The 121,896-nt window shown below is 44.1% G+C and overlaps 1 protein-coding gene across 1 annotated transcript; it reads right to left on the bottom strand.

Moving 5' to 3' along the window:
• Window positions 1-375: 375 nt before the first annotated feature.
• LOC144791287 (uncharacterized) lies at window positions 376-73,416 on the bottom strand. The gene is made up of 3 exons (XM_078665958.1): window positions 73,172-73,416; window positions 42,656-43,205; window positions 376-2,092 (listed from the first exon to the last, which is right to left on the bottom strand). Exons 1-3 carry the CDS (start codon window positions 73,414-73,416, stop codon window positions 1,655-1,657), a joined length of 1,233 nt encoding a protein of 410 aa, XP_078522084.1. The 3' UTR covers window positions 376-1,654.
• Between the last annotated feature and the right edge of the window lie 48,480 nt (window positions 73,417-121,896).

Genomic DNA, 121,896 nt, shown 5'->3' with positions numbered 1-121,896 from the left:
GAAAAGGCAGGTATCTATGAATATGCTCTTGCACCCATTTCATCTCACTGATTGACCACTCTTAACCCTGATATGCCCTCACAGGGGTGGTTTTCCCACCCCTTCCTGTGTTCCTAGGGAAGTATACAGGGGCGATCGTATGTCCCTTCTCTCCACTCTCGTCTTTTCTCCCATGGATTTGCTAAGGAGTGTTTCGGCCGCAGACCACCTCCCTTTAAAAATAGGTTTCGGTCGTCCTGGTGGGAAATTGAACTTGGCATGTGTGGAAAACTTTCCCTGTCCGACCTCAGTCCTGAGCTCCCTCCCTGGCTTGCCTCCTCCCCTGTCCTAGGAGACCCAGGACTAACAGAGTAACATTGAATCTGTTCTGTCTCTGTTGCCTAGTGGTTTGCTCCGCTGTCCTCGTACCAATTCCCTGAACCTGGTGTAACAGATAAAGAAATATACCAGTCTTTCTTCCCCCTTCATGTACCACAGTTTGCCCCAAATGTTTACGGGGACATGCTCCGCCCCTTCTTCCTATAGCCCTGTCTTCAGATGCTGTGTGTTCTTTCTGGTGGTGTGAAATCTGCCTCTATACAAACAGTAGGTACAGCAGATATACATGAGGGCAGACGGAAGGAGACTGGATCCTCAGACATAGTGCCAATATCTGCAACACTCCCCATCCCTCCCACAGCAATATCCTGGAGAAATAATCAGACAAGACACATTATTTGTGGAGAAAATTGCTGCAGGTTTATTTGCATAACAAATATGCCAACATGGTGGGTTTTCTTACGAGCGATCCCAGGGAAGGCGTATAAGTACCTCGCCCCCCACCCCCTCCTGCCCGGAAGTGACACGGGCATGGGGACCCTCGAGGATCCCAAAACACTGGGCGGCTGACTCGTGTGCCATCCTGTGGCACTAAGGGGGGCCGCCCTCTTAGGAGGCCCCCCTTCGTGGGCCTGGGGCAGCCCTGCAGGTGTTTTACTGTGGGAGTTTCAAGCGCCTTGTGTGTGTCAGGGACTTTACCACAGAGAGAACTCTAGCGCCGTCCTTCAGATCCCAAACAAACACCAGCATCTTGTGTAAATGAAACAGTTTAATTATTCATGTACATTTTTGCAATACCGCGGAGCATAAGATTAACCTTCAAATAGCTGCTTTAAATTTTGTCAAATGAAGGTAGCATATCATCCAGGTATTACATTGATCTGAAAACTGCTTTGAATGCATGGGACAATTTTGAGTAATAATATCTGCAATGTACAGAATGAACACATGTGACTAAAATATTTCATTTTTAGTAAGTGCTGAAGAAAATCATGTATCGAACGAAAAAAATAGACAATGAGTAGTTGACATTAAGAGTACCAAATAGCAACACGCTTCTAGAAAATGAAGCCTACAGCTTAAATAAAGATGTTATATCACATATTTTGTAGCCCATCCGAAGACTTGGTTTTTCACTCGTCATATGGAATACCTTACATCCCAACCACAGAACCAATTTTTTTCACTTACAATACTTTAGTGCAACACATTGTGTGTCTCAGCTAAAGAGTTCATCTTTGGTACTTGAGTTACTTTGATGCAACACATTTTCTATTCCTACCAAGTAATTTGTGGCACTTTTGATTTTTTGGTGCACATGTGTCAATAAGCATACCTAGCAGAGATGCATACCATGCACGCTTACTATATTAAGCACTTCTTCGTGTTTCCCCTGCATCGCCAGATCAGAGGCTGTTTCATTCCACTTTGTCTTAACAAATAAGTCTGCTCCTGATTCCTTCAGACAGCGCAGAGTTTGAGTGTGTCCCTTCTCAGCGGCGAGCAGGAGCGGCGTCTTCCCAAGCCACTCCTTGGCGTTAATATCGGCGCCATGTTGAAGGAGAGCAGAGGCTGCTTCCTTGTTGCCCTTGTAGGCTGCGTGATGCAGCGGAGTCATGCTCAGCAGATCTTGGCTGTCCACCGACGCGCCATGTTGGAGCAGCATGTTCACTGTAACGTCGGAGCCGCTGCTTGCGGCTCGGTGCAGAGGCGTGCGGTGGTACTTATCTAAAGCGTCTACTGAAGCCCCTCCATTTAACAGCAGCTGCAGAATCTATGAAACAGGGAAGGATGAGTTAATATCAATTTACCCAAAAATACACAACTCATTAAAACTAGCTTACTAGCACTACCAGTGCTTAATTTGAACCGGTGGGGCCCACCAGCACTCATTTTTGGGGAACTTATTTTTTTCTCATCAGACAGTTACTGACAGCAAGAGAGGGAAAAACACACACGCAGGGGAAAAAGGAAGAAAAGAAAGACGGACAAACTGTCACAAAGGGAGAAAACAGGAATCTGCAAGAGTGAGATAAAAAGGCAGGGAGTGTCTGGTGGATTAAAGAGGCATGAGGTGGATTCAAGACTAGGCAGCCTTGGTATTCAGGGCGCCAACATTTAATATCACCAGCTGCGGGCTTCTAGACAGAGCTTTCAGCTCCCACACTCATTCTTTTATAGAGTAAGCCCTAAGTACTACTGATCACACCTTTACAAAAGTCATATTCTGGAATAGGGAAATGCGCTGTGATGCTCCACTAATGCAGACTGCGCTATACAGGTGCCACTCAACAATAACAATAATAATGAAATTAGCAATAACAGTAACAGCAATAATGCCAATAAGGACCATAACTTCTTTAACATTAAAAATGATAGTTATAAAGTTCTGCAAAATGTAATACATGTTCGTTCAATCAATACTGACGATTAATAAACCACCAAATCTTAATATCAAAAGAAACATAACTAATGCCTTGGAAAACGACTTAGATTTAGCAATGCTTTCTTGTTCTTCAGAATGATTTTTTTGTACAAAGAGTGCAGTGCACTAAACTTATAAAGTATTTATAAACTATCAATCCTTAATAAAAGAAAAAAAGAATGCAGAGTAGACACATGCATCTGATTGCAGTACTTGGCCAACAAGAAATCATGTAAGACTACAGGGTTCGATAGTGAAATAGCACAAAAGTAGTGTTTTCAAGTTTTGTCACAATGCAGGCCTTCTGTGTTTTTATTATTATTGAAGAGAAAAGTGGGTGGCACAAAATATGGAATTTATAAGTCTATTATGCAAAATAGAATCTTATATGTATATTTTTCTTGATGATTGCACATAGATTATACAAACATTTCAATGCCCTGGACCAAATCATGTAAATCTTACCAGATCTGAAACAATACTTCCTCCAACTAACTGGTACAATTTTTTTTCCTCAGTGGTTAGTAGACTTGCAGCCTGATTCATCAACGGGCCGTTTTGCGAGCCCCTAATAGCGATTCATAGCGAATCGCTATTAAGGACTCGCAAAACGGTATTCATGTAGGAATTGCTAAATAAATAGCGATTCCTACACATTCCTTATTTGCGAGTAGCAAATTGCTAATCGCAAATAAGGAATAACTCCCCATTCATTCCTATGGGCCAAAAGGCCCTTAGGAATGAATGGGGAGTATTCCTTATTTGCGATTAGCAGTTTGCTACTCGCAAATAAGATAGCGATTTAAAGGGTGCCAGGGGTGTCCAAAGGACACCCTGTAGCACCCCTTAAATGCAAATTGAAACTGGTGTTGTGCACACACACATGTCCAAAGGACATGTGTGTGTGCAACATGCAACTTAGAAAAATGCTTTTAAAAGCATTTTTCTAAGTTTTTGCTATTTACCGAGAGGTCTGACCTCTCGGTAAATAGCGGCCCGAAATTGCGAAATAGCAATTTAAAAATGGTTGATGAATTGCATTTAAGGAATCTCAAATAGAGATTCCTTAAATGTAATTCCTCGCAATTTAGCGAATTAGCAATTACCGAATTTTGCATTTGGGATGATGAATCCCAAATGCAAAAATTGCACTCGCAAAGGGCCAGATTCCCAGAATCTGGCCCTTTTGCGAGCGCATTTCGCGTGATGAATCAGGCTGATAGTTTTTTCATTCATCATTAGTGCAAATGCCACTGCAGAATTGCCGTGAACTGGTGCAAAATTGCCCAGAACCAGTGTAAAACTACCTGCAATTTATGCAACAGGGAGATCTGAATATTACTTCTGAAGGGTAATTTGAGGAAAGATACGTTGAATTGATTAACGGAGGGCACTCTAGGAAAGAGCGCGTCCACTGTGAAAAAGAAGCAGTTGATTGTTCTGTCAAGCCAAACATCTCTGATGGTCACCATGGAGTCACACTCAGTTGAAGGATTAACAACACAGAACCACCTTGGGAAGGAGGATCTATTGCTACCTTGACAGAGACCCGAGCTGCTTTAAGTATGGCTGAATTAGATGATAAATGTAATGCAACTCGGCTCTTGTCGAAGCCAGATCTTCCTCATCTGAGTATGAAATGATCAGTTTTGAGCATCCAGATAAATTGAGGATTGTGACCATTCAAGACGATGGGAACAGTGCGCAGCCGCATTATACAGGGAGCTTTGAAGTTGTGCAGCTGTTGACTGTGTCCCAAGTGCTAGGTCACGATATTTCGACCAGGCTACAGCAGAGAGTCAATGTGGCTTTGGCGCCCAATTTTCAATCTAAAATCAAGACCCAACATGCTAGTCAATAGAGAGCATGTGCCAAATATGCAAGACGGTCCCTTCCAATCAGTGCTCAATTTGTAACATGATGAGTGCCGGTGCCCAAAGCTCTGCTCAGAGGCCCGCGACTGGTGCAATGAAATGTCGACCTGCTGAATACCAAGGATGCATAGTCTGGAATTCACCCCAGTCCTCTTTAATCCACTTCCAGACACTCCCTGTCCTTTTAACTCATTCTTGCTTTCTTCATTTGTGAGCATTTTTACCATCTTTGTCTTCCTCCTTCTTTTCCTGTTACGCTTATGTCTCTCTGCTGATCTCAGGAAACGTCTTAAAAGGTAAAATAAGTGCTGGTCCCCAAAGATGAGTGCTCGTGGCTCTCACCAGCTCAAATTGAGCACTGCTTCCACTTCAAGTGTCTGGTAAAGACCTGACATACGCATATTGTGAATTTTCACTCCTAAAACAAGCCATATGCAATTTACATGGGCAAAATACTTTCATAATCTGAACCTCAGAGTATGCAAGTAAGAGAGTCACTTCCTGGATCCCTTTTCACTCCCTCCAGTGAACACCCAGCATTCAACTGTTCTTGACCTCACTCAGACATTTTATCTGACTACACCAGTTTCAATTTCAGATGTATGCAGATGAAACTAGGACCGGTCCAGAGCACCACATCGCTATCATCATTTATCTTATGTACATTATTTGTACTTGAAAGACTACTTCTAATGCAGAAACATATCCAAAAGAGAAAGTTTGTTGTTCACCAATTGAAACAAAAAATATATTCCATTTAACTGGTCTCATGTCATGGGAGGAAGTACAATATCCCCTTTAGAATTTAAGAACCTATCAATTTTGTCTGCCACAGACCTTACTATTCCCTTCCAAATCAGCACTAGGTTTAGCAGTCTCAATCTGCACAGTATGATGCTTAGAAATCTCTCCCCTTTCTCTTATCAACAGACTGGGCGGAACTTTCTGGACAATGGCCATGTCGCCCTTAGACTAAAAGGAACTACTGGGACTACAACTAATTCAGAGCCAAGCTGTGAGATTAAGCATGAATCCTATAAACTTGCTTCACCCCATCCCTGGCCCGAAGGATCAGTGGCGCAAAGAAATACCTTTGTGGTCCACCAGTAGCAGCTGGTGTCAGGGAAATGTGGAGGTGCAGCATGGGGTGTGTCGGGGACAAAATGGGGGCTGTAACAAACAAAATAATTTAAAAAACTGCCTACAGGTCTTTTGCTCACCACTCTTCTCGTTGGTCTTCACTCCTCTGGGCACAGACTGAAGCTCCTAGCCTCCCCTACGGCCAATCCAGATGCTGCTCTCATACCCATGAGAGCAATGGCGGAGTTGGGTGGAGCAGGCTTGTTTTGAACCCCATTGGGAGCTGGGAGCCTATGTCTGCTGGTCTGTCCACCCAGCAACACAGCTGGGTTGGAGAGATTTCAGTGCGCATGACGGTTTGGCTGTCTTAAGAAGGCTGGCCAAACCGTCATGCGCACTGACAGCAGTGCGCACCACTCCTCCACCTGCTGCAGGGCTGTGGCCACCCCCTTCCCCGACTCAGCCACAGGCCCAAAAATAAGAGTCTGCATTAAGATAAAAAAAAAATGTGTTTGCCTCTGTAGACATTGGGGTGACGCTCCTCATTCATAGTGGAGGAGCGACTGATGGAGCAGATTTAATCTGCAGGCAGGCATTGTTTTATTTTTTTTGCTACAGACAGACTGCATTTAAATTGCCACGCACATTTTGGTGCAAGTTAAAAACATGGCACATGAAAAACATGAAAGAGAGGCCTATTCAGTCTGAAATTCTTTTGCTGAATTAACATGTGTTTTTTTGCAATGTAGAGAAAAGTGGCCTTTTAGCTTTGAAGATTAATAGAATGTGTTTCTCTCTTCCCAGCTCATCCCTTGTAATCTAAATTCACTATTCCTGTCTGAAGAGACTTTGACTTGTTGCATATTTTGATAAACATTTTCAGTTAATAACACCTCTTTTTATAATGTGTGTGAATTAATAATGCACCAAACACTACACGGGGCTAAATGCTTGTTTTGCATGAAAAGATATCTAAAACACTAAAGCATGTTGCTGTGTGCGCTGTATTTAACTGTGTGCGCTGTATTAACTGAGTGTGCTTTTAAAATGTACACTACAGCATGAAAATGCTATGTTGCACATTGCACATTTATTTTGCATGTTGTCATAAATAATAGAAAAGCTGCTTGAATCTAATAGCTTGGCTAGGTAAACATTTATAAGGGGTATTAGTATGGAGTTGGGAAACATAATGGGCTGATTTACATGAAATTAATATTTTCTTTGTGTTTGTTTTATTTTGGGACCTACAATTAAATGGCTGCCTGTGAATCCAGCAAGGCTATGACTTGTAAAGAGAAGGGTGCATGCGCAGACTGAGCCAGCTTTCCTCATGACAAGAAGAAGTCAAGGACATTTTGAACTGTACATTCTTGTGATTATGCCAATGTACCAATTAGTTAAAATATCCGTCCTACTGCGCTGTGAAAGGAAGGAAGAGAATTAGAATGAAACATTTTTCCTAGTAAATGTTGCAAATGTTTATACATTTATTTATTCATGTATGCGTCTTTTGTTAAAACTGGTATAGTCAGGATTTTAGAATGAGTCAGGGTAGTGAGAACTCTAGCCATCATGACTGACCAATCACGTACAGGTTTTCCTGAAGATGCAACATTTTTGTGTAGACTGCCAAGAATTAGAGTGTAAATAATGACCTCTCTGGAGGGGGTTTGGCTTCTAGGCTCATTAGGGGGGGGGGGTGTGTGAGCTCTTGAGAGAAGGAACAGATTAGACCAGACATTCTATGGGTTAGGTACGAGAAACGTCCCGGGAGATTGCTGAAGGGTGGAGTTTGCGTCCGAGGAGAGTCAGGGGGAGGTTTCTTGCTTCCATGTCATATTTTGGCACTGCAGGCCACATTCCTTTGAGGTCTCGTGAAGGAGGGGCTGTTTTGCTCTTTAGACACAGACAGGAGCAGAGAATGCAATGGATCAGGATAGAATTAGATGCTAAACTTTAAGTTTATGCTTTGACTAATTAATTAGGTCTGAAAAGATTTATTTGTCTTATGCATTTATTTCTCTTTATGGGAGATTTTTGCCAACTATTTAATCATTGATTAGCTTTGCAAGACTATTTTTCTTAGAAACTCTTTAAGAATTTTGCGCCACATTTTCTTTCCTACATGTAATGCTTATATGCAGACTGTAATGTGTTCTGTATTAATGCTATTTTTCCTGTTTTCCAAATTCTGTAACCTGATTGATATGTTACTAATGAATAAAGGGTCAGAGAAAAACTTAACTTTTGACTAGAAAATAAAACCCTTTAAAATACTCAACAACTCTCTTTATTGGCTTAAAATAATATTTGCATTTTTGACTGTTCATCTTTATTTAAAGTCTCCTGAAGGTAATACATGGTGTGAAGGGCCCAACACCTTTTTCACTGGTAAATTAGAGGTAGCATGAGGGTTTTACATTGAGAAATAACCAGAAGAAAATTACCGCTCCATCAGAGCCACCGCGATTCCACTGCTTCATTTCTCAATCACATGAGGGATTGGCCTGAGGATGCTTTCAACATGTTTAAGCTCACTACGTATAAACACAGACCTTCAGATCCAGGACTGTCGGCTCTAATTTGCAATGTGAATCCAACTGAGAAAAAAACTGAGCTCGAAGATACAGCAATAAAGGACAATTTCAAGGAGAAGCTGAAAACATCCTTATTAATAGAGGTCTTCGCCCACATTGCTTGAACCTATCCTTTGAAGAGGATCTTTCTACAAGAACCCCATGGATTGAGGACTGGGGCCCTGATTATTAGTGGACTGGATTTCTCTGTGTTGCGAGTCCGATTCTTCCGGGTAACCTAATTAGGGATAACATATTGAATCCAGTCGACCCACTGAGAGATTAGGAATTACTGGGGTATTGGTAAGCCCAGATTTCACCTGGTAACATTCTCCCTTGGATTTTGACCTGGAGATTTTATCTCCATCAGCACCCAAAATGTCTGGGTAAAACAAAACTGATCTGCGGTGTTCCCTTGGATCTCATAATTCCTTTCTGACTGTGCTAGTAAATGCTGTTGTGTCCAAGCTGATCGGATATACACGACCACTCACAATGACGGTATTTGTGCAATCAAACACTAGGGTATCTGCTCCTGGCAGGTTGTCCTCCAAATCTCAATCAAGCTGTTCCAGGACCGAACCAGAACACTGCGAGTTGGATGCAAGGTGATGTGGTGACATAAAAAACCCAAATGAATGAATGAAATAAGGGCACAGTAAGTGAAACCGGTCCCAGGATGCTTGTTTCCAGTCCAGGAAAGACATGGCTTGGCAGTTCGGGCAGGACTGTTCCCATGAGGCACAGTGTCAAGATTGATGTGCATATAGCTGTGTCTGAACTGGGGTGGCGGAGTGAGCTAAAGAATGATGATGGATTCAACCCAGATCTGTGACTAGGGGAGAGTGTCTGAAAAGTTACAGCACTCCGTCCATCATCTCCTTCTGTTTGCTCCACACCAAGTGAAGCTCTGAGCACTAAGGCATCTAAATGGTGTAAGGTACCAGGAAAACAATGAAACAATCATGCAATTGAGTCCTGAAGGAAATTAAGGGGCAGGTGGCAGCTTGCAGCCCTAACAGGTCTTTCGCAACACAATAGCTAGTGTAATGACTACAGAGAAGGGGAGGCAAAGCTAATTAAATGTTGGCTGTTTACATTTATATGTACAGATGTGGGCAAACTGTGCACTGACTTTTTGCAGCCAGTAATTAGTTGTGTGAATTGTCCTATGTATTAATACATCGTTTCACAAAATAAGGAATTTCATGGGGTCTCAGTACGACCTTTTTAAATAATATTCATTAGGTAGATTGCAATTTGTAATCTCCTGGGATTGGCTTCAGTTAAAGAGACAGTGGCCTGCAAGGAACAACACACCACCATCTGTGTGATTGCTTGGCAAAACTGAAAACTGTTTTTCAAAAGCAGACCAAATTTCTTAATGGAACCAAAACTGCTTTAATAAATCGTTTCCATTTTGGAAAACTTCAGTGAGAAGAAGGGGTGGTCCCTGGACCACAGCCAGTCCCCGCCATACCTGCCACCCCCATTCCCAAAAGGGAAGCGGTCCAAAAGGGAAGCAGTTCTCTTTGCGAATCAGTTACCACCCCAACTTGGGAGTCAGTAACAGACTAATAGTCTGCGACTAAAATAACGGCCCTTGACCATTGATACAGACAATTTCAAATCGCAATTTGGAAAGAAAACCCATTAGACTCCCCTTCCAAATTGCAATTCACTAAGCATGGCAGAATTCATTTTAGGGGTCAGAAAAGTGTTTATACATATGAATGAATGATTTAGCGATCGTAAAGCCTGCAATTTCCCAAATCACAGCCTAAGGGGCCAAATATTAGTGGATCTAAAAAAAACCCTGATATTTCCCCCAATTGTTTAACACCAATTCAAGAATCTTTTTCACTTTTTTCACCTAGTGTTTAGCTCAGGCACTTCGCATGCATCTGGTTTTAGCAGCCGAAGTATACGGGTGAAATACTCCGGACACTCGGTGTTTCTACAACTCTTGTAATTACGATAGTTTGCACAAATGGATCCATGATGCTTCTTTCCAACTCTTCTGGTTAATTATTCTATGCTTAGCTTGAAATGCCTTTCAGCAGCTTCAGTATCAAACTAATTTGTCTTCACCTAGAGAAATCTTATTTTATTAAAAGCAGAGAGGCAGTTGGAGCAAAGTTGTCACAAAAATTTACTAATCTCTTCAAAAGGCAGTGCTTAATTTGAGCCAGTGGTTGCTGGGGGGCCCACTGGCATCCATGTTTGGGGACGGGCATCAGACATTCACGGAGCGCAAGAGAGGGACAAATGCACAAAGCAGAAAGACAAGGAAGAGAAAGAGAAAAAAAAAACGTAAAAAATGGAGAAAGTAGGAACCTGCAAGAGCAATATAAAGGGACAGAGAGTGTCTGGTAGTGGTTTAAAGACGCATGATAAGTGCCGACTGCGGACATCCGAGCAAAACTCTGGGCACCGGCGTTCATTGTTTTACAAATTAAGCGCTGTCAAAAGGTGTAGACTTTAAGGAACTGTGTTGTTTGAATCCCTAAATGCAGGGCTTTAAGTGGGAAGAAGAATGGAGGGGTCTCAAAAAGGGGTGTGGCCTATGCAATTTAGGACGTGGCTTAAAGAGGTAAACTATATTTCTGTGATTTCCAATAGTGTGCCCCATGACCAGTATTTCTCTGAGTTTTCTGCGATTGTATCCAGGTATATAACATAACTGATTTACACCTAAAACTAGCCAGGACTACCAGCTTTGTAAATAGCTGTAAGCTGTTTAAGATAAATGAGTGACAATATAGATTTTGTTCTCTTAAAATTGAAAATGTTCCATTTCTATCCGGAAATATTACTGGGCGGCGCACCTATCGGCCATTAACCAGGGCACATACTGCGCAGGGAATGATCCCGGATATGAGATTGACAAATGCCTTCTTCTGGATGGAAACTTTGAAGTGGCTCTATACTCTAGACCGGGACGGTACCGCCTCACAGGGCCCACTAAACACTCAGTCCAGTTATGGCATATAGTTCAGAAGAAACTGGGATGGGCTGGCAAGCTCACCCTGGCGACCCCGCTGTGGGCTTCAGAGACGCTGGGTACACTTAGCCGCACCAAAGGGTTTCGAAACTGGGACCTCATTGGCATATCGCATATGAAAGGAATGTGGGGCCCAGAAGGGGTAGTATCATTTGACACTCTCCAGCAGACATATGATTTAGCCCAGACGGAACATTTCCGGTACATGCAGGTTCGACATGCGCTGCAGGCTAATATTCCTCCCGGGACGCATCGCTCGGAATCATCGCCACTCGAAGACAGACTTCTGGATGGGCATCTCCAGGAGAAGGCCATATCGCACACATACAAAAAGCTCATTAATCATACCCCGGACCCACTACTAGCTCTTAGGGGGAAACGGGAGGCAGACTGACTCGTGATTGAGGACGAAGAATGGCGAGAGGCGTTGGCATCCCCTAAGGAGATAGTGATATCGGCCAAACTGCGCTTGATCCAGCTGAAGATCCTGCATAGAGTGTACATCTCTGGCACTTGGCTAGTTTTGATGGGGCGGAGTGAAGATGGATTATGTCGCAGGGGATGCGGGGAGACTGGTAAATTTTTACACATACTCTGGGAATGTCGGGAGATGCAGATCTACTGGACTCGGGTGCTCAACTGTATCAGAGAGGTGTGGGGAGTGGAGCTGCGTCCTGAGGCAAAAAGGTGCCTCCTTAACATCTGGGAGCCATCAGACCTCTCTGCAAAAGGCAAACTGTGGGTGACATTGGGCCTAGTGATAGCAAAGAGGAATATTGCAAGGCTGTGGGGGTCTGCTACTCCGCCAACCCTTAGCGCATGGAAAAAAGATATGGACTGGAGCATGGTACAGGAAAAAACGGTCTATGTAGCTAGGGGGTGCCCGAGGAAATGGATAGCGGTGTGGTCCAATTGGAATGAATACTGGGGGAATGTATGTGAGGCTCCTGTAATTGCCCCCATTGACGAAATAATTGATTAACACTCATTGTACGAAAGAGAGAAAGACTTACACCCATAATGTAATGTGTTTTGCCTATTTCCTGTTGATTCCTGTGAACTCCATATAAGTGTATGATACAATGCAAATATGCCTGGTGTGTGACCACCAATGTACTTTGTTCTTATTGCAAAATAAAAAAAGTAAAAAAATAAATAAAAAAAATGTTCCATTTCTGACATTGTGAGACTGTGAATTAATTATTACTGGGGCCTGTGGAAATGTTCCCTCTATGTTAGGCATGTATGCCTTTTTCTCTCCACATCTCATTAATTTGCACATCTTACACCTCAGTTCTGTAATCTTTAGCACCCTCTCTTTATTCTCTGTTGAATGCATTTCCTTGCATATCCTTCGCTTTTCCTCCCCCCCTCCCCAAACACAACGCAGCCACTTACCTGTGGCACCGGATTTTCTTTTACTTTCGCCTTGTCAATATTTTGGCAACTGTCTACCTCCTTCACGGATCTGTATAAAACCAAAATTGCAAGCCGGGCACATAACCATTGCTCTGTGTACTCTGCAGAGAGGCCAAGGATTGGATGGCCATGTATTCTGAACACCTTTTTGACCCACTCATAAACAGCAGCTTAGCCAGTGTGTTGGCCATAGTATAATAGGATAGAAACTGACCCCTCTGTCTGCTGTTCAAACTATAAAATGTAGCAATAATCAGGGTTCAGGAGGCCTCTCTGGGTCACGGTGCCACTGCAACTGCTACACTAATAGAAGCGCCACCCTGCTGTCAGGCACTGTGATAAACTCACACTGCCTTAGCCCAAGTTGGGGCAATAATAAACACCTCAGTTCAAAGAACGTGTATATAAGAGTAATATGCTGCGGGGAAAATACACAAACATATCCTAGAAATAGCTTACTTAATCTTCTGTTCCATAAGAGTGTTAAACATGCGAAATATAAACAGTAACTATATATGTGGCCTGGATTACCTTACAGTTTCTTACACTAATCGTTCAGAAGTCGGTCAGTGCTTTTCCTAATGTAGTTAAGGACATGAATGTAGGGGCCGATGGGGACCCGTTTCTTATTACTACTGAGCCTGAGACCCAGAGGGACCCTGCCCATTTAAAGCCCTGATGTTAGTATTTCGATAGTGTCGTACAGCTAGTGCTCTCACTGCATGTTCGCAGTGACACAGGGACTTTTGTCAGTGGCGTAGTTAGCCTCTCGGGGTGCCCGTGGCTATCCCTGCGTTTACCACTTTAAGTTGTTTACAATATAATTGTTCTTACTTACTTGAGTGTGTCGGGGTGAGTGTTACCCAGACAGTAAACTGGCAACGAGCAGTGGCAGCTGACATATAGAGAGTGGTGCTGCGGGCAAATGGGTGGTACTAAAATAAAGAAAAGAAATAGGCACTTACCTTTCTTGCTTGCTGCACGACGTTCTCCTCGCTCTGGATTTCCTCCAGGCTCCATTGGGGGGACCCAGCAAACCCCCTAACCAATCCTGGCGCTGCTTTCATGCTGTTAATCGGGTTAGTGAAAAATAAAATGGTAATAAATTGACTTTATTACCAATTTATTTTTCATCTCTGGTGCTTTGCTGTTGGCATTTTTTAGTAGGGCGACACTCCTCCGCCCTCATCGAGGAGCCACCACTGGTAACAAGATTGTGAGTGCATTTACCACTTGTGCAGCTGGTGCTAGACAGGGTTGGACGACCCATACCAGCAGGCGGGGCTGGACTGGCCTTAGCGGGCACCGGGCGTTACCCAGGTGGGCCGACAGGGTGGGGGCCGGTTTTGGGCCCCAGGGGGGGCGTTGTTGTTACGGGGGTCGGCAATATCAGCCTCCTGTAACAAAATCGGTCGAAACTGCCACCAGGTACCAGCAGGCGCGGTGCGTCCATAGGGGCGTGGGGGCGTAGCCCCCCCGCCCGCAGCCGCCCGCAGGAGAAACCGAGGGAGAACTGACAATGCATGCCAGTCAGCATTACGTCGGGAGGCATCATATTGATTGACATGATTGTCACCAGGCAGGCAGCAACACGAGTGCGCATGCGTGGGGTGAATTTTTTACACGTGCCCACACATGCGCACTTGTTTTCGTGCTTTTTTGCGCATGCCCATTAGGAGCCCTTCGGTCTCCTAATGGGCGTGCTGTGGGCGTAGAGTAACCTGTGCCCCTGCAGCGCCAGGATTGGCTGCAAGGGGCTGCCAGTGCCATTCGACGACGTGAAGGTGCCAAGGGGTTGAGGAGAAGAGGAGGTGCGGACCCGGACTTGTTGTCATCATTCTGTGTTACACTGGTACTAATAATGTTAAAACCTACGCCCGACTGTGTTAACAAGTGTTAAAATGACAACATAATGCATTAATACTTTCACAAAATGACATCCATTATTGCACATATTTTGCCATTTCTTGCTACATAATTTAGTCCTCCCTTGCCGCGTACTTAACGTCACCCTGGCAATAGTTGTTACTGTACATAGTCACAAATTTAAAAGTATCTAGAACAATACACAAATGACTGTGACACTCTAGAATATAAGGTCTGAGCTGTACTAATGTGTATTCGGGATTGGAGGACTCAGGTTTGAATTCCAGCTAGATAGATCAGGGAGTAATGTACCTACAGCAGTGATCTTTCTGTAACCTGCAGGTCACATAACTGATGAATGAATGATCTATGGATGCAGGATGGATGGGTGGGTGGATGGATGGGTGGATGCATGAATGATGTATGGATGGATGCATGGATGCATGCATGATGGGTGGATGCATGATGGATGGATGGGTGGATGCATGAATGAATGATGTATGGATGCAGTATGGGTGGGTGGGTGGATGGATGGGTGGATGCATGAATGATGTATGGATGGATGCATGATGGGTGGATGCATGATGGGTGGATGCATGAATGAATGATGTATGGATGCAGGATGGGTGGGTGGGTGGATGGATGGGTGGATGCATGAATGATGTATGGATGGATGCAAGGTGGTTCGGGCTCGCTCGCTGAGGTGCAATATGCAAATTAGTTTACGCCTCACCGCTTTCAAATGTCACCAGCCGCCCCTGGGTACCAGACACCTGTCCTCATGTCGGTTTCCATTGCTTTTGGTCCAACCCCAAGGTGGAACTTGCTTGCATATTTTGCTTTTATCTTTGGCTCAATTGTTCCTTGCTTTTCTGCGGACATGATGGTGCTGTTATGGGTAATTTAACCATGTAAGACTTGTGAAATATAAACCGGAGAAAAATCTCTGATATGGATTACCTTATCGTTTTTTGCATTCGTTGTTCGGAATTCGATCAGTGTTTTTGCCAGTAAACGTAAGGGGCCAATAGGGACACGTTTCAATAAACATTTTTAATTATTACCGATTCGGAGACGAGGGCGGACCCGACCCAATTAAAGCCCTGCCTAAATGTTTGGAGGATTAAAATAAGATGTCTGCACTCTCTTTAAAATGTTTCTGTGATCTGTTAAAAGGTTTAGTTATTGGAACATATCCAGTTTTTATCCACTAAATGAAACGAGGCAGCACTGAGAGGTTGTTAAAATATCCGGGAGCTGGTGACGGTGAGTTTAAAAGCATTTCAAATTGCGATTTACGAGGATTAGGTGCCACCTAGTGGTAAATAGTGGTTTGGTTGCTTAAAATTAGCATTTATTTACCACTGATCGCGACATAAGTTTTAAGAATTGTAATTGTTCATTAATGAAATACTTGCAGCCATTAAGTCGGGGATATTGTTAAAGAAAGGAACAAGAGGTACACTTATGAACTCAAGAACAAGCGGCTCTTGGGCAAGAAGTACCCAGTATGATTCATAGGACTCTAGAACTGACCAGAGATCGTCGTTTAGATAACTTGAACATAATGCACAGGGTCGAATGTCGTAATGACCATAGCATGGTATTCTGCTGATTACTTTCTATCTGGAAGTCACAGATGAACAAATAGCACATTGTTCATATATGCACTTACTGCCTAGGGCAGGCTGTCCCTAAGGGCGGAGGGGCATTAAAAAAAAAAATTAAGAATGTCTGTCAGGTTGAGCTAAGGTCAGTCTGACAAACTTCAGGGGACTGGAGTTGACCTAACAGCTAGGACGGTCGACCTCGAATCTGTGGAACCAGGTTCGAGTCTCGGCAATGACGCTGAGCATCCTGTGATTCTGGGGAAATCACTTTATCTCCCCGTCCCGAACAAAAATGAATGTGTGTCCTAATGTAACGCAACTGGTGCTTTGTAAAGCGCTCTGATACCTGATACCGGGTCAAGTTCGCGCTATATTAAACTTCGTAATTTTTTTTTTTTTTTTAAAAACACTCCTTATGTTCAGGTAAGTCAGCCAGGCTCTGTACTTGTGCTAAATGCTGGCTGGCTGAGCTGAACTTTGCTGGGCTGAAGATGTCTCAGCCCTGGGGGCGTGACCTCCACAGCTCGGCAAAGTGCATGGTAAGTGCATGGTGGTCCTCCCCCTCATTATCAGGGGGAGCATCACTGACAGCAGTGGACGTGGGTGGTTCAGTTTCAAGCCTTGAATGCCCAGGGCCGAGTGTCAGTCAGTGATGCGCCTCGCAGCGTGGGGTGGGTCAGCAGTTTTACTGATCCCATCCCACTCTGGGTAAAAGTAAGGGACAGCACTTCCTCTCACATATTGACCCATAACAAGTTCAGCCAATGAGAGGAGGCAGCAGTGCCCAAGTGTCAGGAACCACCAAGGCTTCACTCCTGCCACGTGAGATCACTGCTGCGGCCCGGTAAATTAAACAAGCACTGGCGTTGCCAATAGGTCTCGTAATAGGAAAGTTGGAGCTATTGGTTTTGTAAATGACAAAGCCCTTTATGTTTTTAAAATGAAAACAAAAATAAAAGGCATTGTTATTTGCAATTGTAATAGCTCCTTATCCAGTATTAGGGTATCTTTCATAGATTCACATGCCTGAATCATTCCCCGTCGTCGAGGCGGGAGTCCCACGGTAAATAAAATATATAATAGCAGTGCCTAAAATTTCTTGTAGTAGGCTGGGAAAGCCTAAAGGCCTAACTAGGCCTCAAAACTTAGCAGCCTATCTACATCATTATGTAAAAAGACCTGAAATAGTAGCCTCAGCCAATCAGCTGTCCTCACCCTCTAGAACCTTCCCAGCTCAGGCAGTTCTCCTCAGATTTTCACCGCACTTCGTGTGTAAGGGAGTCTCCCTGAGTGCCTACTCAGTTTTTGGATTTTCAAGCTTTAAAATGTCTGAAAGGAAAGCTCTTTTCAAACCTTGTGGAACCTGCTTCAAGAAGAGAGTCCATGTGGATGACAAGCACTCGGATTGTATTTATTGCCTGCACCCTTCACATGTGGTGAAGGACTGTCGAATTTGCCGTACCTTCCCTCAGAAAACCATCAGGGATAGGGAGGCAAGGGTTCTTTTGTGGCTGAAGTCTTCATCCACGGATGAGGAGGACAAAGCCTCTACTTCTAGCAAGAGAGCTAGATCCTCGGACAATGCTTCTCCTGAGAGAAAGAAAATGTTAAAAACCTCACAGAAAGCTTCAGAACCCTCTAAGAGTGCACCAGCTTCTTCACATGTGAGTACAACCCAGGCTAAGACTATCTCTCTGGTGTCTGTACCTACTACTACTTGGACTTCTACCTCCTCTTCTACTTCTGTGGTTACCACTTCAGCTATCACGTCACCTTTGATGTCTGTACCACCTTTGCTGTCAAAAACCAAGTTACCGTCGTCGAAATCCTTCTCAACGAAGGCTCCGTCGACTAAATCGTCTGCTCCGTTGACGACCGCAAGGCCGTCGTCGACGAAGACATTGTCACCAAAGGACTCGTCGTCGAAGCCACCATCGACGGCCTCGTCGTCAACGAAGACGTCATCGACGGCCTCGTCGACGAAGATTTCATCGACGAAGACACCAACGTCGGACCCGTCGACGAAGGCATCGTCGACGAAGACACCATCGACGACCCCGACGACGAGGGGCTCGTCGACGAAGATACCATCGACGGTCCCGTCGACGAAGGCATCGTCGACGAAGACACCATCGACGGTCCCGTCGACGAGGGACCCGCCGACGACGGCCTCGTCGACGACGGCATTGTCGACGGTCCCGACGACGAAGGACTCGTCGACGAAAATACCATTGACGGCCTCGTCGACGGCAAGATCTTTAGCATTGACAGCACCGTCGACGGAGAATCCGTTTACTGGGACTTCTGCTCATCGGCTGCACGGTTCCCCGCCAGCAAAGATACAATTCACTCATTTTCAAATGAAAACGTATAAAAGGCAGGATTATTCACATATTTCTCCACTTTTGCCATCGCACATTTTGGAGACATACATGCAAGGGGAGTCAGATGAAGGGGAAGAGGATGATGATCCCTTTGGGATTGCCTGTCACCCTTCTCAGTTGCATATTAAACTTCAAGAGGATGATGAAGAGGAGGTTCAGGAGCAATATACGCATGACGTTTATTCCACACCATATCAGTCTCCTCATACTAGACTTCCTCGGTCTGAGGACACAACATATTTGCCAACTTCCTTAATACAGGATTTGCAAGCTATGTTGGCAGATTATCGCCAGAGATTTCCACCCAATGAAGGTGCGCCCGCTGGGTCACCTGCTCCAGTTCCTGTGCCACGACCTCCGTCGCCAAGAGCTCCATTGTCACCACAACCACATACTTCTCCAATTCCTCAGGTTGTAGACAGTTCTTCCACTGATGGTGACGAAAGTAGAGAAGAGGGAGAGTTACCGGATAACACTCCAGTGGACCCTTGGGAGGATTATGTCATCCCTACACCTTCTCCACCTCCTCCCCGCCCTTCAGACTCTCCACCTGAAGATATTGGGGGTTTTCACAATATTATGCAGAGAGCTGCTAATAGATTTGAATTAGTTGTCACAGTTGAGCAGTCGGACTGCTTTTTACATGACTTTAAAGAGGGATATCGGAGAGTGGTCAGAGCCATACCTATTATCGATTATATATGGAAGGAAGGCCTCAATATAATGAAAACACCAGCTTCCATTCCAGCAGTTTTGCCGAGGATAGACAAAAAGTATCGAGCACCATCTGATACTCCTGCTTGTCTAATCGGTCATCCTCGACCGGATTCGGTCATTTCTCAGGCTGCGCAGCAGAAGTCCAAAAATCCTTCTGCTCCCATTTCAACGCCACCTGACAAGGAGGGAAGAAGGCTTGATGCAATTGGAAAGAAGTTTTCAGCAAACGCAGCAGCATCCATTAAGGCGGCTAATTCTTTAGCTATCCTGGCTCGTTATGATAGACAAATGTGGTCTGAGATCACGGAATATCTTGAGCTGATCCCGGAGGATCAACAGATGGAGGTGCGCAGAATTGTGCAGGAAGGCGAAAGGGCGGCCTCAGAAATTATTGATTGCGCCCTAGACATTTCTAATACCAACTTTAGACAATTGGCTGGGGCAATTGTGCTTAGACGTCAAGGTTGGCTCAAGGCTACCACTTTTAGACCTGAGGTCCAAACCAAGATCTTGGACATGTCATTTGATGGTGAGTCATTGTTTGGGAAGCACATTGATGACGCTTTATTGGCTATTAAAACTGATACCGATACAGCGAAATCTCTTGGGACCCTGCAATACAAGAGGGGGTCCTTTAGAGGTGCAAGAGGTCGTGGATACTCCTCCAGAGGCAATTATTCAAACCAACAAAATCGACAGTATCAATCTACCTACAACAAGCCCTACTACCAATCTTCTAGCAGGCAGCCTGCTTCTGGTTCTTTCTCTCGGCAAGGAGGGAAACGGCGCTCAGGCAATCAAGGGCGAGATTCTAACAAGCGCCAATGAGCTTTGCCGGATGTCGGCCGCCCCTCTTTCCCTTCCCGTGGGCGCCAAGATTTCCGCCTTTTACCATCAATGGCGGAAGATAACCTCAGATCAGTGGGTCCTGGATTTGGTCAGCAAGGGACACACTTTGGAGTTTTTGCAGAAGCCTCCAACAACGCCGCCCAGGGGTCCCCCTCCCCCTCGCCTGCGCTTACTCTTCAAAGAAGCCTTAAAGATGCTACGCAAGAATGCGATAGAACGAGTCCATCCTTCTCAGAAAGGGATGGGCTTTTATTCTCGCTTCTTCCTTGTAGAGAAAAATTCGGAAGAGTGGCGTCCAATATTGGATCTGCGCACACTCAACAAATACCTAAAGAAACAAAGTTTCCGCATGGTGACATTGAAGGACATTCTGAATTGTCTCAACGAAGGAGACTTTCTGGCTTCTCTGGATATGCAAGACGCATATTTTCACATCCCTATTCACCCGGACCACCGCAAATTCCTAAGGTTTCAAGTGGCCGGCGTCCATTTCCAATTCAAAGTCCTCCCGTTCGGCCTCAAATCGGCCCCCAGAATCTTCACAAAATGCCTGGCTCCAGTGGCTGCAATGTTGAGGTCCCTGGGACTCCAGGTGTTCCCATACCTCGACGACTGGCTGTTAAAGGGTCCAACCAGAAACTCAACAATGGAGGCGGTCAGCAGGACACTTTCACTATTCTCGAATCTAGGGCTGACCCTCAATTCACAGAAATCTCAGCTCCAACCTCGTCAACGACTGACTTTTCTGGGAGCAGTCTTGGACACATGCCAGTGCAAGGCATACCTGACGCAGGAGCGACAAAACAAGCTCGTCAAACTAGCAAAACAGATCTCCGCAAAAAAGTCGCTTTCAGTTCGGATATATGCTTCCCTTCTGGGGATGTGTTCATCTGCGATCAACCTCATTACTATGGCAAGACTCAGAATGAGACCGTTGCAAGAGGAGTTACTTCGTCAGTGGAAGCAGGTCGAGGGATCATTCGACGACCGCATCAAAGTCACTGTCAAAATGAAATAGGCTCTTCTCTGGTGGTCAAAGGCGCACAACTTGTCGCCGGGCCTCACCTTCCTCCAAGAGATTCCGGAGTTCACTCTGACTACGGATGCGTCCATGGAAGGTTGGGGAGGTCACCTTCAGGACCTTCAGATCCAGGGAAGATGGTCTCATCAGTACCAACAGATGCACATCAACATCTTGGAACTCAGGGCCATTTTTCTTTCCCTACAAGCTTTTCTACCAAGGATCGTGAATTCGTCCGTGCTGGTGCGTACGGACAATACCACCAGCATGTTCTACATAAACAAACAGGGAGGAACGAAATCTTTACCCTGTCACTGCAAGCTCAGGAGATGTGGGAATGGGCCTTAAGTCACGGCATATCCCTCAAAGCAGAGCATGTACAAGGGGTTCGCAACTCTCTAGCAGACAGTCTCAGCAGAACATTTGTGGGCTGTCACGAATGGGAACTCGAACACCATCAAGTAGAGACAATTTTTCAGCTTTGGGGGAGACCAACGCTGGATTTGTTTGCCACGCAGCAAAACAGCAAGTGCCTGTTTTATGCCAGCAGGTTCCCAGGAAGGGGGTCAAGAGGAAACGCCCTCCTCATGAGATGGACCGGAATGTTTGCGTACGCTTATCCTCCGATTCCGCTCATTCCGAAGGTCCTGCAAAAGATGAAGAGGGAACACTGCACTCTCATCCTCATTGCTCCACGTTGGCCAAGACAATATTGGTTTCAGGAGCTTCTCCTGCTGTCTCAACAGCCTCCGTTTCGGCTCAAACCGACAGTGTCGATGCTGACAAGAGAGGGAGGTCAAATCCATCATCCAGATCCTCAATCGCTGCACTTGCACGCTTGGCTCCTGACTTCCTAGAGTTCAAAGACCTAAACATCTCTTCGGACTGCAGGGAGATATTGTCGCAAGCACGTGCGCAAAGTACCATCAAAACATATCGTTTCAAGTGGAAGAGGTTCTGTTCATGGTGTGGAGATAATGAGGTTCATCCACTTCAGGCTCCTCCTGAAGCCATCCTTCCATACCTGCTTTCTTTGGCTAAATCAGGTCTAGCTTTTTCTTCTATTAAAGTACATCTGGCAGCAATATCCAGATTCAGGAAGAATTCCAACAAACCATCCCTATGTTCATCCTCCTTGATCAAACAATTCCTTAAAGGACTATTCCGAGCTTTCCCTCCAGTTCGTCCTCCTCCTCCGGAATGGGATCTTAATGTAGTTCTTTCCCAACTTCTCAAAAGGCCTTTTGAACCAATCCATAAAGCAGAACTGAAGTTTTTGACTTGGAAAGTTGCAATCTTGTTGGCTCTTACTTCTGCTCGCAGAGTTAGTGAAATACAAGCATTCACTATTACTCACCCTTTTCTGCAATTCTCTAAGGACTTTGTTACACTTAGGACCAATCCTAAATTCATTCCTAAAGTACCAACTCAGTTCCACATTAATCAACCGGTCAAACTCAGAACCTTTTTCCCGGATCCAAAAACTCCTGCAGAGAGGGTTTTACATTCTCTGGATGTGAAAAGGTGTCTGAAATTCTATCTGCAGAAAACAAAAGACATCCGTAAATCTACACAACTGTTTGTTGCCTATGGAAGACCCACCTTCGGTCAAGCTGTCACAAAAGCAACTATTGCCAGGTGGTTGTCTTCTACAATTACCTTCTGTCATGACAAGGCCAATAGACCTTTATCAAGGAAGGTCAAAGCTCATTCCACAAGAACAGTGTCGACATCTACGGCCCTTTTCGCTGGAGTGACGCTGGAGAACATTTGCCGAGCTGCTACTTGGAAAAGTGTGCACACTTTTACCGAACATTACTGTCTGCAGTCGGCAGTTCAAGATGACACAGCTGTTGGTGATGCAGTGCTGCAGCATCTTCTTCACTAAGGTTGGAAAGCTTATATATTTTTTCTTATACTGCTTTAAACTTTACATATTTATAATGCTGTCCTATCTGTTATATTTGAAGGTTTTGATGCATATGTTATATTAACAAGTTTTGTACTCTATTACCTTCCTGGTTGTGTGGGGATTGCTTTATGTTTTCTTTGTCTCCCACCTTCCTCTATCGACAGGCATGATGTTACTGCTTGCTATTCTGATTCAGGCATGTGAATCTATGAAAGATACCCTAATACTGGATAAGAAAACGAGTTACTTACCTGTAACTACGGTTATCCAGTATTGGTATCTTTCATAGATTCACATGCACCCACCCTCCTCCCCGGTAGGGCAGTTCTGTCTATGGATACTAATTCTCACTTGTGCTGGGAAAATCTGAGGAGAACTGCCTGAGCTGGGAAGGTTCTAGAGGGTGAGGACAGCTGATTGGCTGAGGCTACTATTTCAGGTCTTTTTACATAATGATGTAGATAGGCTGCTAAGTTTTGAGGCCTAATTAGGCCGTTAGGCTTTTCCAGCCTACTACAAGAAATTTTAGGCACTGCTATTATATATTTTATTTACCGTGGGACTCCCGCCTCGACGACGGGGAATGATTCAGGCATGTGAATCTATGAAAGATACCAATACTGGATAACCGTAGTTACAGGTAAGTAACTCGTTTTCAACTTTCCTACTGCGAGACCTATTGGTAACGCCAGTGCTTGTTTACCTGGCTGGGCTTGCTGTCCAGTAGCAGCAGGGCTTCCAGTGGGGTCGGAGCAGTGGACGCCAGGCTCCCCCATCATGCCATGTAGATGCCCAGAGCAGTGTCCTCTGTTTGGAGCGTGGCTGTCTCGTGCATCTGGGTATAAATCCTGGTTAGAAACCATCGAGGAGGCAGCTAGCCTCGGTGCGTTTAACAAGTGTCTTTTGCAACACGGAATTTAAAAGAATTTGGGGTGGGGGTGAATTCGGCCTAGCATTGGCATAAAGTGCATGACAAGAACCCGAAGGGTAGAAAAGAAGTATGGGTCTAGCCGAGAGAGTGATGAAAGACATAAAGGAAACGACCTGGAAAGAGAGAAGGAAAGACGAATTAAAACTGAAGACAAAGACAGGCAGAACGAGTTAGAGAGAAACCGGACAGGAGTAATGAGTTAAAGACAGCAGAAATGTCCAGCGAGGATGATGAGGGGAGTGATGAAGAATGGGAGAGCGGGGGATGGGTGCGCAGTGGAGTAGTGGCTCCTCCCTGGGCCTTGTCTGTTTGTTTAAAGTTCAGCAGATGTTACCCTGGGGGCGGAGGTGTTCATGGAGTCCGAGGGGCCCTGACCTGGGAGATAAAGAGATGTGGTTTGACCCTGCCCGGGCCGTGCGGAGTGTGTGTGTGTGCTGGGAGCAGGGGCGCTGCAGCCGGGCCTCGAGGGTCAAATATTAGAACCATGCGGTGGGGGCAGGACGAGTCCATACAACTCTGCTGCTCTTAGATTAGAAATATACGGGCAGCTTGGCCAAGCGATGAGATCTGACTAGTGTAGTAGAATGTTAAAACACACACAGTTGATCCTGAGCTAAAAGAGACAAAATCAATTCAAAATATCAAGTCCCAAGTGTATTAGGTGCTCCTCATTTTATTCTTCATAAAAAGTTCTTTCTTTGGTTCTTTGATAAAATCCAATCTTCACACAATAGGAAGAGAAACAACCACTGCCAACACGTGTTTCGTCTAGGTCGTCAAGACCACTAGACTTCGTCAGGGCAAAATTTATCTCATCAAACAGCCAAATCGTTGAAAAGCAGACGTTTTAATCTAGCTCAAAATTTAATTTCCATAAAGCGTCCTGCTCCAAGTATTCAATTCAAAGAACAAAAATCCAATCCTTGTAATAGGTAATCTGTTAGCACCCAATCCATAAAAAGCATTCAAAATAACCTCCGAGTACAGGGTCATGAAGAGAAGGAGTGTATTCCTTCGCATATACCGGCGTTCGGTATATGCGAAGGAATACACTCCTTCTCTTCATGACCCTGTACTCGGAGGTTATTTTGAATGCTTTTTATGGATTGGGTGCTAACAGATTACCTATTACAAGGATTGGATTTTTGTTCTTTGAATTGAATACTTGGAGCAGGACGCTTTATGGAAATTAAATTTTGAGCTAGATTAAAACGTCTGCTTTTCAACGATTTGGCTGTTTGATGAGATAAATTTTGCCCTGACGAAGTCTAGTGGTCTTGACGACCTAGACGAAACACGTGTTGGCAGTGGTTGTTTCTCTTCCTATTGTGTGAAGATTGGATTTTATCAAAGAACCAAAGAAAGAACTTTTTATGAAGAATAAAATGAGGAGCACCTAATACACTTGGGACTTGATATTTTGAATTGATTTTGTCTCTTTTAGCTCAGGATCAACTGTGTGTGTTATAATGTTTTAACTGTGGCCCCTTGGTGTCGCAGGTTTTTGATTCTGGTAGGGTGACCAGAATCGGATCCTTTGGAGCTTACCAAATATTGTATTCAAACTAATAACTACTTCTCCCCAGCGCAAACTATCCTCAATCACCCTTCTGTTACTGTTGTATAGTAGAATGTTAAAACAGTTTTTTTTTATGCATCGAGGTCGTTATAAAAATCACTTCAGTCAGGCAGCCTGCATAGATTAACCAAGACAACCAGATAAAAATGCAGGTAAAAAAGCCGAAGCCAGTCAAAAATAAAGACGCAGACAGAGATAGATGAAAATATTCAGATAGGAAGATAAAAAGATATTTGTCACGAGGACAGAAAACAAGAAAACGAGAAGCTGCGTTAGTGGAGTGAGCGCCGCAGCTGATCGGGGGTGTGCTGCGTGAAAAGAGTCGGAGAGAGATCCCAAAAGAAGTTAGGAGGCGATTGGCGTTTCTGGGAGAACTGTGCTGAGCGGGGGCAACACCATCTGGCAGGACTTGAGGAGTCTTCACGCTCTGGGCGGCGGAGCCCGGGTGTGGGCATGGCGCTGGGCTTAAAGGTGAGCCATGGACTGCGGGTGCGTGTTTTCCCTGCGCGGGTGTTGTGTGCATGCAGGGGGAGGACACATAGGGGACCTGGTATGTTTCGGCCTGCCCTGTTGCGCACCAAGTAGAAGAACAGCAAGCCGCGTTTGCTATTTAAATAACAATCTGCTGCTGCTGCTTTCATAACGCTGGCCTTGATTGTCAATTGTGTGCAGTGTGTAACATCGATGTACATTAAGTATACGCTGATTTTGAGACTCCACTTACTATAACTCCGCTCCTTGTGACTGCAACCCCTTTCCTCTGCCACACGCTAACTCACAATGTATGGGTTGCCGGAGTAAGTTTGGGCATAACATCCAGTTGGGACAGTACAGTATGGGACACACTAATCTACTGATACTGCTTGCTGAAACACGAGCTGTTGTGTAATGTCACCAATGTTGTGCATTAGCTGGGTGGTGCGGGGTGCAGGAGTGGCAAAACAAGAGAAGCAAACTAAAAGTACGGCCGGCCTGCGGCCGGCCATGAATAATTAGGGGAGGAGAAGCCCTTTGATGTGCTGGGCTGGCCGTGAATGCGCGTGCTTGTTTGCTCACGTGATTCACGTGAACTTCAAGAAAACCGCAGGAACGAAGCCCTTGGTTTGACGATGTTTTTGGCTACTTGAATTCTCGATCCCTCAATGCGCTTGCGCGCATTGTAGGTCACGAGACCTAAAAAAAGATTATGTTTGGTGCTTGCGCCTGTGCGTGCATGAGTGTATGCGTAATGTGTGCGTGCTTGCTGTGAATGGGTTTGTGTGTGCGCATATGAATGGATGGATATGAGTGTACGTGTGTGTGTGTGGCCCGGTAACCCCCCTGCCTTTCCTCGAATGTTTGGCCCTACTGCTTACTGCACTGGTGCTTGTATTCAATTTGAGATACGCGGATGAACCAGAACTAGCAGGATTAAACCTTTAACTTGTAAAGTTCCTCTTCCATTTTATGAGCCCGTGTAGGCTTGACTTTGCAGTAGCTGACTGAACTCATTCCTGCCTAGTTATTTATGCTCAGTGGCTCTACTGGATTACCATGGTTGAGAAAGTGGTGGGCTTCATTCCACGTTGTTAATCCTGGTGTTTTTACACATCTGTCAAGCCATACAACACTATATGAGAGCAAAGATGGCACTGAAGAAAGCTTGATCCTGGTGTATTTGTTTCTATGCGCAGAGAGATACCAGCTGTTCTGCTTCCTGCTGCTAGGTCTTAGTCCCCCTCACCCTGCTCCTCCTCCCAGTCTTTACCGAATGAGGTGGCTCCAACCCTGGACAGGTCATGTCCTAAGCATTTTCTTTTGCTACCCATGTAACTTACCCTAGTCCCTGAATCATTGCTGATTCGCAGTTACTGCACTGACACAGTGTCTCAAGCTAAAACGCCAAGTTTATTGTAATGGTTTCCTTTGTACTTAAATGGCAGTGCTTGTAGCGTGCAACACTTTTCAAATGCTTTGCGTGCAGAAGTGCCCAGCGCTCATTTGCTGAGCTGGTGTGGGGAGCTAGCTCAACGTTTGCTGTTCGCCGCGTGGATCCTGGCTCTTAGCAGGACGTTACCGATTCAGTAAGCGCTAGCAGAACTGTGCCCATGTGTGCCATGAAATGGTCTTTCACCAAAATCCTCATCCCCCCGTGATGAGAAGTCATTGCTAGAGACCTATATACAGAGGAAGTGAATGCTTAAAGCTTGAACACTGAGTGTTCAACATGAAATGCAGAAAGGACTTGGAAGAATGAAATAATCCAGAGGAAGAGGCGGAGGAGGTAATTTCCATTTCTAGTAGTGACCTAGAATCATTAACTAAAGAGGCAATAAACACTGCAATGCTGCAACCTTCAGAAAAGAGAAATATAGTTAATGCAAATAAAGCCCAAGAGGCACATACTATAGCCTTATAGCCCGCCGTATACCAGCCAATAAAGGCTCACTCCAGTGTTAAACGCCCAAGCCGATGGTGAGGGCCTTTAACAAGGGAGTGGGACTTTAATGCCAGTATAGCCCAACTACGGAGGTCTATAAGGCGATTAGAACATTCCATCACTAGAGGGCAGAGTGTTCTAACAAATAAAACAAAGGCCCCATGGAGCCCAAGGATATTGAAATCCCCTCTGGCTCAGTGAGGCCTTTGTTCACAGCAACAGCTGTGAACGAGAACTTTGGAATGTTGGAGCTCTGGGATTCTACCAGTCATTAGAAGCCCGGAGCACTCCAATGTTTTTAATGGAGCTCCAATGTTCTAATAAAGGAAAATATACCCAGAGGCATAATATGCAGGAACTGTTAAAACATGTAAAGCAGGATTTAAAATATCAGGAAATGCACCACAGAAATCAGGAGGAATTTACCTCACAGTATACTGCCTCGCCATTAGATAACCTGCCTTTCCACGATGTTCCCTAGATATCTGGCAGAATGGTATCTACTGGAAAGTTGTGATGAAGAGTTTCAGCAAATTCCTAAAGTTAACTCAATTCTAGCCATTATGGTTTCATCATTGTCATTGGACTCAGAAGAAGCTTTCTTTTCAGATACCCTGACTATCTGGTTAGGGTAGTAGGAGGGCAGATTTTGAACTTTCACCATCAATGGTCCAATTTATTAAACGACGAGTGGGTGTTAAATATAATGCAAAACAGTTATTCCTTAGAATTTGGGAATCCATCCCCAGGTTAACTTTTTCTTCCAACAAGGTTTCCTAAATCCCTGCATGATGCAGGGCAGGGGTACTCATAGTACGGCCCGCAGGCCGCTGGCGGCCCGGCAAGCCTTCCCTGGCGGCCCGCGGACCTAGCAGATATCGTACCCGAGTTTTTTTTTTTTAAAGTGTGTGTCTATTCTGCAACCAGAGCGCCACTCGGCAACTCTGCTGCTCTGTGGGGGCTGGGCGATTCCGGCGATAGTCCGAGTGAGACTGCAGGGGCACTGAGAGGTGATCAAGGCCTCATTAACATGCCAATGGTCTATTAAAGATCTGTCAAGAGCTCGGGTGCGGCTGTGTGTGTGTGGGCCTGCGCCTGGAAGCTATCACAGCCCGGGCACACACAGCGAGGGTGAGGAGACAGAGGGAGGGAGCCGCATTTCAGAACCTGCACTTTATTTATGATGAGCAGATTTCAGAGGGGGTGGTGGGAGGGGGAGGGGGTGGATAACGCACGCTCATTTATAGCATTAAAAGGGCATTGATAATATAGGAGAGACTGGAATCCCTTTATTAAAGCGTGTCTCTGATTTCCATACGGTAGGCGACTTGTGACATCTCTAGTCGCCTGTGAAAAAGAACTGACATAGCTGATCAACTGTAATGCCTTATTACAGCTGAGCTCTGACATCATCACGCCTGATATCAGAGCCAGCGGCAAAGGTGAAAGGGAGGACATGGAGCATCATTAAAGCTGCAATTTAAACATTCAAAAACAAACCCTCGCATTTTCTGAATGAACGATGATCTGTAGAACGGAGACATTTATGGCAACATATATATATTTTTTGCATGCATGAGGAAATTATAGAAAAATATATCATCTCTGTTTCTGTCCATGCATATTGCTTCTGCATTCTGCACTACAACATTTTTAAAAAATCTGACATGTATTAAACTGATTCCAATATCTTTTTGCAAAAAAGTCTAACTGCCCTTTGGTGTGTTTAATTTTGTGGTACAGGTCCGACTTTTATTCATCAGGTCAGCAAACATACTATCGATTTCATATGAAAGTGCAACAACCCAAGGACTTTAAGCAGTGTGTGGGAAGGGTGATGGAGTCACCATGTATTATAAGAAATAAAGTACCCTGTGATTTGCATTAAAAGGATATTGCAAAGCACCCCAGAGTACCAAGACCATATGAAGGGAGGGAGAGGGAGGGAGGGAGGGAAAGGGAGGCAGATGGAGGGAGGGAGACAAAGGGAGGGAGAGGGAAAAGTAGGGAGGGAAAGGGAGAGAGACAGAGGGAGAGCGAGGGAGGGAGGGAAAGGGAGGGAGAGGGAGGGAGGGAGAGCAAGGGAGGGAAAGCGAGGGTGGGAGGGAAAGGGAGGGAGAGCGAGAAGGAGGGAGGGAAAGGCAGGGATAGGGAGGGAGAGCAAGGGTGAGAGGGAAAGGGAGGGAGACCGAGGGAGGGAAAGTCATGGAGACAGAGGGAGGGGGAGAGGGAGACAGAGGGAGAGGGAGGGAGGGAGTGGGAGGTAAAGGGAAGGAGGGAGGGAGAGAGAGGGAGGCAGAGAGAGGGAGACCTCCGAGTGAGGGGGAGGGAAGGAGAGAGAGGGAGACCGCAGAGTAAGGGGGAGGGAAGGAGAGAGAGGGATACCTCAGAGTGAGGGAGACCTCAGAGTGAGGGAAACAGAGGGAGACCTCAGAGTGAGGGAGAGGGAAGGAGAGAGAGGGGGACAGGGAATGAGGGAATGAGGGAGAGGGAAGGAGAGAGAGGGAGACAGAGTGAGGGAGAGAGAAATATAGTGAGGGAGAGGGTAATAGAGTGAGGGAGAGGGAAATAGAGTGAGGGAGATGGAAACAGAGTGAGGGAGAGGGAAACAGAGTGAGGGAGGGAGACAGGGAGAGAGAGAGAGTGAGACAGTCAGAGTGAGTGAGACAGAGGAAGAGAGGGAGAGAGACAGTCAGAGTGAGTAAGACAGAGGGAGAGATGGAGAGAGGGAGTGAGAGGAAGTGAGAGGGAGTAAGAGTCAGAGTGAGTGAGACAGAGGAAGACAGAGAGACAGAGGGAGGGAAAGAGAGGGAGGGGGAGAGCGAGAGAGAGAGAGAGAGAGGGAGGGAGGGAGAGGGAGAAAGAGAGGGAGGGAGACAGAGAGAGAGATGTGTGTATGCCGGGTCTGGTGGCTCAGTGGACGAAGGTGTCCGCTGCAGGGACCTCTGATCAACCTCATGGTCGCAGTTTTTTTTGTTGCTCTAGCCCCACCCCCTTCCCCACTGACCCCGCCCCCACTGGTGCGGCCCTCGGACACAAACCACACTGTAAATTTGGCCCCCGAGAGAAAGTTTGTGAGTACCCATGATGCAGGGTATTCAAGACCTAGCACAAATTGGAGAAATAGTCCCTCAGTCACAGAGAGAATCTGGAATTTACTCAAGGCTTTTTCTGGTTCCAAAATGAGGAGAGAATTACAGGCCAGTACTGAACTGGAAAACATTGAACAGACATGCCTTTTAGATTACATTCAGGATGGTAACATTGTAGATGATAATTCCACTCATTTCCGAGGGAGATAGATTGGATTTGGAAGATGCTTATTTCCATATTTGAATCCATCAAGACAGCCAACAATATTTCTGATATGTACTGGAGGAACAATACTCTCAGTTGACAGCTCTTCCGTTCAGTGTGTCATTGTTGTAATCTTCCTCTCCTCCTCTCCCTCCCCGTTCACCCCTCCTCTCCCTGACCTCTTGGTATGAACCGCGCTCCATCCCGGAGTGTGGGTTAGAACGTTGTGATTAAGCTGTTGCCGCCAAGCTGGAAGCACCTGTTATATTCATGACAATAAACTTAACGTTGGAACTTATTAATTGGTAGTGATTTATTACTACATTTATGGCGACGAGGACGGGATACTGAGCCAGGGTCAGTGTGGTGTTTTCCCCTGGATATATTTGACGCTTGAGCGGAGCAAAGCAACAAGGAAGTCTCACCCAGTTTATGAAAAAAAATAATTCGGTCTACCTCGAGGCCGGTTGAGAGCGGAGACAAGGAGTTAAACCGTCGATGTTGAGGTGAAGCGTGTTACTCAAGGCAGCGGTGCTCCGATCCAGGCTGTAAAGAGACGTTCATCGGCACCAAGCTCGGTCCCCTCCGTGGTTTGTGAGGACTGTTATGCTGTGGGCGAGAAGCAGGGAACTCTCGTGAGGAGAAGACGGAGCAGGTCTTGTTCCGATCTCGCGCAGAGTCGTCGACAGGAAGTTCCGGCCCTGAAAAAGGGGCAGTAGAAGGAGGACTTCGCTTGCCTAACCCTTCATGTGAAGTTAAGAGGGAATAAAGGAAAAAGTAAAGCGGAGGACTCCAGGCGGTGGTTTTCCGTTCCGGGTGAGGAGATGTTACTTGACACCATGCTGAGTCCCCTCCGTGGTTAGTGAGGACAGCCAGCCTGTGGTTAAAAGCGAAAAGCCTTTCGGTGAAGAAGACGGAGCAGGTCTTGCTCAGACCCAGCGCAGAGTTGTCGACGGGAAGCTCCGGTTCAGGGGATGCGTTTTGGAAGGAGGAACTCGTAATTTGCGCTCTTCCGCTGTTGTGTGGAGAGGGCAGTTGAAACGGAAGGCACTCCATGTGGTTCCCGAGCGAGTTGCACAGGTCAGTGAGGGGAGCCATTGGAGCTGCGTGAGGAGAAAGGAGTGGAGAAAGGAACGCAGTCCATTTGAAAGAAACGGCTGTGAGGTGAGCGCTAAGACTGTGAGTCGTGAGTGAAGGTCAGCATTGGGGAGTCGTTAACCCATAACCTCAGAAGCATAGAGGCGAGCAATTATCGGCCTCAGTGAATTTGAAATAATTTTATATTAAGTGTGAGGAGGATTAACCTCAGCCGTATTGCATAATTGCATGGAGTCATTGAAACGCTAGGGGGAGCGTTCGAAGAAATGTACGGCGTGGAAAAACGAATGAAGCTGTACTGGGGCAGTGAATGGTAGCTGCATTAAGAAAATATTTCATTGAGTGGTGAAGAGGAGTAACCTCAGCCGTACTACCTAATTGCAGGGAGCCACCGAAACGCTAGGAGGAGCGTTCAACGGAAGGTACGGTGTGGAAAACGTATGAAGTTGCACAGTGGCAGTATATGGTAGTTGCATTGAGAAAATATTTCAGGAACATAAAGTTTAGCGAGCTTGGGTTCCAGTGATCGAAAGTTAACTTGGGAAATACCTTGAGTGACTAAATTGTCAGTGATTATTGACATTGAGTGGTGAAGAGGAGTAACCTCAGCCGTACTACCTAATTGCAGGGAGCCACCGAAACGCAAGGAGGAGCGTTCAACGGAAGGTACGGTGTGGAAAACGTATGAAGTTGCACAGTGGCAGTATATGGTAGCTGCATTGAGAAAATATTTCAGGAACATAAAGTTTAGCGAGCTTGGGTTCCAGTGATCGAAAATTAACTTGGGTAATACCTTGAGTGACCAAATTGTCAGTGATTATTGAGGAGGAGAGAAAAAGTAAACTGTACAAGGGTCAGTGGGGGTCGTCTCCCTGAGGTGAATTCTTTGAAGTCAAATAAATATAGGAAATTAATATTAAGGGAGCAAAGGAGGTGAGGTGATATAATAAGTGACCACCTATCAGTGGTAGCACCCCATTAGAGTTCAGACGCAGGATCCCTGTCTCTATCCTAGTGCATCTGCAACAGGGAAAATCTGTCAAGGGGTAGGAATTGAATTTCGGGTGTCGTGCCGGGCACTTAGCTTCCGACCAGTCCTCAGTTGTTAAAGGTGTATTGGTTCCATTCTAAGGAGGTGTGTGTCATTCCAAGTCGCATGTCTGACGGGGCAGTTTGGTGCGAAGGTGGAGAGTGTGAAGGCGAGGACGACGCTTGGAGGCGATCGCCTTAAGGACAGGCGGTTGATTTATTAAAGCATCAGGACTCAGGTTGCGCAACGATAATTTAAGGGAATCTTCTAAGGAACGTGGGGTTTGCAGTGGGTAATAGTGAGAAGTACCCAGCACCCTGCGAGTATCTCATTGCGAGGCAGTGTGAATTACAGTCACGTCTCTTTTCATTTCTCAAGCCTCTTTTCAATACGCACACAGTCAAAACAGTCCAGTATTTGCCATCAAGATTCACCCTTCTGTGTTTAGTTGCCCATAACCGGACCATCCCATTTCGGTATCCAGTCAGAGTTTATTAGTTCCTTGACATTCTTCGGAAGGGTCACCTGAGCGGTCCTCCTGGAATCTCTTCGATAATATTCATATTGATCTAATGCAAGTGCTTGATATCCTTAAGGGCCCCTGGGGCAACGTGGCAAATAGATAACAGTGCTCAGTAGTGATCAGTGTGGGTACTGTAGTGCCGCATTTGTGTAGTGGTGGCACATTCTGGGGAAGAGAAGAGGTAGTGCAGCACACCCAACATGGAGTGGGGCCGAAAGTACAATCTCCCTCCACCTGAGCCGTTCATGGAGGAGGTTAATAAAAACATTGCAGAGTGGAGGGAGTGGAAAGTGTATTTTGAAAACTATTTGTCCGTTTTGGAAGAAGAAGTAGCATCCTTGTCACCGGAAGCCAAAGCGGAAATTCTACTCCACAGCTTAGGTAAGGGTGGAAGGAAAATGTATCACAACATGGAGAAGGTTTTCATGTCAGGTACTGATAGAAACATGTATGAGAATATTCTGAACGTGTGGGACGAATATTATATACTAGCCACTAGTGGAATGGCACATATGGATGAAAGTTTTAAGGAAAGAATGGAGGGCAAAGAGGATGTCAATGCCAGCAAGATAGCTCTGAGATGCACAGTGTTAATAGAAGAAGTTGAGACAGAAATGATTACTGACACTGGTTCGAGATATAGCATGGTAAGCAAAAAAGATTGGGACAGAAAATTTGCAAAAAAATATGGCAATGAACTAAAAGAGGCCAACACAGTCCTGCAAACATATGCAGGGGAGGATATACAGATTATTGGTTACAAAGTCATGGATGTAGTTTATAAAGAAAACAATACGAGGAGTACTATATACATAACGAGAAGTAGTATCAACACGCTAGGGTGGAGAGATCAACAGAAGTTGAGGATTTCATGGGAAAAAAGAATAAAAGGACACAGGAATGAGCTAGCAGGATATCAAAGCAAACAAAATACCAGAGGAGAAACTGTTAACGTTCGCATGCAACCACCTAAGATTACGGCAGCATTTGAAAATACTGCAAAGGAAAAGAAGTGGGAAAGTGAAGCTATTAGGGATGAACACAACAAGAAAAAAAACACATATCAAAGCCAGGTGGAGGAAAGAGAAATACGTAAGAAACCAGAGAGAATGGACAGTAGTAAACAAAAAGTGAAGACGGTTGGAAAATTGGGAAGTATGGTGGTGAGTGTAGATACCACAACCAAAGAAAGAGGATGGCAGATGAATAAAACCAACCAGTCCGGTTGCAAAGTGATGCAGCACAGAATGAAGCCGGATGGGTTCCAACCCAAGTGGTTAGAGGAGCATAAGGACAATTGTGATCTAGAAAGAGTGAGAGGTGCAAGATACATCGAGTCTAAAGGAGAAATAAAAAATGAATACATACAAGGGATCGAGTATGGAATGATGGAAAGGGAGTGCAACATAAAGCCGAGAGACCTAAAAGGATCCCCACTAAAAGTCAAGGAAGGGAAGAGGGGTCCAGATTATGGTATGTGGAAGAAGCCGAAGTGCAAGGGCTCAGGAGACACGTATGATTTCGTGTATGGCAAACCCAAGAGGGAACAGGAGGACACACTCAAGCCTGAGGAGACTCATGCAAATGATCGGGGGCTGTCTAAAACCATATGCGACAAAGATGGCAATAATAGTCATGACCAAGGAAGTGGGAGCAGAAGAAGGCCCGGTCCTGGTATTGATAAGTACATGGAAACGGAAGTTGGTTTCATCAGTGGTAGCCTTAGGGGTGCGTCCTGGCACAAGCTACGGCCCAGAGAAAAGGACTGTACAGCCATTCTAAATCTTCCGGTAAGGGATGGTAATTCCATCAGTAGGAGTTTGGAATCCCAGGGAGAAATAGACGGAGTAGTAAGCTTGGACAAGGGAGAGCTAAATGGGAAAAGGTGGTGATGTTTTGTTTCCACCAACATGAGGATGCCCGCAGTGTTACATAATGCATACACTGATTAGCTTCGTCCATCGTTATGATTGGCACTCCCCGTAGGTTCCAGACTGTTCCAGTTGCTTAAAGTTTGACAAAGTAACTGCATAGCCTTCTTACTCCTTTTCTGAATTTTTAAAGGCACCAGACTTTTACTGTTGTTTAACGCTGGAAATGCATCATCGTAAATATTTCAAATGCACATGACAGTTACAGTTGATTAACATAGGAAATGCAACCTGTTTATTTTTCTTGTTCTTTCATTAATGTTTTAAAGAGTCTTACCATATCTCTGCAAATGTATATGAGAATAGGGCCACTCACCCCATCGATACAGAACTTGGCTTGGGACTACATACGCATTTTCCCCCTCCCCAGTCTTCCCTGCGTATATCCACCCTGCACACTTTCTCTCTATCTTTTCATAAGGAGGGAGGTGTGTTGTAATCTTCCTCTCCTCCTCTCCCTCCCCGTTCACCCCTCCTCTCCCTGACCTCTTGGTATGAACCGCGCTCCATCCCGGAGTGTGGGTTAGAACGTTGTGATTAAGCTGTTGCCGCCAAGCTGGAAGCACCTGTTATATTCATGACAATAAACTTAACGTTGGAACTTATTAATTGGTAGTGATTTATTACTACAGTCATCTCAAGATTTTCATGAAGGTTTTGGCCCTTTTTGTAGCATTATTGCAGTGCAAGGTATACAATTTTTCCTTAACCTTGATGACTGGCTCATATCTGGTTCTTTTTTTTTTTTTAAAGACATTCGAGAATGTGGATTGGGTATTTAGTTGTCTACATATCTTGGGTTTTTATAATCAACCACCAGAAATCCAGTCTTGTTCCCACTCAACAGAAAAGGTTCATTGGAGTCCTTCTCAAAGTGGAACAAGGGATTTTTTTATCCATAGCTTTCAGAGTGATCTAGATCACTTGCTTTCTCTTACTCAAGCTACCACCAGAATGTGGCTCAAGTTCAACGACTGTTAGCAGCAACTATGGCCGAAGTACCTTGGGTCGGCATCGCATCAGTCATCTGTTGTTCCATCTTCTGGCATTTGTGGTTGACTTCAACCAAGAACCTTGAAAAGCTCACTCCAGTGTCCTCGGAGGTGAAACAAGACCTATTGTGGTTGCTGTACCTGTAAATTTACAAAAGAGAACTTGTTTGCAGTATCTGATTCCCTTAGTGATAATCACAGATGCCATTGCTTGTTGGTGGGTTGCAGTTGTAGGGGGATGCACTAGGAGTGAAAATGGTCAATAAAAGAGCACACTCAGGCATTAAATTGTTAGGAGCTAAAGGGTATCTGGCATGCCCTGCAGAGATCAGCACAGTACCTAGAGAAAAAGTCATTCACGTGAGAACCGACAACTGGGTAGTGAAAAGTTACATCGGCATGCAATTGGGGACATAGGACAGATCTCTCTCAAAGATGACAACAGCCATATTTTCATAGATGGGAGCCCATGTTAAATCTCTAAAACCAATGTATATTCCGGGGACAGAGAAAAGCCTACCTTCTTCAGTGAATTTTTCCTGAGTGTACAGATATTTCACTTGATGGGGAAGTTGTTTGGGAGTCCATGGTTGGACTTGTTTGCATCACCAACCAATTTTCAACTTCCACAGTTCTGCTCAGATACATGTTGTCAGGAAGCTTGGGCAGTGGATGCTCTGTCCATCTCTTGGCCGACTGGCATTCTTTATGCCTTTCCTCCAATTCACCTCCTCCCGAAGGAACTAAAGAAGATTGAGTCACCGCTGGATACGGCGAACCGGTAAGCCCTGTGAATGTCCATGAAAGGATAAACGGTTTACCGCGAACGACAGTTTGAGCGAGGTGAGAGAGGGGCCATGCCAAGAGTCACAGTTAACAAAAGTGGGAGAGGGAGAGCCCTCCCCCCAGTATCACAGCACAAGGGCAAGAATCGGCACAAGGGGACACCCAACTCGCAACTCCACAACGCTTCATCGCCGTCACACAGTGCGAGTTAACAAGCGCACCTGCACGTGCTGTGAGCTCCGGGGGAGAGAAACGGAGTGGAGGGGGTCCTACCTCGGGAACCATCATGGGATGGAAAACACAAGGACTTAAAGGGCCCGCACACCGCCGCTGCTAAACGGGTCAGTGAGAGAGGGATAATCGGGTGTGCAAGCTGGGGACCTCCAAGGGGAACCACCGTATCCTCCCGCACAAGAACGATCACGGTCCCCCTTACTGAGCAAAGGGGGGGCGCCTAGAGAAGACCTGAACAACAATAAAGGGGAAAGGAGAAGCTAACTGACCCACCCCGTTTTATAACTTAAGCCTATCAACCAGGATACCCAGCATGCCGACACAGTGACGCAGTGACACAACACCACCATAACACCATGGAGAACCACAAAGCTGCCAAAAAGTCGTAGGAGAAGCCCACCGAGACCGCCGGAGGGTGCAGGGCCAACCCCAACGCTAGTCAACTAAGACAATAGAGCACATCCACACTCGAAATCACTCTGGGGGAAAGTAATCCAGGTACCCTACCCTCAGTCACACACAAGAGACAACAAAATGGCTGATAGGGAAATGCGGACCCAACTAAAGAAGAACAAGAATGAACCAGGGCCTGCTGACTCGCCGAGCTATGGGGGAGTTTGACTTTGGGCTCCCTCCTTTGACTTTCACCTACCCAGCCGGACTTCGGGCTAACGCGCCCGCATCTCTCCTTACCTTACCTTCCCCCTCCCCCTTCCCCCAACCCTCCCCCCTCTGCGCTCCTACTCTTTCCAGCTTCTGTCCTCTGCCCTCACATGCCCTTGCCCTTTGTCCCCACCCTGTTTTTTTGTGAACCTCCTCCCTCGCCAGTTGAGACTGATCTATTTTGTCTGATGCCCGATGGAGCTACCTGGTTTAGCTATAGGGGAGATGGGCCGTGGATTCCCTCCTTGATCATCACCTACCCAGTCGGTCTTCAGACAGACTTCCTTTCGTCTCTACGGTTTTCTCCTCCCTTATCCTCACTCTCTCTCATCCCCTACCCCCCACTACTTTCTCTCTCCTTTCTCTCATCCCCTAATATATTGCTGACTGTTTGATTTAATGTTTACTTGTTGTTCTTTTTCTGGTATACTGTTGAACCACATTGTTGCACTTCCTTTCGTCTCTCCTGTCATCTCCTCCCACATCCTCCCACTATTTATATCTCTCCTTCCCTCCTCTCTCAATGTACCGAGACCGAACTATTTTGTCTGGTGCCCGATGGAGCTACCTGTTTTAGCTATAGGGAAGATGGGCCGTGGATTCCCTCCTTGGTCATCACCTACCCAGTCGGTCTTTAGACAGACTTCCTTTCGTCTCTACGGTTTTCTCCTCCCTTATCCTCACTCTCTCTCCTCCCCTACCCCCCACTACTTTCTCTCTCCTTTCTCTCCTCCCCTAATGTATTGCTGACTGTTTGATTTAATGTTTACTTGTTGTTCTTTTTCTTGTATACTGTTGAACCACATTGTTGCACTTCCTTTCGTCTCTCCTGTCGTCTCCTCCCACATCCTCCCTCTATTTATATCTCTCCTTCCCTCCTCTCTCAATGTATTGAGACCAAACTATTTTGTCTGGTACCCGATGGAGCTACCTGGTTTAGCTATAGGGGAGATGGGCCGTGGATTCCCTCCTTGGTCGTCACCTACCCAGTCGGTCTTTAGACAGACTTCCTTTCGTCTCTACGGTTGTCTCTTCCCTTATCCTCAATTTCCCTCCTCGCCCCGCCCCACTACTTTCTCTCTCCTTTCTCTCCTCCCCTAATTGTATTGCTGATTGTTTGATATAATGTTTACTTGTTGATCTTCTTCTGGTATATTGTTGAACCACATTGTTGCACTTCCTTTTGTCTCTCCTGTCGTCTCCTCCCGCATCCTCCCTCTATTTATGTCTCTCCTTCCCTCCTCTCTCAATTTATTGAGACCGAACTATTTTGTCTGATGCCCGATGGAGCTACTTGGTTTAGCTATAGGGGAGATGGGCCGTGGATTCCCTCCTTGGTCGTCACCTACCCAGTCGGCCTTTAGGCAGACTTCTTTTCGTCTCTCCTTATTGTCTCGTCCATAGCTCCTATCCTCTCTCCCCTGAATCTCTCCCCTTGCCTGCTACTCTGCCTACCCCCCTGTCCTTTGTGCCCTTTGATTAAACACTCCTTCTCCCCTTGTTGGGGAAAGATCCAATATTTATTCTCTGGAGTCTCAGCGAACCCGCTGAGTGAGTCCACTGTGCCAAGGGAGCCACTCACACTTGAGGTATGGTATGGCACCCCTTGCCAAAGCCCTCCCTCTCCCCTTTTTGGGGAAGGATCCAGTATGTAGGCCTTGGAGTCTCAGAGACCCCTCTGAGAGAGTCCACTGCGTAAAGGGTGCCTCTCGCAATAGAGATAGGGAAGGGATACCACTTCCCCTGGGATCACAGCTTACTGGACTTTGGACTTTGCCTTGACTCGTCTACCGGTTTGTGTCCCTGTCACCCTTCCCCTCCTCTCCCTATGCTGTGTTTCTCACCCTCCCCTCCTCTTTCCCGCCTTCATTATCTGTCTACTTCCCCTACTCCAACCCCCCTCCCCATAATCTCTCACCTTGCCTTCTTTTCCCCTTATGTATTTTTGCTTATTGTTTATCTCGACCTTACAAGTAACTATGTTGCCATGCTCTAAGAACTGTGTAACCTTTGTAACGATGTAACCTGTAACTATGATCCGATGCTCATGCAAAGCGCTCTGATACCCCCAGGTCTTGCCAGCGCTATATAAAACTTTTAAAAATAAATAAAATAAATTTGGGGGGAGATGGAAGTTATTCTCGTAGCCCCATATCGGCTTCATTGCCTATGGTTTCCGGTGTTGAAGCAATTGGAGATTCAACCTTGCTTTCACCTTCCTCTTAACCCATCTCCTCTTCAGTTCAAAAAATTTGCCACAGAAGCAGTTGATAAATCTAAACCTGACAACTTGAAAATTGAGATGGTTGCCTTACCGCAAGACCTTTCGTCTCATGATGAGCATGAATATTGGGTATCTTTGATTCGGTTGTATCTTTGTTTCCAATTGATCTTCCTTATCTTTACATGCAAATATGTGTCTCCTGCAGCAAAATAATCTGAGTTTGTCTTAAATATTGAATTAAGCCTCTGCTTTTGTAATAGTTAGCTAATCCATTTACGTCAGACCCAAGATTTGAACACTGCTCATTGACCATTCTTCGCCATTATGCACCCTTGTAGAGGTAGAAATGCAGACCATCTTCTATCAACAACAGCTGCTTCACTCTGCCGTGCATAAGCAGACACTATATGAAAAAAGTACAATCGAGATGAGGGGTAATACCATGTGGATTCTATGGTCCTTTAATGGATTGCTCTATAGTTATGTTTGCCTAGCCCTACTTTGTTTACGGTACCCAGATTAAGTAAAGGGGAAGACAGTGAGGCAATAGAAGATGGAATAAAGTTCTTGTTGAAATAAGGTGCTATTCAGGTAATTAGTTACAAATGTTTATGTGTTAATTTATTGAAAAATGTATTGGGATTTGAGGAATAAATCAGCCTCAGAAACGTTAAAATCTACGAAGTTTCAGCAAACACGTGTTTTGCCCCTTAGGTGGTGGTCATTTACAAATAACAACAATATCCGAAATAGAAGAGTTTAGAAAAATAGTAAGGCACAAACAGTAGTAGGGAGGTGCAAACAAAGGAAAAACAGAACAAAATAAATAAACATTGTAACTACTTGGTAACAAATTTCTTCTATGTAAAGAAAGCAGGTGCTCCAACATTGTTAAATGAAATTCTCTATGAACCTAAGGAACAGATGCAGACTTAAGGATCCAGTCAAGTGTGGCTCCTATCAACCAATCTCACTCCTCAACACAAACTGTAAGATATTTACGAAGATCCTGACAATCTGCTTGATGTTTATTATTGAGTGTGTAGCGGGCTCCCACCTAACTGATTTTTTATGACGCAGGCAGTTGGCAAAACCAGATTTGACGCATTATCTAACAGAAGATATTTCCTCTCCATAAGAGGAAGGGAGGGAGGGCATACTGTTTTTCTTAATGACGAGAACGCCTTTTGTCATGGTGAACTAGGAGTATCTATGGTTTGTATAGGAACCATTTGGTTCTTCAGGCCAAACTCAGGGTTATGCACAGGGTTTTTTATCCACCCAATAATAAATGGATTCAGAGGAGAAAAGATTTCAGTTAGCCATGTCACAAGGCAGGGGTGCTCACTATTCCCTTTACGTCTCACTGTCTTCATTGAGCCATTCACTTTGAAAATGTACTTGGACCAACAGAATAATAATTGTTTCCCTATGCTGTGCTTTGGTTGCCTAAATAAAGGTAAATTCAAAAAAGGCTTACAAAAGGTTAGTCTAGTAAGGACATTGATATTCCCTAAAGCAACATTAGGAACAAGAGCATTCTCAACAGAAGAATTGGTAGAATGTAACAAATGTCTTTCTCTGGTTTCATGACTGAGTCATGCTAGGCAAGAATGGGAGATAATACTCAAGAAACAGATGCTCTGCATTGACCAGGGGGTTAGGATATAGAGGAAAATAACAATCAAAGAAAGTCAATGTGCCATCACTCATCACCTAACGGTACCACTGCGCTTCTTTTCCTGAAGTGTTAAACAGGAGCATTCTTCATAAAACTTTTCTCTTACACTAAATGTATTAAAATGTGTTGCTAAAACGTCGTAAAAGAAATGAGAGTAAATTTGCAGAACATGTTTGAGTGAAGATCATTTCTCATGTTTTGTACATTACCTCCTCAGTTCCATTTTCTGCTGCTATATGAGTTGCAGTTTGTCCATCCTCATCACTGATGTTTACATCCAACTTTTTCCTCAATAGGTACTTTGTGGTTTGCAAACAGCCAGCCAGGACCGCCAAGTGCAGGAGTGTCTTCCCAGTACTGGTTTCTTCTTCTAACGAAACCCCAAATGATACAAGCAGGTCAAGTACATCTACGTGGTCGTTGATGACCGACCACTGCATTGCGGTCCATGTCTTATTGTCTTTAATAGTCAATGGGGCTTTGTATTGAAGTAATACCTTTACGGCAGATGTATGACCATTGGCCACAGCTATATGCAGGACTGATTCTCCGGAAGATGTGAGCATATCTATTGAAGCACCATTTTGTAAGAGATACTCCATGGTTTCTGTGTGCCCGTTCAGTGCGGCTCTGTGTATCGGGCAGTAGCTGCAGACATCTCTCATATTGACTGATGCCCCTTTTTGGATAAGGAATTTCACCAAGGGTAGATTCCCACAGCTGGCCGCACAATGAAGAGGTGACCATCCTCTGCTGTCTCTGTCAACGATTCAGAAGACAAAACTAAGAATAATTATTTGAGACATTATTGTTGGAAAGCTGGTAGTGCATCATCCTCTCACGCCCCTTCATATAGCAGCCCTTTTTCTAGGTGCCCACACTTTGCAATTTCCTACAGCCCCCTAACAATGAATTTTTTCATTGCGTTTTAAAACAGAACACAATCCCCTGTTTTAAATGTAACCCCACCAATTTTACTGGCCAATAAGAAGGCTGTACCTCATCTCCACCTCCTGTTAATACTAAGTTTCTTGATGCATGGTCGTAGGGCCCATCCAAGCAACTGGGATCGTGGAGCCTAGAACTGTGTTGAAGAAGGCTTTGATTTAGAGTAAGAGTACTGTTAGACCTGGGATGTCTGGTTGGCGAGGTAGGTACCTTGGGCCAAGCAGGGACCCACATTCCAAAGTCAGGGAAAGGAAGGTCACCTTTTTAGATAGCCCCGCTCACCACCAAGGTTGCTTGGCACGAGCAGCCAGGCGTGGCAAAGTATTCGCAACCATGCTCGAAATAACCCAATGATGACTCACAAATAGACTCCACACGAGTTTTATAAAACGAGTACAAACTTTATGTAAACATTTTTACGATAAGACCTCACAATATAAAACCAACATATGAGGTTGTGTAATATTTCTCCTGGCCGGTTGTTAGGCCAGCCAGCCCTTGTAAGTTCTGGTGATGTCAATGAGCACTTCTAAACATTCGCCTGGACTCCTAACCACATGTCATACAGTTCGTAAAGCTAGAATCAGGTACTTTTGCAATGTAAAAATGCTGTAATGCGTAACATAGCAATCAGACACTCTGCAATGAAAAGAATGCAATGTGTAACGCAACAATCAGGCACTTTGCAAGGTAAAATAATGCAATGCGTAATCCAACCACCAGATAAGTCATTCTGAAATAATAAGGCAATGTGTATACACTAATCAGGTAATTCATTATGGAGGAATATTCAATGCGCAATATGCTAATCAGGTAGTTCATTATGCAGGAACAAGGCAATGCGTCATACGACAATCAAGTAGTTCGTTATACAGAAATGTTGCAGTGTGTAATACGTCAGTCAGGTACTCCGCTCTCAGAAATGGAATACTACGTAGTACACTCAGGGCCGATCACCGGGCCTTAGGCGATCTCTCCGCCTCCTCTTCTGACCTTCAGTCAGCCTCTCACAGTTGCCCCCAACACAGTACAATGTAATTCCAAAGTGCAGCTTCGCGATCGGCCCCTGTACCGCCACTCCCTTTTGCAATACAGGCCGCGACACGAACCGACGCAGAGGCTCGCACTGGCAGCATGAGACAGGGGCTGAGAGCGTTCTCCCTCCGAGCCCGCGCCCTGCCGCAGGAGTCGACACAGGTTACCTGGGGGGCACGAACCCACTCCGCTCTCCTTGTCCAGAGGCTGGGCCTCCAAGCAGCTTTGTGAAACAGCAATGGCAGCTCGGGCCGGCAACACAGCTCCTCTGGGACTGCCGGTCCGGGCCGCTCCACTTACAAATATCTGCTGCCACAAAGCACACGCACACAGCATCGCTGAGTCTTCCTTCACTCCGGGTGCACGATCACTGCGCACTCCACATACAGGTCTCAGGCTGCACGAAGATCACACACACAGCGTCGCTGAGACTCCCTTTACTCCAGTACACACGATAACGGTGAATCCTCATGAAAGTCTAACGGTGCACAACGCACCCGCACAGACATCGGCGATGAGACTCAAGTGGATTCCGTGCACACGATAACAAGGCAAATCCTCACGAAGGGTGCACAGTGCGCAACGCACACGCTCATAGCGTCGATGAGACTCACTTGGAAGTCTCTAAATGGTAATGGACAATAGTCATTGCACTGGAAGGAACGCCGGGACCTCCCTACAAACACTGGGAAAAGGACTTATCAGGAATAATCAATGATCAAATATGGCAAGCATCTTTGAGTTTGCTCTGTTCAACAACTAAGCCTGCATCACTTTGAAAAAAGTCATCCGTTTACACTCCAGAGGGCCTACTGGTCGCCGGTCAAACTTGACAAATTTACGTTGGGGCAGCAAGGCTGTAAGGAATGTGGAGAGGTGTTGTGGGGGGCAGCACGGATCTGGAGTGGTTGGGGGAATGGGTAAAGGGGTTTAAAAAAGAAAAAGACACTTACCTCCTCACCACTTTCTCCCAAGTCGTCGCTCCTCCACGTCGGCTGAACAGGAAGCAGCCAGGCTCCTCTAAGCCAATCACAATCCAGCTTTGTGATTGGTCTGAGCACTGTAGTTCGTAGCTCAGATGGGGCCCGGGTGCCTGGGCATGTTCTCCACCAAGGCTGTAATGCAGCCTGGGCAGAGAGCATGCTAAGTGCGCATGATTGTTTGGCTGGCACGAGACGGCTGGCCAAAGCGACATGCGCACTTCAGTATGCCCACCACTCCACCTCTGCTCTGCTCTGTGATCAGAGAACCCCCCCCGATCCCCTGCCCTCAAGTTATTATCATTTTATGTTTCCTTTCTTTTTCTGCTGTAGCAGTGGGGCGACGCTCCTCCATCTTAGCAGAAGAGCCGCCACTGGAGAGGTGGAAGCAGATGACAAACACATGTTCACTGATTGCCCAGCGCTAAGCTCCTTTTGGGTAAAAGTAAGTTAGATTCTTGCAGAAATTGTTGGTCAAGAAATCAAGGTAAGCTACACCTTGATATTATTTAGTGTCAATAAGGGGCTTGACCCCTAGATGCAGAGGTAGCAGGCCTCCTTGATATTTTTCCTCATCCACAAGAAGAGAACTATGTATAAAGTGGGTTACTGCTGACTTCCCAGCAGTAGCAGAATGGCTAAGGTCAGTTAATTATATCTGTGGCCTACAGTTATGCTGTAAAAAGGCCGCAAATTAAAAAATGTGGTGCTTTTTTCTAGCCTGGCAAGCCAAAAGCGGAATGTCCAATGTTTACACCATAGCCCCCTTCTGAGACCGAGGTTGGGCCGGTCTCTCCAAGGTAACTGAGAAGGGTAGAGAGACATTCAGTAGATGACCAGATCTGGCATGGAGGTAGAGGCGCTTGCAGCCACGGACTACAAAGGCCGGGTGGTGATATGAGGACAAAAAAGAAACATAAACTATGATAATGTTTCTTTTCTCCATGTACTCTACGTGAGAACTAGGGAACCAAGCAAAGCATTTTAAAAAGTGCCTCTGGCCTGTCACCCTAACTCAGCTCTAATACAGAGCAACCTGAAATGAAATTAAAGGAAATCAAGAAAATCCAGTCACATAGAAATGTATTTATTATTAGTTCAATACAGCCCATATATAATATATATATATATATATATATATATATATATATATATATATATATATATATATATATATATATATAATAGATAAGTATAATGACAACTTTTTTGGGTCGGCGTTCGGCAAGTCTTTTTGATTTTACTAAAACTATACATATAATATACTTACTTAAAGGGGCTCTCAGCTACTTCTCTTCATCCATTGGTTTGTCGTTTTGTCAGTCAAATTTTACTTCCTCCCACTCAAGCATACTCACAGCATGGGGCAGTGGTGCAGCCAGCTTACGCCGCTGGTTAACTTCATTTTGAGTGACTGCAATTTGCTCTTTCACAAGGACCACATCTGCACAAAAGCTAGTTTCTTTTAAAGTCCATGCTTTTACTTAATTATTGCTTTAGAGTTGTGTTTAGAGTCATAGTGGAAGAAAGGAGGCGCCCTGTGAGAGTGAGATAAAAAGACAAGGACTGCCTGGCAGTGGATTAAAAAGACATTAGATGGATTCAAGACCTCACAGCCTTGGCATTTGGTCTGCGGACATTTAATCGCACTAGCCATGGGATTCGTAGCAGAGCTTTGGGCGATAGGATAGGCTAGATATTTATAGAGCGCTCGAATACCACGGTGTCTTGGCACTGGGTGTGAACGGGAGGAGATAGAGTTGTAGAACCGGAGATTATAATTTTAGTTTAGAGGGAACAGCCAGGTCTTCAGCGTTTTCCTAAACAACAGCCAATTGGGTTGGAGTCGCATGCTAGAGGGCATTTGATTCCATAGATTGGCTGCACAGTATGCTAGACTCCGACCCCCCCATCTTGCTCTACGGATTTTAGGGGTGTGGATGAGGCCTGTGTTTGTAGATCTAAGAGTTCTGGTTGGAGAGTACCATGAAAACACCCTATGGATCTCCACCGACCCTCCACCATAAAGAGCATTGTGCACCAGACAAAGGGCCTTGAATTCTACTTGTTACTGGACAGGGAGCCAGTGGAGAGACCTTATGCCTGCCGAGGTAGAATGGCCTTTGGGAATGTTGAATAACAATTGTGCCACAGCATTTTGCAGTGATTGTAATTTCCTTGTCTGAGACTTATCAATGCCCATAAAAAGCGCGTTGAAGTAGTCTAATTTCGAAAGAAAGAGCACTACTACAACAGTTTTTTGAAGCCCTCCTGGGATGAAGGGAAAAATCCGTAAGCACTTTAATAGGAAGAAACAAGAGGAGGTCAGACGGTTGACCTGGGTTGAGAAGTTGAGCTGATCATCAAAGATCACTCCTAGGTTCCTGACCTCAGTGGGGCAAGGACAATCACCTGCCTCTGTTGGCCTCCGGGTTTTGTTCCACAGTGAAAGGCCCTTGCCGAACTCCAGTACCTCCGTCTTATTGGTGTTAATCTTAAGAAAATTCTGGCTCATCCAGCCCATAATTTCTGTCACACATGCATGAAAGCCCTTAGCCACTGTCTCTGGTTGTTTAGTCACAGGTATTACGAGCTGGGAAGCAGCATACGAAACTAAAGTAAAGCCGTGCTTTCTCATAAGTCTGCCTAAAGGGGTGACATATATGTTAAAAAGCATTGGGGACAAGGCCGAACCTTGCGGTACTCCGCACGGGAGATGAAAGGAATCGGACTGTAAACTATCCCAGTGTATGTTCCGCTCCCTTGCTTCTAGGAAGGAGGAGAGAAGGGCCAGTGCTGTGACCTCAATTCCCACGCCCCTCAGCCGCTGTACTAACATCGTGCGGTTCGCCCTGTCAAATGCTGCTGATAGGTCCAAGAGAATGAGAACAGCTCTGCCCTCCCCCTCATCCATCACTTTCCGAATCTCCTCCGTTGCCATTATCTGGGCCGTCTCAGTGGAGTGGCATGAGTTAAAGCTGTGCTGTGTGGGGTCAAGCAGATCATTGAGCTCAAGGCAGTGGGTTAGCTCCTTGTTAACAGCTTTTTAAAGAATTTTTGCCGCCACCGGCAGCCCTGAAATTGGACGATAGATTTTTGTCTCAGTTGGGTCAAGGGGCGGCTGATACATGCTTTTTTCCAAATACAGGGGTAAATACCAGGCTCTAAAACTTGGTTTAACAGAGTGTTTAAGTGTGAGCTGATGTTTCCAGACACTAGATGCATGGTGGCCCGGGGACAGGGGTCATTGGGCAAGCCAGACTTTATGGTTAGGAGGAGGCTGTTGACCTTCTCCTGAGAAAACGGCCTGACGCAGGTTAGCTGGCAATGAGCTACCTTCTCCGTATATGGACTGTTACCGCTATCCATAACACCGGCTGTATTAAGGAGATTGTTATAGATCGTTAGCACCTTGTTTTGAAAGAAAGTAGCCAGTTTGTTACAAAACGCTTGGTCCGGTCTGAACTGATTAGCCAATTGTGATTTGGCTAGCGTTTGAATAGATTTGAACAGTTCCTTAGAGGAGTTACTGGCAGCCTCAATTTTAGTCGTGAAATAGGCGCGTTTTGCCCCAATAATTGCCTCCTTATATTGTTCTAGCTGTAGATTGTAGGCCACTTTGTGCTCTTTACTGTAGTACGACCTCCAGATTCGTTTACTTCTCCTACAGTTGACCTTTATGCGTTTAAGGTCTGGCCTATACCAAGGCGCGGTTACTGAGCCTCTTTTAACCAAGATGGTTGTTTCAGGCGCTACACAGTTAATTGCTGTGCAAATCCAGTTATCGAACTGTTGCGCTGCTTCATCATTCTCCCTAACCAATGTGGGGGGGCAGATATTAAGGGGATGATCTAAGTCACTCCCTTGAATCTTATTCCACCGGCGAGTCCTTATACTAGAAGATCTGCTTGGCATCGAGAGGATGGGCTTTATAGTCTTAATCTCAAAGTGGATCGCCCTATGGTCTGTCCAGGGTAGTGGTAAGGTCTTAACTAATATCTGGGTTGTTGGTAAATATGCCATCTAACGTGTGGCCGGCTGAATGGGTGGGTTCAGACACTAACTGAGTAAGACCGTATGCTGCTGAAATGTCCAGGAGAGTGGCAGCGTCTGAGCTGGTACTTAACTCCAGATGATAGTTGAAATCTCCCAAAATCGTATTTGTATGGAAGTCCAGACATGGCTCTAATAAGGTCTGAAGGGCTTGGGAAAAAGCCGCTCTAGGGCCCGGGGGCCTATAAACAAGTAGGCCTTGGAACTTGGAGGTGTTATTTAGCTTGAAAGAGAAATGCATCACCTCTGCTGGAAGCAGTGCGATTGCTTCGATTCACACCTTCAGGTGTCCTGGATGTGTTAAGGCGATACCGCCTCCTTTATTCTCAGCCCTATCCTGTCTAGTCACTATGTAGCCTGGGGGGAGGGCCATATTCCAATCAGGCTCAGAGGACTCATCCGTCCAGGTCTCGGTCACAAAAACTATATCCGGGTTAGAAAGGTGTAGCAGACATTCTAGCTGATATTTGTGCTTGACCACTGATCCCTTGTTTAATAATATACATTTCAAGGACTGGTCCCGCCCCTTCTTGCCGCCATTACCCAAAGGACCACTGCTAATACTGGATGCCAGCACGGCATTCACACAGCTCCCAGGGGCTATGGTCCTGGAAAATCTCCAGCCATGAAGCATCGGTCCTGCCCCACAGGGCATCTCGTGCGCCACCCTGCCCTCCCAGTGGAGATCTCTAAGCGTATTTTCAGCGTTGCTGATATCAAAGGGTGGTGGGTGATGGTAGTCTGCCTCTGCATTTGTAGTAAAGCTAGGAGTGATAGCTCGTGAACCACTTCTCCAACTGGTAGGTTGGGTTGTTCACTGTTCTATAGGTCCAATGATAGAGGACCAATAGGTAGGAAGCTCTATAGTAAGACAACAGATCAGTCATTGGTAATCCTTCATCAAATGCTGACTTGCAACACTTACTGAAGGCCACTACTTGGGGCCCTCCCCTCTAAACAAACGCAGTAAGAGCCGAGGTGGATGACGCTTAAGTCCACTTTAGTATGTAGTATGGATCATTTTGCACTGTGTACATTAATCCTCAGCAGACTAGTCACCTGCACCAGCTCCACCAGTCCAAGTATGGGTAACCAGTGGTCCACCTTAACTAGCTTCAATAGTACACGAATATCCTTCATCAATTCTTCTGCCAGGAGTACTGAGCTCCATTTATGGACTATTGGCCACAAGATGGACATTTTTAGGGAAATGAGGTGACTTTAGACTTGAGATTACTTTAGGAACATGCTCTCCTCCGCTTTGCTTTAGGGCACTGTGCTTACAGTGTTGAGTGTAAATCTTGAAAGCCACTGGCCCAGCTTTTCTCTCAATGCTATAGAATCAAATGAGTTGTAGTTTGTCTCTGCAGATCTTTCTAAATCTGGGGTATACAGAACTAGAGGGTACAGCTGATGAAGAAGTGAGGGAGTGCGGACATTGATGGTGCTCTAGATTACCAAATCAGATGTCCAGTTTGTCTGACTCTATGCAGTACTCTATGCTTAACAGATGGGTCTTGAAAGCTGTCCCCAAACTTGGTTGTGAAGCTGTGTTTGGAATTTGCAGGCCTGCACGTGCACAGGAAGTATGTAAAAATCAAAATCTGTGGAAAAAAACTCCCAGAAAGCATCTTCGGAACCAAAGCATCACCATTGCTGCGTTGAGTAAACGACGTATCACCTCATTTGCAGGATCGACAGATTCCCCGGCTGCACCCTGCATCTTTGTGTTGCGACAAGGATCTATGTCATTTTATTCAGCAGACCTTGGATGGTCCCTGTATCTAGCCCACGCTCCATCGCGATTGGCCTGAACCTTTGACTTTGTCCTGGTCCAGCATGACCAGATACCCCACATATGTGCTTATTGCCTCTAAGTGCTCTTTATGCATTTATTCTTTAAAAAATCATATATAGTTTTCTATTCATTGGACTTTTTTCGTTTTAGTCTTGTTTCATTTATTAAATTAAGAGCCATTATTCTAGCTTGGTGTGGAATGTTGCTGCTTGAGGTGTGCACTGTTTTACTGTTTGAAGTCTTGCACAAATACTTTACACATTGTCTCTCAAGTTAAGCCTGACTGCTCTTAGCAAAACTGCCAGAGGGTGACCACAGGTTAATTTAGGGTGTGTATCTGACTTACCCTGCTTGGACAGGATGCATACCTCTGCTAACCAGAAACCCAGTTTCTAACACCTTGTAAGATTTCCAATGTCTCTGCAACGTTGTACACAGTTTTTCAATATATTATGGTTGAAACCCTCATCTGTTTAGTCCTAGATACTTTGTTTACACATTTCCCATCCTAGGTCTACTATTGTTCATTCTCTGTCAAATGGTGCACTTTATTTTGCCCATTCATCTGCCAGTGTAGATGCTCAACTCTTTGTTCTATACACTTCCTTCCTCAATGATATTCTCTCCTCCTCCAGCTTCAGACATGTATGCTGATACTAACAGGTCTTCTTCTGGTCTTTCATTCTCTAAACAAAAATCTCTGTATATCTCACATTCATCAGACGTTGATCACTCACCGCTCCCTCATGCTTGATTCCTCCAAAACAGAGATTTTTATCTGCCTGCATCTTCTTCTTCTATGGCCTGCTCCCTCATTTGTCAGGAATCTGATGGTATAATGTAACCAAATAATATTGCCACAGTGCATCAAAACATCTACTGCTACAGCTACCAGGCTCCAGGTGACTAATACAAGAAGAAGTAGTTCACACCACTCCTCCAATCTGCCAAGTCCTAACAACATCCTGGATCTGTGTAAAATTAAAAAAATAGAATAGTTTATTAGTACTTCTATATTCCATAGTTATTGAGACAACCCTTTATTTGAGTGTGTGTAGGGCCACATCTCACTGAAATGAGCTTAGAGAGTGGACCTAATCAGGGTCACGTTGGCTCTGAAAACATAGAAAGTCCACAGTGGAGAGACAAGTTAGAATCTCAGTGGGATATGTACAAGGAAGTGGAGGAGAGAGGTGTTAGCCTTCCTGGCTTAACACCTCTCTCCTCCACTTCTGAAACGCAAGGCTGCTCCATATTTACTAGAATGTGGTGCAGCCTTGCGTTTCCACCTGCGATGGTGCTAAGTGTAGCAACTTAGCGCCAACGCAGGCACCCTTGCACCAGAGGGCAAGGTTGTCTGTGTGTAGGGGAGGATTGTTTATGTGTAGGAAGGTGTCCCTTCCTGTACATAAACGAACCATGGAATTTAGCTTTTTCCTTGTGTGTTGTACAAGGCAGCACACATGGAAAAAAACAAAAACGAGGAGAAATAATGCATTTCTCCTCGTATCGCCAACTTAAGACCAGTTTTTAAGTGGTCTTAATTCTGGCGCTGCCTACTATGTAAGCCACCCTTTTACATAGGGGGCAGTGTCAAAATGAATGGGTGTTGCGGTGGAACATCCACTGCCCACCCCTTTCATGCTAACCATAGCTTGAAAGGGGGCCTTATGTACAAGGCAGCATTAAGCCACGTTAAGTGGCTTACTGCTGCCTTGTACATGAGGCGCAGCCCCTATCGCCACCGCAACGTCAATATAGGTGATGTGGAGGTGGCGATAGGGGCTTGTACATATGCCGCTCAGTGCCTTGCATTTGTGGATTTTATTAAACATGTGCTAATGGCCTCTACCTTCAAATGGCCCATTGAGCTGTCAATTGGCCTTGAACTTATTGGTGTACAGAGAACATGAGCTATGTGATCACAGTGGCTATAGGTTTGGACAGCTACATTTGGGGGCCTTAGGCCTTGAGCAGAACTGTATGGAAGAAAAAAAGCCCAAGATAGAGGTAATTGACATACGCTTTGCCAGTACAGCATTATCTATTGACTCATAGCCTAGAAAGGAACCTCGCTCTGTCAGTTTGATCATGCCTGATTTAAGATGGAGGTATATTTTACAGTAGATAAGCCAGGCACCAAATTTCCCATTCTATTAGAAATAAAGAAGAGCTAAGCCAGAGAATCCACAAGAAGGGTCCAAATGGAATCCAGCTGCAAGATGCAAAGATCAAGGACAAAAATAGAGAACACGTGAGTGATTAATGCAATTAAATATGGAACTAATGTGTTGCAATGCATCTTCCTTACATGATTGCCTCCTTTATATACAATCCAAATAGGAACTGAGATCACAGGAAAGACTCATACCTTATGTTGGATTGGGAACCTCCAATAGAGTTTTGTAGACAATCCACAGTCTTGGGAAAAGTTGCTCAGTGAATTGACGGGTCCTCTTTCCTTAGGCTCATGATATAATCTAAATATGCAAAGAGGAAGACCAGGTTTGACCTCTTTTGCCCATGAACTACTTTGTGACTCCTCTGCCACCCGTCCTGACAAATGCTGACTACTAATCACACAACACCCCTATGGGTGGCTACCATCACATAACCATCATCAATGCGATCCAGGCTGCAAGGACGGCCAGTCATCTGCTGGGCACGGAGGGCGTCTGACACCCTCTAAGTGCCTCCAGAGCCTTCCTCTGACCATGGACAGCTTTGGCTAAGCCTTTAGCACAGATGTGGCAAATATGTTATAAAGGTGATTATATATTAAAATACTTTGTGCTTCCTGGAACCTTTCGAAGCAATTACGTTGGAAGGAGTAATCACTGGCCACATATAGTGGAATGTTTGAGCCGGAAGCGGACAGGAATACAATGTGCATCACAAAGGACCGGATGAGGCTTGGCACCTCTCACATGTTTACACGCAACAGAGCTTAGCTTGAGGAAGGTTTTTGGTTTCCCAGTCATTCTATCTATGCTCCCAATGAGGAAAGAGTCAGGGAAGGTTTGCAGGGGTGTGTTCTCATCTCAATAAGATAGTCACTGTGTGATGTTAGGAGCTTTGGGCATAGTGCAATCTCAAAAGCCTGAAAGCAGGGTGCTCTTGGATAGTTTGAAAGAAAGCAAGCAGAAGTTGTTGAAAAAGTAGGCAGGTTGGGAACTGGGAATTATTTTGGCACTGTGTTGAATGTTGTCACTAATTATTAAGTGGGCATTATAAATCCGGCTCTTCACCACAAGCCCATCCCAACATAACTGAACCTGGTGAAGGATTAGAAAAAAGTTTTTTTCTGGATCTGCGTGAAGTGAGGGCAGAGGTGTGACCTGCTCTTTCCTTGTGCACAGCTGGTCAAAGGTATTTTTTTTTAAGTTCAAGAAAAATTTGATTGGTAGTACTACAAGGTATCATCAATATAGGAATAGTGAAGAGGGAATAAAGGAGGGAAAAAGAAAACGAAAATAAAAGTGCTCAGGAAAAATATTACAATAAAGTAAATGGCATAGGACAATGCAGGGGCAATACAATGAAGCATAAACAATATAATGATTATACATATGATCACGTAGAAGTATTCAAATAACAGGTAAGAGCAAAGGTAAAATAGAATGCAAAGGGTATTCAGAGTGGTTTGAGGACCTCTTGTTGGGCAGGTTTTGGACGAAAAGAACGTTGAGCACATTTGTCTAGGTACAGCATGATGGGAAGCCATAATTCAGCACGCTTAGCAGCCATGTTAATAGGGACTGATCAAAGGTATTTAACAATAGCCAGTTAGCTGAACTCCTGTTAGCCTTAGGGACTGTAAAGGCTGAAGAAGGGCTCGATCTGTAAGGAAGAACCACCAGCCACAAGCCTATTAGACAGTAGTGGGTGCTACCAAACGGGGGAAGGGGGCGGGGGGCATGGGGGAGGAGTGGAGGGATTTTAAAAAACACTTATCTGGATATGGCCGGCCAGCTGCCGCCTCTCTTCCATCCTCTTCTCTTCTCCCGGACAGCAGGAACAAGGAAGCACACAGCCTCCCAGGCTCCCTTGACCAATCACAATGCTGCCTTACAGCAATGTTGTAATTGGACATTTCACGGGGAAAAGCCAGGAAGGGTTCCACAGCTGTATGAGTTTAGCGCCAGGACGTCCCCTTGCTGGGGCAGCAGTGCGCTTTACAAGTACAAATTCAATCATTCATTCATTCATACATGTTCTCCACCCAGGCTTCAATGTAGCCTGGGTGGAGACCATGCAAAGTGCACATGACGGTTTGGCCGGCCCGAAAGGACCCACCAAAAATGTCTTGTGCACTTAGGAAGTGCCTACCACTCGTCCCCAGTTCTAAACACCCCGCCCCCAATCAACAGAGGCAGTAAGGTTAAATAAAATAATAAAATTGCGTTATTATCATTTATATTTCCGTTCTGAATAGCTCAGTGGGGCGACGCTCCTCTGCCTTAGCGGAGGAGCTGCCACTGCTGTGAGAGAGCTGCGTTGGATCTTGCTGAAGCTCTGGAACGCTCTTGGTGTAAACTCGGGTCCCAAGGAACACCTCTGAAAGGTGTAGGCTGTACAGCACCTACATAAAAGTGCGACATGGTCATCCTCAGACCTCTGAGAGAATGGACAGTGTGCTGAGACACCCAAGAAAAGGTGTGACTTGCGTGAGCAAGATTTCCTGGATCATCATACTTTGGGCATTTTACCATGAAGAAAATAAAGAGATTCAGCTTGACCTTGAGGCGAATATCCAGTCTTGTAGAGCCCTGCCTGACTACAGCTCTGCTCTGAACTGCAGAATACATTTCAAGATAAACCTCATTTAGTTGTCACTGGTGCTGCTTTCAGTGTCAAAGTGGTGATGGGCACCCAGCTGTGGATTTTTACATTTGTCCAACATGTGGGTAAGTGGTCAGTGACTGGTAAGTAGTCATACATTCAGGTTTCTTTGGAAGTTGTAGTCTCATAATCCGCAAATTACCCTGTGCTTGCTATGTAGATGGAAACTAGGCTCTGACACATTAGAGTTTGTGTTAAACAACCACGGTTGTTCTTCGTGTCGCTTGGTTTGGGTGTCAACTTCGGCTACCCAATAAGGGCTTCATCCTTTGCTTTTTGTCTCTTGATATCAATCTTTGATCCTAGGGCTTGGAGTACTAGGGTCTCTAACTACTTGGGTTCCCCTGGGAGCCATGAGCCCTCTCTACCTGGTCTTCAGCTTGTCTCCTTTACCATTGATGCAACAGTTGCAATGGCATCTGGTCCTAGTGGCCTGAGGTACCAAGTGATCCCTGATGATTGCTTGCTGTATTTTACAACCCAAACAGCAGTCGATGGACCCATGTCCCTTGCTTAGGCTAGGGACCCTGGCACATTTGCTACACCCCTGTCTCTCCCAGACCGAGTGGGTATCAATACATTTGCTACCCCTATATGTCAGTGTGACCTGGTCCTCGTGAGTCCAAAAGCGGTTTTCCCTCCCTGCGTCTCTGGATTCCAAATTTTTGTGTAGGACGTGGTTTCCTGAGCTTTTCCCTTGGGGAGTCATTCAGGTAGGGTGGAATTTCACTAAAGCCGAAGGCAGAAACCTTATCTCCTAAGAGCAGCCGGTAGGCGCCCCCACCGACACATGGTTTATCCTCTTACCTGTACCCAGCTACCAATCCAACACAGGGCGCCCAGTAGCACCATGGTGCTTTGAAGTATCTTGGTAGTTCACCCAAAACATGAGGTTTCTGGGGGTGCACCTATCACCTGCTGCGCCCCAAGGGATGGTTGGTTCACTCTGGTCTGGGCAGAGGCCTACACATGCAAGGCCTGAGTGGGGCCCTGGATGGTGTTTCAAGCAAGTGCTGCCTTGAGTGGTTTTCTTTATGAAGGAGGGGTTCTGAACCAGACTTCTGACAGGAAAGTCCACCAGCTTCAAATTACCCGCAACGCCCCAAAAAAGACCTCCACCTCCCAGCCTTAGATACCTGATGCGGTAAGCACCACTGGCTGGGCTGGTACATTCGCTCGTATTTAACACGCATTCCATAATTCAAACAAGAAATAAACCCAATGCCCCAAGAGCAGTTGCAGCCAGTATCAAACCCACTGTACTAACTTGAGATTAGACTATGCAAACGAATTGTGAAGGATTTAGCAAGTGAAAATATGGAACGGCGGGTGCTATGACATTGCCGCTGGCCAATAAGAGCAAGGCAGGTGCTGGGCGGGTGCATGACCCTGCCGGAAGAAACCTCATTGGCTAGGAGACCACAGCTCCCCTAGTTAGTGTCACTCGCCCTGTGACACACTCAGGGCATATTGCTACGTAACACACCTGAAAACAAAACAAAAACGTTGCAACTGAAAAAAGAGGCAGGCAGGCATTAATTAGCAAAGCCCTCCATTGTTCAAAGAGTAGCTGCAGGTTGTTTTCCAAAATTATACCTTCGTCGTTACTTTACGTAGAAAAGCTTTATCTAGCCAGGAAAACTCCTCCGACAAATTTTACGTTTTTAAAGAACTCTACAAGTTCAAAGCGCTACACACAGTTTTAGCTATACAATTAAGAAATCTTAAAGAAACAACATCGACTATTTTGCTTTCAGTTATGTCACTTCTGTAACTCGTGTGATATGTTAACTAAATCGCAGCTTTCTTCAGAGATAGCAACTCGTCTGCCTCTCGAGTGATTTGACAGTTAAGGACATGGTAGCTGGCTTGAAGTTGGAAAGCCAGGTTTGGAAACCTGGTTTGACACCCCATTGTTTGGGGAACATCAGGGGAGTTAGTGCAAAAGAGTGAGTTTAGGAAGTGAAGGAGTTTTCCGTGTTAGTAGTTGGGCAGGTACTCGAGGTGCATGAATATTATGCCCCCCCCCCCCCCCCAACCAACCCTCCAGCTCTGTTTTTTGTGTCACAGAACTGGAGAAAACTCTGGCAAGGGGGTATATGAAGGACTAGGGCAGAGAGAGTGAGAGAGGGTGCTCGGGAGAAAGAATCAGGGAATGGGGTCTGGTAATTCAGAAATACCTTTGCGTTATTCAGATGAAAGAAAACTCCCTGCATATGCTTTGCAATCCCAGTCGGCATGAACATCCTCAGAAACACGACTATATCTAACCAAAAGTTTCACCGTTAATATTTTGATCATTCCTATTGTGAAATTAAAGGAGTAATGGTATTAAAATGTTTTTGAAACTGAACTTCCAGAAACTTCATTGATAGTAAAAAGAATATAAGAAACATGGCACATACACCTCTAAAGTTAAATTATAAATCAAAGCAAGGCGGATGCCTCCGTGAGCGACAATTAATTTTGAGATATGAGGTAATCTGCAGGTCCTGGTTTCTAATCCCTGGCAAAGCCGATTTACCATTCCATCCTTCCAAGGTCTGTAAATTGAGTAATATTAAATCAGGTTACAGTAACACCTATAATTTAGAGGTGTGTCGATTTTCTTTCTAGTTTGCTGACGCTAACATCTCATATACTGCCTCCCTAACTGGCTCTGGAAAGCAACTCAGCAGGGCAGTGAGTTAGAGCTCCATGGTTGCGCCTTTGAGGTAACCATAGTAACCATGGAAATAAAGATAACTTTGAAACAGCATTGTACCCACAATCTTAGAGTAGCTGCTAATGAGACCCTGTAATGTGTGACATATTGAACTGTTCTTTGTCAGTAGCAATTTGCATGCTGGGACTCCTCCCCACAGATCTTTATCGTTGCCATGGTGACATTCAATGTCTCAGAAGTCACGCGCTTCTAGTGAAAACTAGTGCTGGCTGAAGATGTCACTCATAGCATGAGGCTACTTGTTAGATCTGTAAAGTATGAAAGAGACACGCAGCCCATACCCTCTCACAACAAACCCACCTAAATAGCCAGTAGACTCTCACAGCAGACACTGGACAAAAAAACAACACCTGTGTTCAGGTTCTTTATCTGATGGAGGGGAGAGAGAGAGTGGACCATTTAGAGTTTGATAGTGAGTATAACCAGCATAAATTGGTGATTCTTCTGCCCCGCCAAACTTGTAGTTCCTATCCCAGTTAGAGGTGGAGAGCCTCTGATTCTACTGGCAAGCCATAGCGGGCGCTGTCAGAGGAAGCGCTTGACCTGTTGGTCCTTTTGCCCCAGTACGACCAGGTTATGAGTACTCCAGGCTATTAATTTAATGAACCTCTAGTAAAAGAGAGGGACCCAACTACCAAAGAGATAGGGTACCAGAAAGACAAATGTCAGTAAATGAAGTTCCCCTTGGGCATATTCACTCTAAAGCAATCACTCACAATTTTTCACAAAACACAGTAACATAGGCTGAAAAGTAGCAAACAAAGAGGCAATGTAAAAAACATATATAAACATGGTATACTTCACAGTTTATTCAAAACAAGTGCCATAAAACCAATGTGGTTCATAGTAACATATATGGGGACAGACAACAGACAGGAAAAGTTAGTTCCTATTCGTAAACAAGGAGATACAAAGTATGAGATCAATTCAGCTTTGCATCAAAATTGTTGTCTCTTAATGCTTAAAGTATTTCTCCTTTTTTTTTTGAGCATCGACGCGTTTCGGTGGTCACTTATAAAATAGTCAACACCTTCTTCAGGAAAACAATACAACCATCCCATAAAATCTGCAATTAAAAATTATATATAGTCAGCGCAAATTGATGTTTTGCAATAAACTATTATAAGTACATTTCTTTTTACAGAGCCTCATTACTAATACAAATCACATAGAACATCATCACTACAGAGACAAACATAACATTCACACAAAAAAATATCAGTACTTTTCGTGCAATTCATAGATTTAATCGAGATAATCCCCTGATTTGATCAAGCCATGTAGTACAATATATCGTTCATAATATTTCATAAATAATAAACACATTAGGCTTATGCAGGGTCAGATAAACACCAATACCCTAGATCAGATAACCATCAATACCCTTTCCTAGTAATCTATATGTACGAAAAGCAGGGATTATGGGGGTCTGATAAACATCAATACCTCTATACAAAAAGGAACATTATGGCCATCCTATTGCTTTAGGGTTCTATTTAAATATCATAGATTGAAAACATGTACCCATGTAGCTCCTTCTGAGAATGGAGGCTGAACCATAATGTTGCCGTCAATACCCTTAAATCATAACCAATTCATAGTAATCTATATGTAGGAAAAGCAGGGATTATGGGGGTCTGTTAAACATCAATACCTCTATACAAAAGGGCCATTATGGCCATCCTATTGCTTTAAGGTTCTATTTGAATATCATAAATTGAAAACATGTACCCATGTAGCTCCTTCTGAAAATGGAGGTTGAACCATAATGTTGCCATCATTGTGCTATAAAGCTCTATTTCACACTGCTTATCCTCGTAAGTAAGAGCTTTAAACCCATTATAGTTCAAGGGTTTGTACTGGAGAAGGGATCTTTTAATTATCTCTGCCTATAATATGCAGAAGCAGTCTGTTGAATGTCGTGGCACGAGGTGTACCTCACTCTACCACATACAGATCTCTAAATGACTCTAATATATGCACTAAATATAGCGGATCATAAATGGAAAAGTGTAAACATTCTAATACAAACTGACCTTCAATATCCTGCAATCCAAGGATAGATTGCAATCCAAGGATAGCTTCGCTACTTAGTAGTCAGTACTAATGGCTTCATATATAGCGTGCTTAAAAAAACTGCAGGTAATCGGACCGGACGTTTCTACAGAAAAAAGCATGAATAGATAAAGTCACAGCGAAGTGGAATAGAGTGAACTGAGCTCCAGCAGCACACATTAGTTATATATAGCGTACCTTGTATAAGAGTTCCGGCACTTAAACAATGGGGCACACACCTCCGACCAGAATCGCTAGCGTACTCGTCCAGCGAGACACTGTCCTTTTTAAAAAAAAAAAGAAGATAGTCACTACAAACAGTCCTGTTACAGCCTGTGCGTTTCTAAAGGGGCAAATGGCAAATGGTAACATTAGTAAAGTCACCTGACCAAAGGCTGGAAATAAATTGTGTGCGACTAACTTATACTCCTTCTACTTACTTATTTTTTCAAGTGCGAAGAGCGACAGCGGGGCAACGCCTCCAAATCAATACATAATAGTGTAAGCGCCGAACTGGGCACCACATGCTTGTTCTAAGGATACCAATAGAAAAACGAATAGAAGCGCCAGATTAAGACACCAAATTAAGTCTAACGCGACTACCTATCTCAGATATCTCACCGTATTACACTAACCGCCTACCTTCAGAAATGCGACGAATGGCGGATCATGCACCTCGGCCGTTCGCTTCCAGATAAAAGACGCCATGATTGTCCACTGACGTCATATATACGTGCGAGCACGCGCGCAATGACTCATCTGCATTACTTCCGTCCAGGCCCCCCGGGGGATTTGGGGGTGCGACCGAGCTCTTTGCCAGGGCCGCTTTTCGGCCGATTTTGTTACAGGGCCGATTTTGCAGCTATGCTGCATAAAACGGCCCTGTAACAAAACCGGCCCCCAGGGGCCCAAAACCGGCCCCAACCCTTGCGGCGCACGGGGGGATTGCCCGGTGCCCGCAACGGCCAGTCCGGGCCTGCTTCCGTCCTGAATTTTTTCGCTTGCACTACTAGAGCACTAACCTCCGGTAGATTGGAAGAAAAGGGCCTAACTCGCTTTCTTATATATGCCAGTAGATACGGTTTTTGTTTGAATTATATGAGATTGGTATTCTGGTTGAATATTCATAAGACATCAGTCTGACAATATTGGCCCCCTTCCCGTTTTTCGGGTTGTCTGGATTAAAATAGTATTTAAAACACTACTTTTGTAATTTTTTCACTACTGGGGATTATATTTAAAATATTCGTTTCATGCTTTTGTGTAGACGGGAGTGGACCTTAATGGAAAGCGAGTTAGGCCCTTTTCTTCCAATCTACCGGAAGTTAGTAGTGCGAGCGGAAAAATTCAGGACGGAAGTAATGCAGATGAGTCATTGCGCGCGTGCGCGCACGTATATATGACGTCAGTGGACAATCATGGCGTCTTTTATCTGGAAGCGAACGGCCGAGGCGCATGATCCGCCATTCGTCGCATTTCTGAAGGTAGGCGTTTAGTGTAATACGGTGAGATATCTGAGATAGGTAGTCGCGTTAGACTTAATTTGGTGTCTTAATCTGGCGCTTCTATTTGTTTTTCTGTTGGTATCCTTAGAACAAGCATGTGTTGACCAGTTCAGCGCTTACACTATTCTGTATTGATTTGGAGGCGTTTGCCCCGCTGTCGCTCATCGCGCTTGAAAAAATGAAAAAATAAGTAAGTAGAAGGAGTATACGTTAGTCGCACACGATTTATTTCCAGCCTTTGGTCGGGTGACTTTACTAATGTTACCATTTGCCATTTGCCCCTTTAGAAACGCACAGGCTGTAACAGGACTGTTTGTGGTGACTATCTTCATTTTTTTTTTTAAAAGGACAGTGTCTCGCTGGACGAGTACGCTAGCGATTCTGGTCGGAGGCGTGTGCCCCATTGTTTAAGTGCCGGAACTCTTATACAAGGTACGCTATATATAACTAATGTGTGCTGTAGGAGCTCAGTTCACTCTATTCCACTTCGCTGTGACTTTATCAATTCGTGCTTTTTTCTGTAGAAACGTCCGGTCCGATTACCTGCAGTTTTTTGAAGCACGCTATTTATGAAGCCATTAGTACTGACTACTAAGTAGTGAAGCTATCCTTGGATTGCAAGATATCCTTGGATTGCAGGATATTGAAGGTCAGTTTGTATTAGAATGTTTACACTTTTCCATCTATGATCCTCTATATTTAGTGCATATATTAGAGTCATTTAGAGATCTCTATGTGGTAGAGTGAGGTACATCTCGTGCCACAACATTCAACAGACTGCTTCTGCATATTATAGGCAGAGATAATTAAAAGGTCCCTTCTCCAGTACAAACCCTTGAACTATAATGGATTTAAAGCTCTTACTTACGAGGATAAGCAGTGTGAAATAGAGCTTTATAGCGCAATGATGGCAACATTATGGTTCAACCTCCATTTTCAGAAGGAGCTACATGGGTACATGTTTTAAATCTATGATATTCAAATAGAACCTTAAAGCAATAGGATGGCCATAATGTCCCTTTTGTATAGAGGTATTGGTGTTTATCAGACCCCCATAATCCCTGCTTTTCCTACATATAGATTACTAGGAATTGGTTATGATTTAAGGGTATTGACGGCAACATTATGGTTCAACCTCCATTTTCAGAAGGAGCTACATGGGAACATGTTTTCAATCTATGATATTTAAATAGAACCGTAAAGCAATAGGATGGCCATAATGTCCCTTTTTGTATAGAGGTATTGATGTTTATCAGACCCCCATAATCCCTGCTTTTCCTACATATAGATTACTAGGAAAGGGTATTGATGGTTATTTGATCTAGGGTATTGATGTTTATCTGACCCTGCATAAGCCTAATGTGTTTACTATTTATGAAATATTATGAACGATATATTGTACTACATGGCTTGATCAAATCAGGGAATTATCTCGATTAAATCTATGAATTGCACGAAAGTACTGATATGTTTTTTAGTGTGAATGTTATGTTTGTCTCTGTAGTGATGATGTTCTATGTGATTTGTATTAATAATGAGGCTCTGTAAAAAGAAATGTACTTACAATAGTTTATTGCAAAACATCAATTTGCGCTGACTATATATAATTTTTAATTGCAGATTTTATGGGATGGTTGTATTGTTTTCCTGAAGAAGGTGTTGACTATTTTATAAGTGCCCACCGAAACGCGTCGATGCTAAAAAAAAAGGGGGAAATACTTTAAGCATTAAGAGACAACAATTTTGACGCAAATCTGAATTGACCTCATACTTTGTATCGCCTTGTTTACGAATAGGAACTGTTGTCTGTCCCCATATATGTCACGTGAATATTTTTTATTGTTTTTAATATTGTGTATTGTGGAAAAATCTGATTACTATGAACCACATTAGTTTTATTGCACTTGTTTTGAATAAACTGTGAAGTATACAATTTTTATATATGTTTTTTACATTGATTCTTTGTTTGCTACTTTTGAGCCTATCTTACTGTGTTTTGTGAAAATTTGTGAGTAATTGCTTTGGAGTGAATATGCCCAAGGGGAACTTCATTTACTGATATTAATTTAATGAATACATGCTCCCTCTGCCAGAGATCATTGAGTGACACAATGTGACCATTGTGTCTTATGCCGATGACAAGCAACTTATTGTCACTCTGTCCCAGGAAGTGGAAGGTGTGGCTGCCCAATTTACATCTTGTTTGGTGGAGCTGGCAGAATGTGTGAACAGGAGCTGCCTCAGGCTTAATGCTAAAAAACCTGAGGCACTCATTGTTGGTAAAGCTCCCTCTGTCTGGTCTTCCGCCTGGTGGCCTGATGCTCTGGGCCCCCTTCCAGTCCCTAAGTTAAAGATGAAGAACTTAGGAGTTTGGTTTGACCCTAAGCTGACTTTTGATAGTCAGATTGCTTGTGTCACAAGTAAATGTTTCAGCACCTTAAAAATTCAGAGGAAGATCATGGATCTCGTGGCTCTGGCCGCCAGGAAAACAATAGTCCAGGCATTAGTGACATCCCGCGCACCAATATGGAGCTGAGAGGGAAATCAAGGCCTAGGTCGCCCTCCACTCATAAAGTCACAACAACAATAATGACCTAGGTCTAGGGCATTCAATTTAACTGATCTGGGGTATCAATTGTCGTAATCTGTTACAGACAACCTCCCAATCATTCAAGGGACGAGAGAATGCCTTCAACACCCCGATTATCGTTAAGGATAACGAAAGGAGGTGTTACGTGACTCACGTAAGGAGCTCACTTATACCTGTGCTCACGACCTCTCGGCCGGTATGAAGGATAGCTGCCGTTAGAGGTGTTTGAAACCCTGGTGTCCAATGCAGTGGTGTATAAAGTATATGCCCTGAAGAAATTGCCTGATTATTACCATGGCAATGAAACATGTTGGCAAGTAGAACATGGCTCTATAGGTAGTGGCCATATTCACTTTTTTAATATACGCAACCAGCATAAAAGAACAAGAATAAAGTTATCTGTTCATACTGTATGCGTGGTTTTATGTTGTATGTTATATGTTGCATGACATCACTTTATGTGTTATTTGTATTGTTTCCACTGCACTTATCACTGACAACACAGTTGTTTTCACTTGGACACTGTTTCTTTAAGCTCGATGGCACCAATGATGATAACAGGGCTGTCCTGGTGAATACCTACCAGGGGTCCCATTGGAGGTGCACCCGTGAGGTGCCATCTTGCTTTCGCACATTTTTCTCTAAGACTTATAGGTGTAGGTTTCTCATCTGTCTAGATAAGGGGACGGGCTTTTTTTTTAAAAAAGAGGGGCTACTGACTGGTGTGTACTCTACTGTGCATTTAGAATGATTGGGAGGTTGTCTGTAACAGATTACGACAATTGATACCCCAGCTCAGTTAAATTGAATGCCCTAGACCTAGGTCATTATTGTTGTTGTGATTAGTGACATCCCAACTGGACTATTGCAATATCCTTTACATCGGGACCTCACGGGATAGATTGTAAAAGTTGCAGAATACAAATGCGTCTGCACGTTTTTTGTCAAATCTACCCAGATGTGTGTCTTCTGGTCCAGCTCTTGCCAAATTGCAATGGCTAACTCTAAGCAAGAGAATCTTTTTTAAAGCTATGTGCTTATGCCATAAAATGCCTAATGGCAGGGGCCCTTGGTACCTGTTTTCCATGGTGAAACCATATCATCCCAGCCACAGTCTCAGGTCATCTAAGGCTAAGCTGGCTGTGGTTCCATCTGTGGAAAAAGCCTGGAAGGGCTGCTGCTCTTGTGGTTTTTGGGCAGCAAAGCTGTGAACCACCCTACCTCTCCATCGTAGGATGGAGTCTTCAGAATCAGCTTTCGGTAATATGCCCAAAACCTGGCTGTTTCTGCTGCCCCAGTGTCTTGGTTGAGATTGAACTCTCTATTGTCTGGAGCTGGTTTTTTAGATTTGGTCTGTGTTCTTCTTTGTTAGTTCAGGTTGGTAGTTGGCTGGTAGGACAATCCTAGCGCGGGGACAATCCGTTCGGAGTAATCAAGTGCTTTATAAATCAAATTATTATTATTATTAATAAGAGCTGGACGACTATCACTACTTTTACCCACCAGGGACTACCATGTGAGGCATGGTAGTCTCTAGCAGGGAAACTAATGAATGACACCAACGATCATGGAAAAATCTCCCTGCCTTTGCTTTAAAAAAACAAATGCAGCTTGAGGCCCCAAAAACATGGCACCCTCTTGCTAGACTCTTCTGCATTCAAAGCAACTGCAGTACTGACAGCTGGTCTGAAGGCAGTGAGATCCCCATCAGGCAAGCGCGGATGGAATGATAGACTGGGCAGTATTCCACTAGCGAAGCTGAGCTCAGAGCTTCCCACCTAACTCTGGATGAGCCACAAAGTGTTTAATGTTCTTTATCCAAGCTCCCACAGCTCCCGAAACCAGCTATTCCTATTTTGTGGCAAAGCCAAAGGGTTAAACCCTGCAGGTAATAAAGGAATACAAGTTCTAGAAAATACAATTACATTAGGTGAGAGGATCAAGAATGTGATGTGCAGTCAAAGAAAATTCCAAAGGTAGCAAAGATGGTATCCATACTGTTACCGAATAGGCACAACTGCTCAAAAGGAAATTTGGGTTGCTATGTTTGAATAAAATGTACTTCTAATGGTCCTGTAAAGTAAATGGTACTAGAAAAAGATGTGATAATTTTAATGGAAGTTTGTAATGGGTTACAGATCTTACAGAATGCTGAGCTGAAGGGCCAGTGAGAGGCAAAGAGTGGGGCCACAATTAAACATCGAAAACCATTAACCTTAGGAATTAGTTGTTCCTCTGGAGCAAATATCTTACAAGAGGATACACAAATATTGGAAATAAAATATCAGTTAATAATAATATTGTCCAAAAATATACAAACTTATATTTTTTTAAATACATATACAGTTTAAAGTAGTAAATCTGAAATATTTTACTATATAACAGTAATATAATGTAATTAAATAAATTCCACTAGTACTTCATGCTATCGTTTAAATATATACTTATATAAACATACACACGCATGTATGCATATGTTTGTGTGTATATGTACATATGTAGATATATAGATATGTATATAGTGTAACACAATTATTGAAATATATATTTTACATTATTTTAAAAAAAATATTTCCTAATATAAAAAGCATCTATCTATCTAATAAGTAAAACATAAATGATATTAACAATTCAATTACAAAATATTAAATACATCACCAAATAAACAAAATATAAGAACATTAAAAACCAAAACAAACACAACACAATTTACAATTGAAAAATATTAAAACATATAAAACAATAATATATAGGTAAAAAAATAAACATGATGATCAAAATATAATTAACAAATATCAGGAAAATGATTGGAGTCTTGGAATATTAGATATACTATTCACATTTATGCAATAGTAGAGAAAGTGTAGGACTTCGAAGGGGTTACATTTACTATTCCCACTCCAAATAATGCAGCAGAAGGGAAAGTGTTAGACTTCTGAGGGGTTACATTTATCATTCCTACTCTAGTCAATGCAACAGTAGGGAAAACCTAGGACTTTGGAGGGGTCATATATACAAAGATTTACTGTTCCTACTCCTGTCTGCGTACCAGTACAGAAAGAATTAGACTTTGGAGTGGTTTCATGTACTATTCTGACTCTAATTAGTAGGGAAAGCGTTGGACTTCGGAGAGGTTAAATTTACAATTCCCACTCCAAACAGGGGACAGTAGGGAAAGTGTTGGACTTCGGAGGGGTTGAATTTACTATTCCCACTCCAACCAGCTCAACATTAGGGAAAGCGCTGAACTTCGGAAAGATGAGATTGACGATTTGTAGTCCAGTCTAAGCAACAGTAGGTAAGTACTTCACTTCAGACACATTGTATATATGAATAACGCAAATTAATTTAGAAAAAAATGAAACTCTTCATTTAAACATTATTAATTAACATGAAATAAATATATACATATATAAAATAACAATTAAACAATTAACATAATAAACTAAATAATTATCAATTAATAATTGTTAATTCATTAATACTTAATTGACTGCCCCCATACTCCTACAAACCTAAAAGCCTACACCTAAAATATAACTAAAATATATGAGTATTACACAATTTACATAATTAATAATCAGTTACTTAATGAATTATGTGGTTATTGGTAATTATTACTTAACTTCCCACTTTATACCCCTAAAACCCTAACAACCCCCACCTAAACTATAATAAATCAGTATTACATAATTTACATAATTGATGCCAACTATATAACTGATTTGAAGTTAGTAAATAATTATTACTTAATTACCTTCCCACCCTATCAATGGCGTCACTAGGGTTGGTGTCACCCGGTGCGGGTAACTCATGGTGCATTGCTCACGCCACCCTCACGGGAGAAGCGCTGAAGCCTCTAGCCCACATTGCGCACAGAATGGCAAGGAAACCCCACCTTCGAAGGATTCAAACCCTCAGTGAAAGCGACTCCGGCAGCACTCCACCCTCCTTTTCATGGAAGGGACCGCACAAGAGGGCTCTTAAAAGACGAGGCTTGCGTGACTCGACCTCCCAAAAATCCTCCCACCCAGAGGGTCACCAATGTCCGACACCCAGGGGAGGAATCCAAGCACACACTACCTGGGACATGGAATAACACGACCCCCTTTTAACTCCACGCAGAAAAGTGAGCCCAAGGTTGCAGGGCTCAGGGGTCAGCACGCCTCCCACCCCTGAAAGGAGCACATAACACCCTACAATGCCTTCCCCCTGGATACCAGCTCTCCTCTCATCCCTTCGCGTGGACACAGCAACAACCCTAAAGGGTCTCTCTCCTCCCCGAGGATTGTTTCACCCGCCGGCCGCCGCCCCGTAAGGATGGGCGAATTACCTCCCCCGGAGAGACAGACAGCTGTCTTCCCAGTGGGGACTGTCTTTTTGCTCATCCTGGAGCCCCTGCTGAGAGCAATGCCCCCCATTTACCTCCGGAAGGGATTGTCAGTACCAATGTTCACAGTCGAAAACTTGGGAGGATCTCCTACTTCAGATACGCAGGGAGTCTCGTTTCCACCTTGCACAGAGATACTGTTAGTTTAACTGGCTCCTCCTCCCTTGTTACCTCGAGGGAGACTCATCGGCTCCCCCACAGAGGGCTGTCCCCCTCCCTCCCAACAGCAGAGCAGACAGTCTTTGCAAGAGAGGAGGCGGGCACCCATGAGTCGGTATCGGATTGGAAAAGCAAACACCTCGAGCACACCAGTCTAGCCCCTTTGGCGTCTGCCGGCCCACGGAGGAGGCGTAGACCCTCTTCCCCTCACCGACTCCGAGCACCCATCTACCGAAAACACCTGCCACGAGGTGCAGAGCTGTGTTACACAGCATAACCAGATTGGTCTCACCCCATGTGATGGTGTCACCCGGTGCGGTCCGCAGCCCCCTAGTGACGCCACTGCACCCTATCCCCCTACAAACCCAATCTCCTATGATACTATAAATTCACTATTGCCAATACAACAAAAACATTCTACATCACTTAAAAATACATACTATATTTAAAAAAAATAATAACAATTACACAAATAATAGTAACATACAAATAATATATGAACTAAAACACATTACAATAATTAAAAATGATATTTTTTCAACTATATTAACCCCTTGCATGCTCATGATGGAACGGTTCCGTCATGAGCGTCGGTTGAGCTGTGCTCATGACGGAACCGTTCCGTCATGAGCCAATAGGCTCATTAGAACCTTCAGCACAGCGCGAAAATTCACGCCGCGCTGAAGGGGTCAAGGAAAACAATATTAAAAACAACAATATTCTTCAAAAAGATATTACGCACCTAAAAAAATTATGGATATCCCATCCAAAATATTACAAGTTCCAAAGGATATGACGGAATTGTAATACGGCGGACTGGATATCTGTCACGTTTGTCACAAAGTATCCCATTCCCCAAGATCGTGATCAGGCCCAAAATTCTAGACAATCGTATTTTTGTTTCACAATATTTTTGTATCACAATATTTGTTCCCCAATATTTCTGTCTCACAATATTTACAACTCGATAGCTTGACCAAACACCGGAGAAACAACATGCTTTGGGCTATTGCATGGCTAGGACAAACCAAGGTCAGCCAACAATATCCGCAGCACCATGACACACCAGGGTCTTATGAGTAGGGTTCCCAGTTCACACGACCCCAGGATAAACTTGGTAGAGCAAAGAATGAACACAAGTGATATCCCATTGGCACTCAAGGTACAGAGTGAGCACTCAATCAAGTGTGGTAGGCTTCTGGATGGGACATCTCAAAGAGTGAGGCCCACGCTAAGTTTATTGAGTAAATTATAAAATGACTTCCAAATGAAGTCAGGGATAGTCCTTTACCTCTTCCCCAGGCACCAACACCCAGTGATAGGTCAGCCCAGGTTTAGTCCATTTCTGACCATGGAGGTCATATATTCTAGCCCATATGCAGAATCCAGAACCACTGTGAATAGACCCAAGTAGAGAGGAGATTCTGTCAGCTGATACTTTCCTCAGACTATATCAAATCTGTCTGTCTGCGTCTTCATTTGAGGTTTATTGTGCTGGAAATGGGCTGACCCTTTCTCCAGATAATTTTGCTTCCCGTCTATTCCAGCTCTCCCTATATAAAGCCAGCGAATAACTACATATCATATATAGTGGTGTGGCAAAAGTGTCATTGCTGCTAATGAAAACAATGGAAATTCGTTCCCCTGGTAGATTCGTAAAAGACAATCATAATCCTGGTGCAGAATGCCTTTCACACCTTTGGGCTTCGGGATTACTGTGCATGCACTACTGATAGCACATGAAGCTGGACTTGTCTGGCATTTTTTAGACGATATAAATCAATAAACGCAGAAACAAGCAAACAAGCTATGGCTCTGCATGTGTGCTTCAGGGTGCACTATTTTGACCAGTTGCCTATTTGAATGAATCAATTTTGCACCATGTAGTCTCATGACAAGATATACAACTTTACCATTTTACTTATAATCAATTGGGGAGCCCATTTTAGTGGAGGCTGGGACAAAGCTTAGCCAGGAGACAACTCAGTGACCTTGAATCCAGGGAAAATCATGTTGTGAGGAAAACATGTTTACAAGAAGGGTAGAACTGTTGTGTGGTGGTATTCGTTCTGGAAACTATTTAACCTTGGCTGCCACTAATATATCTCAGACCTGTTACCACACAAAGCAAGTACTGGCAAAGCCAATAGGTCTGGCCTTGGTAAGCGAGCAATGTTTCATTGTTTATTGTCTTTTTGCAAAACTATCAAAAATGTGTTTTCAAAAAAAGGCAAACAAATAAAATATATGGAAATATGGGAGTGGCCCAGAAGCCTTGGGACACCAGACTTGTCGCTGAAGTGCCCCGCTTTTCAGGCAGCTGTGCACATGTGATAACGCAAAATGCCATCACTCACAGTTCAAGACAACCAATGGATGAGGTGATCTGGCCCATCGCACCATACTGTAGTGGGTGGAAGCAATATGTGAATGACTCATGAACAGAACAATGGGTGAGCAAAAAGCCCCTGTATGTATGTAGATATGAATGTATATTCATAAGAACTCATAACTGATGTATATGTCAAATGAGTATTTCAGGATTGACACCCACAACTACTTACCAGGCCTACCAAGTAACCAGCTGCTCCATTCCAGTTGTATTTTGCATTCTGAGCCTTATTTATCCCACTATAAAGCCAATATACACCACACTGCATCAACATACATCACACATTTCCTTAGACAACTGCTCGGCACAGACCCACTGCAAGCCCATCTTTTTAATAACTGTCCCCAAGGAGGCTGTCTATGAGAGAACTAGTAATGAACAGCACCAGCACAGCACAAACCTCTCTCTGCAGTCAACACCTCGAGGGCAGATCACAATCATTCTCATGCACAGCAACGAGACACCAACATACAATATGCTACATCCATTCTAGACAAAGCTAAAAAAAACTTACAACATTTTTAAAAGTTGCAAATTAGATATATAGTAGAATTCATCCCATAGCCTTTCAGAAAACACAAAGGCGGAAATATAAATTATAAAACTAGCGTAGCCTAAATCAAAATAAACGGGGCGTTTTGAACAGGCTTGCCAAGCTCTTAAACATAGAAATTGAAATTAGATTTTACTCGTTAGCGTTCCGAAACTAATATTTATCGTGAAGTTTGTAATATTTGCAACATTGTAAACATTGCACTGTTTACGTGAGCTTTTAATAATCCAGGCTGCCAAGTTACAATAAAAGAATACCGACACACCTGTCCAAACACATTCAAAGATTCCTTTGCATAGCTTAAGCCTTGTTTACAAGCGCTACCGGTACTTGGAGCAGCGTCAAGGCCCTTTCTTCTCTCTTGTGGTTTAAACGAAGTGTTCATAAGCAGACAAAAGGCGTCATTGCATTGGAAGGGATATGGTGTGAAGCCCTTATCTCTGTCACCGATAGCTTACACGCGGGTGTCAGAAATGCAAATATTGTGACAGGTTTCAGGTGGACCCCTTTGTGACCAATTGCGTCCCGAACCATTGTGAGCAAACCTAACTCTTTTAAGCGAAGGCATGACAATTGCAAATCATAAAGTTACCACTGCCCTTGTATTTTTTCAGTGATGAATGAACCTGTGACACGTAGAGGCCTCCTAGTGACGTAAGGTCTGACAACCGCAACGTCTTCAGTCAAAGCACACACTTACTGGCAGTTGACGGGGACGCCAGAATTAAACATGGCGTTGACGTGGTCCACGTCGCCAGCCCACACAGCCTTCAGAAGAGATTCCTTTTGGTTCTCCAGCCCGTCGGTCAGCTCTGAGCGCAGGTGCGCGCACCTCTCCAGCTGCCACTGCTTCAGCCCGGAGGCCCTCCTCAGCTGCAGCTCGGACCTGGAGAGGGAGATGGAGTCGTGGAGGTCCGCGAGCTTCCACATCACATCGGTCGCCATTGTGAGTACCGTGCTGAAGGCTGGACTGCTCCACAGGCTGCTTCACCGAGAGCTCTGCTGTCCGCACTTGAACCCTAGCTCACGCGCCACATCTTTTTTGCACTGTGACCATGGCTGGGCTTGTTCCTGTTTAGCTGTTGTCATGAGCACCAGATTTTGGCACATCGCGTGCAACGCTTTGTCTCGACTTACTAAACTTCATTCCTCGAGTGTTTTAGCCGGACTTCTTTTGTCCCAACCCAGTATGAAGCAAATGAGCAGTGCATTTAAAACCTGCAGATTAATTTTCAAAGCAAAATCTCAATGCAGACGAAAATATTTGTTTTTTTAATTGTAGAGGGCTTTTGTAATTTATTACAAAACCTAATGTATGGCCTGTGATTTTCTAGCCCCCCCCACACATGAAGTGTTCCGTGCAGGATTCGAACTCTATAAATGACAGACATGTGTGGCCTTTAATTAATTGTCCTGTGGATGGGATATGATTATAGCTCCATGGCATAACGTGGCAGTTTAAAGTGTGAAAACCAACAAAGCCACACTCTGTTGTCTAGATGCACTTCTGTCCATAGTGCAAATTGAACCGCACCATGCTGCATTTTTTATTGAGGGAGACCTGTCGAGCCCCCAAACCCGCACCTGCACCCTTAGTTTTATTTCCATTATCCCTTCCTTTTCTTGCTATTGTCTTGTTACTTACCGGTAATCTTCATTACCTGGATAGGGTCCTCCCCGTCCCAGTCGTTACTAAGGGAGGAACTCCCAAGCAGAGAACCAATAAAAAACGCAGGACACCAGGGATCCATGCAAAGTACAAACCTTTAATCAAGAAATGATCAATGAACAGCAGCGTTCAAGACGCCAACAGAAAAACTGTCAGCAGAGGCATGTAAAACATCAAGCCGATAATGTTGCACAAAAGTGTGATGGGACTGCCAGGTGGCCACCCTACAAATCTCCTGGATAGAGAGCCCCACCGCCTCAGCCCAGGAAGAAGACACAGAAATCGTCGAACGGCCCTGCATCTGAGACTGAGGAGGCAGATCCAAAGATTTATAAGATTGGCAGACCGTCAAACACACCCACCGACTGAATTGCAGGGAACTGAGAGTCAAAGTCCACCAGGCGATACCGCTTTCCCAGAAAGCGCGAAATACCCTCATTTTCCACCTCAAGCCATTCTTTAGTTAGTATATCATTCAGGACATCATGGAAGGGAAGGTTAGCCACCACAGAAGAACTATACTGTGCGTAAAACCCTTCATTAGCCAGGGATTTAGGGTCAAAACCAAGCACCTCCTGAATATGGACCTGCATGTCAGAAAACACTTTGCCCTGGACGTAAATTCCCTTAGGGGAATTGTCCATGTCATCCTCATCATCCTTAGCCCTCTTTGCTGCAGGCTCCAGCAGTGCAAACTGGACTGCAGAATTAATGAAGTCCAGTAAATCAGCTCTAGAAATCTGCAAAACTTTGTCCTCCTGCAGATCTTGAACATTATGCTGCTTGGGAACTGCCTCAGCAGGCACTGGTGAAGAAGCCTCTTCACTCATGGTGAGAAGACCGGAGTAAACCAATCAGGAATTCACCACACAACAAAAGGAAGTGCCCAGCAACCTCCAATAAATACTGCCCCCGACCACCAAGTCTCGTAACGTGAGACTGGATCAATGTAATAAAAAAGGGCAGCCCAGTAGTCTCCACCCACAGCCACAGATCAAAAGAACATGGAGCAGACGCTGCAATAGAGCAGCAGCCCCGGAACGACCCGAGGCGAGGACACCAAGAGAGCTCCCTGCCTCAGCCCAGCACATGAGCATTGAGCGCTCTGACCCCAGAACAGGAGCGAGGCCGACCGAAGGACCGGAACGGCCGTGCCGTGCAAAGCTACATAAAATGAAAGAAGCACAAGAAATGCCAAACACAGAAAACTCACGGTACAGCAAAACCAAAGGAAACTGGAATCAGAGACCGGAACCGGGAGCACCAGCATTCTGACCGCCGTCGGAGCAGAACAAAACAGGCATGGCGGTAGGTGGGAGGGGCTTATGTAAACTTTTGATACTGGCGTTGTGATTGGCTGGCTGGAGGCAGGACTGCCTCACGTAGTAAGGACTGGGACGGGGAGGACCCATGAGGGGGTAATGTCGGTCTTCGACATTTTATGCCTACTCACACCCGAGCTCCACGCAGGTGGACGTCCATTCATGCAAATGGCACTTGAGGTCATACACCCTTTGACTTCAGATGACATCATGGGAGTGCCACTCCCCTTTGCCAACCACCAACCTTGTATTTGGTGGTGAAAGACTAAGGAAAGGACAACGAGGGGGAAACTACAGGAAGTAAACAGGTTGCTAGTTTCCCAGCCTGGGTTAACTTCACATTAGACAAGGGCTATCACCCACAGTGTCTCCTGAATTCATGGCTCCAAATTTAAAATTGAAAGGTGTCACGGGGTCACTGGATCCTGCGAAACAGCCCCCGAGAGTGACTGTCAATCTCCTTCACAGGATTGGAGCGGGCCCTTTAAAGAAGTTCCGGACCTTGCAGAGGAGGTGTTTGCCCCCGTGACGACAGCTCTCGTTGGCCTGTCACGACTGACGACATTACAGAAAAGGGCACATACGGAAGGACCCAGCGCAAAAGCCGGGAGTGAAGACGGAGAGAGACGGAGAGCAAGCAGAGTGGATTGGGAGTCAACAATCGACCGGAGGGTGTAATGACCAGCGGAGAAGATCCAGAGGAACTATCGGGAGGAGAGCCAGGAGGTCAATGGCAAAACACTTCGCCCAGCCACGCTCACGGAGAAGTGTGGCTAAACCAGGTACAGAGGAAACTCCGGGGCCTCTTGTTTACTAAGGGTGGGGAAGGGTAACTGCTAGTGGGCGGTCAAAGGTGTTGCAGAATCTTCTGCCTTGTTTCCTTTTGTTAAAAACCTCACGGGTTAAGGCACGAGGATTACTGCTTCTCACAAGTTTTCCGTTGTTTACACTGGTGGTGGCTGGTTCGCACTCCCTTCCCCAAATCGTATGGCAGTATTCAGAGCGGTTGCCTAAATACTCCGTATTGTCTTTTTCTTTCTGGGGTACGTCCGGTGACTAGAGATGAGGAATCAGGAGGTCCGAGCAAGACGAAGGATGGCAGGAACCATTCAGCCCGGCTCATCGACCCCTACGGACTCCGTTTCTAATCACGCCATCCCACTTTGTACCCACAAATAAAACTGCCTTATGTACCGTCATTGTGCTTGTCGGCTCCTTCCCTTCTTGCTAACCCAATCGAGTTACAAGTGGCGAGCCAGATAGGAGCTTTCCGTCTGCCAAGATGGAAGCCTTAATCAATCAAATGAGGGAGGTACAGGCCAAACTTGAATGGGCCATGGGACAGTCAACTGATCAGGCTGAGCAAGACCGAGCGGCCTTTACATCTGCGATTCAAACACAGGCAGACAACCTAACAAAGTTAGCCGAAGGACAAGCCCAGCTATTGGCTGTACTAGGACAACTCGGAGTGCTGCTCCCCCGGGGGCTGTTGTTCCGCTACAAAAGTATGTCGCCGGAGACGATCCCATCTCATTCTTTTTGAATTTCGAAAGTGCGGCAAGGGCTAGTGCATGGCCGGGAGAACGTTGGCCCTTCTACCTAGCCCCCCTTCTGTTTTGGGAAGTCCAAGTGGCTTATCAATTAGCCAACAAAGATGGGACCGTCACGTATGGCCACGTAAAGCAGTTCATCCTGGATAAAATGGGAGTGGACGATGAGAGTCATAGACTGCGTTTCAGACAAGAAAGAGGGCTCCCCACCGATACCCCTAAAACTATTTTTTTTAAACTTAAGGACGCAGCTGATAGGTGGCTGAAACCCATGGACTCCACGATGGAAGACGTTATGAACAAGATTTATCTTGAACAATTCCTCGAAGCTCTACCATACGGAACCCAGAGATGGCTTAGGCAACATGCGGGGTTGACCCTAGAGCAGGCCATAGAAATGGCCAATTCATATGACAGGGCTCAGTCACGCAACATCCCGATAGAACCCGAAAGGACAGCCAAAGCCATGCCCCCTGCTAAACTTGAGAAGAGGAATCCTAAACCCACTTCAGAGCCTCCTTTTCGCATGCGCCCAAGCAAACCTGAAACTCCTGCCGTGATGGGACCACAGTGTTATGACTGTGGGGAATGGGGGCATATAGCCCGATATTGCCAAAAGCGAAGAGAGAAAGGGGAGGAAGAACCGATGGAAGTAGCCTACATGCCCCACGTCATCATGTACGCCCAAGAAACAGGACCCACTTTATATGTAAGTGTTACCCTGAACAAACGCAAAGCACAGTTGGGATTAAGTGTGTACATGGGGACGTCAGGAATTACCCTTTGGCCAGAGTAACGGTCACAACCGAAAACGGTAGAGCGCTACAGTGTGAGTTAGGGGTCCTCCCAGAGTTACCTGAACCCCTCATCATTGGTACAGACAACTTATGTTTCTCCACCCTTATGGCAGGATCCCAACAGAAGAATAGCACGACTGACACTTCCATACCAGGTCTCTTAGTCTCTGAGCCCTGGGCCACTGACTTCCATTTCCGGACTGCCCAACTGAATGATGCCACTCTAGCTCAGGCATGGCAGAATGCACAAGACAACAAGAACCGGGGCAATCATACTTAACCCTGTTTTATCGAACAAAAGGGTCTTCTATATAGACTAGGGGCCAAAAAAGCCCAACCCCAGCTGATCGTACCAAACGATTTTCGCGAACAAGTTATGTTTTATGCTCATGCCCATCTGTTGGCAGGGCATTCACGGACAGAGAAACCCAACATTTCTTTTGGCCAGGTGTGTATGCTCAGGTGAAACGTTTTTGGCGAGAGTGCCATTATCTGTCAAAAGCGAAATACCTACACACCCCCAAAAGGTCCACTAGTTCCTCTGCCTATCATCGGGAAGCCATTCGACCGCGTAGGGGTAGACATCGTGGGTCCCCTTTTCAAGTCAACAAGGAGATTTCAATATGTCATGGTTGTCGTAGACTACGCCACCCGCTAACCGGAGGCGTTCCCCTTAAGGGCTGCGACATCTGCAGCGATAGCTCCGCGTCTGGTAGATCTCTTTTTGCGAATGGGATTTCCCAGGGAACTGATAACTGACCAAGGCACACCATTTGTTTCTCGCATGATGAAACAAGTGTGTAAGCTCCTACGCATTAAACACCTTCGCACTTTGGTTTACCACCCCCAAACCGACGGGTTGGTGGAGCGTTATAACGGCCTCCTTAAAGTAACCCTAAAGAAGCTACTGACAGGGGATGGGAAGCAGTGGGACCAGTTGCTTCCCCTGGCTTTGTTTGTTCTATGCAGCCAGGTACAGGGCAGCCTGGGTTCCTCCCCGTTTGAGCTCCTTTTTGGTAGGAAACCCCGCCCCCTTCTTGAAATCACTCGGGATAGCTGGGAAAGGGAGGGGGCTCAGGACGCACAAGAACTGCTTGATTACACTAATCAGCTCAAAACAAGACTTCATAAACTGAGGACTCTATCATATGAAACCCTGGAGAGGGCCCAGAACAAACAAAAGACCTTTTACGATAAAGGAAAGAAATGGAGAGAGTTGCGGTAGGTGACTCGGCACTCGTCTTACTACCTACTTCGACTCACAAACTCCGAAAGGAATGGCAGGGACCCTATCCCGTCCAAAGAAAGATCGGAAGAACCACCTATGTGTTGAGGCTCTCCCCAACCCGAACCCAGATATACCATATCAATATCCTAAAGAAATGGTTGGGGCCACCACCCCGTTCCTCCCACGCGGTGGGCACCCTTACTCTGGTCCTTCATACTGTGGACCATATCGTTATAAACCCTGATCTCACCGAGACCATGAAAGAAGAAGTACTAGCCATTCTTATGGAACACCATTCAGTATTCTCGGATCAGCCAGGTAGAACCACCCTGGCAATCCATTCCATTCCCACCGCCGAAGGGGTGGTAGTAAAACAGAAGCCATATTGGGTGCCTGAAGCCCACTGCCTATTATTGAAAAGGGAGGTCGAGCAGATGTTAGAATGTGGGATCATCGTACCCTCTAAACTGGTTCTCCCCAGTGGTCCTAGTTCCAAAACCAGATGGGAGCACTAGGTTTTGTATAGTCTTTCGCACCGTCAATAGAGTCTCAAAACAGGATGCATACCCTCTGCCTAGGGTGTACGAACTGATTGAACGCCTTGGTGAGGCTCAGTATATAACAACCATTGACCTCACCAAGGGATATTGGCAAGTCCCCCTTCACCCCAAAGATCAGGAGAAAACGGCTTTTTCGACACCCAATGGCCTTTTTCATTTTACTGTTATTTCCTTCGGGCTGCACGGTGCTCCAGCGACCTTTCAATGCCTCATGGACACCCTCCTAGCCCCAAACCTCCAGTACGCTTCAGCCTATTTGGACGATATAATTGTCTTCAGCCCTACCTATGATACCCACCTACAACACCTTGGGTGGGTCCTAGGAGCCTTACAAGACGCAGGCCTACACATAAACTCAAAGAAGTCACGAATCGCGTTTACACAAGTCAAATACTTGGGGTACGTCTTGGGAGAAGGACACATATTTCCACAACAAGAGAAAGTAAGAGCAATAAAGTCCCAGTCCTTCCCGGCCACTAGAAGGGATTTAAGGTTCCTAGGGTTGGTTGGGTACTACCGCCATTTTATTCCCCACTTTGCTACAGTATCTGCTCCCCTTACTGACCTGCTCAAGAAAACGGCGACCTACTCACACCTGAAACATCCTTACCCCCAGGCTTGTTCCGCCTTCCAAACGCTCAAGAATACATTGACCTCCGCCCCAGTATTAGCAACTCCGAACTTTGAGAAACCCTTCTTCCTGCAGACAGATTCCTCTGGGGTAGGGTTAGGTGCCGTCTTGTCCCAACTAGACAAAGAGAACATTCTGTACCTGAGTCGCAAATTGTTCCCTAGGGAAACCTCATACCCCACAATCGAAAAAGAATGTCTCGCGGTCAAATGGAGCATTGACAAACTCCGTTATTACCTCGAAGGCCGTCACGTCACACTTTTTACGGACCACGCCCGTTGACTTGGCTACAGCAGAACAATGACCGCATACTCCGTTGGTTCCTCTCACTTCAGCCCTATGACTTTTAAGTCCGCCATAGGAAGGGGGCTGATCAGACAAACGCTAACTTTCTTTCTCGTTATCCCCTTTCCCCCGAGCGGGGAAAGCTAAGGGGGAGGTTTGTCACGGGATCACTGGATCCTGCGAAACAGCCCCCGAGAGTGACTGTCAATCTCCTTCACAGGATTGGAGCGGGCCCTTTAAAGAAGATCCGGACCTTGCAGAGACGGTGTTTGCCCCCGTGACGACAGCTCTCGTCGGCCTATCATGACCGACGACGTTACAGAAAAGGGCGGATACGGAAGGACCAAGCGCGAAAGCCGGGAGTGAAGACGGAAAGAGACAGAGAGCAAGCAGAGTGGATTGGAGAGTCAACAATCGACCGGAGGGAGTAACGACCAGTGGAGAAGATCCAGAGGAACTATCGGGAGGAGAGCCAGGAGGCCAAGGGCAAAACGCTTCGCCCAGCCATTCTCATGGAGAAGCGTGGCTAAACCAGGCACGGAGGAAACTCCGGGGCCTCTTGTTTACTAAGGGTGGGGAAGGGTAACTGCTAGTGGGCGGTCAAAGGTGTTGCAGAATCTTCTGCCTTGTTTCCTTTTGTTAAAAACCTAAGGGCTAAGGCATGAGGATTACTGCCTCTCACGAGTTTTCCGTTGTTTACACTGGTGGTGGCTGGTTCACAAAGCAATACCCGCACTCCCTTCCCCAAATCGTATGGCAGTATTCGGAGCGGTTGCCTAAATACTCCGTATTGTCTTTTTCTTTCTGGGGTACGTCCGGTGACGAGAGACGAGGAATCAGAGCTCCGATGGAGACGAAGGACGGCAGGAACCATTCAGCCCGGCTAATCGACCACTACGGACTCCGTTTCTAATCACGCCATCCCACTTTGTACCCACAAATAAAACTGCCTTATGTACCGTCATTGTGCTTGTTGGCTCCTTCCCTCCTTGCTAACCCAATCGGGTTACAAAAGGTTATTCCAGTGTAAATCCAGATCCCTGAATCCAGTTTGGTATTATGACTTGACAACCACTGTGCACACATGGAAGATGAGGCTGGCTACTGTTGGTGTGCTTTAAAAAAGATAAAACATAAAATAATATAGTCATAATGAATGGGCAGTAATAAGAGCAAGCTTAAATGAAAATGAAGTGCATTAAAAAATACAAAATTTGTAGTATGCAGTCACATTTGCCCAAAATAGGCCTCAAATAGCTAAAACAAAATTTTTTGACAAGCTATTGAAACGCTGAAACACGTTTCCTTTCCTACCTTGATCATGTTTTAATAAATAATGTTTCACGAATGATTTCATATACATTTCTGCAGAATGTTTCCAATGTTTCTACTCACACAAAGTCCACTGTTAGCACATAATTAGAAACTGTCTCTTAATAAACAAATGGACAAAAATCTCCCATAAAGAATGCAGCATTTGAACGTGAACTTCACTTTTTTAACTTGCTCGTTTATTCCAATGAATGGATTTATACTAATGGGTCCATTCCGATGTTGTTCGGAAGGGCTCTTAATTGGATTCCGGTTTGCCGAATCCTATCTGGAACCCTTGTTTCTGACCGAATCGCACACATTTCCCAAAGTCCGATTCCAATGCCTGAAACCGCTACGACTGTCCGAATTGGTTCCGAAAGGCATTCGGACAGGTTGCGTCTTCCGGAGACGTATCCTGCAGCTCTAAGGAATGAATCGGCAGCCAGAATCCAGCTTTGGGGGCCCATAGCAAGCCCCCATTCACCTGGGGCTTTCTGATTGGGGCCCATGGGGGTACCCAAGGGACCCCTCTTTCCTACCATGAACAGTGTGGCAGGCACCGTGGGGCGCCCGCCACAGGGTGCAAGGTTTTCTCCAGCCACCCCTTTCTTCAATGAGAGCCTGTGTTCTCGTATGGAACACAGGCTCCCATTGAAGTCAATGGGAGTCCAGCCAAATCATATCCGGATACATCCAAATCACTCGGTCAGACTACACCTGATCCTAATAGTCAGGAAGGCATTCTGGAACCAATTCGGTAGGAATGCTCTCCGAACGACATCGGAATCGACCCATAAATGTTTTCGTTTCATTGATACAGTTTTGAGTTTTTAGATAGATCATTGTTAGTGAAACATATAATTTGATATTTAGATGTTTAGCCATGTAGTGTAATACAGGGTAAAGAAGTCTTGAATGAGAAAATGTTCCACACAAGCCTATAACTGATACATTTAAGTTTCAAAACTAACATTGCTGTCTGTAGTCTATTATATTTCTGTGAGAAGAAGAGGAGTGATCCGGTTCCCAGGAGAACACAGAAAACTGATTGGATGAGAGGAGGAGAAGATGCAATAGGAACAGCAACATCATTGTTGACTATTTATAATAGTGTGTGTTCCTAGAGGAGGTTACCACTTTTGTTTACTCCATTGCTATTTGTGGTTGCTACTGCAGCTGCTTATCCTATCTGTATCCCTTTGTCCTAATTACACACTGCACTGAGACTTTTAGAACCTTTCTTTATGCAAAGTTCTGCTTTGATTGATTTTTTTTTTTTTTTTTTTTAAACCTTTATTGAAACTTGCAAAGTATTACATGCGCAGGCCCACAACCACAGGGGCCGGCCGCAAGCGTATCAAATGAATCAGGATGTAGAAACAAGAACACGACCGAAAAAAGCAATATCATAGATACGTCATGTGTGAGTGCGCACTGCAAAGCATAAGGATATATGAGGTTTTCGTTTTTTTTAAAGTTATGTAGAGTAGGAACGGCTGCAGGAGCAATGGTGTCACACCACATAATAAAATAAGAAGAGGTAAGGGGGGGGACGTACCCGCAGAGCGAACAGAATTAGTTGATGAACCACACAGTTGTCAAAACAATACAGTCGCCGAGGCGGACCTAGAGCAAAAACAATACGACAGCAAACAATAAAGCAGAGCACCATTCTGAAAACTCGCCCCCCAGTAACCTAAAGGCATAGTTGAGTGTAGAAGCCTTATAAAAAGGGAAAAAGGGAAAGAAAGACAGCCAACCCTACTAAAGAGGTAAAGAACCCTCCCAGAGACAGACGGAAAAAGAAGAAAGGGACCATAGAACAAAACAAACTAAAATAACAAACCCCCCCCACACCCGCCACCCTACACCACTGTAATGGCTACGGCCTACCCCACTAACAGCGTGCCTGTCGCCCAGGAACTGCCCCAAAGGAGAGGGAAAGAAAAGAGAAAGCGGAGGAGGAGAAAGCGGACACACTCCCGGACTCCCATGCCCACCGCCAACAGCAACCACCCGGAGACACAATAAAACCAATATTCAGCAATTATACAAACCAGTCACGGTAGGATAAATAACAGCCACCCAATTCCCATCACAATATAGGCACAACCCCGGCATTAGGAAAAGCTATTATATCAGAACCCGGCGATAAAGTTCAGCCCTGGCCAGTACGGTCCGTCCTAAGAGTCCTTGCCACTCGAGCCACCATTTTGATGGAAAAGGCAGAGCGTCCATAAAAGTTCTTTGCAGCATAAGAGGATCGAAAACAGGATAAAAGTACATGGCTCGAACTAGGAAAGATGTCCAAGAACAGCGAGCATCCGAAACCATCAGCAAGTAACTCGTGGCCACATGGAAGTTTGTCCATAGAAGTGATGGGTGGCAGCAGGGTCAGGCAAAAGACACTAGTGAGAAGCACGGGCTGGCTAGCCGGCAATAGGGCACCGTCGAGAATCATAAAGTCCGGGCGATGCACAGGGACCCCGACCTCTGAGATGCCATGCATCGCTGGTACCACCTCCAGCTGGAGACCAAACGAGGTGTCGTCCTCAGGTGCCAGGATACCGTCCACTTTCACCATCAGTGTCCGGAACACAGCGACTGTGTGCGAATGGAGCGCCCCAATGGCGGCCACAACGGCCCGTAGTGATGGCGTGCCCTCCGTCCGCTCCATCTCCTCTCGGTAGGTGACAGAGCCGGGTTCGGACCCCGGAGGCCGGCTGCTCCGGAGTCACAGGCCACGAAAATCTGATCACAAATAATGGGCGCTCCTCGTCTTATAGAACACACCTTCGCCGTCAGGGAGGACCCAGCCCGTCGACCCCCACGGGGCAGAAAGGGCTCCGGGCGCCGGGCCTCCACCACAGCAGCCGGCGTGGCACGCTGGCGTGTCCCGGGTGTGGATCGTTCAAAGGATCGTCAGAAAAATCAACAATTCAGGCACTCTTCGGGAGACCGGGCTCAGTCCAGGTCTCACGGCCGATGTTGTTCAACTCCGACTCGGGTAGTCTAGAAATCGAGGCCCCGGCTTCAACACGATGTTAGGCCGAGAATAGAAACACGGCGTATCTTCGTCAGCCGATAAGGTAGAAATCTCGGGATTGCACCTCTGGAAGCAGAAGACCTTCATAGACAAGAAAATCAGGTGTGCAGACAGGATGAAAGACAGGATAATCGAGCTGTTGGCGGAGGTCGACGGAGCCGGGAGCTTATGCGGCCATCTTGATTCGTAGCGTAGCTCCTCCTCCTTTGATTGACTTTTGATTATTTGAACTGCTCTATGGGCTGAAGCCTTATTCTTCCTCTCACTTTAAATTTGTTTTTACATTTTATTTTGCATATGAAAAAAAAGCATTCAAGTGTCAAAACCACAACTTTAGTCGCATATAAACATAGCCATCATTAACTGACTCTCATCTCCCCTAGGTTACCCTGTTTGGGTGGAATTATGGTCAATGTATGTCAATAGGGGTAGTTTTGCCTAGGAATACGCCGGCGAAGGCGACCCACTATGCTCTCGGCTAGTCGTAGTCTCTATGCTCGGTCATGGCATCCTCTTCGGTTGACGGCGCTATGGGATCTTGTACAGTGTCCCAGAGGTCTAGTCCATAGTATCATCTCCGTGGTCCCCATTCTATATCAAATTTTCTAGGGCAACCCCAGCTCAGATATGTGGTGTGCTCGGCGGATATATATATATATATATTTATATATATATATATCCATTTCCCTTGTCCATTCCTGCACCGTGGGCATTTCAACCACCCCCCATTGCCTGGCTATATCATGTTTTGCCACTGCCAGGCCCAGGGAGGCAAAGAGCAGCTGTGTACCTCACTCGGGATCCCCAGGAGGGCGATTCCAGGGTCGAGCAGTAGTGCTATAACTAGTATCTCCCCTAATGTTCAGATTATTGCCGTTTTGTAAGCCTGTATGGTGGGGCATAGCCATATCTTCTTGTAAAAATTGCCTGTGCTCTCTTTACATGTGAGACAGTCTGGTGTCTCCGACCTACCCATCTTGTGTAGCTTCTCCCTTTCATTGTACACTCTATGCAAAATCTTGTACTGTACGAGGCGTAGTCATGCTTTAATGGCTATCTCTCTGGGGTGCATTAGTGCTGCCTCCCAATCTATGTCTTCCAAAGGCCCTATGTCTTTCACCCATCTTTTGCTGAGTCTGAGTAAGTTATCTTATTTATTATTGTTTATGGGTTTATAAGTGAGGGAGACTTCCTTTTCTACCAGTTCTTCCAGTAGTAGTCTCCCCTCAAGTGTAGTGTATTCAGGCATTTCTGTGCATGAAATGTCCTGTGTTTGCCATGCGTGGTGCAGCTGTGTGTACCTAATAAATTGGGATCTATGTAGCCCATTATCCTGGCTAATTTTGGGGCATGTTCGAGTGTTCCTTTTTCCAGGATATCTCCAAATGCGGAGATGCCTAGGTGGTCCCATGCTCAAATCCCTTTAATTAAAACATTTTTTTGGGAGCCTTCTCCCCTCCCAGAGTGGCATGGCCCTTGTGACACAGTTTGCCCACCCAGTGGCTTTTGTGCCTCTCTCCCATGCCTCTATGGTAACTCTTCGCCGGTAGTAATTGTGAGGTGCACTTCCTGCCATAAAGGTAGTGTAGGTGTATGTGTGGTGACATCAGTTCTCTCTTCATTCAAAATGTGGGAGTTGATCTTGTGCCCGGTATAAGGGTTTCGCTGTAGCATCTGCAGCGCTATTCTGGGGTGTACCCCCTGCCATAAGAGGGATCTAATGTTTCTCTCCAGCCCGATGAGGACTGATCATCAGAGAGGGTGATAAGCGTTCTGGAGTGTGTGGAGCAGTTGTGGGAGGGTAATGATTTTAAAAATAGCTGCTCTTCCGGGCAAAGATAAGGAAAGCTATTTCCATCTTTCTGCATTTTGTTTGAAAGTTTGTAGGACTGCATTTCTCTCTATATGGGGTGATCAAAATGTCCAAGTATTGAAAACCTTCCTATGCCACCCTCAGGTTACCAGGCAACTGCAGGTTATCCATGGCTATAAAGCGTGGATTTGTTCCAGTTTATCTTGTATCTGGAGTGTCGTCCGTACTCCTCTATAGTGTCAAACAGGACTGGAAGAGTGGTGTCAGGGTTAGTGATATATAGCAGGATGCCGTCCGCATAGAGGGAGATCTTTTCTCCCACTTTCTTGAACTAGTACACTTTATGCATTCTTACTAACTCCTATTTTCTCCCGAGTCATAGGATTGGGATTCTTTCTTTAATAAAATGTGCTGAATGCATTTTTGTCATTGATTGTTAGCTGATTTATTATTGATTTCTAATGAGATTCTAATGACTAAAATGTATGGATTTGCTTGTGTTCTAATAAAGATGACACAGTAAAAGATTTACAATAATTCCCTTTAACTCATACCAAACTCTCATTATTGAATGAACTTAGAATAGACATTGTGATTTTAATTATTGTGATGTATTGCTCCTGATCTTCTCTAAAACATCAGCCCGAGAGATGGCAAACAGAGTTTATTTAAACTGATTCATGCTTCAGCAAATTTGGTAGGAAGAGGACGGTTTACATTCTGAGAAGAGGAGCGATCAATAATTGCCTAAGTTAGAGTAATGCTCGAGTCCCAAAGGCTAATGCCCAGAACTTGAAGACTGACAAGGTGAGATTTTGAAGGCTTTCCCTGTATTGGAGATGTGAATATCAACAGGGTTACGAGTCGTGACTGTGACTATTGTGTTTTATTCATGAGACATTGGAGTATGTGTGTTGAATGAATTTGGTGATGCTTATATGTTTACTGTGAAGAAGTTGAAGAGGTTATTGGCCTTGACGTAGCCTAAGATCTTGGGATAATGAGATAAGTGTAGAATACACTTTATGGTTTGTGTTGCCTGCTAACGATTTGTGGTGTAGGTCATGAGGTACTGTTGACTACACAAGTAAGATAGGGATTAAAATGTTGTGAAGAAGTTGAAGAGGTTATGGGCCTTGACATAGCCTAAGATCTCGGGATAATGAGATAAGTGTAGAATACACGTTATGGTTGTCTTGCCTGCTAACTATTTGTGGTGTAGGTCATGAGGTACTGTTGACTACACAAGTAAGAGAAGGATTAAAATGAATTTTCTGTGAATGTACTAGTATTGATTATTGTTAGCAGAACCATATTGCACAAAAGGTGAAGCTACATTGATTAGGGTGATTTTCTACTGGTCGAGATTTCATTCATGTGTGTGAAAATCTTTCTTTGTGAAAAGTTGGAATATGTTGATTGTTCAATTGCTTTTGTTTTCTTTAGTTGAAGCAGGCAAAGATTTGTTTCCTTTTGTTCACTTAGAGTTGTAGAAGTGTGTGTAAGAGAAAATTGTAAAGGAGGGTGAACCGCTTCTAGGAGTAAGATAATACATCATAGTGTGCAGCAGTGAGATTGGTTTGTGTATTGTCGCACTGAGATTGGTTGATGACAACACAGAGTGCTGCGCTGTGATAAGTCAGTTGTTCTCGAAGTGCTGTTGTGAGATTAGTTAATGAGTATTCAATTATTAAAGATGTGACAGGGTTGGAGAAATGAAATCTAACATTTATGGAGTAGAATCAAAATATTGAGTTGAACTGAATTGCTGAACATTTATTGTTGAATATTTGCAAAAATGAAATGCTTTAAGGTTTTAAAGAGTCTTGTAAGAGGTGATGTGAAGGTGAAGAGGCGGCTCCCAAGGGTATACCCACACATTATATGACAATGAAATTGGGATTCCAAATATGTTTGTGGCTTCTTCAATGGTACAAGATCAATAAGAATGAGGGTCCTTTGAGTTTTCCAAAATTTGGTACATTTGAGCTTAGAATTATTGAAAGATTGAGAGAAAAGCTATATGAGATGAAGTTACCACCTAGACCCACACAGAACGAAGCACTGAATATTTAAGAGACAACAGCACTTGAGAGAGAGAAAGAGAAATATAGGAACAAACCTAAGAACCCAGTGTGTAATCATGCAGATGCTCGATGGGATGAGAAGCAACAGAGATGGAGGAAAGCCATAGTCAAGAGAACTAGACTATACCCAGTTATTACCTCTGAGAAGTGGAAAAAGAATGAAACACAGGGCAAGGAAGATGAAAAAGATAAAAAAGAAGCCAGACACAGATGGTGATTCAGGGGATGAAATTTGGAAGCGTTGTTAGCCCCTTGTCCACCACCTTTTGTGGCCCCTACAATGAATGCAGATAGTGATACAACTGCTAGTACTACAGTGACTACTGCTGTGGTACTGAAATTCTGCACCCTTGTCATAAGAATCGCCGTATCATGACGATTTTGGTAACATCAGACCGAAAATGACAAGTGTAAGGTGTGCGAGTATTTTTCGTCACATTTGAGTGGCGAGATCACCATGAAATCAGGGATTCCGGTCTGAACCCTCGGATCCCATTTTGTGTACGGCAGCCATTTTGTGGTTGCCCTCACATAGGCCGATGACTAAGGCCGAACGAGTCTTAGGAACACGTACACTTTCTGTTGACTTCTGTGTGACCTGGGCAAGCTGACTCCACTGCCCGAAGCCAAACCTGTTCGGCCAGTTCCTTTTCCAGTGGCCGATCGAGATTAGGAATCAAGCCACAACATGCCATAAACCCTGTATTGCACACAACTATGTCTAATCTTACTCACACCTGTCTCTGTTCCTTTCTTTATGGCCTGCTTTACGATGAGGAGGTTCCCAATTTTATTAGGGGTCCGTCCGATTATCTGATGAAAAGTGTTGGGCCTTGCCGGGTAATTGATTGTGGGCTGGACAAACTGAAATATGGGCTTGTCATCATGATTCTGCTTTTTCTTTGTCGTGAAAATATGTGAATGGTCAACTGTAAATAAGGAATGTTTGCCTGAAGCATAATATTTGGTATAAAAGGGATGACCAGCTTTGTAAAGTTGAGCAGTCTCCTGAGAACATACAAAGTGTTGTACTTCTAGGATACCTGTTACTGGTTGCAGCCAATAAATCTGATCTTTGACGTCACCAAGAAGTCTCTGCGTTTCTGTAGTCTGAGACAGGAGAATCTGAAGTCTTTGGGTGTGTCCCCTGGCACCGCTGGGTTCTAAATAACCCGGTACTTCATTTGGCGCCCAACGTGGGGCGATTTCAGCGGTACCGGTCCAAGCCAGAGGTTCGTGAGGAACTTTGTGTGAAAATTCTGGAGGAAGGCCAACCACTTCATCGACCCCTGTATGTCGTCGTGGTCTGAAAGTCTTTGCTGCGAGGTTCCCCGCTTTCCAACGGCTACGAAGGACTGCTTCCCTGACTATCGCCCTGTCTTGGACCCTTTGACGATTTGTAGAGCGAGACGATAGACGAGTCTTCTGGTGACGCCATCGATACCTCAGTTAAGTATGAGTGGAGCGTCTCCCAGTCCTTAGTTTTTGGGTATCCCCTTGGGATCTTTGATTTGGAACTTGCAAGTACCAAAGCCGAGGGACTCGTGTATTCACGAGACTATCGTATTTGATAATCCTTTGAAGTTTGAAGCTAGACTAGTGAGCGAAGATGCCTGCTCTTAGCAGACTTGGAAATTTGTTTTGTTGTGGTCGAAATAGGGATTCCCGATTGGAGGACTCGTGTCCGGTTCCTCCGATTGGAACTCCAACCTATAAACTCCATGTGAAGCATGGCGTGGGCCCCATCACATATAATGAAGTGTGGATCCGATACACGAGGAAGGACGGTGTCCTCAAATGGCCCCAATATGGTAGTTTTGACACGGAAATCTTAGACAATCTAGAGGTTAGACTTTTTAAGAAGAAAGCCCGGCCGGCAATGTTTGACTCTTTCCGCCTATGGCGAAAGGAAGCCAAACAGAAAGAAATTAAATTAGCAAAAAGGAATAAAAGAGAAAAGGGTATCTCGATAATGCAAGCTGCTATGCAGTATAAAGATGATGAAGAAGAACAAACGAGTGAGCAGTTGCACAGGCAACGTAAAATGGCAGTTAATAAATGCTATCCAGTTTTGCCGCCTCTTCAGCAGGATGCAGCAAAGGAACTTGAGAAAGATCCTTTAATGTCGCATTTGCTGAGCTCGCCACCCCCTTATGCGCAGAGTGCTACAGCACCTCCACAACCTTTAGTTGTGCAACCTCCGGTTGTTTTACCTCAGGTTCTTCCACAACCGCCAGCTCCTCTTCAGTTGGCTCCCACTGCTACGGCGCAGCCTCCTCAAGGGCCGCCGACTTTGCTACCTACTCCACCTGTATTTCCTACGACTTTGCCTACTGTATCGACTACTTCTTCCGATATTCCTTCCAATACTGCCTCTGCGTCTGCCTTGTCTCATCCTGTTTTTCCTCCTGTTCTTTTGTCGACTTCTCCTTCTGTTCGACAGAGGATGACTGATGACTGATACTGTTGCTAGTCTTCTATCTCCTTTCTTTGGGGCATCAAGTATGACCCCTGTTTCAACGCGTAAACAGTTGCGTAGTCAACTGCCTGATTCTAGAGAACGGGAAACATTGGGTTATTTGGCACATAAATGGGTTACTGACCCCACAAGATATGAGCTAGAGTCTGTTATGGATGTTTTTCGTCAATGGGAAGCACCAAAGCAGAGATATGTTTTTGACAAAATGTGTGCTTTTCTTTGTGAAGAATTGGAGGGTAATGATTTGGAACCCAATCCACCTGAGTTGTGTCGTGTACGGTTCGAGTTTGCGAAAGGCACTATTGTGGGTTCCGATGTTGAGAGAGCAGTTGCGACATTGTTGTCATTTAGGAGTGAGGCTATCTCTCGGTCGTTGTTTGACCTGATCCCTCTGCTAGGAGAAAAGCGCGACAATATCCGATGAGTGAAGTTCCCCCAGTTTGGAAAGAAGGGGATCTAGCAGCTAATCCACCTGTTCAGCCTCATTTTCAGCGTGTTTCGGTACATGTTCAATGGAAACGTGCTGAAGTGTTGGCCCTTAAGCAGACTTTACCTGACCCCTGGAAAAATCCTGCAGGGTATTATAAGGAACTATCTCAGACTGCAGACTCATGTGTTATGAATCTAGCTGATATAGACATGTTGTTTGGAAATGTGGTTCCACAGCCTTTGTGGGGATTGATTCGTCATACAGATCATGCGCAGGAGTTAGGTGATACCTGGGTTAATATTGCTGCTGCAGATGGCCGACAAGTTGGTGGTGCTAAACCTGAGCCTTTAGTAGCAGAACTCCCTGGTAAGATCGTTATTTATATGAAGACTTTAATGCCTGCGATGCGTGTAAATTGGGATAAATTGTCTGCATGTAAGCAGAAGAAAGAGGAAACCGTGTCTGATTTCTTCACCAGGTTTGAAGAGACGTTTATCGACCACAGTGGTCAAGACATGAGTACAGAAGGTGGTCAACGGTTGTTCGTTGACAAGTTTGTGCACAATTTGCTTCCTGAGTTGTGTAAGAAATTGAAAGATTCAGAGAGTTCGTGGGCCGTTTCCTCATCAGCACAGATATTGGCTACTACACAGTACTACGAGAATAGAGATAAGGACGAGAATCAGTGTGCATATTGCAAAGAAGAGGGTCATTTTAAAAGTAGCTGCCCTGTTTTGTTACAACCTATGAATGGTGTTTCTAGCGCAAGAGGTCGGGGTGCTCCACAAGCTCCTAGAGGTAGAGGACGTGGAGGTTTTCCCCAGAACACACGTCCCTTTCCTCCACAGAATTCAATGAATAGTTTTGATCAGCAGAATAACGCGTCTGGTAGAACGACTCAGTACTATGCTGATGACTACTATGCAGAAGGTGAGAATATGGAAGGTGATGATTGCTAGGACAGCCATAGACAAAGAGAGGGAGTTGTTTCAGTTCCAGTAGATCAGAGTGGACCTTATGTTGAGGTAATTACATCAGGTGTGTCAGAGCCTTTTCTGTTGGATACTGGTGCTACAAAGAGTTCTATTATACACTCTAAACTCCCTGACGCACCTTTGTCTGGCGAAATGAATGTTTCAGTAGATTTTTCTGGCGCCCCGGTTAGGAACCCGATTTCTAGTCCTATGTCTCTTTCTGTTGGACCTTGTGAATTCGAAGCACCCCTTATTCTGACAACAGGTTGTGGTGAGAACTTGTTAGGATTGGATCTGTTGAAAAGATTGTACGCGACATTGTATTGTTCTCCTTCAGGAGTACAGCTTACACTGGGCAAGAAAGTGGTCTCCTCAATGTATTTGTCGAAGGATAAACTTCCGGCAGAACTGTTTTCTCTTCCTGATACTATTTGGGCTACTGGTCCTAATGATGTGGGTCTTTTGGAGATTCCGCCATATGTTGTGACATTGAAAGCGAATGTTAAAATGCCACGTATTCCCCAATACAAGATCTCTAGTGAAGGTGAAAAGGCGTTGCTAGCGATCATTCATGACCTGATTGAGAAAGGTGTAATTGAAGAAACAAGAGGTAACGTTTGCAATAGCCCTGTTCTGCCTGTTCTGAAACGAACTGACTCTTCTCAGCCACCTGTTTACAGGTTTGTGATTGATCTTAGGGAGGTGAATAAAATAGTTGTGCCACAGTTTCCAGTTGTTCCTGATATCACTGCCTTATTAACGATGATTCCAGCTTCCGCCACTTGGTTCTCGGTGATTGACCTGAAAAATGCCTTTTTCAGCATACCGATTGCCGAGGAGAGTAGGGATATTTTCAGCTTCTGTTTAGGAGGACGAAGCTTCAGGTTCAAACGTGCTCCCCAAGGCTATTGTGAGAGTCCATCAATATATAGTCAGGCGTTGAAGACACAGCTTGATACAATTGTTTTACCTGATGGTGCTGCTCTTATTCAGTACGTCGACGATTTACTAGTCGCTGCAGATACTGAGGAGATTTGTAAAGAATCCACCTTGTCGTTGTTGCGTCATTTGTCTGATCTGCATCATAAAGTGTCCCTTTCTAAATTACAGTATAGCCGACAAGAAGTGACCTACTTAGGTCATCTCTTATCGAAGGAGGGAAGAAGATTGACCCCAGAACGAATTCAAGCTATTGCAAAGTTGAGTGTGCCAATTACACAGAGAGAAGTGCGAGCTTTCTTGGGTATCACGTCATATTGCAGACAATGGATACCGAATTTTTCCTTGCTGGCCAAACCTTTGGTGGCATTGACCTGTAAAGATACGCCTAATCTCTTTCCGTGGTCTGAAGATTGTCAGAAAAGTTTTTCCGAATTACGTGATGCATTGTGTTCGGCTCCTGTGTTGGGTACCCCCGACTACAGTAAGCCCTTTACACTGTATGTCCATGAGAAAGAAGGTTGTGCGTTGTCAGTGCTGACAGTATTTTGGGGACAAGCAGCGTCCATGTGCGTATTTTTCGTCAATTTTAGATCCGGTGGCTAGAGCGTTGCCGAGTTGCTTGAGAGCGACGGCAGCAGCAGCTGTTTCTATTCGACAGTCTGCTGGTTTGGTGATGAATAATACGCTGATTGTAATGGTTACACATGCAGTGGATACTTTGTTAAACAGGACCAAGACACAGCACTTAACTAGTGCTCGATTGTCAGGTTATGAGTTAACACTTTTAGCGAGTCATGTGCACATAAAAAGATGCAACACATTGAATCCAGCTACGTTGTTGCCGATTGTAGCAGAGACAGATGTTTCTGAACAGCATGATTGCTTTCTTAGGACAGAAGAAGAAACGAAAGGGAGAGTAGATCTTAAGGACACTCCTCTTGTGAAGTGTGATGGTACCTTATGGGTGGATGGTTCATGCTTCAAGCTTCCGAATGGGGATACGACTGCGGCATATGCTGTTACGACTTTACATACAATTGTTGAAGCTGCACGTATCCCACATAATTCAGCTCAAGCAGCCGAGTTGATTGCACTTACGAGAGCTTGTGTATTATCGAAAGGAATGAAAGTGACCATATATACTGACAGCCAGTATGCGTTTGGTGTGGCTCATAGTTTTGGACGATTGTGGAAAGAGCGTGGGTTTCTGACTTCGCATGGAGCCAAGATCCAACATGGTCAGTTGGTGAAGGAGCTTCTTGAGTCACTTACCTTGCCATTGCAAGTTGCGATTGTGAAATGTAGTGCACACAAGAAGGTTACTGACTACGTTGGTAATGCGTTTGCTGATGAAGTGACGAAAGCAACAGCAAGAAAAGTGATGAGTCGAATGTATGTGGCGGGCCCTGTAAGATGGATTGGTGACGTTGGAATGTGTGAAGATACGATAGAGAGTGTGAAGTCTATTCAAGCTGAAGCTACAGAGAAAGAGTTGAGTGTGTGGAGAGAGAGCACGGGTAAATTGGATGCGAATGGTTGTTGGGTTGAATTGTCAGAGCATCAGCGATGGTTATTACCCGATGTGTATGTGCTTGCAGTGGTTACGATGGCGCATGGAATGGCTCATATCAGTGTGAAAGGGATCTGTAAGTTGTTGGCTCCAGTATGGCAAAATGCTGGAATTCCTAAGTGTTCAGAGAATGTGGTCAAGAATTGTATGGTTTGTCTGAAATACAACCCTGGTAGGGGAACTCCAACTCCAGCTGGTCATTTTGCCCCTCCAACGTATCCGTTCGAGGTTTTGCAGCTAGATTTCATCCACATGGAGAGGTGCAACAACTTAAAATACGTACTTGTTGTTGTTTGTGCCTTTTCGAGATGGGTAGAAGCATATCCCCTGAAAGATAACACTGCCATGTCCACAGCTAAAGCCCTTGTCAAAGAATTCTTCCCCAGATTTGGTTTGCCGAGAATGGTCTGGAGTGATAATGGGAGTGAATTTGTGGGTCAAGTGATGAAGAGAGTATGCGAAGGGCTAGGAATCCGGCAGAAGTTCCCTGCTGCAAATCACCCCCAATCAGCTGGATTAGTAGAGTGCTATAATGGCACGCTAAAACAGAAACTGGCCAAGATACAAGCAAGCTCTGGTCTTAAATGGCCTGATGCTTTGCCATTAGCACTTTTATCGACAAGAATGACTGTGCATTCACGAGTGGGACTTAGTCCTTATGAAATTGTGTTCGGTCGCCCGGCCAACATATGGGGAGTGCCGAGACCGACAAAATACAGCGAGATTGAACACCCTGCACTGCTTGATTACTTATATGATCTGACGGCTAAATTGCGTGTTTTACACCAACAGGTTCACAATACTTTGCCTCAGGCTTCTGAAAATCCAGGGCACATCATCGATCCTGGCACGTGGGTCCTAATTAAGAACTTCTAGCGGACAAAGAACGATCAGCTACGCTGGATCGGCCCCTACTTGGTGCTCTTGTCCACAAGAACTGCAGTGCGGGTACAAGGAAAAAAGAACTGGATCCACGGCGTACACTGCAAGAGGGTTCCCTTACCTCTGCCGTACGACCAGTGGGTCCAGGAGGGCATTCCTGATTCTGAAACTGAAACTGTGCCTCGTTTCCTGCCTTTTAGCGATGCACGTTTAATTGGGACAAATTCTGAGCGCGAAAGCGATGATCTTCTGCAAGAAGCCGTGCCATCTTCAGTTCAATTGGACACTACTGAGCCTGACCTGTTGTTTCGTGATGAGACATTACCAGGAAAAAGCCGTTATAATTTGAGGCCGAGAACTACGGACAAATAAATAAAAATTCCTTTTCTTTGCTATTTTTGAAAGTGCAGCTCTCTCATCTGAGAAACTTTTTTTGATTTTTGTTTTTCGAACCACCATCCGAGATCAGCTGTAGGGTCGCGGCGTCAAGTCTTTTGAGTGCAAGCCGAAGACACAAGGTCGACGGTTCTGGCTGGTCCTTGGGAGTTCCCTGGACTGACAGGCGCACTCCTTAGCACGGAACACCCTACCTCCGCGTGCAGCAAGGTTAGAGGATGGAGTTTTTCGAGATAGAGAGACCTGCCAAAGAGATGAACTTTAGAGCCAAAATGTGTACAATGATGACTAGAAAACGTTTTCTGATACTATGCATTTTCATGTTGTTTAGCGTAATGATGTTTTTAATAGGATATGTTTTATTCTTTTTCCGAGTGACTTTTTACCCACTGCACAGCCTATGCCTTCTTCTACTGTTTCCTCACATTCTTTTCACCCTCTGCCTGAACATGAATCCTTTAGAAGATTGGAATTTGTTAATAACTCTTTCGTTCAGCTTCTGCACCAACACCAATTAGTAGTGAACACAACTAACTGTTGGGTGTGTGGTCTCTTGCCTCATACTACTGATAAAGGTATTCCCTACCTGGTCCTGCCATTCAGCTACAATGGTTCTGTATGGGCATACAGAACGATGTTCATCTATGCTCGTGAAGTTCATCCCCTACGTTCTGTAAAAGATAGTCCAAAGAGTAGTGCTCTAGTTAAGGGTGTAGTAGATATGATTAGAGGAACTACTTCCTATGAGACTATCCTGAGAGATGAGACACTGGCATACATTGGATCGAATGTAACCGGATATGGAGTTAGTCTGAGTGAGAACCAGCGTGCAAAAAGATCCTCCCCGATTTGGGTTGTACCCCATCAGGGTCACTACTGTCTGCAGGGTAATGGCAAGAATCCAAGAGCTCAGCTAGGGAAGAGTATCTGCAAAGAGACATATGTCTTTGCGTCCCAGACTTCCCCTTCGTTCTTGGCAGCTAAGGGTACCTATTTCTTCTGCTATGATAGAGCATACACATGGTTGCCCCCTGATTTCTCTGGCACATGTTTTGTCTCGTTCCTGTTGCCTCCCACCTACACAGCCATGGCAGATTACCACAAGACAAGGGTAGTTAGAGGTGTCTTCACTGAGGAAGATACTGCAGGACAAGAATTAGGAGATTTCTTGAAGGGTTTTCTGCCGTTTTGGGGACCTATGGTTAACAGCAGGAACATACGACAATTGACGAGGGTGGTCGAGTCCACCGTAGTTGAAACTGCCGGTGCCCTTAGTAACTTGACTGCTGAGCTCCAGTTGGATCGTCTTATGACACTCCAGAACAGAGTTGCATTAGATGTCATACTTGCAGACAGAGGTGGGGTATGTAAAGTGATCCAATCAAGTTGCTGTGTTTTCATTCCAGATAATGCCCCGACAGTGTACCAGGCCATTTCCAAACTGCATAAGATCTCCGACTCTATACATGTGGATAAAGGAGATTGGTCGTTGATGGGGTGGTTCTGGGAACTGATATCCGCCTGGGGATGGAAGATTCTGATGGTCATTGGGATGATCTTAGCCATTCTTTTTCTGTTCTGTCTGTGCGTACAGTGTGCTCCTACTATATGTGGCCTCTGTGCTACATCATGTGTAAGGAAACCTATATCGAGAGACGAGCTAAGTAATAGGATGATGCTACAGCAACATCTCAATGATTTTATGAATATAGACCTAGACTCAGATTAGCGTGAGTGTAGGTTATTGCCTATGTAAGGGCAAAAGGAGGGACTGTGGTACTGAAATTCTGCACCCGTGTCATAAGAATCGCCGTATCATGACGATTTTGGTAACATCAGACCGAAAATGACAAGTGTAAGGTGTGCGAGTATTTTTCGTCACATTTGAGTGGCGAGATCACCATGAAATCAGGGATTCCGTTCTGAACCCTCGGATCCCATTTTGTGTACGGCAGCCATTTTGTGGTTGCCCTCACATAGGCCGATGACTAGGGCCGAACGAGTCTTAGGAACACGTACACTTTCTGTTGACTTCTGTATGACCTGGGCAAGCTGACTCCACTGCCCGAAGCCAAACCTGTTCGGCCAGTTCCTTTTCCAGTGGCCGATCGAGATTAGGAATCAAGCCACAACATGCCATAAACCCTGTATTGCACACAACTATGTCTAATCTTACTCACACCTGTCTCTGTTCCTTTCTTTATGGCCTGCTTTACGACGAGGAGGTGCCCAATTTTATTAGGGGTCCGTCCGATTATCTGATGAAAAGTGTTGGGCCTTGCCGGGTAATTGATTGTGGGCTGGACAAACTGAAATATGGGCTTGGATTCTGCTTTTTCTTTGTCGTGAAAATATGTGAATGGTCAACTGTAAATAAGGAATGTTTGCCTGAAGCATAATATTTGGTATAAAAGGGATGACCAGCTTTGTAAAGTTGAGCAGTCTCCTGAGAACATACAAAGTGTTGTACTTCTAGGATACCTGTTACTGGTTGCAGCCAATAAATCTGATCTTTGACGTCACCAAGAAGTCTCTGCGTTTCTGTAGTCTGAGACAGGAGAATCCGAAGTCTTTGGGTGTGTCCCCTGGCACCGCTGGGTTCTAAATAACCCGGTACTTCACTGCCCCTGTTGAACAAAGTGTAATCCAGATTGATAGACCATTTCAGACATTGCAGATTGGTCCTGCACCTCGTGGTATTGCACCATCCTTGGTAACACCAGGTGTTGCTGCTTCGATTGTGGCTGTTCCTGTACAAGCACTACAATTTGTGAAAGCACATACCGTGGCAAGGCCAGTTGCAACTGCCACAATAAATATTTCCCAGACTTTAGGAGCTCAAGGAGCTGTAGGAAGACTAACTGTGACAGGGGTGGTACCGACATCGCAAAATCACTGATTGTTTCATGGACATCGCAATCGATTTAGTCCTTTAGAGAAAGAAGAAGAATTGTTATTTTACAACACCAATAGCACACTGACAAATGTATTTGAAGACAGGATTTTTCCACCAGGATTTGAAGAAGCAGCATTAAATAAAAAGACAGAGAGGGCAGATTTACCCCAGAAACTGAAAAGGAGAGACCAATAAATCTTTCAAAATTAAAGGTTGAATTGGAGGAGATTATCAGGGAATGTTTAGATCTTGAGCATTTGAACCAGTACCAGAGAAAGGAACTGAGTTACCTGTGTAAATAAATTACACAGCATGCAGCAATTACTCATGACAAATTAACTGATGTGGCCCAAAAATATAAAGCCAATCTTTCAAAACATTTTTCAATCCAGAAAAGTTTCAGAGTACAATTGGATGATTAAGTCATTGAGACAAAGCATTCTTCAGGAATGTGGTTGCACTTAACAGAATTAGTAAAATGCATTTGTGAATGGAGGGATTAAAAAAAAATAGAGAGTAAACGGACACAGAAGACTGGGAAGAAAAAGAAACAACTAGAAACAATTAAAGAAACAATATCCAAGATGAGGGAGAAGCTGCAGCTTACCCATTGGGAGAAATAGCAGGTGGAGTGTATGTTCATGTACCTTTGAAAAGAGGCAATCCTGCAACATTTACAAACCAATCATGTACAGTTGTACACAAAAGTTGACAGAATTGTCAAATTTTCTGTGGATTGAATTGAATACATTTCTTGATATTTTAGTGCTAAATGATTTGTAGGCCGAGTGGAAGGTTGCTGTTCCATGGCCATGTGAAGAGCCAACAAGAGATGCACCATCTCCTGTAGTCACTGATGCACCATCTCCTGTAGTCACTGAGAAATACAACGCACTGATTACATTCCTAAAAGACAAGGTTCCCCCCAAAGACAAGGTTCCCCCAAAAGATATTGATTGGGTGAAGATTAAACATACCTCACAAGAGAAACAGTGCATGATTACTGTGACCGGTTGCCTCAGGTGTTTCAACAACACACTGGAAGGGAATATCCTGAACCAAGTGATATGGGATTTTTTGTATCTCAGTTTGTTATTGGCTTGAGAACAGACATCAGTACACATATACAACAAAATGTAATTTGCTGGCAGACAAAATCATTGGAGTCTGAGGTACGAATAGTATTGCAGTGACAAACAAGAAATGAAAAAGAAAAAGCTTAAAGAGAAATTTATGTTGGCCTAGACAAAGTTTGCTCGGAAAGGGTTTCCCAATCAACCATTTGCAGGAATTCAGGTTGGTATTCAAAGTATTGATTTACAACCTGGAGTACAAGGTACTCAAGGAGGATTCAGTGTTTCCCAGGGTAAAGGGCGAGGTGTTCCGGTTAATCCTAATGCTGGTGTAGATGTTGCAAAGTTGATGAAAATTACACTATGTCACCTTTGAAATAAAATTGGGTATTGGAAGAGGGAGTGTAGACTGAATCCAAATTGAGTGAATGGAAGTGCCTAAATGTAGGAAGGAAATCAGATGCAGATGCAGAATATACCAGTTCAGTGAATGCAAGAGCCAATGTAGCAACACGCTCCAATGATGCAGGTTTCACAAGTCCAGATTGTCTCACAGAATATGGGAAACACTAATTAATACGAATCAGATTCCCAAGGCAAATCTAAACCTATTTCACAAACAGAATCAGAAGATATTTCAATAGTTCCCTGTGTTAAATAATGATTTCTGAGACTAATTGATGGGATCCAGTGGGAAGAAAATTTCTTGTTAATCACCTTAGACATGACCAGTCCATACACATGCAGAGCCCATGCAGCAGGTCTTGGAGCAGTGCAATTTTGTCTTAAAGGCAGAGCACTCAAATACTATGAGCGAAATCATTGATACTACAGCTTATACAGTCAGTTCTCTTTGAATAATAACATATTTACCTTTGCAGGACAAATGTATTGTAAAAGACAGAGAACTGCAATGAGCATGTTCTTTGCCCCCAGCTACACAAATTTATTTGTGGGCTGGCAGGAGAAGCATGTGGTCTGGGCAGATGAAAATGAAAGTTGGGTAGAGAATCTGCCCCTATGGGCAGCCAATATATAGATGATCTCTTCATTGTATGGAAGGGAACATGCCAGGAAGCACAGGAATATATAGCGGTTTTTCACCGTAATGCCCATAATCTGTAATTTACAAGTAACATCAACAGTTCAAATGTATTATTTTTAGAAATTAGAGTGTTTGTGTAAGACAATAAGCTGCAAATGTTACCTCCATAGGAAGTCCACTGCAGGGAATTCTCTACTCCATGCAAGACGCCACCACCCACGTAATCTGAAGAATTGTATACCTCATGGTGAGCTACTTACTGCGTCGTTTACGCAATTGCTCAATGGTATCGTATTATGAAGTAGCAAAAGCTGGCACACTAAGGAGATTCGGAATACGGGGCTACTCACCAACAGTTCTACAGGCAGCCAAAGCTAAGGTATAAAACATTACACATAATACATTTCTAATAGACAAGGTTGGGACAAACTCTAACCGGGACGGTACAGTAAGAATGATAACAACATTCTCCAAAAGCTCACCCAGAGTATATAACATTCTAAAACAAAATTGGGGAATCCTGAAGGCAGATCTTTTCATCGGGCATCGACTGGCAACTACCCCACAGGTTACGTACAAAAAGTGTCCATCATTAAAGACTATTAGGTGCATAGTCTTTTTTCAGACAGGCCTTATTAAGAAAAGAAAATAGTTGGGTTCTTCCCATCACAGTAAGTTCCACCCTCATTGACGATGGCACCTGCTGCATTGAGCAGTGGTAGCAGAGTGGTGGTGGACGAAATGAAAAAATGAAAATGCTTGTTTGGGCATGTATTGTTGTCCTCTGCATTCATACGCACCATGGCACTTTATGCAATCTTGATTTCAATACAAAAATATATTATGATTCAATGCACGTTCATGGAACAGAGATCGGACTGTAGTGTTATAATTGACATTTATACATATTCAGACAATCTATGGTTGCATGCGTTGTTATTATCAGGTTTTATAAGAAGGACTGCATAAAGATACTAAGTTGGAGGGACACAGGTTTGCCCAGTGGCCTTGTATATATTGTGACAGCATACTGTGGGAGTGAGTGCATCTCCTGGTCCTTTTTCTTGTTGTGGACTGCTCCCTATCGAAAGTGAGTCGTCCTCATACGCTTGTGATCTACCCACCCTGTCATCCTCTGCTTCCTTCACCTCTCCCCCAGTGCATCAGTACTCCTCATTTGTTTTCCTTCGACACTATGTACTGCTATGACTTGGTGCCTTTCTTGCTCTCTGTCCCCTTCCCAGCATTTCTTCAATCACACTCTGCTAACTATCATGTGGTAAATGAAGAAGCATGGCAGTCAGTAGTGTAGGTTAAACAGGATAAGGTTTAACACAAGTTAGTAGATTTAGGTTACAGGTAGAAAATGGTGGTAAGGGAGCAGCATCCTTGCTGCTCAGCCCACACATTCCAACTGACACTCACTCAAACCATGCACACACCAGCCTTCATTACCTCACACTGGCTGAGCAGCAGGGGATATATAACTAAGGAGAGAATGCATGGCATAGACATGAAGATACCACACACCACTAGTGGCTTTGCTTTGCCAATGTATGTATACAAACAAGCCATTATTGGCAAAACAAAAAGCATTGAGCGACCATCTTTGAATTTTATTTTCTATTCTTCCAAAATGGCTGTCATTCTACATGTAGACACAACATGGTAGCTATCTTGGAACTATAGAAAAAGATGGCCCAATATTTTTTTCAATGCTTTTAAACTGGCTGGCACATTGTGTTTACATGCAATGCATCAGCCATCTTAGAACTACAGAACAGACTATTTGTAGAGCAATGGCCACAGCTTTTGTCTCTGTGAATGCAAGTACACTTTAGCAGCAATGGAAAAGTCGATAGGGACCAACAAACACTGAAAAAGTGAGGATTGGCTTTGCCAAAGCTTGTTTAAAATGTGGCTCACAAAATCAGAAAACCATTAAAATCATCCTGTTTTGAAAATGTCAAAATCTGAAACCTTTAATAAAAAATTTTAACACAAAAAAACGTGTCTCAAAAAATCATCGAGAAGCAAAGTTACATATCCTGCATATTTTACACACGTTCCTCAGGAAACTATTAAGAATTGCACCAGATCTTTTTTTAAATATGCCTTAGAAAATCATTTAGTAAAGCAACCATAATTAGTATATTTTAAAATGTGCCTCACTGGTATTTTGGGCATCCCAAGCAAATGTGTCCTTATCTAATTGGCTCACAATTGGATAAGAATGACCTCAGAGAAAACAAAAAATGTTCTTTAGCGAACCTCTCTTCCATGAGCCAGATGGTACCAATTTCTTGCACCACACCGCATGACACAATTCATAAACGCTGGTTCGTGACAAATCGCTGCTCACCACGGCTCATCTCTGCAGGGGAATTCCGTGCTCCGGAATCCGTTCTGTAAAGGTTGTTCCAAGGCCCTGTGGGATCAGCTTCGTGAATATTTACCTTTCAAACCTCACACAACTTGACATGCATGCATTACAACATCTCATTTATACACGGGCTTGACAGCATGATTGTATTTTGTATCACATAGAAAATTATGTGCAGAAAGCTGCTGATACCCGAAGATAATTATAGAAACGCTGAAATTATTTTGGAAACGACGATGAACTGTCCTAATATTTGCATCTAGTTATTTTTTGTACAGATAAAAAACATACTCCCAAATGATAGAGATAACTTCAAAATGAATAACACATCCAGATGCAGTTGAAAGGATAGCTCGATGTGAAAAATGCAAAAAGACTTTTTCAATGCAATGAAAAACAGACATAAAGCCCATCTAATTCTCATCTATATACCTTCCTACAACATTCGATTTGTATTTATTGCCTAGATCCAGCCAGACTCACTCCCTGCAATACTGTGTAGTATTCTTTATGAAGTTGTAGTAAAATTGTTAATTCCAGAAAATACAAATTCATAAAAAATGCAGTCACATAACCACAGCGCCTTGACACACTTATGGATGAGTAGCTGCGCTTTACAAGCCATTGATTGATTGATTGATATTAAAATGGACACAAAATCTTCACAAGACCCACCCAAAACGATTTAATGATAATCTTGTTGTCTATTAAAAATTAATGGATTTAGCAGCATTCAAGGCTTTGTCTGAGGTGATTCAATGTATGTTGCACACACACGCCACATTCATGGGTGGTCAACATATATGCTTCCAACATAAGCTCTAAGCAAAGTCAAGACTTTTCCAGCCACAAACATGCGCATGTTGTAGTGTGCTACCTTCTTGGACAAGCATTTCAGCGCACCGCATAAAGCTAGTAAGAGCTTTACAAATATGATAATGTAATACAATGACCATGCCACATATATGACTTGAGACATGTAACATGAGTAAGGCATGGTGAAAAGGTGCGCTACTTAAAATGGCGTAGCGTAAATCCGCATATAGCTTGACCCATGTTGCTCTATACATGGCCATAGGGAATACCCTTAACAAGCTGTATTACTGTAGTGATGCTATCTATGTTGTCTTCTGTGATGTCATGAGTGACATCTGGAGCTGAGTATTAGTGGAATGTTATGGTTATGTAGTTATCCTCAAAGGTTATTTTCGTTTTTTTTTTTCAAGGTTTCGCATCATAATTCTAACATCCTTCCAGCAAAAGCTGTTATGAGGTAATAAAAAATGATACTTTTGTGTATTTCCTGTACTTTGTAACCATCAAGTCAAGTCAAGTCAGATAATTTATATAGCGCGCTACATACCCAGAGGGTCTCAAGGCGCTTGAAGAAGGGTGGGGATTTACTTGTCGAATATCCAGGTTTTAAGTTGCTTTCTGAATGCTAGGTGGTTCTGAGTGAGGCGAAGGTGAATGGGAAGTGAGTTCCAGGTTTTAGCCGCCAGGTAGGAGAAGGATCTTCCTCCCATGGTGGTTTTGTTGATGCGAGGTACAGCGGCAAGGGCTTGGTTGGAAGAGCGTAGCTGGCGGGAGGGGGTGTAGAAGGAAAGTCGTGTGTTGAGGCATTCGGGTCCAAGTTCGTAAAGTGCTTTGTGTGCGTGGGTTAGGACGCGGAATGTTATCCTCTTATTGACGGGGAGCCAGTGGAGGTTTTTCAGGTGATCAGAAATGTGGTCTTTACGCGGAATGTCTAGTATGAGTCTGGCTGATGCGTTCTGGATGCGTTGGAGTTTTTTCTGAAGTTTTGCGGTGGTACCGGCGTATAGGGTGTTTCCGTAGTCCAGGCGGCTTGTAACCAGTGCGTGGGTGACCGTTTTTCTAGTTTCGGTGGGGATCCAGCGAAATGTTTTTTTGAGCATGCGAAGAATGTTGAAGCAAGATGATGAAACGGCGTTGACTTGTCTGGTCATTGAGAGTGAGGAATGCAGGATGACGCCCAGGTTCCGTGCGTGATTTGTCGGGATGGGTGCTTTTCCAAGGGCCTCTGGCCACCAAAAGTCGTCCCAGGCGGAGGGGGAGGTACCTAAGATAAGGACTTCTGTTTTGTCTGAATTCAGTTTCAGACGGCTGTGTTTCATCCACTCGGCCATTTCTTTCATTCCTTCATGTAGGTTGGTTTTGGCGGTGTTGGGGTCTTTGGTGAGTGAGAGGATCAGTTGAGTGTCATCAGCGTAGGAGATGATGTTGAGGTTGTGTTGCCGTGCGATGGTCGCGAGGGGGCTCATGTATACGTTGAAGAGGGTGGGGCTGAGTGAAGATCCTTGTGGCACGCCGCAAATGACTTCAGTGGCCTCTGACTTGAATGGTGGCAGGCGGACTCTCTGAGTTCTTCCGGCAAGGAACGAGGTGATCCATTCCAGTGCTTTTCCTTGGATTCCGATGTTTCTGAGGCGTTGTAACAGGGTGCTATGACAGACCGTGTCGAAGGCTGCTGAGAGGTCGAGGAGGATGAGGGCGACTGTGTCTCCATTGTCCAGTAGAGTTCGAATGTCGTCTGTTGCTGCGATGAGGGCGGTCTCGGTGCTGTGTTTGGCTCGGAAACCGGACTGTGAGGAGTCCAGGGATTTGTTTGTTTCGAGGAAGGCGGCGAGCTGGCTGTTGACGGCTTTCTCGATGACTTTGGCCGGGAATGGAAAGAGCGAGATGGGTCGGTAGTTTTTGAGTTCGGTGGGGTCAGCTGTGGGTTTTTTCAGAAGTGCGCTGAGTTCGGCGTGTTTCCAGCTTTCAGGGAAGGTGGCGGAGTTGAGGGAGCAGTTGATGACGTCTCGGAGGTGTGGTGCTATGATGGAATCTGCTTTGTTGAAGATGTGGTGAGGGCATGGGTCTGTAGGGGATCCTGAGTGGATGGAGTTCATCAGGCGGATGGTGTCCTCAGTGGAGATTGGGTTCCAGTCATTAAGGATGTTCAGGGGGGGTGAAGGTACGGCAGAAGGTTGGGTGGGTTGGTCTCCGGGTTGGTTGTCGAAGCTGTTGTGGATGTCTGCGATTTTGTCGTGGAAGAACGAAGCTAGGGAGTCGCAAAGGGTTTGAGAGGGAGTGATGTCGTTGGAGTTGGCAGTGGGGTTGGTAAACTCTTTAACGATGTTGAATAATTCCTTGCTGTTGTGGGCGTTGTTGTCTAGTCGGTCTTTGAATGCGGCTTTCTTGGCTGTCCGGATCAGTTGGTGGTGTATGCGGGTGGCGTTTTTGAAGGCGTCCCTGGTGCTGGTGTTTGGGTCCTTTTTCCAGGCCTTCTCAAGGGAGCGACAGAGTTTCTTGGATTTCTTAAGATCATCGTTGAACCAGGGGGCGTTTTTGCTGCCTAATTTGATTTGACGTTTTTTCAAGGGTGCTAGGTTGTCGGTGCTGTTGGTTAGCCATTGAGTGAGGTTAATGGCTGCTTGGTTGGGGTTCGAAGAGTGGGTAGGGGGGTATTGAAGAAGTTATGAGGAGATCTGGTCAATGGTGATTTTATTCCAGTTTCTTCGCAGAGTAGGTTGAGGATGGTTGTGGGTTGTGGTCTTTTTGTAGATAAAGTGAACGCAGCTGTGGTCCGTCCAATGGAGAGCTGTGGTGTGAGTGAAGGAGATATGTTTGCTGGAGGTGAAGATGGGGTCGAGTGTGTGACCTGCGTAGTGAGTGGGGGTATTGACAAGTTGTCTGAGTCCGAGGTTGGCGAGATTGTCCAGAAGGGTGGTGGTGTTGCTGTCGTTGCTCTTTTCCAGGTGAAAATTGAGGTCTCCCAATAGAATGTAGTCCTCGGAGGGGAGGGCGTGTGGGGTGATAAAGTCAGTGATGTCTTCACTGAATTGTGCACGGGGTCCTGGTGGCCTGTAGAGGAGGGTGCCTCTGAGTGTGGTCTTGGGGTCGGTGTGGATCTGGAAGTGAAGGTGTTCGGCGGTAGCGAGGTTGACGTCAGAGCTGGTTGAGATGCGGATGGAATTCTTATGGACGATAGCGATGCTTCCTCCTGTTTGGTAGGTGCGGTCTTTTCGGATGATCTTGTAGCCTTCCGGGATGGCGACGGTGATGTCTGGGGCTGAGGAGGCGTTCATCCATGTTTCTGTTAGGAAGGCGACGTCCGGAGAGATGGTGTCTAGTAGATTCCAAAGGTCGAAGGCGTGTCTGTGGACCGAGCGGGTGTTGAGCAGGATGCATTTTAGGTGGTTGGTGTCAGATCTCTGTTTGGTGTTAGTGGATGAGGAGTTGGTCTTGGTGCCGTCATACTTGCAGGAGTTGCATGTGAAGGGTCCATGGGTGTGTCCTGGAGCGGCTTGGGCGCAGTTGGGGTGACGGCCGGGGTTTAGGGCTAAGAGGGTGGAGGCGTCGTATGTAATGCGGGTGTGGTGGGTGGTACGGGGGCCAGGGGGACTGGCGCTGGGCGCGGTCCAGGCGCGGACGGGCGTAGACGGGCTTACCTTTGGCGCACCTTCGGCGCGGCCGCAGCGCGTGGACGCTGCGCGTTGGGACATCTGTCGTAAATGGTGAGTGGAGGGGGGCGGAGCATGGGAGGGTCAGCTGGGAGGCGGTCTCGGGGAGGCGTGTCAGGGGAAAGCACAACAAACAAGATGGTGGTGGAGCCTCAAAACGAAACTTAGGAAACAATGCCAGCAATCCTTTAAAGCACAGCCGCGCGCTCTCTAAGGGCACCGGGTGAGAGCGCTAACAGTTGAATAATGCTGCGGCCACAGAGCGCTAACACAAACAACAATACACAGTTCAGAAATCGCTGCAAAATGAATAAGTAATAATGCTCAGCGCGCAATTCCTAAAGCGGAGCTACGATACCAATCTAGTGTCAACAATGCAGGTGAATCACGCGTCGAGAGCAGCTTCAGCTGTGGGCTCTGGGCGCTGCAGTTAGCAAGAGTCAGGGAGCGTGGGGGAGCGGCCGTTCAGGACGAGGTCCAGGCGGTCATGCAAGTATTACTGTCAGAGTATGGCCTATGGCCATGCCACATCTTTCATTTCTCCTCCATCACTTCTATGTACCCATAATTGGACATCATTGTTTGTTCCTACAATTACTTCTACCTGTTGCCTCTTCAGCAGATGTTTTAAACTTCAACACACAGGTAAATAAGATACAGAAAATATTAACTACAGAAAATAAGCCTTAATTTGCATTTGGAAGTAATTAATCAGACTTTAAAGTAAGCATTATATTTCAGTTTAGGGCTGACTTGAAAATCATTCTCGGGGTTAGGGTTTGTGTTGTTTTTAGTTTCTAAATTGCAATTGAGGGTAAAGATTAGATTTAGGTTAAATTAAGATTTAGGGTTAACTGAAAGTATGTTTAGGATGGGGTTAGATTTTATAAAAAAATAAATTAAAAAAAACAGAGGGCCAGATGTGGTGGATTCTCATAAATATGTGCCGGTGTTTATGAATACGTTGCGGTGTGGAGCGCTGGCAAACACTAGCACAAATTAAGCACTGCGAACACACAGCTCTCTATTGTAACAAGCAATTGAAGTTCACAAATTCCACACATGCCTATTCTTTGAACTAGCAAGACAGATAAGTTATTTATTTTAACAATGAGTTAAAACTATATACAATATGAGAAAAATCTGTTAAAAAGAAATCTCACATTTAGTTTCTTTTAATAACCATTAATAATTATCTTAAAATGCAAATTTCAAATGATATTAGCATCTGATTAAGTAGTAACAAGTCTATCAGTCCTTCTCCTAACCCTACGGTAAAGCAAAATCCCAGCAGTGAATTGTGGCCCAGTTTCATTACAGGAGTCAGAAGGTATTTTGAAATTCTCCTCCAAATATTACACAAAAAAATCATTTCAAATTACTCCCTCTACAAGATATTTGACCACACACCGTTTTAACTCAATGTTAATGTTTACCAGTACTGACATTCTTACTATCGTCTGACAAACTGATTTTAATAAGCACTAGACAGTCACAGGCAAAACTTTTAAGAACCACATTGATAAATGTTTTTCTCTAGAAACTTTGCTTTTCCAGAGGTAGTATAATATTTCCAAATAGTCACATATAATTTGATAATATTGTTAATTAATATTATGTTAAAACCTAAATGCCCAAATCGCTTAACCCTTTCGGTCCTACTTTGAATTTATTACCCATTTTCTGATCTCATGATAACCAATGTTACATTTTCAGAGACAAGGGCACACACACACTGATGAAAACTTCAGCTTCCTGGTGTCCGTCAGACAAAAAGTATTTTTTCTCTTGGTTCTTGATTTCTTTCATCTAACAAGAACAATAATTGATATGGAATTCAGTGTCAACCAGACAGTTCATCAGGTGTAGGAAAGACAGGCCAAGGGTGACCTGGTGGATGTTTAGTGGACTAGTGCATCATATTAAAAGAAGATGCATAGCACTTAAAGGTATTTGTTTAATTGTTGCATATTTGAAATCACAAATGTACCCCACTCACAACCGACATTCCCATTGCAACAGTAGCAATCGAAGCACTGCGCTTTTGACTATTCTATCTAAATGGATTCATTTTCTCCTTAATGCTCTTTTTCCCTGCTTTGTCCCTCTCTATCTCTTTTTATGCGTACCTTTCTCTGGTTAGACAGTTATCTCCAACTCTGTTGTGGTAGACAAATGGAAGTTGACAGGTGTCAAGAGAAGGAGAAAGAGGTAAAGAGAATAGTGTTGTGAGAAAGGTTAAATAGAGGGAGAAGGGAAGTAGAGATAGAGTTGAGACAGAGTGATTGGCAAGGTATGAAGCAAGGTAGTGAAAATAAATGTAGGGATAGCCAGATGGGAAGATGCAGAGAGGTAGAAAGAGAATGAGGTAGATAAGGAGGTATAGGTGCCACATGTACAAAACATTGGTTGCAAAACACTGGCTGCAAATTGCGACCAGTATTTTAATGAACAGTATGGAATTTAGCATACTGACCAGTGTATAAATTGGCTGGTTTCACAAAACTCTGAATTTTAGTGGGTCGCAATCTGAGCTACATCATCAATGTTCATGAGGTAGGTCGATACGATTGGTGCCCTTCACTGGGATGGTGGTCTGCTGCTGTGATCATTTTTCATTTAAAATGTTTTTCATCTTTTTAAATGCAGCCTATTGGACCTGGTATAGTTGGCATGGTTTCCCCCCAACTTTTGGCCTTCTAGCCTCCTGGTTTTTTTTTTGCTGACTGTAGCGTTGCTGGCTTTAGTACCCTGCACACTTTACCATTGCTAATTAGTGCTAAAGTCCTTGTGCTCTCTCCTGTAAACAAGGTAATATTGGCTTATACTCAATTGTCACATTTAATTTACTTGTAAGTCCCTATTAAAGTGGGCCTACATGTCCACAGAGTATGTAAATATTAAATTTACATTACTACACTGCTTTATTTATTTACAAAAATACACTTGTACAGACATTTGAATTTTGCATTGTTTCAGCAATGTGATACTGGTGGTGTGTGATACTGGTATTCGTAGTTACGGTACTTTTAATGAATGCCTATGCTGAGGCATGGTAGTGACTTTCGTGGTTAAGACGGTCATTGACGTGACACGTTTGTTGTATGGCTGGCATTGTAGAAACGTTTGTTGTTCATACTTTCGTTCTTCCATGACATAACACATTTAAATGCTACTAGCGGGCCTGCAGCGGGGATTGTGCCACCCACTAAAGTAGACCTTTAAAATGTCTTAGGCCTGCCATTGCAGCCTGTGTGTGCAGTTGTAAATCACCATTTCAACTTGGCAAAATAAACCTTTTGCCAGACCCTAACCTTCCTTTTTAATAGATATAAATCACCCGTAAGGCAAGCCCTATGCAGCCCAGAGGGCGGGATGCAGTGTATTTAAAAGGTTGGACATGTACTTTTAGGTTTTACATGTCCCAGTAGTGGAAAACTCCTAAATTCATTTATACTACTGCAAGAAATACCTCTCCCATAGGATAACATTAGGTTACTTCATTAGATTTGATAAGTGATTTTACATCGAATTCACATCACTAGAGCAATATATCTTTTGTTATCTACTTCCACCTGTATAGCTCCCATCATGCCTTAATAATCTGGTCCCGGGTGGGTTTGTCGCCAATGTGTCCCTGTGTGTTAACCCATTATAAGGAACCCTCAGTGAGGGCAGTTTGACAATGTCTGCCCAAATCCCATCTCGGCTTTTTGTGCAGCCTCTGTTGTTTGTGAGTTCAAAAGTAAGTATGCCCGTAATGGCTCCCATATGTCCTGGGGTCTGGACCTCGCCAGCAATAAATCTGCGTATGCGGTTAGCTGTTCCTGGGAGTATGTCATATCATGTAACCATTCCTTACATTTTGTGGCTCTGCCGTGTCCACAGTGGCACGCTTGGCTAGCATCAAACCAAGGGCAACAGATCGTCTTACGGCAGCAGCTACTCCCTCCATATATCCAAATAATGCTAATAGCGGGGTTCATTTTAGCTGTATATACACTATTTTGGATAAGGCCTCATCAACCTCCCCACATCTGTTGCATTGTCGTTCGGTCTCAGCTTGAACTAATACATATGCGCTGGGGAGTAGTACATCCTATGCAGGAATCTAAAGTGAATAATCCTTAGCCTACTACTAGTAGTAATCCTCTCTGTCTGCTGATAGCAATATATCCACTGTTTCTCTTCAATGGAACAATCTAGCTCAGCCTCCCATTCCTGCCTAGCCTCACTTTGTTTCTCGACTTGGAGAGTGAGCGTGGTGCGATACATTGTCGATACTATGTGCGAGTGGTCGATGGGCTGAAGCAGAATATGTAGCGGGGGCAACTTGGGTGGCTCCTCCGGAAGGCCAGGGTAGTTGCTCTGACATCTTGCGGTAGCCTGATATATAAAAAGAGGTCTATAGGTGATGGAGTACACCCGCCGAAGTACTCCCCCTATCCAGAAATCTGTCCTCGTTGTATAGGTCTCCCCATGTGTGTATGCTGTAACGCTGTAGCATCCAGCGGCATAAAACTTCATGCATGACTGGGATATTGTGACGGTATGTCAGAGGCAGCATCATCGAGTTTATCATGGGTGCCTGCAGCCTTTTTATGAGCTTTGTCCATGCTACATTTGTGCATGCGACTGTAGATTCTTCCCCCGACACTTTGTGGTCTATCCCCAGAAATCTGGTCAGTGGTATCTAGCACATGTAGCTTTCTTCCACCGCTAGGTGTGGCTTGAAAGGCGGTGGGGGTGAAGGGTATAACTATCACATAGCTTTGGCTCTTACATATTGTTTACTGTTTCATGATGAATGAGTCAATTAAGTTGTTTATTCCATTTGTTGTAGAAACCCCTGACGAAGAGCCTAAGGAGGCTCGAAATGCATTGGGTACTTGAAAGTTATGCCTATCTCATATTACGATGAATCTGCTCGTACCGTTGTAAAAAGTCTGGATTGACATGCAGCTGGTATTAGAAGTGTTTAAATAAAGAATGCAGAATTTATCAGACTGTCTCCGGAGTGATGAAAAAACACACAAGTTAATTGCAGGAACAAGGAATGAAACACATATTGGTTACAATGATAAAATAATGGAGGACCTGGATTAAATGAACACAATTGAAGGGAGCAGTTCCCATTTTTTGCAGTGCGACTGTGCGAGGCACGAGAGGAGTGCCCGTTGTTGAATCCTTTTGAAAGAACAGTGGACAGAGGCGACCCACTAGCACAGTTCGCACGCACTCATCTAAGAGTTTTTCCAAAAAAGCATCGAAATAAGGGAAGGAGTGCATTCTCTGCTTTGAAAAAAAAAAAACTTTTAGAAAGTTGGCATTTTCTTATCCTATTTGATGCCTGCAGGCTGCTCCTGGGTTACATGGCAAGGTGTAGCTGGCCGTTGGTCTTTGTGTATTGCTCCCCAGGCTGTGAGACAAAGGAATGCTAGGTTTTGGAAGGATGGGCCACTCTGAGTAATGAGGGTGTGGATCTTCCACCTACCATTCTTGCACATCACAAAAGGCTCTGCCTGGGCTGCCACATAGGGTGTGACACCAGTCTATTGTGGCCGCAGACAATCTGTGGTCAGGGAAGTTGGAAATTCTGAATACCTCTGTGGAGTGGAAACCTCTAGAAGCATTTCTTACTTCTAAGTGGGCACCAGGTATAAATATTGGGCCTCAGACCCTAACTCTTCAGTACATATCTGAACCTGCGGAAGACTCAGGAGGACTGCTGTGCTGTTTGCTCCAAGAAGGACTGCCACTCTGCTGTGCTGCCCTGCTGCCCTCCTGGCTGTGTGGGTAGGACTGAACCTATATCTTGAAACCAAGACCACCAGAGTGACTCCAAGGACTAGTTGGTTTGCCTCATGATCTGAAGCCTCAGGCACAGAACAGGCTTCCTCCCTCTTGAACCCAGTACTTGGACTCTGCCACCTGTGAGACCTGCTCTCCAAGTGGTGCCACTCCAGTCCTGGGCCCTTGGAAGTAGGCCTGAAGGTGCTCTGCCTACCCAGCTGTTGTCCCAGCAGAACCAACCTATTTTCTCCCTGAAACTGTATATCAGAGCCACTGCAGGATGCATTGCCTCACCAAACACTGCATCAGGACTGCTCTCTAATGCTTCCCCGGCACAGGGCTTCGAATTGCTGCCCATAGCCTTCCAGGAACCACCACTGTGTGACAAATCCTCAATGCAGGCCTTTGCATCGCAATCCCCTCGTTGACAGCATTCTCGACAATGACACTGCGGCTTCGACATGGTCAACCATAACATAATCTTAGCCTGTCTCATAACCATTGGGATCAAGGACCAAGCACTCACCCTCCTCAAATCTTTTCTCTCGACGCGAGAGCAGTTTATACCTCTTGATCTTTTTACCTCACCTACCTTTTCACTTCCCTATGCTGTTCCATAGGTCTCATCTTTGAGCCCTACCCTTTTAATGTTTTTTTAACTCCCCTAGAAGAAGTCTTTTGGGTTCTTGGTAGTGTCCTATGCCAATGATACCCCAATTGTGATAACCATGGTCAGTGGTCCTGATAAGACAGCTACCCAGTTTCACAACTGTCTACTTCAAGTCGAGAAATGGATGTCACTGAACTGTTTAAAACTTAAATCTAATAAAACAGGGGTCTTACTCTTGGGCAAAAATATTTCTTTTTGGTCCCCATCTTAGGGGCCAGTGGAACATGATTATTTGCCTTCACCTGTCTCCAAAGTAAAAAGTCTGGATGTGACCTTTGACAGCAAACTCTCCATTGTGGGCCACAACAACACCATCCCTTCGGCTACCTTTTACATCCTCATGCTCCTAAGAAAAATCTTTCCTTTCATACCTTTCAGCCTGCAGAAAACTGTTACCTCGGCCCAGGTAATGTCTAAAGTTGACTACTGTAATGTGTAATGCCCAATTCATTAACATGCAGAGTAAAATTCTCAACAGAATTCAGATTCTACAGAACGCCGCGGACTGCAAACTTCCGGGCATTCCTAAAAATGAATCTATGACATAATATCGAAACACACATTATCGTAGTACAAAATTATCGACACAAAAATATCGACATCAAATATATCGTCATCCTATACTTATTTAATCACATACACAAATATCGAAATTAAGATATCGCAATACATAAACATCGATATCAATTATATCGACCCCATATATATCGCAATATTTAAATATCGATAATTAAAATTTATAAACAGTACGTTAAAAATATCGAGAGTAAAAATATCGACTACAATAATATCGTTATTTAAGCAATATCGAACAATTTTATTATTATTCTATAACACTTGTAAACATTAAAAAAATACTATTAGCACTACAATTCACATTTTACAACAATTTATAAATACATAAATTTTCACATTTAAAAATAAATGATTTACACATGTATAAATTATTTCTTTAACATATTATATAAAGGTATGTATGCTCAACATTAATTAGCGTTTACCATATATGGTAATTAATTACACCAACAGTTTTTCAAAAATACAAACCAACGAATCAAAACAGTACAAACATAAACTCACCAATAGCTAACTAATTACTAACTCCAAAACACTATATAAACAATTACATCCAACAAACAAATTACCTGAGAAAAGTAGAAGACAGGAAAGAATACTGTGGATACATTTGACGACGCCTACAAGAAAACTAAGATTCAACCTACCATTAAGAGGATTGAAAGTAAGTAACAAAATGTAACTTAATTAAAGGAACTGCTAAAATTACACATGTAGTAAAAAGGACAAATTACTCATACATATGTATTATATATTATCTCCTACCACTACAGAAAACTTCACTACTAAAGAACAGAAAAAACTAAGAAGAAAACTACGAAACTACTAACAAAGTAATCATTTTTTTTTTTTCTCGAACAACATTAATTAATTTAAGCTTTAACATTAAAACAGCAAACAGACCTGCTTCCAAAAATATGTTAATAAATATGTATTTTAATGAATATTTTTTTTTTACAGATAAAGACATCAAAGAAAATACAGGCCACAACTGAAAATTGAACAGGTTGCCTTACACCTACAACAGCATTAAAACTCTGCATAACAAGCAACTAATACAAAGTAAGTCAATTAAATGATGTGACAAACAGTAACTCCTAAAGAATGAAAAATTGCTAACATATTGTAATAATTTATGCATATATCCTTCTTTTTTTCTAGCACCACTACAACATCCACTAACAACAAATATCAAAGAACAGAATTCAACAAACAAAGATACAACTACCAAAGTAAGTATATCCAAACACTTTTCAAAAAGATAAAATAAGTAAAAGCTTTAACTTATAGCAAAACATGTAAAAGCTACCCAAAACAATATAACTAAACAATTAACACAAATAAATGTTTTTTTTCAAGCAAAGAAACACCAGAAAAGACAGACCACAAGGAAAAGAGTAAAGAACATCAAAATCACAGACTAAACTTCAACCAAAGGTAAGCATGCACAATATAAATATTTATAATTCCCACTTAAAATACATATAACTATAACTATAATAACTATACCATATATTTCTAATAGATTTACAAAGGAGAAAATGACAGAAGGAGCTGAATTTGTTACCAGTCAAAAAGGGAAACTATTACTCTGCTACATGGGTTATACTTATACCCAAGAGAAACAATTTGGGATGAAAGTAAATTGGAAATGTTGCAAATATTACTCTAACAAATGTTATGGAAGAGCAACAACTAGAGAAGCAACTGTCCTTTACACCAGGGAACACAACCACCCTCCAAATATAACAGAAATAGAAGTCAGACCAGCATTAGAAAACATTAAAGAAGCTAGTACATGTTCCCAAAAACCTACAAGCCTAATTTTAAAAGAACAAATTCCACAAATCCCAAAAACAGCCACTACCCAAATGCCTAATATAATTTCTCTCAAAAGAACAATATCACGTACCAAAAAAGCAACTACTACTACCACTCCACCTCCTAAAACATATAGTGATATAAATTTAACTCATGACCAAACTATAACTTTAAACAAAATACCTTTTATAATTTACGACAATAAAAACAATGAGAAAAGAATAATAATCTTTGGTACTGCTATAAATTTAATAAAACTCCAACAATGCCAATTTTGGATGATGGACGGTACTTTTAACATCTGTCCCAGACCTTTCTACCAACTTTACACAATACATGGCTTATATCAAAACTGTAACATACCTCTACTATATGCACTGCTTCCAAATAAAACTAATTCAACATATATGGATTTATTAAACATTATCAAACAAAAAACAAATGACTATTCCCCTGAAAAAATTATACTGGATTTTGAACAAGCAATGCTCTCAGCTATTTTAAAAATACACCCCCATACCTGTATCCAAGGGTGCTATTATCATTTTAATCAGTGTCTTTGGAGGCATTTACAAAAAACTACTCTAAGCATAGAATATGCTACAAGCTCATCTTTTGCATATCAAATAAAAAAACTGATAGCACTAGCTTACGTCCCTGAAACAGATGTGGCCGAACACTACAACCTTTTAATAGACAGCCAATTTTACAAACAAAATGAAGCAAAGTTAACTCCTCTCTTAGACTACTTTGAGGACAATTGGATAGGTAGACTCCATAGATCTGGCCACAGGAGAAATCCTAAATTCTTAATACCCTGGTGGAATGTTTACAGAAGCACCTTAAATGGAGAATCTAAAACAAACAACGCAGTTGAAGGTTGGCACAATGCCTTCCTCCAATCAACAGGTCGAACTAAACCAACATTAGAAAAATTCATTACATGCCTCCAAAAAGAGCAAAGTTATCAGGAATTCAGAATGGAGCAATCCATTACTGAACTAACTCCAAAAACATCTAAACAAACAAAACAAATGCACAAATACCTAGAGCAACAAGTAAAGCTGTACCCTAGCACAACAGGCATGGAATACCTCAATATAATAGCCAAAACACTACTGTAAACTACTCTAAGCCACAAACAATCTCAATAGAAAAATGTTCTAATACAATAATATTACATTCATATAATTTATCTAAAAAAAAATTCATGTATGGAATATATATATTATATAATTAAATATATATACACACATTAATTATGTTTCAAATAAATAAAACTAAACAATATTCATTAAAACATTACCCACCCACAATTATAAAAATGTAAAAAAAACTTACCAAAGATATTCCAAATGATGTAGAATCCATTTCCACCAAAATAATCCAGTTTCGAATAGCAGTTACCCAAAAAAAAAATGAAAAAATACAACTGTCCCAAAATAGATAAATCCATTCCACGAAGCTCTTTCGAAATACCATAAAAAACCCGAAAAATGTAGAAAAAACGCTCCAGGAAAGCCGAAAAATTTGAAGAAGTGTCTACAAACTATTAGTTAATAAAACTAACGAACACTTCTCCCCCAAAAAAAAACGCTTCCTTCGGACATCAGGAACTCCTGCAAGTGAAAGACATAAAAGAAATATTCCCACCCACATAAAATAACACATACACTCCTACTAAAAGTAATAGCAACATAATATTTCGAATAATAAACTTAAACATCGAAACACTAACTCTACACACAAGGCAATACAACACTAAAAAGTACGTTAAATGTACATCCGCAAACACAACACATCATAATCGCCAATACAACACATTTACTTCTAACAACACTAAATACGACCAAACTACTCTCAAAATTAATTCAAAACACAGTTAAAACATATTAAATAAACCTTACCTTCAGAGACGTGAAGTGTTTCCCAACCGCTAGCTGAACTTCCTCAAAATGACACAAAACGACCTAAAGCGGTTACAAAATAAAGGACCCAAAACTAAAGAAAATGATAGAAATTACACACTTATTATTTAATGCAAGCAAAGTATTTGTTAATTTAATACACCAAGGAATACTATGAAAAAATAGTAATTTTTTATTTGTATTAAATTACTTAGAAAAATGTACACAATTTGTAAAATTATAAAAATAAATATTATAAAATACATAATATTTAATATTATAATTGTAAAAATGTTGAAATGGTGTAAAAAAAATTAACAAAATGTTTAACAAAATGTATAAAAATAAATATATTCTACAATATTTTCTTCAATTAAAATGTTTGTTACAAAATGTAATATTAATATATTTATATTAATATAAATACTAAACTATTGTTTACTAACAACATGTATTTGAATATATACATTGTATATGTATTTTTCAAACAGTATATTTTATTTGGATGTATGACGTTACAACTCATACGTTTAGAACGCATACCATTACAACGAAATTTTTACAACGCAAAAACTATTACAACGCATGTATTTACAACGCATGTTTTTACAACGCAGATACCTTTACAACGCATACCATTACAATGTACGTATTGGTAAGTATATAATAATTTTGTTAATTAAAATTAATAGAAAATAATATAATTTAATTAAATGTAATATAATTTAATGTAATTTAATATCATTTAATAAATTTAATTTCAATTTTAATAATTAAAAATAATATAATTTAATTTAATGTAATTTAATTTAATTTAATTTAATTAATTTAAATTTAAATTTATTTTATCCCTGTACCCCTGTACCCCAAAAACCCAAAACTGACCCTGAACCCAAAAAATACCCTTTTACCCAAAAACCCAAAACTGACCTTGAACCCTAAAAATACCCCTTTACCCAAAAACCCAAAACTGACCCAGAACCCTAAAAATACCCCTTTACCCAAAAACCCAAAACTGACCCTGAACCCAAAAAATACCCCTTTACCCAAAAACTGAAAACTGACCCTGAACCCTAAAAATACCCCTTTACCCAAAAACTGAAAACTGACCCTGAACCCTAAAAATACCCCTTTACCCAAAAACCCAAAACTGACCCTGAACCCTAAAAATACCCCTTTACCCAAAAACCCAAAACTGACCCTGAACCCAAAAAATACCCCTTTACCCAAAAACTGAAAACTGACCCTGAACCCTAAAAATACCCCTTTACCCAAAAACTGAAAACTGACCCTAAACCCTAAAAATACCCCTTCACCCAAAAACCCAAAACTGACCCTGAACCCGAAAAATACCCTTTTACCCAAAAACTGAAAACTGACCCTGAACCCTAAAAATACCCCTTTACCCAAAAACTGAAAACTGACCCTGAACCCTAAAAATACCCATTTACCCAAAACCTGAAAACTGACCCTGAACCCTAAATATACCCTTTTACACAAAAACTGAAAACTGACCCTGAGCCCTAAATATACCCCTTTACCCAAAAACTGAAAACTGACCCTGAACCCTAAAAATACCCCTTTACCCAAAAACTGAAAACTGACCCTGAACCCTAAAAATACCCCTTTACCCAAAAACTGAAAACTGACCCTGAACCCTAAATATACCCTTTTACCCAAAAACTGAAAACTGACCCTGAACCCTAAATATACCCCTTTACCCAAATACTGAAAACTGACCCTGAACCCTAAAAATACCCCTTTACCCAAAAACTGAAAACTGACCCTGAACCCTAAAAATACCCCTTTACCCAAAAACCCAAAAGTAACCCTGAACACTAAAAATACCCTTTTACCCAAAAACTGAAAACTGACCGTGAATCCTAAAAATACCCCTTTACCCAAAAACTGAAAACTGACCCTGAACCCTAAAAATACCCCTTTACCCCAAAACTGAAAACTGACCCTGGACCCTTAAAAATATCCCTTAAAAACAAACCAAACATATAAAATTTAAAATATAATTATATACTTACCAATACTTACATTATTATTATTATTATTATTACTGAGTTTTATATAGCGCCTGGTTACCCTTGGGCATCCCCGCGCTTATCCAGAGAGGTAACGCCACCCTACTAGGCACAGAAAATTAGGCAGGAAAGAGATAGGTTTTTAAAAGTTTACGGAAACGTAAAAAACTCGGTTCCGAACGCAAGTAAAAAGGGAGAGAGTTCCACAGGGTGGCCACATTTATGGAGAACCTTCTACCACCAGTTCTTGCCTTCCTTACCCTCAAAACCTGCAATAGGTGTTGATGATCAGAACGGAGGGAACGGAAGGCCTTGTAAGGTTGAACCATATCCCGAAGGATCGGAGGGCCTTTCCCCTGCAAACTTTTGTGGGCCAAACAAAGTGCCTTAAAGCTCACCCTCTCCCTCACAGGGAGCCAGTGTAGCGCCTTCAGCGCAGGGCGAGCTGACTGACGCCTGGGAAGGCCTGTCAGGAGCCGGGCGGCCGCATTCTGCACATGCTGCAATTTGGTTAGGGTGGACTCTGGGGCACCCAAAAACAGCGCGTTGCTGAAGTCCAGCCGCGAGATGATAAGCCCCTGGATAAGTAGCCTCCTAGAGGCGACTGGGAGGAGAGGAAAGATCTTCCGAGCTGATCGGAGCAGACCAAAGCACACGCCTGCGGTCTTTTTAGCGTGCGTCTTAAAGGAGAGGTCCTGCTCCAACCACACCCCCAGGCTCTTGATCTCCTGCTTGGGGGTGGGGGCAGCTCCCAGGCAGCTAGGCCAACTGCCAGGTGGTAAGGAGG

The sequence above is a fragment of the Lissotriton helveticus genome, chromosome 11 (assembly GCF_964261635.1).
Source record: "Lissotriton helveticus chromosome 11, aLisHel1.1, whole genome shotgun sequence".
In the NCBI taxonomy this organism is placed as follows: domain Eukaryota; kingdom Metazoa; phylum Chordata; class Amphibia; order Caudata; family Salamandridae; genus Lissotriton; species Lissotriton helveticus.
The sequence above is the reverse complement of the archived record's forward strand: the minus strand, read 5'-3'. Positions and strand labels throughout refer to the sequence as shown.

Bases quoted from the DNA above. Each gene is read 5' to 3' on its own strand.
- LOC144791287 (XM_078665958.1), bottom strand. From the start codon at position 73,416: ATGGCGACCGATGTGATGTGGAAGCTCGCGGACCTCCACGACTCCATC. The intron at 43,206-73,171 runs GTAAGTGTGTGC...AATCGTTGACAG, and splicing joins GGCGTCCCCGTCAACTGCCA to AGACAGCAGAGGATGGTCAC. The intron at 2,093-42,655 runs GTAATGTACAAA...CCTGTTTCATAG, and splicing joins CAGAAAATGGAACTGAGGAG to ATTCTGCAGCTGCTGTTAAA.